Source organism: Perna viridis, chromosome 15 (assembly GCF_037379345.1).
Source record: "Perna viridis isolate PV_CMFRI_1.1 ecotype Kerala chromosome 15, ASM3737934v1, whole genome shotgun sequence".
In the NCBI taxonomy this organism is placed as follows: domain Eukaryota; kingdom Metazoa; phylum Mollusca; class Bivalvia; order Mytilida; family Mytilidae; genus Perna; species Perna viridis.
The window spans coordinates 8,438,658-8,572,023 of NC_142459.1; the positions used below are offsets into that span (position 1 = coordinate 8,438,658).

Sequence of the window (133,366 nt, forward strand, 5' to 3'; positions counted from 1 at the left end):
CTGTACTATAAAATGTGTAATTATTCATTCAAATCTGCCTGCTCTTAGGAGATAATCCACATCGAAAATCCAGTAGATTCTATTGTATTTGAGCGCCGTTTACAGAGTTATCTCCCTTAATTTTGAAATCTACAATGCATTCTATATAATCTTTATCTCCCAAGAGCACGGGCTATATGAAAAACTGAATGTTAATTTCTGTTTACTATGAAATTTCTAACAAAATATCAAAAATAAAAATATGTAGGCTTTTTACCCATGAATCACATTTTGTATGATTCTTAGCTGGAGTGCTACTTAAATATTAGTATGGAAGGCATAAGGAACACCAGACAATCAAGTTAACATTTCACTCAAAATCTTTCGTGAAAATCATCAGATAAATTGTCTTTTTATGTTCTACATTGTGTATACTAGGTACAATCATGAATTAATTAAAATTTGCCGGTAAAATAGACAACAATCATAATTTATGCATACCTTGACAACCGATATTTGTTCTAACTAATATCGACTGGTTATCGTGATAGCAAATAGTATGTTTTCTTCGCAGTCTTCAAGAATTTATTTTGCCTAAAACTATATGGCTTAATGATGATTAAGTCATCTGTATATCTAATTCATTTTGATTTGTCGCACCAAATGTATGAAGTCTTACTTCGTGTGTTTGTTTAAACGGACGATCAACGAATATTTCTTGCGAATGTTTAAGTGCGGATTGTATCATTCAAATTCAATAATCTATTGTATTTTTTAGAAATTCTGTTGAATCCAATTTGTTTTAAAGAGTAATCAAGGGAACCAAGGTTATAGCTGTAATCAAAAGAATGTGATCCATGGACAAAGACCAGACATGGAAAACAGACATACACAACAAAGAACATAAAGTAACTAAAATCTTTCAAATTGCATTTAGTAGCCATTTTGATGCTCAACATATAACATTATAAAGCATAATCTACTATTTAATTTTTATGCAAAGATGATGATGAAATTTGAAATAAAAAGGTGCAATTTTCCTGAATTAATATGGCAGAAACAGGTTAAAGAGAAAACTAGGGCATGAACTAATCTTGTTCTTATATCTTGTTACGAAAATGTCAAAGATTTTCTCCGAAGAAAAAGAGCAGGGCTTATATTTTCTGCAAGAAAAAAACGATAAAATAGAAAACTTCATCCTTTGTTCCCTTTCGTTGGTACATAAAACAGAAATGTTATTTGAAAAGACCATTAATTGATCTCTGCATCACTGGACTTATTCATACATTTTTCAATAGAATATTAGAAAAATGACGTTTTTGACAGAGTTATCTTTCCTTGAAATGTTCATTTTCAGTACATTTCAATTAAATTATACTGAATTTTGTTTTTTTCTTGATTGTGATGGTGCAAAAAGTCAAATTAAAACTTCAAAATGGTGTTTTTTTTTAAACCATGTTTCACTGGGCCTGCTACTTGATTCCTACGGAGACTTACTCTTAAGAAACAGTATCATCTGCATTGTATGATTGAATCACGAATATTACTATTGTTAAGGTTTTATAATTCCATTGAATCACCTTACATATGCACACATGAAAGAAAAAAACACGTGACAAAATGTGACGCATTTTTCATGTTAATATGACGTATATGAAAGGCTGTGGTGTACAATTGCATGTATTCAGTAATGACTTGTCTTCAAAATAAGTTTATATTGATTGCTTAAAAAATGTTTCTGTTATGATTGATACATAAGAATTTTATTTTTGAAAAATACCGAACTTGATTTCCTGATAGCGATAGCTGAGCCTTAATTAAGGCAAGTTTCATGAATTGCAACCATTGCAAAATATGATCACATTCATTTTTAAAATGGCTGCCATATAGAGGCATTACAAATTAGCTGTCGTTCTTTAACTATCATACATCGTGAAAAAAATCAGTTCCGACAGTTAGTCGGAAAACTGATTTCTTTATTGCAAACCATGATCGAAGTGTGTTTTTAACCGAAAAACGTGGCTTTTAAAATTAATTTGTTGACACTCTTTACGGCTTGATTTGTGTATTTGATTAATTTGAAATTGCGAGTGTAGTGAAAAGAAACGAATTTAATAATAACAAATCGAAATTTACACTAACACACTAACAGTGATATCGGATATTTTGATATTTGTTTTAAAATACAGATGAATTGTAATGGTATCTGACTATTTAATGAAACATCAAAAAGAAAATAGTAAGTGTATTTCAACGACTACATTCGATAGTGAATTTAAAATTGTATCGTAATAATGTAGAGCACATGGCTTGACGATAATTGTTAGTAAAACAAAGCAGCATGTTATGAACTATGACATTTTTGATGTAGAAAAAAATAGAAGGAAATTTCACTAAAACACTCGGTGTCGTTCAGTATTTCAAACATGATATACAACATACAAAAAAAATATCTTCCGATATGAAGCGCAAGACATTACTTAGTATCGTGTAAAGTGAAGTACATGTACATGTACATGCACAACAAATGATGTAAATGTAGAACCAATCATTGCCCAAAATAATAGTATTTCCGGTTTATCCTCGACCTTGAATTATTCGAACTTCGGATAACTCGAACATTTTTGCATGGTTCCTTCAACTTAACGAGGTTCGACTGCTGTCCTAACTATTAGACACAGCCTGGCAATAAATACCTTCAATATTTCGTGTGTAATAGTCGTGTTGAGTATTCGATAGCGCAATTCCCTGTGCATTTATCGGATGACTATTGAGCGCGAAAAGTAAGTGACGCAGGCAGACACAACTACAATCCCCTTTAAAATGAAACAAAAAGTCTTCTGACTCAGATTAGGCGTTGTGTAAAAATGATTGCAACTTTACCTAAAATGAATCCGGAAAAGAACTACAATTGTAGGCGTGAATTTTACTTGAAATCAAAAGACGCGCATGAAGTTCTTTACTATTTGTATGACACATCGTTCAGTAGCCGAACATCGTGTGAGTCAGCTTCTACTCTACATCAGCCAATGAGGCACATCTCTACTTATCAATGTTCAATGAAAAGAGGAAGGTTGTATGGTCAGAAGTATCGACTTACAAAGAACATAATGAGTACGACGTTATATAACGTCCAAAAACTATTTTCGGAAGGTAGTTTGGTAATGTTATAACATAGGAACAGACAGAAACGTTGTTGAATCTTAAAGAGGTTATACGTATTAGGGTATTGTTCTGGTTATTCTAGAAGTTTCACAATTTGATCTTACTGTTTAACTTGGTCCTGCATTCCTGAAATTTTGACTGATTGTTGGTGAATAATAGTATTTATGCTTTCTGTTACCTTCCTCGTTTTCATCTATGTATTTGTTTCATACGGGGTTAAACTTCCCATTTCGTCATGACAGTCACGGTTTCTTAAGGAGAATTCTTTACTTCTCGATTATTGGTATATAATTCGATTCTTGAACTCAGGATTCTTTAAGATGGATACTACGAAAAGTGATACATGTAACTGCATTGTCACAGACTCGGGAATGGAATCATCCGAGATAAGGAATTTGATGGGCGGTTCAGACTTCAGTTCATGCCTGGTCCCAGATAAAATACATTTGAGCTTTGCAAACACGAGGTCGAATTCGAAATTAAAAAGAAGCGTCCAATTTTCCTGAATTAATATGGCAGAACAGGTCATTGAGAAAACAAGAACAGAAACTCATCTTGTCCTTATATTTTGTTATGAAAATATCGAAGATTTACTCTGAAGAAAAATAGAAGGGTTTATATTTTCTGCAAGAAAAAAACGATGTATCGAATTCCACAGCAGGGTTCTTTAACATGCGAGGAACGTGGCATCTTTCCCATTACGGTGCACCACTATGGTTTGCGGTCAGGTTTTACGTATTATAGACTGCTGCTACAGGCCTATTCTTTTGACACCTGGACCTCCACGGGGCGATTGCTTGTTGTAAATTATTCTTTGTACTGATATGACCTAAGACACAATAGCATTTAAATGCTATACCATCTCCGTCGGTATATTGGAGGGCTGGCGCTGTAAAACCTAGATTTATTCGCAATTTCGTTTGAAATGCCTGTACCAAGTCAGGACCATTGCGGCACCAGCTACTCCGCAGGTGTAATGTCTATTTTCTAAGATTTATTTTGGACATGACTTGATTATGGATCGGATTAGTGTTCGGTAATTTTGTTGTTACCCATGTCCAAAACATTAATTATCATTTTAGTAAATTCACTCCATGCTTTTGTTTACAGGAAAATCAGGCCACATAAATAGCTAGCCCGTAGTTAAATATTGATAAAATGGAGTTTCCATGAATTATTTCTTGTAACTTAAGCACCCACAATCAGTTAAATGTTGGTGACTGTTTTGAATACTGTAATTATTATAGAAGAAAATACAAGATAAGCGAATTCGTTGACTCAGGTACATTTAAATACTATTTTTCCAGTATTTCAACTCGATACTTCTATGTAAAGCCCGAGAGCTCTGCTTGAAGGCTGATGTAGGCAGAGGATTGGTGCAAGGAGCGATATGGAACAATGCAATGTCAATCTTCTTATCGCATATTTGAATAAGTAAAAAAACCCAAGATGACTACTTCGAGTCATGTTCGACTGGATGAAATTTCTTCATTATTTGATTTAAAATAAGAACTATGCTACATGTAGAGAGCATAAAAGTATATATTACTACATTATAAAAATATTGATTTAAAACTACATTTGTATTTTACTAGTGTATTCTAATGATAATTTTATCCTTGGTAAATAGACAGAAATTTAAAAAATATTCATTTCGTACTTCATTTTCAATGAAAATGTTCATTTTTTTCCCTAAGTTCCATTTGACCCACTCTTTTTTCATTGTGCAGTTTTTATCGTTAATGAGAAGAAATTTTAGTTGCGAAAAAACTGTATGAATACGGTTTTCGAATTCTGCGATGTGGATTGTTACGATGTATCCACCTGCGCCATGAAAACTGATTTCTTCAACGTGTCATAGTTTTCCTTTCCTCTTTCGTCTACCCAGGACTTGACTATTTTGAGCAACTCGGCGAGTGTTTCTACAAAAGCAGAGGACGCTTACCCTACCGGTGCACCTGGTTCATCCTTCCAGTTTTTAGTAGAGTTCGAGTTGCACACTTGCTTTTGTTACTTTGTATGTATGATTTTAGTTACTTTATGTTCTTTGTTGTGTATGTCTGTTTTCCATGTCTGGTCTTTGTCCCTGGATTACATTCTTTTGGTTACCGCTATAACCTTGGTTCCTTGATTACTCCTCCAAAATTGCTATGTTATTCAAGGAATCTCTAAACCGCTTGCCCAAGCTTTTAACTGTTTTTTCCATGATTGTTAGGATTGTCTCCCCTATGATTCGGATCTTTCTGTCCTGCACCTTTCCTTTCTTTAATATCAGACTCCTTGACTTTGCTGTCTATAAGCTCTCCAAGGTCTTGTAACATCCACTTGCCATCCAGAACTGACTTAGCTGTTATCGTCATATGTCATCTATAAACGCTCTTGTTGGTGTTTGAATGGCTACATGATGACATTACAGGTCCTCTACTAATCTACTCAGCTGATTTTACAAGCAGGTTCATTGCTTCTGAGAAAGTACTACGGATATAGTGCATCAAGTTGCAATGCCTACCTCTAACCTTTGCCATGTTGTTGCGTAGTCTGCAACCGTGGACCCCATTAAAAGTTGCTAAAATAGTGTTGCATCATTTCTCTGACTCTTTCTGGTACATGATATTTCTCTAAGGTCAGGTCTACTAGTTTGTGTCGAATACATGTACTTCCATAAGTGTTTGCCATGTCTAGCCACAGCACAGTCAGATTGCCTTCGTTCTCTTTGGTTTCTTTGATCTTCGTTAAAACGCGTGTGTTCTTAGCATCCTGGTACTCCTGGTACTCCTCCTTTCTGAACTGAGGTGTCAATATAGTTGTTCTTGGGCAAATGTGTTGTGACACGCTTCACCAAGATCGCTAGGCAAACCTTTCCCTAAACATTAAGCAGGGATATAGTTCTGAACTATTTCAGCTCTTTGGAATAAAATATCCGTCAGATTTTAGCCATTCTTCTGGTAACTGTTTTTTTTTCTCTTCAAACAATTTCAATGAGTCTCTATATAGTTCTTTTGCAATGTTTGGACAGTTCTTATATGCTCTATATGTAATGCAATTTGGGGCTGGTGCTGGAACTGCTCTCGCCTTCTTTAAAAGACGTTACTCATGCTGCTTCAGTTCTATCATCAAATTCTGTTGATGGCTTTTCTGGGCTTCTTAATCAGTGTTGGTCTCCAAGATTGTTATCTCTATCTGGGTCAATATTGGTTTCTCTCAAATATTGCTCAGTGTTCTCATCCTTTCACTTTTAACATCTGTAAGTTCTTTTAATGCCTTCTGTTCTTACATTTCTGCTTTCTTGTAGCACTTAGTTAAGTTGCGTCGTTCTTTCCCTATTTGGGCAATCTCTTTTACAAATTACATTTTTTACTGAAATCAAAGTTCAAAGAAGTGTTTTTATTCAAAGTTTAATCCTGAACATCATATAAAGGAAAAGATATGCGATATGACAAGGAAAAATATTAGTACAATAATAAACACATCATAAGTAGCAACATGTGATATGGAGATCTGATTGTGAGCCTCCCCTTTTTTTACAAGATGAAAATTGCCGGTCCCTTATTTCCTTTCGTATTTTTTTTCAACTTTTACAAGGTTTTTTATTCGTTAGTTTTGTCTGGCACCTGTGTTTTTTTTCTGTTGATCTAATTTAAGAGTTAGATCTATGCATTTCGTCCTTGTAATAAGAGTCGATTATGAAAAGAGCCGAATTGACGATACTTCTCTGGTCTCACCGGAAGTAAACACGCACAACGAGAGTTCAACTCATCATTGAAAGACCGGCAAGGAAATATTGTTTCGAACTAAAAACTTCAATATGTTTGGTCTAATGGAAGCAGATTTTCTGGACGATGTGCGGCGGATGAATAAAAGACAGGTTAACACGAATTATTTGTCCATAGCTTTCCATATGTTGCAAAATGTCTTAACGATGCACGAACATCTGGAATGCTGAGGCTCAGAAACTCCTAACATATGTGAATGTCTTAATGACACTCGAGTACAGGGTAGTTGTCTGATGTAAGGGTTTCATTAACTTTTTGCAATGCCGGTACCCTTCGTTTTGTAGGAGGTACTTTTTATCATTTTCTTTTATAATAATGTATGAAATTTTAAAATTAGGAGGTCGCCTAAAACTTTAGAGGGATAAAAGTACCTGGTACTGCCTCTTAATGAAAGGCCTGCTGATGATTTCAAACTTGTCTTAACTGTTCATATATAATGAGGAAAGCATTTGCTTTAAGTGCAAGGGGAATATATAATAGGTCCCCTTTTAGAGAAAATTGACTTCATGTCATTTACCACTTTTGCAAAATTGATTTACATGTTTAGTCAAAATCAAATTCACCTCATCCTGTTTACAGTTTTTTAACATGAATTTTTTTTTTATTGAACCCAGTAATCATTTTGGACAGAGCCATGTGTTAACATTCCTCATTATAGGCATTGGAAATTAATCAATTGATATTTAAAAAAACAACCCACTAAAATCTGTAGTTGCAATGTGTAACTTTAAATGATAAATTTTCCATTATTTTCTCTTGAACTTTGACACATTGTTGATAAAACTGGAGAGTGGCTATGGGTGTAAAGTACAGTGTAAGTTAATGATTCTGCTATGTCTCCATCAAATTCATATCATGATTCTTGTCTGCTGATCAAATTGGAATCACAATTTTTATGGATAGAACACATTAGTGTTATTTTTATTCAGTTTCAAAAAAGTTACAAAATTGACACATTCAATGTCATGTCTATGGCCCATTGGGTAGTGTCTAACTTTCAATCCTTACAGGTTTCAGTAAATCTGTGGTGCTTTCATTGTATATTAAACAATTTCATAGTGAAAAACAAAATTTCCATCTGTCATACCCTGTTTTTTTTTACTTTTTGTTAAGATAGTTAGAAGAATTATATCAAATCACAAAATTGGTTCTGATATCCATTTTCAGATCTTACCTGAAAAGATTACAAATGTATGAGGCACTAATGAGTCGTTACCCCCTACTGTGGATCCATAAAGTCAGGATTCAAAATTGATCAATGGAACCATATACGTTTCTATTTTCAGTTGTACTATCAAGTGTTAAACTTTGGTATGATTGTTTCCTCAGCGCTGATGATATGGAAAGGTCTGATGGTCGTTACAGGAAGTGAAAGTCCTATTGTTGTTGTTCTCAGGTGAGTTGTTTAATCAGGTGTAAATTTAGCCAATGTACAAAAAAATATGTGAAACTTGAATAAACATCTGGGATGATAACGTTTTCAGCAAATTTCCAAACCTGTTGCATGTGTTCCTGTAAGTATTTAAAAGTAAACATTGTGAACAGCATGACTATTGAGTACTATTTGGCGGGTGTAGAATTTGGTGATTTTGAGGCAAATGCATTGTGTAGTTGTACGAAATATTTTGGGTTTCTAATTTGGCAGATGCTTAATGATGCATTAAGTACTTAAGCCAAGAATATACATTTTACAGAATTTTGTATGTGTTTTTAGACCGACTGCTAATATATGTATATGCCAAAACTAACACACCTACAAAAATTTCCTGTTATAGGGTAGGTTGTGAAAAGTTATATTTGCAAGTTTGGCAATCTGTGTTTTCTAGTGGCATTTTTTTCTTGTTGTACATGTAGCATGTATTCACTAAAATAACATGGCATCTTGTAACTAGATTTGCCTAGCAGTCATAACACAATGGATACAAAAAAAATCTGCTGTAAACCTGTTTTTTTTTCATGCAATCGAAATAGAAGACAGATTTCTCCACAATTACAACACAGCTCTTTAAGCTTTTCTTCAAAATTATACTCCTTGGCAAATCAGATGCAGAAATAGTCTTTTTGTCATATTAGAATGAAAATAATGCATAATAAGTATGGTATAGTAATCAATAACGCACAGGTTGGCCTTTATATTCGTATTTTATACCACAAGTATGTCATCATTAAAAAGTCTAATATAAAGACACAGCTCATTTCATTCTGTATATGAGAACAACACAATACCCTCATGAATTATTTCTTAAATATTTTGATATCTTACAGTGGTAGTATGGAACCAGCTTTTCACAGAGGAGATTTGTTATTCCTGACAAATTACAGAGAAGAACCTATCCGTGTTGGAGAAATTGTTGTATTTAAAGTTGAAGGCAGAGATATTCCTATTGTACACAGAGTCCTCAAGGTTCATGAAAAGTAAGAATGCTGATCAATATTATAGCTAAAGGCTCACTATTTTTTAGGCTATCTGATGCCCTTAATATTAGGCAAACTTTCTGGAAATGTTCCAATTTCTAGATTTTTTTGGGGGGGGGGTTGGTTCTGTCTTTTTCTTATATATTACTCCGTAACTATTATACCACTGATAATTTGTGGTATAAATAACTAATGAAAAAGCTATGCCCAAACAAAGTCGTGAAGAAAATAGTGACCCGTTATATTGATATTAATCCACCATTTTATTCTGTCCATAAAATCAGCCTTTAGTAACAACAAATGAACCTTACTATTTTTTACATTAAATTACTTTTTTTGGGGGTGCACCTTATTATTTTCGTCAGAAATGGGGTAGGCAAGTCAGATATTATAATGTCTCCCCTTCTTTAATAGGGAGAGGTATTACATGTAATTGTCCTGTCTGCTCATCTGTCCATTAAACTGTTAGTCCTCTGAAACTGGTATAAATGTAGCTGTAAGGAAACTTAATACTGAAGTGCATATTATTGAGAAATTTGGATTTCATCTTAATTTTATTGAATTTGTACCCTTTAAGCTTAGTTTCTGGAGATGAGGGGGAGATTTTTTTGCAGGCAAAAGCAAACTTTAATTTCCTAATTTCTTTGGAGTAATGATGTTGAAATTAGATAATGCGAGTTGATATTTTGCAGTATTTAACTTTCTCCATGACTCTTCTGAAATCTTTTTGCCACTAGATATTCGGAAAATGTCATGACCGAAATTCTATCAGTCAAGTCTATCTATGATGTCACCAATGGTGTCAATAGAAATGTCACCAGTGGTGTCAATAGGGATGTCACCAATGGTATCAATAGAACAATGTAAGAAATGTCAAACTGTCGCTTTCAACCAATTGGGTTTAAAGCAAACAACACACAACAACGGGTCGTAACAGCAAATTTGTCATATTGCTAGTTCACATCACATTATCCATGATGTAATATCACAAATATCTAGCTGTTCAGTAAGTAGAAAAAATGACCAAATCATAGAGAATAATAGGATAATTAATTGGAAATTGTGAATAACAAAAGTATTATCATGCGTGCTGGAGAACGCCTAGATTTAACAAGTGTGAGTTAAATCCTCAAGTGTTCTGGGCACGTGTGATAATATTTTGGTTATTATCCTATTTATTACAGGTATATAGATTTTCTTTATAATTTATCGATATTTACAGTATGAATTTTAAATTCTGTGATTGGCGGATCGATATCAAAGTTGTGATGTTTTGGCGGGAGAAAACGTGAGAGTGAAATTACCGAATTTATTTCACAGTGTGATCGAACTATTGAAAATTATTACACTTGTAACATTCGAAAAGACACTGCTATCTATATAATAAATTCTTTTAAAAGGTGGTTGGTTTGCATTATTGTGAAAATTACATGTATTTGACCTCAAGTGACCTTGACAATTGATATTCCTTTATATTATATATATTTTCTTCTTCATTATATTATATACTTTTTCTTTACAGCATAATCTTTTAATTTTTAATCTGTGGATTGATATATTTGTTATGTGACGTTCTGGATGTAGAACCTCTGAGTGAAATTACCCAATGTATTTCACATGTGAATTATTAAAAATTATTACACAGAAAACATTTGATAAATCACTGCTATATATATATATAATTATATGGTATATTCACCCTTTTCTCCACATGTTGCCCGTTACAGTAGAAATGTTTTAGGGATTTTTTTAAATTTTAGGTCAAATGATTATGTTACTGTTTTTGAAAAAGAAGATCATTTTGTTGATCAAAGTTTTCAAGTTGTTTTGGTGTTGTGACTTGATTTTAATACTAAATAAGGGGGTATTGTGTGCTTTCAGGGTTTGACAGTGACACTAACTGCATTTGTTTGGTGGTCAACAGGACTACTTCAGAGGTAAAACAGGTAGTCCCCAAACATAAATGATGGTTCTCTTCTTAGATCTTACGAAAAATAAGGCAAAATTTTGATATCCATAGGACTACCATGAAAAATATTCAGGTAGTCCTCTCCACAATTAGGATGGTACTGGACAACTGTTAGTGTCGATCCCTGGCTTCAACACAGCTCTTAAATCACTATGTTCAAGTACTTTATATTCTTTTTAGAGAAGACGGTACAGTTAAATTTTTAACAAAGGGGGATAACAACTCTGTTGATGATAGAGGGTTATATGCCCCTGGACAGCTGTGGTTGGAGAAAAAAGATGTAGTCGGAAGAGCTAGAGGGTAGGTGTTCAAAAAATTCAACATGAGTTATGTTTACACTTTTAATTTAACCTAATGGTACACAATCAGTAAAAATTTTTTTTTAACACAGGTTTGTTTGGTAATTTGAAAACTAGACAGATTTTTCAGTTCATGACAAAAAAAAGTAAAAATAATAATTTTGGCATGTTTCAGGAGTTTCAAGTTCACATTCAAGAGTGGAAGGTTTTTGAGTTTTTCAAGTTCCATATCAATGGTCCAGTTTAGGAAAACCCAAAATTATCAACAAGGTTTTTAGGAAATGGGTTGAAGGTCTAGGACTTAGGCAAGGTCTTAGGTAAAAAATTGAAGATTCCACATGTTGAATCCACACTTATTTGAAACCCTGATATTTCCATGTATGCATATATTAATTAGTTGAAAATAAATCATTTTGTTGATAACAGATATTAGAATATACATAAAATGCTGCATAAAAAATGATTAATTCTGAATTTGCTAAAAGAATTATTGTCTTTCTGCTTTGCTTTTTGATGAGAATTCTTTTTTAAAGAATATGTACTCTTACTGTATCACTGTATGCTGCTGCTATAGTCACAAAAATAAACTAGTCACTTTCTGAAAGTTTTTGTTAAATAAAGCAAGACTTTTTATAAGACTGCACAAAATTTGTGGTCATAGAATGGCATGGACCCCGACTGGTCAGGGTTTGATTTCTGGGGTTGTCTTAAACTGCCCTGTGGAAAGCATTTTATTGTGATATCAAAAAAAAGGAAGGAGATATTTTTCTCATGAATGATAATTGAGGCCATTCAGAGTTTATTTTGTGGTTCTCTGGCCACTTTCTAAGAAAACCAATCAGGCAGTTTTTTTTACTTTTTGACTATTCCCAAAAGTGATAAGGGGGATTCTCACATGGTTCATAGCCAGAAAAAATTTGAGGGCGGTGTTTTTTTTTTTTATTTTTTTTTTTTTGGTGATTATTTTATTGTTACAGTGAGCAATTTAAATGGGTAATGAAACACCTTCAACGGTGAAGATGGAATGACAGAGTACAAAGATTATTTCTCCCACCACTCAACAAGTTGGTGATATATTAGTATGTCTGTCCATCATTCACAATTATTTCCGCTCCCAGTGGTTGGATTGATTTCAAATTTGGTGTTTAACTTTTTATAGATGGGGCACATACTGTTAGGTATTTGGGTGCTGTCCAATATCAACTTCCTGTAAAAATGGAGGTATTCTTAGCATGACAGACATGTGCAACTCCATATTTTTCGTTGGCCTAACTTCTAAATTCTTGGTATCAGATATGATTGTCTTCCGTTTTTTAGCAGATTTCCGCTTTTTCAAATCCAGATTTTACCGTTACGATTCTTATTTTACTGTACATTTACTTCAGATATTGCCCATTTCCTCTTTGTTGACCTTGTTAAAACATCTGTGTGGTATTTCACTCTAATTTCTTTTTGTTTACAGATTTGTGCCATATGTGGGAATTGTTACTATTTTGATGAATGATTATCCTAAATTCAAGGTAAGAAAAGTAAGAGTTCATGAAGTGTTATTTCTGTCGGTTGTGACTGACAAAATTTCAGCATTATTTGTTCAGAGCTGGCTTAGATAGGAGTAGGAAACTTTGCGCTCCGCCACAGAAGGCTAAATTGCACGACCCTACCCATCCCCCTTTATCTAGTGACAATCAAACTTTGTCGACCCTATTATCCTTGTGTTCCAACCCTTTTTTCATTTCATCATCATTTCATGAATTTTGCAGTAGAGATGTTTGATCAGTTTCTATTGTATTTTAGTGTCATTTACAGAGTTATCTCCCTTAATTTTGAATTATACTATTATTTTGTTCGGATAATTTTTTACTTGAAAGAGTAATCAAGGAAACCAAGATTCTAGTGGAAATCTAAAGAATGTAGTCCAGGGACTAAGACCAGACATGGAAAACAGACAGACACAACAAAGAACATAAAAGAGCCAAAATGTTGCAAGCAAAGTAACTAAAGTAAATGAGCAACTCGGACTCCCAAAAAAATGGGAGCATGGACCAGGTGTACTGTTAGGGAAAGCATCCTCTGCTTTTCTAGAAACCCCCGCCGAGTTGGTCATAAAAAATTCTATCCAAGGAAGACGAAAGAGGAAAGGAAAACTATAACACGTTGAACAAATCAGTTTACATGGCGCAGATGGATACACCGTAACAGTACACAAGATCATGATGACGACATTAAAACTTCTGTAGTGATGACCTCAGTCATGCAGCAACATAACCCTGTTCCAGAAGTCTTATTATAAAAAGTCTAGCGTGATAAAATGAAAAATGAAAAAATACCAAGGGAAATCAGTCTTGGTGAACTCTGTTAATGTTGACTAATGACTGCATCCTTGTCATAAATCTGGCTGGTTTTAACCCCTTGTATTTGCGGAGTTATAAAAATAGATAGATGTTCCTTAATGATCATACATGTACATTTTTATTGATTCAAGACAAAATCCTTTACTTGTATGCAGGTCTTTCTGTACAAAGAGAAATAACTCTGTTTTGACAAGTACATTATAATTACACCTCAGCTAGAAACTTCTGCAGTATATTTAAAAACTACATACAATTCATCATATTATAAATAAATACATAAGTGACTCAGACACAGTAAACTTGTCTTGGATTTTTTTTAAAATACATGCTAGCTTTATAGTGTGTCAAGGCAATTAAGTAGCACTCCAGCTAAAAATCATGCAAAGTGTGATACATGGTTGGAAAGCCTACATAATTTATTTTTGATATTTTATTTACAATGTGACAGTAAAAAGAAAGTAACATGTGGCTGTTCATATAACCCTTGTTCATATGAGATAAAAATCATAAAGAATGCCCTGTAGAATTCAAAATTAAGAGAGGTAACTCTGTAAATGACACTAAAATACAATAGAAACTGTTGGATTTTCAAGGTGGATTATCTCCTAAGAGCAGGATGATTACAAATCTCATAATATAGGCCCATAAAACAAATTAATTACAGAAATAAAAAAATGTAGCCTTTTTGGGGTGTATCACATTTTTTTAAGATTTTGCATGATTCTTACAAAGACTACTACTTTAAATCTAAGCTTCCACTGTTAAGTTAGGAGTCAATAAGATTGTTTTTTTGTGGTACTTATTTTCATGTATTATTTCAAGTGAACTTATTAGCAGTTGACAATTTTTAACATGTTTTAGTTTTATAGTGTTATAAATCAATTTTGTAGACACATTTGTACTATATTTCACTTTCCTGACCATCAGCAAAATAGCAAAAATTAGAACTTTGCAAAAGTATATACTTTTGTATCGTAATGTTTTATTATAAGTACATTATAATACAATTCATGTTGTGATAAGGTTCCATCTAATAAATGTCGTCTTGAGTGCAGGAGGTCAAGTCACACCAAAGACTTTAAAATTGTATTGAATAGCTGCCATAGGATGTTAAACCATAATCAATCTATCAATTGACCTCACAATCTAATTACTATTCTTCTCAACCTTGCAATCTAATAATCCTCTCTTTGTTGGCCCCGTGCAGGTCCGGGTGTCAAAAGAATAGGCCTGCAGCAGCGCGAAGCTTGTTGTAAAAGGCGACTAAATAGTGCTCAGATACCTAGCCGGGGGCTAGGACACTCTGCCAACAGAGCAACTGGGATGTGTGCCCCAGGTGGTAGAATGGGGTACCCCTGGCGTGTTACATGCTGGGGTTGTCAGGCTATAATATGAAAAACCTGACCGCAAACCATAGTGATGCAGCGTGTTGGGAAAGATGCCATGTTCCTTGCATGTTAAAGAACCCTGCTGTGGTATTTGATAGGAGTAGAAACCTTTTATCTTGTGGCGATCAAAATTTTGTTGACCCTTTTATCCTAGTGTCCCTTCCCTTTTTTAATTTCATCATCATCATTTCATGTTCATTTTATCATCCATTTCATGTTCATCGTCTGAATATAGCTGAAATATTGCTGCTCGGGCGTTAAACCCCAACAATCAATCAATCAATTTCAGTATGCCATAATCATCTATCAACCAACCTTGCAATCTAATAATTTCTCTCTTTTTCAATTTCAGTATGCGATATTAGCCTGTTTGGGATTGTTTGTTTTATTACATAGGGAATAGATCTGTGACAAGGACTCGGTATGGATGTTGATGGAGGCGTGTATGGATATGTTCGATCATCAGAAATAGTGCTGTGTTTGTTCGGACTACGACTGTGTCTTTATCATATTAACAACAGAATTTTTTTCATTAAAGTTTAAAATGTTTAATCATGTCTTAATAGTTAGAAGTAACATTTTTTTGTATTTCTGGTAATCATAAGTACAGGCTTACCCAAGAATCATGTAGATAATAGAAGATTGCAAGTTTAATTTTTTTTTTTTGGTCAACCTTCTAAATAATGATAAACCTTTTAGAAAGTCACAACTGTGATAAAAAAAAATAATAATACACACATCTAGATGCATGTTGTGTTGGGGTGTAATGGAATTATTTTTTTTAAAAATCGGTTAAAATTTACTTGAAAGTGAGGGCCTAATTATTTTTTTTGTCAAATTACAATTTTTTTACTGGCCAACTTGATAAACATGTATAGTAAGCAAAAAGAGTTAGCTGTGGCAAAAATAAGGACTTTTCAGACTCTGCATGACTCTAAGGCAAACCTATACTCAATGAATTGGTGATAAATAACCCATTGTATAGTTACTAGTATCCATGATAATATTTTGCAAAACTTCATTATTCTTTTTCTTGACACCACATCCATTTACATGTAACATTTTAATGTTTGCATAATTTCTTTATAAAAGAAACTGATCATGGTTAGTATTACAAAACTCAGCAATCAGCTTTTAGTTTAACAAAAGGTTTAAGATTGGTTTGTGCTCATTGAAATATGGTCAGTACATGTTTTGAGTAAAGTTGGTGTAAATGAATATCTTTCTAGGTATTAATATTTAAGAAAAGAAAAAAGGTATCAGTGGTAGATCCGATGGGAGGGTTCCGGGGGGGTGACTTCCCCCCTTTTTGTTGGAAATTTTTTTTTTTCACACTGAATTCTGGCAAAATTGAGCAAATAATAGCTTAGAACCCCCACATCAAAATCACTGGATTGACCCCTGAATATCAGCATTTTTTTGTCTCTTGTCTATGAAATTGCAGCAGAATTTGGAATTAGCCATTTTTGAAATATTGACAAACATTGTGAAGTAATTTGGTTTGGTAGTCCATGAGGTCTACCAGATTTATATACATGTACCAATCAAAAAGGAGGTGTGACGAATAAAAGTTTGTGACTACCTTCAAATGTTTAAATTTACTTTAATGTACAGTCTACATTTACTAAATTGGTAAATTTTAATTTAATTTTTTTTTTCAAGGAATCAATTCACAGGCCTAAGTCATTGACATTGGAACTTCTGTCAAAAGTTATGCAATAGTTTTATATGAATTTTCATGTTGAAAGTGTCTTGTGTTTGTATTAGTGAAGGATGTGCAATAAAACCGGAAAAACTTACCTGTGTTGGATTATTTAATTCTTAATAGTTTATTACCATAAGGCTAACTAAAATGAATTGTTACTTCTCAGACTCTCCATATCACTTTAAGGCCTCATTACCCATTTTTAAACCCCACTACACAAAGTGGCAAGATATCACGTCATACCATCGAAAAGGTTGTGTGTCCATATGTCTGTATGTTCCCTGAGGATTCCCTGATGATAACTTTTTAAGATATTAAAGGATCTTCTTCAAATTGTATAGTTATTGAGTATCATAAAAAAAAGATCAAGTTTGAATTCCTGTTTGATTGTTTTTTTTTACAAGTACTTGTCTTGTTTATGTGTATAAACTGGATGTTCAAGTTTACTTAAATGATTTCAAAGTCTATAGTTAAACAGTTACCAGTGTCACACATTTACATAAACAGAAAATTCTATGATTAGCCATTCTTATAGGAGCAAAATTACTCAATCTGTTTGGAGATAGAAACATGTCTTTTTAAGTAGCAGTCTTAATAAAAATCAGACAGGAAGTAATCTATGCACGTCAAAAACCCACAGAACTCAGTTCAATTTCTTATTCATAAACCGTTACTGATCACATAACCGGTCTTAATTTCTCATTTGGGGGTTGTGCTTTTGAGATAAAATATATTTAGATTGTACATGAAATTAGCACTATTCAAGAGTTATTGTTCTTGATTTGGTTGATTTTAGTGGGAAGTTAAAGTGTAATTTTCTCAAAAGTACAGATCTAAACACAGAATTTACTATTGTCACATATAGATATAGCGTATGTAGACCAAAAAAGCATCGTTTGGTCCAATGGGTTTTTCTACACCACGAATCACTTTACCATGGGCATTGTCTGAATTTTATGTGGACTGGTACATAAACGGTTATTCGGTAGGGTAGGAGCATACTTTGCATTTTGCAAAAAAAAACTGTAAGTGTTGGTGCATTTTTCTTGATACCATTAGCAAGCTGAGGTATTTGGCTACGTTAGTAACCTACATGTATCTAGAAGGGTCTGAAAAATTCCCAACGAAGTTAGAACTGTCAAATTTGCGAAGCAAATTTTTATCGTTCCCTCCGCTGGATTCGAACTCGTACCGCTGTGACATCTATGGCAACACCGCCTGCACGAAGTCCAGCGCCCTAGACCACTCGGCGAGCTAGGCTAGGAACAGAACTAATTTGTTATCGAAGTCGCAGTTTGAAAATATTGCCTCATACGATCAACTCGATTGGTGTTTCAACCAAAGGAGATGAAAGCTAATCCTACCGGTGCACATGGTCTATACTCCCAGTTTTTATGCAGTGAATTTAAGTCCGGGGTATTCATTTATTCTTCAGTTTCCGTGTGCATTCTTGGAGTTAAATCTGGTCAATTATGGTGCTATGCCTGTTTTTTTTGTTTTTGTTTTTTTTTTTGTCTAGTCTTTGTCCCTGATTCATGAATATTCTGTTCCTCTTTATAACCATGGCCGTCCTTGTACTTTTAAAATTGCATTGGGTTTGTTCAATTTCGGTTTTAGTGTCAATATCTTAACTATTTTATCTATTGTTCTACTTACACTCCACTCTCAGACAACTACAAGGAAGTGCCGATCGAGAGTGCTCTTTTATTTCAAGATAAGAAATCGCTGTTGAGTTGGCCAAGAAACAATATGGAAGTATTCTTTTTCTTATTAATTTCTGCCTTATTCATTGGAACACTCTGCTACGATTCCGACAGCAACGTCAGCCGTGCGGAGTTCAACGCCCTTCTTTCTGAGCTGAGAGATTTGCAGGGAGAATTTATTAGTCTGAAGTCAGAATGCAAGAACCAGGGATCTTTGCAAGCCAGAGGTTTGATCTTCTCTTGTTTATATTTATTTGCTTTCAATTTTTTTTATTAAATGGGTAATGCTTTTGTGAAAGGAGAACACGGTTAACTTTACAAAATTTACGACCTACAATGTATATGTAGGACCGAACTCAAGTTCCCTATCACAGGGAGGGGTGAATAAATTTATAACGGGGAGGGGATTCCATATTACCATTTACAAATTTCAAATAATTTTGCAATAAATTAACCCAAAAATAAACAAAAAGGGGTGTCGGAAAAAAAGTATAGGGCAGCTATTGGGTTGCGGTAATCGGAAATCATCTGCGCCCATATCCTTCACAATCAAAATATTTTTTAATATTTTTTTTGGGTAATATTTAGAACATAAATTCAGCATTGATATTCACACAAAAGCATATGAAAGATGTTATTAACCTAAATATTACTAATTTCATTTACACATTGCAAATAATGTTATTTGGGGTTTACACCTAAAACATAAACTTCAGTGATTTTACGAAAACCAGATCATGCAGATCGCAAGACAGCATTTACTGGGAAATTCAATGACTGTAACATTCATTTGATTGCATAATTAAGACCCGTTTTAAGTGTTAAGTACCATTCTGTGTAAGAATCAGGCAATGAGTGACACATCATTGTTCTCAATTTAGCCTTTTTTGCCTCAAACATATTCAAGTACATCTAGAAAACAACTGAACCTGAAGCATTCGTGACGAAGATATTTTCTGGCTACTTATATAAGGAAAAAATTCGAGAAAATTTTCCTGCAATTTTTTCTTAGTGCATTTCAACTAAATTCGACCTATCAATATCTTAAAAAGGCAAACTTTTCAAACACTTTGACAGTAATTTCTTGAGATTATGAGGTATAAATACTTGGATAATGCTATAAAATCTCTGTGTATTTTTTTTTTTTATGTTCCACACCTTATACACATTTGGCCTGATTCTTAGACGGAGAAGTACTTAAAATAATAGCGATCAGCCGTACAACTCTAGTACATCTACCATTAGTAACTTCCATCTCCGTACTTGTGCAGAATTGGCGAAGTTCACGATCATTTTTTTTCGCCTTATATGGTGGAAAGGGTGATATAATGAATTTATTTATTGGATGGCTTTATTTGTTTGTGAGTGATTTGTCCTAGTGACACTGTTTACTTTCAGATAAACGTTTGGATTCCGTAGACCCAATAGCATTCAGCGTATATCTATCATCTACACCCGCCGCCTTGCACGTTTACCAGGGACACTATGTCGTCCCCTTTGACGTAGAAATTCTGGATACGTCGAATGGATATTTAACGTCGAACCACATGTACACCATTCCAGAATCTGGAGTTTACGTTTTTACATGGACTGTCGTTGCGAAACATGAAAATTGCGCCTTTCAATTAATTCTCGACTCGTCAGTAATTGGAATCACTTACCCCGATTCAGAACACGACTCCGACAACGACTCCGCTACCGGTGTCGTCGTTACACGGGCTAATAAAGGAAGCAGAGTCTACCTTCGCACCATAAATGCCTGTCATAATCTAAGAAGCGATTACTACGCCAGGACCAGCTTTAGTGGGTGGAGACTTTAAGGCACTTTGTTTTTCATTTTCACTATAATAGGTTCGCTTGGACGAATAAATGTCTAAAGTGATCGAAATGTTGTGCGTATCCTTTTTATCAATTTAGATCGAAGATCAGAATTGATATACAGTTGCGGTCACTTCTAAACCTCTCTTAAATTCTGTCCGAATCTGTCAGGAAAACTGTTCTACGACAGTAAATAGAACAGAAATCCTGAGCGATTCTGACAGGGTCTGACAGAAGCTGTCCTGGGTCAGGACACATTTTGCCCTATTCCCTCACAGAGCCTAAAAGAAACTGTCCTGCATGGGTCGTGACAAGGAAAATACGAAAAGCTGTTCTAAACTGCCATACACCTGGACAGTTCCTGACACTAAATCATTCCATTCTGTGTGACGTAATTTAGAACAGGAAGTCCGCGATTAATAAATGAAACTGTGTGATAATGTCAATTAGCAAATTCGATTAGGAAAAAATCTTGAATTCAAAATTTTCATTTAATTTCAAATTATATAAGTAGAGCTCGTCGTGATCACACAATCACTCGATGTTGTTCGTGTTCCAATTTTCGTCGATCACGGTCCAGTCACTCATCATTCCAAAATTATCATTGTTTACATGTATATTTTTTACGTTCTGTCATATACCTGTGATATAAATTAAATTAAATCATTTAATTATAAAATTAAAGGTCTATGTTTCTGTTCTAAGAGTAAAAGTGGTAACCGATAACTTTCAGATGTTCGGTAATTCTCACGAAGTTCAATATTGACGAAGTATTTTTTGAGTGAAAGCTACTTTTAATAACATAAGGGTCACAAAAAATCATTCTAAAAATATTAAAATTGACAATTTTAGCATTAAATGGGTGACTGATACCTAATTATTTCGGTCAAAATTCTTCAAAATGTCATTTTAGCAACGAATATGAGTATGAACACTTCCAATTTACCTACATTGTCTTATATATAGAAAATGTAGAAATTAAAAATGTTAGTTTCATATTAGTGACTGTGACACCTGTATTTAAGTAAACTTCTAAAAATTCTGCAAAAGTATGAGTGCGAGCAGTTTTATTTTTCATAATGGTCTAAAACTATTGACTAAAATACTATTTTTCAATGTAACTATCATGTGGGTTTCTGTGACACATATATTTCTGTCAAAATTCTTTAAAAATGTCATATTCCAGCATATGTATGAGTGCCCACATTTTTATCTATATGCGGGTCTAAAATTAATGCCCAAAATGCTATTTTTTCAATATAACTATCATATAGTGGATGTGGCACATTAATTTGGGTCAAAATTTTTTTTAAAATATTATATTCTTGCAAAATGTATGAGTGCGGCCACTTTTAATTTTCTTGAGGGTCTAAAATTAATGACTGAAATGCCTAATTTTTCATTAAACCTTTCTTGTGGTGGCTGCGACACATTAATTTGAGTCAAAAGTCTTTAAAAATGTCATATGTTTGCAAAATATATGATTGCGTACACTTTTAATTGGCTTGAGGGTATAAAATTATTGACTAAAGTGCTAAATTTTCAATATAACTATCATCCTGGTGGCTGTGACACATTTATTTGAGTCAAAATTCTTTAAAAATAGCCCCGTGCAGGTCCGGGTGTTAAAAGAATAGGCCTGCAGCAGCGCTTAGCTTGTCGTAAAAGGCGACTAAATTGTGATCAGAACCCTAGCCGGGGGCTAGGGCGCTCTGTCCATAGAACAACTGGGATGTGTGCCCCAGGTGGTGGAATTGGGTACCCCTGGCGTGTTATATACTGGGGTTGTCAGGCTATAAAACGGAAAACCTGACCGCAAACCATAGTGGTGCACCGTGTTGGGAAAGATACCACGTTCCTCGCACGTTAAAGAACCCTACTGTGGTATTCTCCCGGAGTAGGAACCATAGGGCTCCGCCACAGGAGGCTAAATTGCCCGACCCTACCCACCTCTCCCTATTTCCAGTGGCAATCAAAATTTGTCGACCCCATTGTCCTTGTGTCCCATCCCTTTTTCATTTCAGCATCATTTCATGTTCATTTTATCATCAATTTCATGTTCATCGTCTGAATAATGTTGAAATATTGCTGCTCGGACGTTAAACCCCAACAAACAAACAAACAAACTTTAAAAATATCTTTGAAGTCAGGGCGTAGCAGGTACGGGCGTCAGTAATTTTGTTGGTACTGCATGCCATACATAAAAGTCGGGTAAAAAATTGAAAAAACATCCAAGTTTAAACAAAGCAAGGCTTCCTTCTCGTCGTACATATCGGGGTTCGGGTGCTACGCCTTTTTCGGAATCACGTACATGTACTGTAAGTAACTCAGTCATACTCATGATAGACACATTGCTTTGAAGGTCGAGGTGAAATGGACCAAATTCCACAAAAAAATGAACCACGAATAAAATGTTTCGTCAGGCACAGCTTGATACGACCGCAGGGGTCTATCATTGAACAGATAAGCCCATTCAAGCTTGATGCTGCTCTGATTTTTTTGTACTTATTGCGATTAAACGCTTGACAAAGGATAAAATGTGATGAACTGGTTACTTTTTTCTTCCTAATTTACATGCAGTTACTAGTAACAACTTAAGTCTATATTTTGAAAACCAAAAAAAAAAAAAATCCACACTTTTTTATTAGTCATTGTCCGAACATATAAAAACCTCGTTTCTAGTCCTTATTTCTAAACGAATAAAGCTTTCCTGTTGTGGCGCGCGGCATACAGAGCTAAACCACCGTTAGAAATTTACGGAAGTTAAGGTCTAAAAATAGAAGACAGTATTAAAAGGATACTTTATTGGCCTAGTGACAAAAAGTCAAGAATGTCATGTTACTACGTGAATAAAAATAATATGGTACCGACATAAAACGAATGTGTATTTCAGAAGTTAAGTACCATTCCAGCTAAGAATCAGGCAGATCCTATGTAAACAGTGATACTTTGAATTTCTAGTTGATCTTGCATGTCTTCAAGTTATTCATTTGGATCACTTTGAACACAAAAGCACTTGAAAACAGTAAAAGTTGAGTTTTGGATTATACATGTATATTAGTTTTTCATTTTTATTATACTATGTACAATAGTGATAATTTCCCCCCTTTTTCATAGCCAAAATCTTTAAAAGGCAAAAATTGTAACATGAAAAAAAATAATTCATTGTAAAGAACATCTTAACTTTCAAAATCAACAATCTTTTATTTGTGTTTTCGAAATCCGTATGCAGTATGTCCAGAAAATTCAGGACAGTGTAACTCATGATTTTCAATTAGAGTTTCCCTTTGCTTCAATTACCCACAATAAAGAACATAGAATATACTCCCTGAATTCCCCTAGCAAATTTTAGCAATTAAGTGGATTTTTTTTAATCACAAAATTGAATTTTAACTTGAAGTTAGCAAGGACTCCTCTCAAATTTGATCACTGAGAATTGTCTTTGGGATCGCCGCAGTAGTCATACATATATGGTGCCTAGCGTACTCGACACGAGTGTGGGAGGTCGTGAGTTCGGTCATTGGTCGAGTCACACCAAGACTTTAAAATTGGAAGTCATTTGTAAGCACGCAGCTTTTAAAGGGGACATGATAACGACTGGTAGGCTTGGAGTGAGAATAATGTGTTATTGTGGGGTGGCATACCTACAAGCTTTCAGTTTTCCTTTCCTCTTTCAACTACCCCGGATTTGACTTTTATGAGCAACTCGGCGGGTGTTTCTAGAAAAGCAGAGGACGCTTACCCTACCGATGCACCTGGTCCATGCTCCCAGTTTTTAGTGGAGTCCGAGTTTGCTTTTGTTACTTTGTATGTATAATTTTAGTTACTTTATGTTCTTTGTTGTGTATGTCTGTTTTCCATGTCTGGTCTTTGTCCCTGGATTACATTTTTTTATTACCGCTATAACCTTGGTTCCCTTAATTACTCTTTCATGTGAACTATATAGCATAATAAATGATTGATTATTGGGGTTTAACGCCCGAGCAGCAATATTTCAGCAATATAGCACAATAAAGATTCGATTCTGCGTGTCATACTCCTGGTTCATACTAGTATAAAGAGAGGTCTGTTCGGATGGTCAATCATTCTCCTGATATGCATGAGATATCTGCCTTAGGAAGTTAACCATACACTGACAAAATTATTTCACAAGATTTTTTTTCACACGAATTGAGCAAATAAACTTTATGAGAGAGTTCACGTGAAATTCTTGTGAATCGAGCCCTCACGTGAATTTCATATCAATTGTTCACATGAAATTCGTGTTGAGTGAATTTCACGTAAATATCACGTTACTTTCATGTGAATTCGCGTGAATTTCAATTATGTATACATATCCATAGGAATTAATCAAGTATAGATACACATAGAAATTAGTGTACTAGAATTTTCACGTGAAGAATATTTGCCTATTTAACCAATCAATCTATCAACCAACCAATCACAACAAAAGTAACGGAGTACTAAAATTAAATTTATTTATTGTATCTAATTTTTTTTTAAACATGAATATCTGCATCATTAAAATAAAATGTCACATAAATTAACAAATTGGTCCTCGTGTCCATAACAACACAAATATCATAAAATCAAATATTATGCTCGCATGCAACACAAATCAAAAATAAAAATAATAGTACTCAGAGGCGGATCCAGGATTTCAGTTTAGGGGACGTTAATTGAATTAAATGCAGTGCAAAGCAAGGCAAAAAATATTCTGGGGCGAAACTTGTGATAAAAATTTTTTCCTACTGATTTACAACCGGGGGGGGGGTGTGGGTTAGGCCCTACATCAGTCCTTGGATCCGCGCCTAGTACTATATATGTGGAATTGCTGTGGTCAGAGCTATACACTTTCAATTTATAAAATTACTGACAGGAGCAGATTCACCAGAAATTTTGAAAATGAGGATCCAGAGGGGTTCTAGGCTATAATTTGCTAATTTTTAGGCCAAATTTTTACAAGTTATATCTAATTTTAATTCTACCTAATCATTAACTTTGGCAGGAAAGGACATGAAACTAAGAAATAAGCATTTTGTACTAAATAAAATGAGATTCCAAAAACTGTTCATCCAATAATTTACAAAATTCATTGTATATCATTTCAAATCTAATTTAAGGAGGTATACCTCAGGTAAGGGACATAACTCTTGAAATCAGTATGTTTGCATCATACTCAATTTCACTTAAGCCTATGAAGCTTTCATTCGAAACAGAATGAAATCAATCCAAGTTACTTTGATACTTAGATGAGATTGATGTAAAATGCTTCACAAACATTCCAATGATTTCTAAGAGTGATGTCCCTTACCCTATGTCTACCTCTTAAATAATTCATAATAAAACCAACCAAGCACTAGTAAATTGAAACTTAGATTTGAATACAACAGATTTAAGATGTTAAGGTAAATGTGATGTTTCACAGTGCACGAAAAAGTATTCCTTGAATGCAGTCAGTTTTTTTTTTTTGGATACATTAATACTCTAAGAGTATCACTCCTTGCTTCACTCCATTTTTCCTGTGAAAGTAAAAGAGAAATGGATAAGAACACAGAAAGAAGCTAACTTTTTGTAATTAGAAAACATTCAGCTGGGCTGGTTTTCATAAAAATCTCAAATTGAGAATTTTGTCAAATCCTAGACTCTTTTTTTCTAATTTTCAAATTCAAGTGAACTTTTGATCAAAATTTTAGTTGAGGAAGAATTTGAGAAAAAGCTGAATCCATTTTAACAAATAATAGTTTTTTTTTAATCCTTTAAGAGAACGTCCATAAAGGAGCCAGGCAGATTGTATGATATGGACAGCACACTGTAAATTTCGTCATAATATTATTTATTTCAACTGTACCTTAAACTGATATGATCCCAGAGAGAAAAGATGTTTTTTTTTCTGTATCTACAGTGGATGAACAAGAATATAATATCAAAGTTTTCTAAAAATAAACTAAACAATGAAAAGATCAAAGAGTTATCTCCCTTTATAGTTAAGTTTCTAGTGCTTTTTATGCCACCTATTTCATTGTTATATTATTGGAAGATTACAAATAAACATACAATTTTTAACCTCTAATAAATAAAGTTGTGAATACATAATTTGAGATGTAACGCCCACTGCCTGGGTCTTCCATGGGCACCATCTTGAAACAGTACTAATCTGGTTAACAATCAGGAAGTGATTGAAACATGTTTAAATAAACAAACACATTTCAAAATTAGTGTATTAAATTTGCCATATAATTTTGCAGAAATGGAACATTGTACAAAGAAAACTAAAAATCATTTTTTTCTCTCATTTAAAACAAGAAAAATTTCTGGAACATTTGGCATGAGACACTTGATCCTCTAATTAAATCATAGTTTCTAATGACTCTCCTGATGGGTCAATTGTTGTGATTGGTCGATATGGTGTAAGACAACCTTTTTCATTGGATGATTTGTTGCTAGGCAACAAAGCTGTTTGACTACTGTTGCTACTTGTTGTTGATGGCAATGATGGCAGCATGTCTTCACAGTACATGAAACTTGTCTCAATGTTTCCAATTTCTTCATAAAAATGAGAATTTAAATTCTTTGGTCGATTAAATGGAGATCCTGTTATGTTAGGACTATGGTAAACCTGGGTTGTTGGAATACGGTAATGTATTGGCTGTCCTGAATAATGAAAGTTTGATGGGTCTTGATATGGATTTACTCTCTGAATACAATTTTGATTGGTTACTGATGAAACATGATAATGATTATGAGAACCATGATTAGAATGATAAATCGATGACGGAGGATTATTTGACCTTGGAGGTGATCTTAAATTTGCAGAAACTCCCATTTTTGGCACACTCTGTTTCTTACAAACTTGATTATGAACAATTTTCTGACTACTTGGTATGAACACATCATCATCACTAGAACCTGTCAAAAGTCTATCTCTACTTTCATTTTGTACATCACTACTTTCACTTTTGCCTGGATCAACAGTGTCATATGTGCTTTGAGAGTCTGAACGGACTGAAGATTCATCCTGAGAAATTGATATAAAGTCTGAGTATGATGGTGGATGTGGATATGGAGGAAGATTTTCTGACCTTTGGCCTTCCTGGTTCAAAGATTTATTTGAATCTACATTCACATTGTCCTTGACCTTACTGGGTGTGGCATAAGGATTTTCATCTGATTTCTTGCACAGTTTGAAGTTTTCCCTGATTGCTTTTTCGTAACGGATCTCACCAGGTGTTTTAAGACCCTTGCTGTTTTCAGTAAGATCTATCTGACTACCAACAATGTAAAAAGCTGAACCATCTCTTTGAAGAGGTTTAGGTGGCAACATGTCACCATGACTTGACTGCCGTGATAATGGCTCTGGAGGCAGCATGTGTTTTTCTGCATTTTGTCTCCTGAGTGGCTCTGAAGGTAAGAAATGATTTTGGACAGAAGGTCGAGATTTTAAATTTGTGTACATATTCACATCAGCACAATATCCTGATTCAAGAACTGAATTTGAGTTAACATCAACTGTCTGTTTGTGAACTGGCAAAGATTTAGACTTTGAACCACTGATTAATTGACCTTTACCCTTTTGCAGGTCAAGGTCAACCTTGAACTTAGCACTTTGTTGCAGAAATAAGTCTTTTATCTCCTTTTTGAAATCTTTATTCACCTTGTCCTCTTTTTTTCTTAAACTACTACTCCTCTGTAATAGATTAGGCTGTGGTGTATGTGACCTAACTATTTTAGGAATAGTACTAGGTTTGTTTACATAAGGTTGAGGGGTCAATGCTCTTCTATAATCAACTTTTGGTTTTTCCTCAACATGCACATTTAAATTTCCTTGTGATTTCAATAATTTTGTTTCTTCTTCATACTTTTTATGCAAATCCAATATTAACATCAGTTGTTTTGTATCAAGATTGTGAAGAGTTACCGCCCTTTTGTCCCTTCTCCTATGCTCTTTTAATTTGCCCTGACCTTTACTTGACCTTGAACTTTCTAATGAAGATGATGCATCAAGATTGTTCAACTTGTAGTAATCATCTAAAGAATCACATGACCTTGACCTTCGAACTCCTGATGACGATTTGTTAAAGTTATGAAGAAATTTTTCATTTGAGTTTTCAGTGCCACCTGAATGTTTACGAGATTTTGGGCTTGTCAATAAATTTTGTTGATCTGTAACTTTTAAAATGCTGACAGGTGTAATACTAACAGATTCAGAATTTTTTCCAATCACAGATCTGGATTCATTTACTGCAGAATTACTTCTTCCTGTGTTTTCATCGTCACTATCATTATCAACAACAGATGAGCTTCCACTGACAGTAAAAATGTCATCATAAGTTTCCACCTGAAAAAATATGTCAATGAAAACCACATAATGCTGGTAAAATTAACAGTCATACCCATACACAACTAGATAATATTGAGATGACGGATACCACCCCTAAGGACCCAGCTGTAGCCAAAATTAAGTGAATTATGAACATTATCGAGGATAAACAATATACAGAAACTTTCAGCTAAACTACACTCATGCAAAATACTAAAAGCAGAGGAGGCTTATCCTACTGGTGCACCTGGTCTATGCTCCCAGTTTTAAGTGGAGTCTGAGTTGCTCATTTGCTTTTCTTATTTTGTGTGTATGATTTTAGTTACTTTGTGTTCATTTTTGTGTATGTCCGTTTTCCATATCTGGTCTTTGTCCCTGGATTACATTCTTTTGATTACTGCTATAACCTTGGTTCCCTTGATTACTCTTACACATAATGACAACAAAGTTAAAGCCTGGATACAAATCTGTATTGCAAAATCATTAATTTGACCCTGAGGTTAAAGTTCAAGGTCAAAGGTCATTAACCATGGTACATTTGTATGCGACATATTGTCTTGGGCTGATTTACCATCATGCCTAGTATCAAAAGCCTACTACACAACACAACAGAGTTATAGCCTGGGCACCAATCTGTTTTGCAAAAACATTAATTTGACCTTCATTAACCATGCATATAATAATCTGAACTATACCATTTTACTTTTAAAAAGAAAATTTTTTATAACATATTCTGGTTCATAGTTCAAGGTTTGATCATCACAATAAATATTGTGAGCAAGCTCACCAAAAGAATAGATACCTTGCTTTAAATGGAGTTAAATGATAAATGTAAAACCCTTAAACTGGGATCTCTCCAACAATAATCATATAAATTCATGCACTTCTACATACATGTACAATGCCAAATCTTCCTTTCAAATTTCATCTGAATCCCTAATGAGTTTTAGGAGTTGTGCTATTTTAAAACATGTAAAACAATAAAATAATTATATTCCTCAATGAACCTCTAAATAGGATGCACAACCTTCCCAATATCATCAAAATTCCTTGAGATGTTTAGGAGGAGTTGCACTTACTAAAACGTAGACAGAAATACATATAGACAGACACAGTGATTCTTATAAAACACCTAAAATTTTGTCTGCATGGAGTATACAAAAACCATGAAATTATGCACAAATTAAACACTTTAGTAGTTTTTGTTAGAATCATGCAAATTCTGTAATATGTGATACACCCAAAAAAAGGCTACACATTTTTATTTTTGTTATTAAGTTGCCTTATAGGTCTATATCAGTATATGATGAAATAAATAATTATTCCTTCCATTCTGTCTGCTCTTAGGAGATACTTTACATTGAAAATCCAACAGTTTCTATTGTATTTTAGTGTCATTTACAGAGTTATCTCCCTTAATTTTGAATTCTACAGTACATTCTATACAAATTTGTTCTCCTATGAACAAGGGTTATATGAAAAGGCACATGTAAATTTCTGTTTACTTTTACATTACATAACAAAATATCAAAAATAAAAAATATGTACCGGTAGGCTTTCCAACCATGAATCACATTTTTCCATGATTCTTATCTGGAGTGCTACTGAATACCTTCTATTTGACAAACATACCTGTAAAAGTCGAATTCTGGTCCTCTCTGACCTGAGAATGAGGTAGGCAAGAATAGCACTAAGTGCACACAGACATAGGACAGCAAGTAACAGCCCAATCTGTGAGTACAGGAGAGCAGGCAACACTTCTTGGATAGCTTTACAACTGGCTGTTCTTTCAAAAACAATTTGTGTCTTTCCTGAAACAGAAAATAACATTGAAATAACAACTGGATTAGTCATATTCATGACAATTTCCCACAAAAATTCAATGTAAGAGTGACAGTTGGCATGATGTGAATGTGTATCAAGTATTAATGTTTTCTTTTAATTCCATCAAACAAAGGGAAAAAAAATCCAAGGAAATAATTAATTTACAATTAACAAATACTTAAGTAACACCAAGAAGTTGAGGTTAATAATTTTTAACCCATACAATACAACAAACCATAAATATTCACTACAACTGTGAAAGTACTTAAATGCATAGATACCAATTTTCATGGATTAGAAAAGATACAAAACTTCGTAGATTCTTTAATTCTTGATTTCGGGGTTTTCAGTATACACATCAATGGGAATCTCTTTCAGGTTTAGAACTGAATTTCATGGTCCGGCTCACCCCTGAAAACCACGAAAATTGGTACCCCATGAACAATAGTACTTTCACAGTAACTACAAATAAGTTCCATCACACCAAGTTCTTTTCAGTAACAGTTGATTGGAGTTTGAGTTGTCTTTCTTTGCATCAAATGACTCGCTTGATTTTTTTAATTATTGGATTTGACAAATTGTAAAGACAGGATGCATATACTTCACTTTGACAATTAACAATCAATTCAATTATAAACAATGAGGTTACATTCAATTTAATTACAACCCATGAAATTACATTCAATTTAATTATAATAACCCATGAATTTACATTCAATTCAACAATTATAAGAGGACTTTTTCATTTAGTTGCAAATGTATTAACAAGTTAAAATACTGTCAATATGGTCTTTATAACGCCAAATCAAATTATACGTCTGTTTCCTGTAACCAGACAGACTCATGTTACAAAATGCAGACAAGAAGGCAAAGATGTATAAAGATTTGATCAAAGGCAGCAAAAAAAAAAATAAAAATAAGTTGGGTCAGTTTTTATGATTCCAGTTTTCCAGACACCCAGCACAGGGTGAGTGTGCTTCAGGTGAGGGAAAGTTAGTAATTGTTCAATTTTTCTTTGGTAAGTATAAAATACTTGGAATCCTTCTTAAGTTTGGGAGGCAAACATACACAATGTAAACCCTTAAATTTTCAAAATCCCTAAAATTTATTGAGAGGGCCTACAACAATTGATTTCATAATGACAGTGATTATCTGGTTACCTGATTCTAAGTACTCAATCTGTAAGTTTTCTCTTCTGTAAGGTGTACTACATGTACATAGTGAGGTAGCTGAGGTATAATCACATGACTCAAGGGAGGTAATTGGTTTAAGGACGTGCGTTCCAGTCAGAACTGAGAAAATGACACTGAATAATCCACTTCCTGTTGAAAGGAAGATAACACTGTACACCTGAAAAACATGGAAAATTTAAGAAATAAATCACAGAACCCACCTTTTAATGACATTAATGGGCAGTCCATAGTAAAACAACGATAAGGTGGAGTTTCTGCGTTTTATTTCGATTCCAATAGGACTAGTTTCTTCATATTTTCTAGTAGAGGCAGCCAATGTTGCACAAAATGGCTACTGCTTTGGAGTAAAATTTATCTATGACAATGCAAATGGCTGTGGTCTAAAGAGCTTTGAAGCACACATCATATTAGAATTAAAATTTGTTCAAACATGTCGGAAAGTTCATCTTGTATTTTCTTTGAGTCTTTTGATAATGGAAGAACTCAGTGCATACACTTTGATAATTTATGCTCCCATATTGTAGGGGGAGCTGGTTACAGGAAGGAGATTTTCATTGAGGCACTAAATAAAGGCAATTGGGTCATCACTGACAGCATGATGGGAGGAGTTTCAGTTGTTCATTTCAGGAAATTAACTTCGAAGTAAATAATATTTTCTATAAAATCTGAGGGATCAAAATTTCATGGTAGTGTTTATTGCACAAATTCGTTAAATGTCCTTGCTACATACCAAGTTTTGTGAAATTCTGTTCAGTAGTTTGGAAGGATTGCAACAACAAAAAAGAGGACTGGCAGGCAGATGAATGGAAAAGTCAAATTTAAAACATTTTATTGAGAACTCTCCACTGTAGCATTGTGCCATATTGGGTGCAATATAATGAATAATTTTTAATATTCAAAGAATCTCATCAAAAAATTAAATACTGCTGCGAAAGCAGAAAATCTTAACAATATTTTTGAATTTAACAACCAATTTGTACTGGCAATGCTCTGGAAATTCAGATTAAGAGGAAAAATAAACTTTCTACATTTCTTTTTCTTTACAATAATGAATTAAATATTAAATAAAATTCAAATATTTAAATGAAAAAATTAGTATTGACTTTCCATCCCTAATCTTTTTAGAAAGGTGTAAAATGTAATAAAAAATACACAAGTACTGGTAAATTAATCCAAAAGAACTCATGACCAAATTGTAAAATAATATTGATTGCAAAATAATCCTTCAAAAGATATAGAATAAATTGGTCAAGTCAATATGTACATTATTTTCCCACAGTTCCTTCTATATAATCTTTCACCACAAGTTTTTCCCTACAGAAGGCTTAATGATATAAATATACATTTTTATACCCTTAAATTCTCAACTTTATTGCTACAAACTTCAAACATAAGACCACTTCAATCAATCATCCCTTGATTAGGTTCACAACCCTCCCTCACTTCCTGATCACAGATGATCGTGGGAAATCGTCACTGTTTACAAATCACAGTAAAACAAATGGCAACAATGTTTACGATATTGCCCCCTTAATCTGTCAATCATAAGAGTCGTCCAAGTTGTAAATTTCATAATAAAATGTCAATATATTGTAAATATATTATTTATATTATCCGGTTTGACATAAAATCATAACATAGTACAGAAAAAAATTTACAGGCAGGAAAAAAATTATCAATAATGTGTTTGAGTTTTCCCGTTGGTTAAGTGTTTCAAAATTTTAAAGAAATTCAAAATTTTCATGGAGACAATGGTTTTAGATGCAACTGAAATACCAGTAACTTGGTCTGTAGGACATAGATGAAGAGAGTTTAATACAACACAGATTATTTTCTTATCAAGGGGGATCTGGGATTTTATGTTAAAAATTTTTTTTCACAATTCATTTTTTTCTGTAGATGCTGGAATTAATCAATGTTAATCAAAGGGGGGAAAATTCAATGATAATTTTCTTTTTGTCAATGTTTGAAGTGAAAACAATTTTTTTGCTAAAAATTGGAATGATTTTATTTGTTTAAAAAATATCCAATGCCCCTTTCAATAACAAAAAAGTTGGTGCCTAAAATTTGTACACATGGAACAAACAATCATGCTTATGCTGCCCACCAATTTCAACTCATTCCAATGACTGGTTCTTGTATTTTATGGGACAGACTTACAGACACCAGTAAAACTCAATGCCCTTAACAACTAATACATGTAGCAGGAAAATATTTTTTTTTCTTACCTGAAAAATTAATCTTCTACAAACCAAGGATACAATACAGATCCCTGTAAAAATCACCTGAAAAAGAAAAGATACTTCATGATTGATTGACTGATTGTGGTATTACATCCTATGTTCAATATCTCATGCATTTCAGGACTAGGACGTTTGACCAAACAAACAGACCCCACTTTGTACTATTCTGACACTGAGCTGGACTTTTGTTAGCTCACAGAAATAACAGGCTGTAGGTAGGCAACGTCATCCCACTACTCAATTTTTTAGAGAAAAAAGTTTCAGAAAAAATTCATTCATTTAAGTTTTGAAACTTTTTTTAAGTTATTGTACTATAAACGAAATGTGAACAGACAGACAGTTGCAGTACAAAAAGAGACATACTATGACTGATCACTGCCATAGTAGTATATCACTGTTAGTGGAAACCTACAATTTTTTATCCAAATAGATAGTTCCCAATTTCTTTTTGAAATTTTGAATGGTACATGTAGCTATAGATTATGCATGACAACTTCCAAAAAGAATTTGTAAGTAATCTTAAAGAAGTAATAATATTATTGGCTACCACTCTCAGAGTGGTGTTCCACTATGTTGGTGATAAGTCATGGTAAGTCTCTTTCTGTACTGTAGGCAACAAGTCTTGTCTAAAAACATTAAATACAATGTGCATATAGTAAAAATGTTCTATAGAGGTTATCAGATATACACAAATAACATCAAAGTATGTACAGATAGTGCCTACAAGAAACAAAAAATTTCCCAAACTACCAATGGAAATGCTTAAGTAGAAAAAATCATCTTAGCTGGATTGTACATTGAGCAAATAATATGTATTTCAACCATGATCCAGTAACTGAATATGACAGCATGTACTTAGGCCAAATAAAAATATTTTCTTGGTTTTAGCCTCTCCATAGTCATTTGGAGCACCAGATATCTTTGCTGATGGAAGTTCAAATTGCATGTGCTTTATTTTTGTGCTGTCTTGCTTTCTTATCTTCAGTTTTTACATGTAATTGTTTTTCATTTCTTTGCTTGCATTATATGTTGGTCTTCACTGTTTCCTGTTTTTTATTTGTCTTTTCTGGTTTTCATACACTGACCATGTCTTTGGATTCTAATGTCTCTATTTTGAGGCTTCAGCATTTTTTACCAAAATTAAAATCATAAAAGTTAACCAATCTTTCTCAAAGATTGATTGATTGATTGATTGTCGGGGTTTAACATCCGAGCAGCAATATTTCAGCTATATTCAGACAATGAACATGTACCTTCATAAAATACTGAGAAATCTGTCTAAAGCAAACACCTTAAGAACTTCAAAATTGTTTAGACAGGTGATTGGATTACACAGGTCAAAAATACATTTAAATTTATTTGAAGGGATGAAAAAGTCTCTGGTTTAGACATGTTTCTAATTATACAGGATTTGGTTTAGACAGGTTTTTAATTATACAGGGTTTGGTTTAGACAGGCTTTCCTATAATTGCCACCACCTCATTAATTTTCAAGAAAATAACAGCCTGACAACCAAACAAATAATTTGAATTGCCTTCATTATTTCATTTTTCATCTAATGCAAATTTCAGCAAATATCCCAGAAATCAAAGGCTTCTTTGTCTGCACGAGCTCTTGAATTACTCATCATAAAGGCATTTAGAAACTACCTCCCACCTCCCCCACAACAAACAGTTGCAAGGTTGCATAAAATTTCAGAGGAAACAGAAAAGAATAAATAGAAATCCCATGCACTGAAAACATTCTAAGACTGTTGAAAAGTTTGAAGCAATAAAGAGAACAACAACATTCTTTGGAAATATCCATTGTCCCATGAGAAAGCAAGAACAAATCTTATGAATAGGCACTTCAATGCTGAATAAAAACATTAGAACATATTAAAAAGTCTAGGTACATGCTATAAGCTTTCAATTTTTTGAGCGATTAGAAGCCAAGAATAATTGGTATGACACTTAAAGTTCTTAAAGTCCATTTAAGACAAAGGTTATATTCTTTTTGAAGCTATGAATTAATACCTCAAGGAAGCAATATTTATTTTAGAGATGCTTAAACTTCATCTGTAAACACTTTTCAAATGGAGGATGCCTCCTCTTAGAAATCAAGACTAAGACAGCACTTCAAATTTAGATTATGTTCATTTTTATCTCTTTTGAAGAGGCACCTATCACTGACTTTCAATTTGTTGCCATATTTTGCCAAGCTTCAAAGGCAACGGCAGATTTAGTGGGGTAGTGGAGGGGTAGGCACCCCCCCTCTTTTTATTGGAAATTTGTCATTTTCATGTGTAAAATTGACAAAGAAATGGCAAACAATGTCCTAGCACCCCCCTCTTTTTCAGAGGAACCCCAGATAGCACCCCTCCTTTTCAAAGTGTCTGGACCAGGCATAGATTTTAAAAAAAGTTGTAAATTGTAAATTATGATGTCACAACACTATTTTAGGTTGTGACGTCATCATTTACGATTAACTTTACACTTACGACTTTTTGTGAAATCGACGCCAGGCCCTGAAAGGTTTTACATGTAAATCCATATTTAATACCTGAGATTCCTTCTTTTTGTGAGTGAAATGTGCGAATTGGTAATCACCATCTCACTTTTGGAAAAAATAATCCTTGTTTAGCAATGTTCATTTTCTCATCAATTATATGCACTGATAGATTTAAGTAGTACTCCAGCTAAGGATTATGCAAATTGTAATTCATGGTTGGAAAGTCTACATATTTTTATTTTTGATATTTTGTTTAAAATGTTATAATGAACAGGGATTAACATGTGGCCTTTCATATAAACCCTGTTCATACGAGATAAAAATTACATAGAATGTACTGTAGAACTTGAAAGTAAGGGAGATAACTGAAAATGACACTAAAATACAATAGAAACTGTTGGGTTTTCAATATGGGTTATCTCCTAAGAGCAGAATAACAAAAATAGAAAAGTGTAGCCTTCTCTGGGGTGTATCACATATTACAGAATTTGCATGATTCTTACAAGGACTACTACTTAATCTCTCACTTTTGAGATACATTTTAGCCATGCAAAATATTTTTTATCTCAACACAAATGAGGTCAAACCATTAGAGCTGCTTTCCCAATAAAACATACATACATGTACATGTATGTACAAAAGTAGTTACACAAATTTAATTTGAGCTATGTTTGTGAATGAATGGACCTATAAATTATTAAAGGTTTAAGTAAATATAAAACTGCAAATAACCAGAAGAAACCAACCAACAAAAAAAATCATTTTTCTAATTTTTCAAATCCTATTTTGGGAGTTTTTCATCAATATCACAAATATCACAAAAGCTCTTTCATCAGGAAATAAAAATATCAAATATTTGAAGATTAAAATTTCTATGCCCAATTTCTTTACACTTGCTAAAGTGTCCTTTCTTAGTGGACAAAGGGGAAATCTGAGAAACCCATCACAATGGGCCACGAAATCTGCAACAGGTGCTCAGCTTTTTAAAGAAATAATAATAATATTTACTTTGCCTGAAAAGAAATTGGCTAGATTTTAAAAACCACTTACAGACACTTTAAACATTTTGGTCAAACTTAAGTTAAAGATTGTGAAAATGGCTTGTTCTATAACATAAATATTTTCTGTTAAATTCATATAATTGAGCAATTTAAGCTATTTAAAAGCAATTTTGGTGTAATTTATTTTTGCCTTAAGCGATAAATCTGTCTTGTCATGGTTGAGTGGCCTGACGGGATGATGTTACACACGTGGGAGAGAACTTGTGTAATGTTTAAATCAATTTTTTCATGGTAATTTTGAAATATATATATATATATTGCTATAGTCTGTTCTGTACAAAGTGCCATGAAGAAAAACAATGACAGGACTTGTTTTCAAAACAGCTTAAAATGGTTTTTATATCATGTACATTGTACCTTCAAACAAAGACAGACACTTGTTAGTCTCCCCCTAGTTCCAAATTTTTGCTAAGGCCAAAATAATAATACATATGTTTCCTGCTACCCTACCTCCCCTAGTTTTTGTGCCTATCCTAAACATTTTATGGCCATTTTGGCTCAACACCATTTTAATCTAGATTGTTTCCCCAGTAACTTATGTTAATTATTTTAAAAAAAATAATAATAATTTCCCTACCTATTTTTCCTAATCTATTTGGGCAGAGTGTGAGGGGGGGGGGGGCTAACTCAAAAACAATAATAAAAAAATATTATGAAAATCAATAGATGTAGGTTGAGAATATATATATATATATATATATATATATTTTTTTTTTTTGGGGGGGGGGGGGGGGGGGGGGGGGGTAAGAACATTTTTGTTGGAGGATGAGGGAAAGGTCAAGAAGGGCAAATCTTCATAATTTCAATTTAAATGGACCTGTTCTTGTTCAAGAGGAATGATTATTCATTTCCATTTATCATACATGAATGTAAATGAGTTTTACGTAATAGCAGCAGATTCATATATCTGCAATACTAGCAATTTCAAAACAGACTATAATTTTTGTCCCATATAAATTGCACTGCCTATAGCCTTCCTGATAAAATGCAAACAAATTTGGATTCTTTTAAATAAAATAGCCCAAACAATAATGATTTCTTCTGCATTCTTAACATGGTATAAATAAGTACTGATTTTCTTTGTGTGAATTGATGCATTGAACTTTCATAACTTAATCTAAAAACAGCCCTGGACAAAGAGACTGAGCAGAAACCATGCCACCAAGAGAGAAAAACTGTCAAATTCAATTATTATCCTTTCTTTATGGTTGCAAGCAAATTTGAATGTCCTTATATGCTTGAATAACTCAAATTTTAAAGCATCCTTTCAAACCATATTCAAATTAAAAGGACTTTCCATTGTGATATTTTGCTTTGTGCATACCAGTACACATCAAAACTATTGTTTTGAATATCAAATAAAGACAAGTTCTAAATACATGTATTGATTGATTGATAATAGTTTAACATCCAATGACAGATATTTTGATGCACTTTGGGATAAGAAAGTTTAGTCAAATAAACAGATCCTGCTTTGTATTAGTTCGACATGCTGAGCCGGATCTTTATTGTGCTAGCTCACAGAAGCAACTGCCAGCAGGTAGGCATGCTACCACACTCCGACACAATATACCGACTCCAAGCCAACCAACTGTTATTCTACATATACTGTAAAAGGACAAATATCCTTTTTTCTTCAATCTTTCAAAATATTGGTAAATCTAGCCCAAGCAGCCTCTTTAAAAATTAAGATCATTAACCTGGCCTATAAACATATAACTTATAGAAAAAAGGGCCTGGTGGGTGTTCCTAGAAGAACAGAGGACATTTACCCTACCGGTGCACCTGGTCCATGCTCCCAGGTTTTAGTGGAGTCCGAGTTGCTCATTTGCTTTTGTTACTTGGTGTGTATAATTTTAGTTACTTTATGTTCTTTGTTGTGTTTGTCTGTTTTCCATGACTGGTCTTTGCATTCTTTTGATTACCACTGAAACCTTGGTTCCCTTGATTACTCTTTGAAATATTCAGACATATGTTTATCTAGTGTCAAAATTTTTAGCAAATATCAGTATTTAAATGAGTTACAGTGAAAGTACTTTAATTCGTGGATACCAATTTTGGTGGATCAGGGAAGAAACACAAGTTTGTGGATTCTTGAATTCATGGCTTTGAAGTTTTCAGTATACACACCAATGGCAGCCATGGTGAAATTTGTCAGACTGTTGGAAATGACCGGTACTTTCAGCCGCTGGTCCAGTAAAATTTGCATGATTTTCGGACCAAATGTCCGGTACGTTTTTTTTTATTAGACACGCCTCAACGGTAACTTTCGGTTTAAAGACGGCGTCTGAATCGAGTACCATAAAAAAGCAATGCAAAATTCCAGTTTCTTTTTTCGGTCCAGCAGATTTTGTTAGGTTGCAAGACCAGATGTCGGACAGGTTGAAAAATGATTTCTCCAGGTCTGCAATGGGAATCTCTTTTTCGTTTGGAACCACATTTTGTGGTTTGGTCTACCCATGAAAACCACGAAAACTGGTTCCCCACAAACAAAAGTACTTTCACAGTATTCTAAATATGCTGTGTGCTTGGCAGAGAAGCAATGACTACCATTTACATGTACAAAACGTAAAATGATAATGTCCATTTAATGTGAAATAAGATCTTTTTAAACTTGTTAATTTTTCCGACTTATTGTATATTGTTACTGCCTTAAAATGATGCTGTGCCTTACGGGGTTTCAAATTAGAAGTGGTCCAAAGACAACTCCAAGCCCTCCTTTTCTGAATCAAGACCTTTAAATTCCTTTCTACCAACACAAAATGTGAATCCTGGACCTTCAACCTCCTACAATGGGACTTTATTGAGGTCTAGGTTTTCCTTAGTTGACCTTTGATTTGAAAGTTGAAATAAATCCTGGACCTAGCACTCTAAAAAAACTTCAGTAATTTAATCCCCTGTCCTATGTGGATTCATTCTGATTCTCAATGAGATATTTCATCCTACTTGTACATGTATTTCACTTGCATTTTAAGACATATCTACTTGAATATCAAGAGAACGAAAATGAGATATAATCATACACCAATTTAATTGATGTAGATATAAATACACCAAATTTATTACATAGTGCAATGTTGAAAAAAAAAATTTTCTCAGCATCTTAAATTTCACTTAAATCAATATTTACAAATCTTTTATTAGATATCTACATAGATCTATAAAAAGATAAAATTACTCCTATTTAAACATAGTTAAATGCTCCTAGCTCATTAAACACAATTATTATTGTTTTTTCAAACTACCAATTCTCTATCCATTCATAATCAACTAAATTAAATGAATATTTCCTTTGTGTAAGCCACTGGATAGAGAAATAAATTGTTATAACATAGACCACTCAAATGCCTAATAAATCTAGCTTGTTTTAAAATCGTGGGAAAATTTTACGGCTTGTCCCAATGATTTGAAAAACATGTGAAAGTATGTGTTTACGGTGTAAACTTTATCAACATGGCCTGATTGGATAGTCATAGTGGTTATTGATATTGTTCTGTTATATGTCAATAATAATGTCAAAATCTTGAATTTGCCTGAGAATACAGGTGGTTTCCCAAAGTAAAATTATCTCAAAATAATGTAAAATCCTGCAAATTCATAGTTTGACTCAGCTTGTTACCAAAGGGTCCATTTTCTACCCAAATTCACTTTTAGAAAAATGTAGCAAAATTACTACAGATTTAACAGTCTGTTTTTTTTGGGGTTTTTTTTTTTGAAAAAAAAGGGGGGATTTAGTCAGTGGCAGTTCCAAGGTAAGGCTTCCAGGGGTTGGACCCCACCCCATTTTGTTGAAAAATTTTGTTAGTTTCATGTCAAAACTGGGTCAAAATGAGCAAATAATAGCCTGGACCACCCCCTCCCTCTTATCTATAACAACCCTTTTCAAAATCTCTGGATCTGCACCTGCTTACATTGTACTTGTACAATCTTTATCAACATGACCAGATTAAAAAGTACATTTAATACATACATGTACATATTCATTTTTATTGATATTTCTCCTTGCTAAATGTATGTTGTCAGATTTTTTTTCTTTATCAAAAAAAGGTGGGGGGCTAATTTATATAATCTTAATAAAAATGACCAGATTAAGTAAAAAAAGGACATCACATTTTGAAATTGAAAGTCTGTTGTGTGGGATTTGTCAGAATTTGATAAGAGAGAATATATAGTATTTGACGAAATTCCTAAATTTGCTTTGATATACATGTACACATACAAGTATTGTACAGTGTTTTAGAGGCCTGAGATTGGTTCCTGAAAATTTACAAGACAAACTATTGACAGATAACTTCACATTCAATTATTTTTAGTTGAAAAGGGACAGAAATTCTCTATATTCCTGAAGAAAATATGCATTACTACATGTATTGTATTACTACATGTATCTGTAACTTAACCTGTGTTTTTTGGTCCACAACATTGTGCATTTGCAATAATCTTAAAAAGATTTAGTTAAAGAATATTTGTATTTTATCTGGGACCTGAAAAGATACACTGTACATTTGAAGAAATAGGAACCAATAGATATGATTTATCCCCCCTCTTGATACATGTAATGTACATTTTGTACATGTATGAGCAAGTCTCCACCCAACACCTGACAGATCTAACATGTTTCAAAGTTTCCTTAATTTCGTTTTCCCTCCTCAAAATCTCAGCATAACAGCTGACAGTTCTTACATGTACAAACAGCAGTGTTTCATTTCCCCAAACCTCTTCCACCCAATGTACATGTACATGTATGTGCAAGTCTCAACTCAACACCTGACATGCATCAAAATTTCTTTTAATTTCTTTTCCCCTCTTCAAGATCTGAAAGTAACACCTGACAGTTTTTACAAGTAGCAATATTTCATATCCGTTCCTCTTCCCACTTACGTACATATACATGTACAGTCAGAGACCACTCAACACCTGACAATACTAGTCGATGTTTAGAAACCTTGCAGGAGATAAGAAAAGTATATAATTTTGATTTCACTGTAGCTAAATTTAACATAAAACAGATGTTTACTCTGACAGGTGCCCTTCTTGAGTCATCATATTACTAAACTTTTTATTGCAGCTTCAAGTTGTTGACTGCTTTAATCTTTCACTCCCTGCAGCAGTTTGACAAGGGTCAATGATTTAATTAATAATGAATTCAAGAAGTTACAGTTTTAGGCATTTTTTTTACAAAAGAAATGGGTTTTATGTGTTGTTTATGTGGTCAAGGTGATTTTGTTTTGTTTTCTTTTTTTTCTAAAAAAAAAAGGGGGGACTTACTTCGGTTGAGGTTAACAAGGGTGGGCCCACACTCAGTCAACATTTAAAATTACCCCAGATTTTGGCATCTACATCTACTAAAAACTTACATTTACAAGTACATGTAGGACATCACATTTTTTAAATTAAGAAACTAAAATGCTTGACTTAAATATGGTCTAGTAGGACATACTCTAAAACATAGGTTAGTCTCAAAATGTTCAGGTCAGGCCATCAAAATTTTCTGTGGATTTCAATAATTCAGCTATGGATCCTGGGAAGGGATTTCAAGGCTGGAATCACCCCCATTTTTGAAAAATTTAAGCAAATTTTAGGCAAATAAGAGTAAATCATGGCTTGGAATCCCACCTTTATTAAAATTTTTTGATTTTTAAGCAATGTTTGTCTTTCCAGAATCATAAGAGTTTGAATGACCAAGAAAAGGGGAGATGGTCATACATGTACATGTATCATACATGTTCATCTCTAAAGCTTTTTCCATGTGCATACATATTTGTACTTTTTTACAAGCATTAAAAGAGAACAAACAAAATGCAGCATAAAGTACATGTAAATAAAGAGTTTTATAACCCAATTATACAAAATTCATTTTTACATCAAAACAGTAATTTTAAATAGGAAAATTATACATTATTTTAATTTTATATTTTGTTGATTCTAACCTAAATTTACTACCATTAGCATAAATATGTCATTATCATATACTTGTATATACATGTACATGCATGTTCTTGTACATGTACATTCAGTGGTGTCCTATTAACAGACTTAAATCAATCATTTCTGGAAAGCAGTATTTTGGTCTATAAACTAAATAGAGAGACTGCACTAGACCTCTGAAAACAGCTCTTATTCTACTGGAAACATTGGTTTTTAACAAACCAATTAGTACTACATGTAAATATCAGCATGCTCTGTTGGTACATGTATATGTACACAATGTACATGTACAGCATATACATCCAGGAGGTAAAAGCCAAAACAAAACGTCTACGGAAAGTGTTGCACCTACAACTGAGTCTGCACAGAAAACTAGCATGAAATGGTCAATTGCCGTTTATACAGAAGACAGTGGAATCAGAGACTGTGTCAAATGAACAACAGATCTACCAAACATTGAAAAAAATTAATACGGCACAGTGTTCTAGGATTTTTCATAAATTGAGGTTTCCTCAGGAAAAAATCCATAAAAAATCAGCTTTCCCACAGTCAATGACTGCATTCCTAACAAAACAAATCCTTACAGCATATGAAATTTTTAACTTGCCACAGGAAAGTGTAACTAAGTACCTTACTTTCCCTGACCCAAATTTCACTTGCCCTGGGTAATGGGAAATAGGAATCCTAGAACACTACGGGCATTAATTGAACAAAGAAGGGGGGTGGAACAATGTTCAACACTACCTAGAAACCCATACTTTGGATGTTGCTAATACATTAAGCTTTTGCTGTAAAATATGGTACATTGTATCTAACAACTGTGTAAAGTTTAAAAAAAAAATTCATTAGATGGTTCTTGAGTTATTATTTGGAAGCCATCTGGGATGGATGGACAGACATGCTTAACATCGGGTATCAGATAATACATGTACATGTACCTTGCCATTATGTGTGGTGGGGGTATAAAAACAAAAAACACTGAAAAACACATTTTCAATCAATTCTAAAACATTTGTACACACAATGTACATACAGTGTACAATGTATATGTATATGTACATGTGTATTCCACTTCCTTCATCTGATGTGAACAAGATGGTTATAATTATGTAATATACATGTATTTAAAGATGTGTTCTGTTATGTGTCTATCATTATTTCAATCATAGATGTCACATTTGTTGTTGACCCTTCATGGGTCCTTAACTGGAAATAAAGATATTAATTTAATTTGAAAAAAAGAAACCCATATACATGTACATGTACAAGGTGATGTTTCATTAATTTTACCAACTAAAAAACTTTTTTTTCAATACTCAAAATGATTCTTTAATTACAAATTTTAAGAAGCAGATTTGACTTGAGGCACTTACATGTACATGTACATTGTACATACACAAGTACTGCAATAGCTTAGTTTCCTATGATATAAGCAAGTAAACTTCATCCTAAATTGACATGGAATAAAACTGTCAAATTTGACAGACAGGCACACTGTTACCTGTCTACCTGTCACAGGTGTGGAGGTAATTATGTATCTTTGATGTCTTAAGGTATTCAATTCCATATAGCAAATAACCAGTTGTAAATTCTAAACTCATTGTGCACTTTTAGATTCTTGAAGATATTAAATATTACATTACAGTTATCATGGTTATGAAAACAAGTTAGATACATGATATTTACATGAAATTTTCTAAAATACCACAAAAACATAACCAGCCCTTGATTATGTTTATGTAAATAATAATACCCCCCTCTGAACCTCCCCCCCCCAAATGAGTTCAGTCTACAGGTCTGGTATTAAATAAAATATAACCTTCAAATTTTGCCTCAATCATTTCACAAAAGGCCAATAAATAGTGCAAAAAAAAAGATTTGAGAAAAATGAATGATTAGAATTGTACTTGTACATACATGTACAAAATGTAAATACTTGTAGTGTATTTTTTTTTCTGGGACCATCATACATGTAGTTCAAACAATGGTGTTTAGAAGAAAAAAAATGTTTCAAAATACATTATAAAAATGTACATGCACAATGTACATAATTTGGATGTGTTACAAAAAGAAATTCTATATTCATAATTGATTTAGACTAATTTGAAAACAATAAAGCAGTGTACCTGTACATGTATATTGTATACATGTATTTCACTTAATATTACAGGAATTTGATACATACAGTATAAATTTGCACTTACAATGTCTTGAATGTAATTGTGCAGACTTGAAGGAGTCTACCATGGAAATTTAAGACAGTTTATCATCTTAAGGGTTTTGAGTATTTCACTTTTTTCAAACTGTATAATACATGTAATTGAATACAAGTATTTTATTTTTTCACAAAAATCTAAATTGAACAAGAGTTTCAAATGTTAAAAAGGCCTTAATTATTTATGCTTAACTTTTCATTTGAGGCTCATGTTTTTTTTTTCAAACTTCAACATTCTGCAATTAGAATCTAGATCTCTATACAAGTATTTTTAATAAAAATCATTACTTACAGAGACAATAATCTGCAATCTGCATAAAATGTATCTAATCTTTTTTTATCAGAATTTAGAAATCTTGTTAAACAGCCTCACGATGCTCATATCACACAAAACATTTTCTCTGTGTAGTCATTAATACCCCTTTTTATGGTATAAGACAGTATCTTTTTTTTCAGATTTTCAAGTGGTCACTTACATTTTGCTGTGTAAAATTTGGATGGACATTAATGTAGTTTTGGTCAGATTAAAAAAAAACTAATGAAATTGGATTGTGAAAATTTTTCAACTTCCACTAAAATATGATGTTCGCATTCCAGACATATTCTCAAATTACATGTTCATTGACCCTAACAAATATTACAATGTTCATTTAGAAGCTAGGAAAGAGCTAGCAACAAACTCTAATCCAGCCTTTTTAACATGCTTTTCAGTGGCAAAGTCAGTTTCATATAGGTTTAATCTATGAACAAACTTTGAAGCAAACAATTCTCTCCGATTGTCAGGTAATTAATAAATAAAAGATCCCTGAAATTGATTTACACCTGCCAATCATGTGATGTAATTAACACTTTGATGACAAGATTACCTGACTGACAAAATAATTAATGACTGAGGTATAGTTTTTAAACTCAGTCACCTGTGAAAATGTAAAGTTATTCAGGGGTCAATTTTCGTCCATTTGATCCAGTGAACAAAACCTAAGCCTGTCATAGAAAGAATACATTGATAACCAAAATATACTGGCTGGCTTAAAAAAATTCCCTTCTATGATTTGATCATGAACTACCAAAAATTTAGTATGGTAAACTTCAAATATTTACGAAATTTGCAAAAAGTTGAACATTTTTCGAACAAAAACAGCCACAATTTTATCACTTCACGAGAAGACAACATAAATATAACGGAGAATTAGTTACTCTTACAATGTCCATTTGAAATACACAATGTAAAATATGAATAGTCAATTAGGACAAAAGATATGATTTATAAAAATTGATTGCTCAATCAATCATCTTTAACGCCAGGAGACGATATTTCAGGTACATTGTGTACACGTGCACCTATACCTTTTTCTATGTTGTACGTACATCATACGCAATGTACTTTTATATGGTTTCCGAGAGTAGATTTCCCTTTATATGAACTACATGTAGTAGTAAATTTATGTTTATGTAGCAATCTGATAAGATTCAAAATCAAGTTAAAATTTTACTTACCAGTAAACACAAAATATACGTCGGTAAAATTTCCGTATGTTGTGAAGAAGTTGTAATGCTTTGAATATTAAAATAAATCCCTCCAACAATTATCCCAAGGATAAAAATCACTGCACCAAGAACTAAAAATATCCACAACTTTTTAGTTAGAATTAACCTCTGTTTATTTCGGTCGCGGGAAAGTGTTTCTTCTTTGTGCTTAGATTGAAACATTATTTCGCTGATTTCAAGCCAAATATAAAATGTCAATTCGTTCTCAGCATTGCTCTAAGTCAATTTAGTACTCCACTTCCTCACTACGTAATATCTATGTGTATTTAAACTTTTAAATTAGTTTTTACCGACTTAGATCAAGTTTCGTCCTATTGAAATACATTCTTTGTGAGCATCTATCGGCACGCGGCTGTTACGCGCCGATACACATGTGTATTTGTTTACAGTTGAGTTCTCGTGCAATACCTTGCGAGAAAAGTTAACTCCGCCCACTATTTTTGAATGGGATTCGAATTCTTTCTTAATATTTATGGATATATCTCATCCTCATGAAAAAGAACACCGATACTTTAACTTTTAGATAGCACAAATCTGGAAAAATGAAAAGGACATTTGAACGCAACAACATTCAGTACAGGTATACACATTTATGGTACATTTACAACATATATTGTAAATGTACGCGAAGTTCTATTAAATCCTTCCCAAATCAAATCAAAGTTGTTTAACGTAAAGTTCAGGACGCATTTGGATATTTTGTATTTTTTTGTAGAAATATTTTTTTGTATGCAGACAATTGCCTGTGATACGGAACGAAGTTTAAAATAGCCGAACGTACTTTTATGCCGACATGCGAGTCAAGACATCTGCGGGGTAGTGTACTTTCTTTTTGGATTCCGTGTCCTGCTGTTTTCCTCTTAGGCCACCAACTATCAGTGGATTCAGTGACTGGAGCTGTTTTCTGATTTGGCCACCCACTATCACCGTGTGCAGTAGTACCTCTGACCCTGCAACCTTCCTCTTTTTTATTTGAATATTGATATATCCAAATAAAAAAAGAGGAGGGTTGCAGGGTCAGAGGAAATTTGGACTACGTGTACAGGCACACATTTGGGAATATGGATACGTGGATAACGGGGATACAAAATCGAGGCGGTACGGAACACAGGACAGTCGAATTGTTCTTGTTCCTTCCTTTTTGCTACAGTAAAGTATTTACATCAATTGTTATTTAAATGAAAATGAACGAGAATAAAAATTATTTATATACCTAAATACTGTTACATTGTATGTAAAGGGGACAACATACTGGCTAAGAGAGGTACATGTATTAAAGTGGATTTTCACGGCATTTAAAAAAAAAACATTTTCATTTTTAGAATTTATCAGGGGCGTAGCTGCCTATACGCAAATACGCAGTTGCGTACTTTCGGAAAAAGTAACAAAAATAGAAACACACATTTTAAAGATGAAATAAAGGTTTTATGCAATGACTCACTGGTGGCCTTGGGCGACCCCCCCCCCAAGACCCCTCGCCGTAATTTTGCGTAGAAATAAAACAGGCCTAGCTACGTCCCCGTTTATATAAGCTCAAATTGGGTTAAAATGACATCGCGAACTTCAGTACCACTGCTGATCAAAGAAAGATAACTGTAGTGCTGTAGTGTGGATTGGCATTTACGGTCATTTACATTTTTATCCTTTGGCACAGCAGATCCCCAAAATTGGCAGTTGTCCATTATAGTTAGCTCGCATAACTTTATAATTATAAATAATGTATAATTTATGTATTTATTTATTATTTACATTTGTATATATAGAAATAAATCGACTAATTAGAAAATCACTTTCATATCGCAGTTACTCCGGAGTTATGTTTTAGTATATATATCTATCTATATATATACTATATACTAGACTCATTTTTATTTTCGCTGTACAAAGTGCTTTAAGCTTTTTTGATGACCATACTAAGAACACAAGGTCATAAGTTTGTTTCCTACGGAGTCGGTATAGTTTCAATTTCAACCCTTTGACCCATAGGTATTTGTTTCGTATAAAAAACAATCGGAACTCCTCAGCCTTTCTTGATCACTTGTTTGTTTGTTTGTTGGGGTTTAACGTCCGTGCAGCAATATTTCAGATATATTCAGACGATGAACATGAAATTGATGATAAAATGAACATGAAATGATGCTGAAATGAAAAAGGGATGGGACACAAGGACAATGGGGTCGACAAATTTTGATTGCCACTGCAAATAGGGAGAGGTGGGTAGGGTCGGGCAATTTAGCCTCCTGTGGCGGAGGCCTATGGTTCCTACTCCGGGAGAATACCACAGTAGGGTTCTTTAACTTGCGAGGAACGTGGCATCTTTCCCAACACGGTGCACCACTATGGTTTGCGATCAGGTTTTCCGTACTATAGCCTGACAACCCCAGCATGTAACACACCAGGGGTACCCCATTCCACCACCTGGGACACACATCCCAGTTGCTCTGTGGGCAAAGCGCTCTAGCCCCCGGCTAGGGTTCTGAGCACTATTTAGTCGCTTTTTACGACAAGCTTAGCGCTACTGCAGGCCTATTCTTTTAACACCCGGACCTGCACGGGGCTTAAATCTCCCCACCATTATAAATGTGTCAGTAGAAAGGAGGCATATTTCAGGGTTACAACGGTATAAGTGGGTCGGGCACAGATTGAAAATTAAGATAAACATTCATCGGAAATTCTTACTGAGACTAGCTGACACTTAATGTTTACCTAAATGGACTTGCTCCCAATATCAAAATTTAATATGCAGCTCCACTAGTATATAAACCCTAGTCGGGCTGCATTTTACGTTGTTTATGTTAAATTTGTTGATTGTCCAGTCTAGCTGTCAATTCTCGCTCAGTTCCAGTTCTTGACGTTCCAGTCCCCCAATCGAAACTTCTCGGCCATTTCTGCTACACTAAAACATAACTCCAGTGTAACTAGAAATGCTGATGAGTTCCGATTGTCAAGTACCCGTACCTTTAACCAAATTTACCTTTGATATGGAAGATTGAAATATTCTTTATGAAAGTCCACAAATTAAAATGTTGACTTACCTCGACGCAGATACCTCAACATGAAATAGTCCCGTACAGTAGAAAAACTAATTAATCAGAAACAGTTTGATCAGCCCGCATTTCAAAGAGTCTGTATTTCGATGAAATTGTAACTAATTCTATGGTACCGGATAGAATTCATGTACACAGTAATCGATTTCTTGACACGCAGATTATGAATTATCAATGAATATTCGGTTTAAAGGCGATGTTTCTTGGGTGCGGGATGATAAAAATCTTAAAACAGATGTGATTGTTGTTAGACTGATCGATAAGACCACAGACAATTGGCCGATCGAACGCAATTTGATCGGTACGGACTTTTGTTTGCATTATTTGACATGTACTAAAATTACGAGACAATTTATATACTTAAGAAACTACATTTGTTTTAGTTCAAAATTTAAGTACAATTCTGTGTAAGAATCAGACAGTGAGTGGCACATAATTTTCCTCAATTTAATCATTTTTTCCTAAAATATATTCAGTACATCTAGAAAACAGCCACAAAGCTTTTTGTTTAGTTTATCCTGACATAGATATTTTTTGACTGCTTATGAAGGGAAAGTGCGGGAAAATTTTTCCGTAGTGCATTTCAACTAAATTTGATCTATCAATATCTTAAAAAGGCAAATTTTACGAATACTTTGATGGTTATCTCTGGTGGTCATCAGGTATAATTAATTGGATAATGCAATAAAGTCTCTGCGTTTTTTCTTCATGTGCCTCACCTTAGTACATTTTGCCCGATTCTTAGGCGGAGATGTACTTAGATAAAAAGGAATCTGTCAGCATTTATGATAACTTGGGACTTTCGATAAGCGTTACATCAAAATTTTGTCACAGAGGGATCAGTTTTAAGTGTTTATAAGAATCAGGCAAAATGGAAATAATCATAAATATGCAGAGTTGACAATATAAATTTACTCAAGGAGAAAAGACCATTTTTTTAATATCTGCATAACTGAATTTGCTCAGAAATTTTTCAATAGAATGCAAGAAAACATGAGATTTTTGACAGTGTTGTCCAACTTGAAATGTTCATGATCAGTGCGCTTCAATGAAATCATCTCAGTTTAACGAAAAGATATGGTAAAATCTTGTCTTTTTTATACTTGATTCTGATGGTGCAAATAGTCAAATGAAACTTTAAAAATTGTGTTTTTTTTATACTAGGTTTCACCCACTGTTTGATTCTGAGAGAGACTGAAACTTGTTTCATAAACAAAAAATCCAAATAGCTAAAATCATAGTGAACAATATGATTATGATATGAATTGTGCGTGATGTGACTATCAAATGTGTTAGGTTACATATGATTATCATATGATTGTCACGTGACATTCATGTTTTCACAAACATGATAATCCTCGATTAGCAAGCCATCACTCATATATGAGAATCATATTATGATCATATTATCATATATAATTTATCATATGAATCGAGCAAACTATGATTATCATGACACTTTTTGCTGTGTATTCTTAAAGTGTGGTTTAATTTGTACGTTTTAAATGCAAAAGAAAACGCCACAATATCTCGAATAAAGTAGGACAAAAAATTCAGCAAGACCAGGTACTACATTGTATCACGATCGTGATTTTCAAACTCTACTAAGGGGCGGATTCAAAATGTGAGTTTCCAGGAAATTGCCGATTAATTTTTTTCATCAAATTTTACAACAGAAACAAAAATTTCCAACAAAAGGGGTGGAGAATTTTAACCACCGGACCCGCCATCGCTAAGTATATGGCATGCCACTGCATTTTTCTATAACGCTACACAATTCTGTCGAGAGGTAATGAAGCTCGTTTTATTCTTTCAATTTTTAGTGGAGTCTGAGTTGCTAATTTACTTTAGTTACTTTCTATGTGTTATTTTGGTTATTTTATGATCTTTGTTGTGTGTTTTTTGTTTTCCATGTCTGGTCTTTGTCCCTGGATTAAATTCTTTCGATTTCAGCTAGAATCTTTGATCCCTTGATAACTTTCTCGCAATACAAGAAATGTATCTAGATGGTATAAAAAGGAACAAAATAAAAATAGGAAAGAATGTATTTATTTTTATCTAAAAAAACAAAACACTTTGGTGTCGTAGAAAAAACACTGCATTTACATCAATAAAGAATTTTACACTTTAAATACTGAGTAGTAAAACAGTATTGAATTCGAAGTGATGCATTGTTTGTAGTCATTTGTAGTCATACAATGTTCTTGAAAACCCAATTGTAAATATTAGTAAGATCTAGTATTAAACAAAATTAAACTGTTGGGTAGCTGGCTTGTGTGGCAATGCCACAGTTGTTATGTCGGTTTCTTGACATCTGGATGTATCCTTTCATTCCCCAGCTTTCTCCCCAGCTGAAAGATAAAAAAAAGAACTACCTTAAAAAGACAGCCGACGCAGTAAAATTCTCTGTTTACTTAAAATTTTCTAATTAAAATATTCAAGTAAATAACAAAAATTTTCGATACAGTTTTTCGAACGCCACTAAATTATCGGTATTTGACCAATTGGTAAAGAGAATTGCGATCAGGTGACTTGCGTTATCACGGAAGAGCATCTTTAAGGTCAAAGGCTATACAGACGGCGTCGGAAAAACAAAACATTCATCAGAGCATGTATTGCGTAGGACATCCATCACACTCAGTACTAAAGCGTGTATCTTCCGGCCAAACAAAATATCAAATGTTACAGTACCTGAGAACAAGCACCACCCCAATATCCCAGGAGGTAAATAAAAACAGAGAAAATGACCTTGTAAAGGACATGTACGTAAAATACACTGTATCTCCAACAACGGGCTAGCACTGCAATGGACTTCAACTGGTAAAAGAAAGAGAGGTAGACCAAAGGAGTCCTCGATGAACTCATTCGAGAAACAGATGAAAGAAAAAGATTGGACGTGAGGTCAAGTCAAACTTTGGTCCCAAGACAGACGGTCATAGAGGTCTCTGGTGACGGCCTCATGTTTCATCCAAAACGAAGAGGATCAAGTAAGTAAGTCTTTATGCAAAACCGAATGATCTTCGCAGGTTTTACGTGAGTAGTGTTCATGCTAATAACCTGCCAAATTTTTGACATCCAAGAATGAAGAATTGAGTGATCCCCCTTAATCAGTATTTGAATCCCACAATGTTTATTCGTAGCACTTAATTTATAGATGTTAATTTAAGCAAACGAGACAGATTGATTGATTGATTGATTGATTGTTTGGGTTTAACGCCCGAGCTGCAATATTTCTGCTATATTCAGGTGGACAGCATTTTGTACCTAAAGCAAGGACCACCAACAGGCAATTGAAGATAACTAATTAGCATAACCACCCGATAGAGCCTTAATTGCTTTACCTATTTTTTGGAGACTTTAAGTTTGGCCAGTCCTCTAACTCCCAAAAACCGAGAGTTTTAATTCTCAATCCACAGTTAAATTTATTTGATACACTATGTGCATATGTATCAATATATCAGCTATATTAGTCTCTCCACCAAAAATTCTTTTATTTTTGTATAAAACAATCAATCATGGAGTGATCCAGATACATATTTTTAATTGTAGTTTGAAAAGGGGGGTGTTCCAGGATATAATTTATAACTTTTTGCACAATTCTGGCACGTAATTAACACAATTTCATAATAATAGAAGGGGTCAAATCCTAGTAACTTCTAGGACCGTCACGGTAACACAATGATCGATAGCGATTGAGCATACCTGTTCTTGACAAGCCAGAAGTCCTTTCCACCGTCAGTGCCATATCCTACAGCCAGAACACCATGGTCTAATCTGGTTTGGCTACAGAACCATTCGTGGTAAACACCACTTCTGTAAAGCTGGAAGCTGGTATGGCTGGCGTCAATAGCAACAGAGACTGGTCCTACGGTTGCGACAGCTGATTTCAAGTCGTCTTCACTCTTGCTTGTCACATCAACAAATCCGTTGTCGTTGGCTCCAACGTTTGCGGAATCAAACTTGCAGTCTCCGTTCTGTAAATTACAGGATTAAATGAGAATATATACAATCCCTCCAAAGAAGAATGGACTTGAAGCTTACATTACCGATTTACTGAAATTTCAGAGAAGAAAATACTCTAGTAGCGGTTATAAAGATTATAACTTTTCGTATTTTACAATTTCCATTTAAATAATGTATTTCTAACGCAGCCATATTTTGTGGTATTATGATAACAAGTGATATTGCGCGGCTGACGTAAGCTGTTCAATGTAAAGTTGTTTTCTGAAACAAAATTATCAAAATGAGAGTCAATTTTGAAATATCTATTTGAAGGAATTCGGCGGTTTTTTTTAATTTTAAGACATCCAAAATCAATAAACTTGCTATATGTACACGCCTCGACCACATTAAATGTATACCAACATATTATTTGTTGAAAAATCTAAATGAAGAGTTACTCACTGAGTGGGAAATTCTTAAAATTTCTACAGAGAAATGTAATAAAACAGTTATGACAGATCACTGCATGCAATATCATGTTTTATGGAACACTAAAATGAGATACCGACCTCGGCCCTGGGCCTCGGTCAATATCTCTTTTAAGTGTTTTACAAAACATGAGTTCGTATGCAATAAGATGCCATAATTGTATAATAAAACCTTGATATATATCACTACAAATCCTTATTTCATTCATTTTGTCTTGCACACCAGAATGCACAAATTTCTTGCATCTTCAAATGCACCAATTAAGTCCGTCCACTTTTTGCATTACCTACCCAATTGTATTCATTAGACCTGCCTTTCCTACATAACCTAATGCATCTATTAGATCCACCTTCCTTTTCCTTACATACATTATTGCAATCATTATGGCTGCCCACTTCCGTCCTGTCTACCCTAATGTATTTGAGCTACATACTTTCGTCCTACATCCCTAATGCAATCATCAGAACCACCCATTTTTGCCCTACTTACCCTAATGCAACCATTAGATCCGCCCACTTTTGTCTTACTTACCTTAGCTTTGTATGGGTATGAAGCCTCTGTATCGATACCATTGTTGTCCTTGATGTATTTGAAGGCGTTGTCCATTAATCCTCCTTGGCACCCATGGTTTCCTGTAAAAACAAAATACTTTCTGGATTTCTATGGACTTCGCATGCCATCTAAGTGATGTAAGATCCTAGTTTTAGATTTAATTGTAAAGACGTACAAAGGCAAATATTTTTCACGTGAAATTCATGTTAATCGAGATTCACATGAAATTCATGTGAAATTCAAATGAAATTAACATGATTTTCATGTGAAATTCACTAAACACGAATTTCATGTGAACATTTCGTGTAAATTTCACGTGAAGGCTTCATTCACCCGAATTTCACGTGAACTCTGTCACTTAGTTTATTTGCTTAATTCATGTGAAATTCATCTGAAATTCATCTGAAAATTATGTGAAATAATTTTGCCTGTGTAGATATAGTTTTACTCTTTACCGCGACACTCTGGACAACAAGCAACGAGAACAATTGAAATTATATTTTCCAGATTTTCACAGAAGAAAAAGGTTCTGCATGACTAAATAGTACTCGAAATTTGCCAACAAATTAGATTTTATACCTTGTTTGGTAGAGCAATCGACCAGATTTTGCTCAGATAGGGATACAAGTTTTCCAGTCTTCTTGAACCATTGGCCTTCAAGGGAACCGGTGGTGGAGAAAGCCCAGCAGGATCCGCATTGTCCCTGAAAATAAAAATGTTTGCGCCATTGTGTGACAAGCAATGAAAACTATTATAAATGAGTACAGCTCTTTGCAAAATGCTGAAGATCAGCCGCAATATCAAAAAGCGACTAGGCCATTTCTCATAAATAAAAGCTTTTGCATCGATGACGCAAGAAAGGCTAATTATTCTTTGTATGTCGGCGGCAATGTCATGCTTAAAGATATTTATAAAAGCTAATAATCAAACCAAAACAAATCGCTTCCTATGATATTTCTTCTCATAAACGCAGGGTTTTTTTGTGGTCTAACATCAATAAAATAGGCCCAGTTTAGTTAAAGTACTATTTTTGATTTTTTTTAATGGTCAATAATCAGAAAACTATGCAATTGTATAATTCAATGACCTATAAAATAATTAAATGTCAATACTTTAAACATCTTTTACAAGGAGGTACGAAAATGTAAAAATTTTACCTGGTTCTTTATTGGAGTGACATATCCCTTGCTTCTCCAATCAACTGAGTCTGGCACATCTTCAGCATTTGATGGTGCCATGTAGGTGGCGCCAGCGGGTTTCTTCAGTTCCTGTCTGTATCCCAGCATGGTGCTTCTGAACTCATCGTTTGTCTACAATCAATGGCAAAATTAAATTTAAATTGTTTCATGACTTTAACAGATGACAATTTCGTGTATCAACTTAATTAAATCAGACCAACTATTTCTTTCCAATTTAGATCTAACGACGTTCTTATGTATTCTACTATCAGTTAAGATGTACTATTTTCAGGTCCCAATCGTACTCCCTCGGCCAATACCGGTGTGGCAGGACGGCCTACCTGCGTTGTAGTAGGTAGTGAGATTTAAATAGCCAGTTAATTGACTGGGCTAAAGGATTAATTCCTTAGCCGAATCGGTTTGTCGCTGGCTTGTCACCGAGCGGTCTAGGGTTCGATCCTCGGTGGCGGGGTATAATTTTGGGAGTCAAATCATGCTCTCCCGTTACACCGGCAATGATCGGAATCAACAAGATTGGCCAAGAAGTTGCCTTTTTTTTTCTTTTTTATCATGAGATTTAAACTGCTTGGTTGAGCAAAAAAGTAAAAAGAAAAGGAATTGTGGCGATTTGGGAATGGCCTTACGGGTGGCTTACATCATTTTTGTTGTTGAATTGTTTCACTAATGTTGCTTTCTTGTATTAATTTCAGATTCTTTGTAATACAATGTAGGTGAAATAGACCATGTATTTTTTTTCATGATTGCTGATCCCAATTTTGCTCTCCCTATAAAATTCAATGGTTTACTCCATCGAATCGTACCATGTCTCCATATTCGTTCATTCCGAGCCAGAATGTGAACTCTCCTCTGTCAGCTTTAATGTTGTGTTGTTCAATATAGTCCAGATGACCTTCCCAGATCTGTCGTCTTAAAATAGAATGATTGATAAATTAGCTAAATTAGAAATTATGTAATGAACATGATGTTTCTAAGCGTATTTTGTCACATATATTAAGCAAGTATTTCTTTTTTTATGCTTTGTGAAAATTTCCCTATTAAAGTATTCTTTATATTTTATATAATTAAAACCTTACTTTTGCTTATTTACCAAAACCCCAATGAGCATGCGCAGAGCATGCTCAATATACGCTTCCGCGAGGAAAATTACTTTGTTCTACCAAGCCCTACCTCGCGGAAATGTATATTGCTCTTGAACTTACCCCAAAAGGGTCTATTGATTATACCAATGGACCTATTCAGAAGTTTTTGGATTGTTATTGTTCATGGCGTTCTTGATTGGTCTGACGTATTTTAAGAGTATGCTGCGACTGCGCAACGTTGTTTACGAGCTAAAACGAATGTTGAATTTCTGAATCGTTCCATTAGGACGGAAGTTGAATTTCTGAATCGTTCCATTAGAATTGTATCATACATTGTATCTTCATGAAGATAATGTTGCAACGGCACATGAAATACACAGAACGTCAACAGTTGATCCGGACCAATTGTATTTTCTCGAAGTTGTTTTTATATTAATAAGCATTATCATTAATTTCTTTTTTTCACATTGAAATTTTTACCACATTATTTTTTACCTCCTAGTCTCTTCTTCTCCATTGTAGGCTTTCTTGTGGTACTGTTTGTATGCCTCCCACTCTTGGTCCAGTTCTGTTTTGAGCAGCTTTGCAGAGCAGGCTGCCACCAGAACGGCTACCAGTATCACTTTCATCATCTGTGAATATATAATGAACAGAATAGTATAATAGAATAAAAGAAAGCAAAGAAGAAACAAATAGAAAAAAAATGAATAAAAATGGCTTTCATGCAGTTTTCTACCTGTACATTTAATAAATAAATTCGGTAATTTCACTCTTGGAAAACGTCACAACTTTGATATCAATCCGTCAATCACAGAATTTAAAATTCATATTGAAAATATCGATAAATTATGACGAAAATCTATATATTAAACGGGATAGTCAATTGGTTATCGTGAATAACCAAAATATTATTACTTGTGCCAAGAACGCTTCAGGATTCAATTCGTGCGCGTAACAAGTTTCGCACTCACTAAATCATGGCATTCTTCAGCACTCGTGATATTTTCACTCTTTTCAATTAATTATCTCATTATTCTCCCATTTATGCACATGTCTTTTTAACCACCGAGCGGTGATTAAATTTCTGCGAGAGTTTTCCCGCTATTTTACATTTCATCAGATTTCATTGAAAACAACAGATTCTACTCCAATGCTCTCGGATATTTAACAAGGTATTTCCATTATCGAGTGTTAAATTTTAGATTTAATCCACTCGCTGAAGCTCTTAGGTTGACATCTAAAATTTAACTATCTCGAGTGGAGAAGTACATTGTAATATCATCGATGCCTGAAGGAGAATGCGTCTATACTATATATGATATACATGTAGTACTTTAAAACCAAGTACGATTGTTGTACAGGCCTCATTCCCTTTTTAGTGGTGGTATGATATTCTTAGTGTCAGAACTATTGATTTGAATTATTTTTCATACATTGTACATATTTAACGGAAAAAAATACACGGAAGAAGAAAAGTAAGAAAAAAGTATATTTTAAGTAGCTTCACTTTAAGTGCAAACACAGATAAGTTATACCAAACTTTGCTCAACTACGACCTCACAGGGTCATTGAAAGCATACGAGTGAGCTTGAACTTTAATCATTACGAAATTGCTAAAACAGGGAAAGAGATAGGGATAGCAATACCCGAGGATGTGTTTGTTTATTGTGTACTTAACCTAATTCCACATTTGAAGGCCGTTGCTGTCCTTAGGTTATCTACTCCTCGATACCTCTATAATGTTATCTAACTAAGATGTCCCTGATTCTTTATTCAATCAAATATTTACTTCTTTTTATCTGTTGATGAATGTTCCAAATAGTTACCTCACGTAAGGAAAAACAACGCTATAGTTCATAACAGTTGGGATGCCCCATGATTAGTTATACGAGTACTCATACTGAGTATAGCTTACACTTACACACAAGCATGGTCGGGACCTGGAGCTCAGTGTTGTACGTGTTTTAAGGGTATAACACTAAGCACTCGGTCCCATAATGGACGTCTGATTTATAATGATTGGCAACTAACCATAAAGTGACTTCAGGAATTCTAAAGGCAGGAAACTGATCAATCCCTTTACAGAGTTAACTGTATAATCGCGATTTCAAAGCCACTCTCAATCAGTATTTAAAATAATCTCGCGGAATCTTACGTATTACATCAGGAAGCGGTTACTCGATGTGCGGAGGACAATACCCAAGACAAAATCAACAAAGACCAAAAGACAAGGAATAAATACAGAAAAAAAAACTATAAAAAGCAAACAGACACGGATTCATGAAATACTGGAAAGGATTTCTGAAAAGGGGGTACTGGTTGTTTAAGGTCAGCACCCCCGAAATGCACGACGTTGACAACATTTTAAAAAGAGGTGTCTAACCACCGGCCGGAACCTCATCAGTTGCAACTGTGCGGAAGGTAGCCTAAGCCAAGACAGCATGCCTCAGTTGGGCCAACGTGGGCTTATGGTTGGATCGTTGGCTTTTAGTTGGCGTTGGCAACGTTGGCCCAATGTTGGCCTAATGTAATAGTCCGTAGTTAGGAATATATTTCATATTGATTTATTTTTAACCAAAATGGTTTTTACTTGACAACCAAGTTTTTGGTCCAACGTTGGCCCTACTATATTTGAACAATCATTTCCTTCTGTGTTTCTCTTTAAAAACTTGTTTTAGAAGCGAATTCTGCGTGACAGTATTGTTAAATTTTGATTTGTAAATCAAAACCATGATTATATGATTTGCAATATTCTACATTTGTCCAACCCAGAGCCAACAGTGAGCCAACACCGAACCTACATTGAACCAACGTCGAAACGACTTTGGTAACAAACATGTTAAAAAAGATTTAATATTATTCTTGATGCATAAATGTATGTCGGTCTCAAGACAGTAAAACTAGAAAGCAAATCAGGATGTATGAAAGCAAATATTGTGTTGCATCTAAATTGTGATACTAAGTTGGGCCCAACGTTGAAACATCAAAATACATGTATATATATTTATTAACATAATTTTCCTTCTTTCAAAAAAGTAGTGTTGGCTCTTTTCTCGAATTCTGTTAATAACTGCATGTTTAATATTCATGCAACAAGTATTCGCGTTTAATATTTAGACCAACTTAATGAAAAAAAATTATTATGAATAACCAAATCTAATTTATGATAACAATAGTGTACATGATTATCTCCCCCGTATGCAGCTTTGTAACAGAGCAAAACACACCTTTTACAAAACAAAAGTTGTCTTTCATTTTGAACAAATGTATACATATTTTCAATGTAAATTCATTCTAAATTCAAAAAAGTGATAGGTATTATCATATGTCTATTTAATTAAAAAAAAATGCGAATTTTCGATATTTAGTATACCAATGATCGTAGTATCTGCTAATGTTATAATAGATTTTCTTGTTTTTTTTCTTGTAAACTAAACTCAGCTTGTTATTTGTATATTCCTACTGAAATGAATTTTTATGATAAACTGAGGGGAAAAATGAGCGCTTTCTTTGAAGGAGTGTACAGCACTCTGCGACATGATCAGGAAATACGTAATAATATTATGTTCTATTATCTTAAGGAATACAATCGCCTGACCATATGGTTGGGTTAACGTTGGGCTTATTTTGGGCCAACATTGCGGATTCGTTGGGTCAATGTTGGCATTACATTGCGCCAACGGTGGCCCAACTATTGTTTTTCTCGGTTGGGCCAACGTTGGCTCTCTTTGCACTTGCAACACTGGGCCAACATTGGGTGCCCTACTTTGGCCCAACGTAAATGACTCCGTTGAACCAACGTAGGAGTGCTGTCTGGGAGGGTAGTCGCATTCTGCTTTTCTAGAAACACCAACACTGTTACTCATGCGACCTTCAATGAATGGGAGAGAGTGCTGTCTGGGAGGGTAGTCGCATTCTGCTTTTCTAGAAACACCAACACTGTTACTCATGCGACCTTCAATGAATGGGAGAAAAACTGCAGCGAGACAAACAAATATGTCTGCGTGATGAAATTGAAAAGAAAGCCCTTGGTGGCGGGTACAGAGTATCTTAACTAATGACACTTTAAACTGGAGGGAAAAACCTGCTTAAATGCCTATTTGTAGGAAGTTTCGTACAAATCTGTGCAATATATCTGCCAGCTTTTGAATGACATACCACATGCAATGAACGCGGTAACAGATTGAAATAAACCTGTAGGAGGGCGAATTTGAAAATATGTATTGATATTTTTATTACTTGTATAGTTTTACATTTAATTATAATATTTATTGCTCGTCAAGATTTATCAAAGTTTTAAGATGTGAGTTATGAATAATTTGGTTTTGTTAAAGATACGAAACTAGTAAATATTTTTAATCGATATTCCAAGTTAACTTCCTGTCAGATTGCAATCGAACTTTCAATGCTTCTAAGGCTATAGGGTCAATCGTTTTGAGGGCTTCGTCCTCTTATAAAAAAAGACCTCTTTTACGCATGCAACTGCATTTTGCTCAAAATTGTAGTTATGATTTTATATACCAAACGTAAGAAACGCACTGAAAGAAACTATAAAAAAAATAAATAACTTTTTTCGATTTTACTTTTTTACCGTTTTTCAGTATTGGATTATCACAAATAAATTAAAAAAAAATATTTTTTTATTATTTCACAGTTTAAGGACAAAAAAAAATCCCTGTAAATCTGTGGATCTAAAATCAGTTTTTAAAAAGTGGGCAAGTACTATACGACTGAATTCAGAATGTCTTAGATCTACACACAATTATAGAGAGATCATAAATGGCATTTGCGGGCCGTAAGCATACTGCACATCTAGATACCTTCCTGGCAATGTATGCAGATATTTAAAGCCCGTGCAACATTAAAATTGGAATGTGATCGTGTATAATACCACTTAGTAAACTACAAACGTATTCCACTAATCTCGGTACCTTTCAAACAATGTAAGCAGACATAAATAGCAAGTGCGAGGCAAAAATGAAATGTCATCATTGACATTAAAAGCCTACCTTGTATCTGTGTACAGGGGAAGACCACTGTGCAAGATACCGATCCGACTCGTATTTTAAAGAATCGTTATCTCTACGACATACCTGAAATGTGACGGTCATATGTTTAACGTGAGCTACACCTGATCGTCAGCAGAATTTGTTTTTTTAAGTGTAAGTGTTTGTAAGAATCAGGCAAAATGGGAAAAATCAGAAACATGCTTATCAAAACCCCACCGATCTGACAATACAATATCACTCAAGGATGCTTTCTCTATTTGAAAAGAGCATTATTTAATCTCTGCATCACTGACTTTGTTCAGAAATTTTTCAATAGAATGTTTAGAAAAAATGAGGTTTTTGACAGTTATCTGTCCTTGAAATATTCATTTTCAGTGCATTTCAATGAAATTGTAACTCAATGGTCCAGCATTTCCTTGACTCTGATGGTGAAAATACATGTAGTCAAATTAAACTATCAAAATGATTTTTTTTATACCATGTTTAACCCACTGCCTGATTCTTACAGATACTGACACTTAAGTACAGATGTAAATAAGGTCTCTTCGAGCACCTTATTGTAAAATTACTGAATGATCCCGGGACGCATTGGACATTGACATTAAAAGGGGGGGTTCTGATTCATGAATCTGTAAAAAACGGATCAACAAATTTCACAAATTTATATTGGAGGGGTTCCACAATACTATTTGCTGATTTTGCTCAATTTTTGCACTTTAACAATTCTTTCAAATGGAGGGGGTCCCAACTCCCGGAATCCTTCCCCTGAATCCATCACTGTAATCTTATTGGTCTTTCGAATAATATTTTCATATTTACACCCTCTATACGCTTGTATGGTCCTAATAATGTGTTGAACTAGACAGTTTAATAGTATTTTACTGTTATTTTGTTCGGATATTTTTTTACTTGAAAGAGTAATCAAGGGAACCAAGATACTAGCGGAGATAAAAAAATGTAATCCAAGGACAAAAACCAGACATGGAAAACAGACACACACAAAGAACATAAAATAACCTAAAATGATACATTACAAGTAACAAAAGTCAATGCGCAACTCGGAATAACTAAAAACTGGACCAGGTGCACCGGTTAGGTAAGCGTCATTTGCTTTTCTAGAAACACCCACCGAGTTGCTCTTAAAATATCATGTTCGGGGCAGACGAAAGACGAAAGGAAAACTATGACACGCTGAACAAATCAGTTTTCGTGGTGCAGATGGATACACTGAAACGATCCACGAGTTTATAATGACGTCCATAAAACTTCTGTAGTGTTGACTTCAATCTTGTAGCAACGTAACTCTGTTCCAGTAGCTAATTTTAAGAAATCTAACACGATGCAAAAAGTCTGCGTAGTTACCGCAAGCTTTGGCATAACGTAGAAGTTGTGATACGATTTTTTTAAAACTCCATATGCAGGTGACACAGATGATAGAAAAGTTGACAAGTTGACAATACGGACTGAAAAGTCACCGCGTTTGTCGTATAGTTTGGTCAATGATTTTCCTTTACCATACATCTCTAAGTGTAGGTCAGGATATGAGGCTGGCTTCAAAATGTCTGTAGTAACCTTTATCTCAATTTCTTTGAGGTAGATACGACGTATAAAATAAAAAAAAAACTATGATTGTTTAACGATAATACGTCATTGCAGCAACACAGTTAACAGAATAAATTGAGTATTTATTTCAACAGACTGAATCAGAGTAATAGGGTATGTCAAGACAAATAATCAAAGACTATAGGGTATGCAAGTCTCGTTTTAGTTTCACTTTCTTTACCAGGATTACCGACGTAGAACGTATTGAAAACCGAAGAGTGATCTGCATTTTATTGTTTACTTCCGGGTACTCGAAACGCTGTTTAACAATGCAAAATCTTCTATTTTATGTTTTTTTCTTAATACCTTTATCATGTAGAAATAGATATTTGTCATTTTTTATCGGTATTTTTTACTGAAAAAGATGTATAGACCTTAACACTGAACTCAACGCTCTAAGTGATAAATCTCCATGCTTTTGAATGGTAGATTAGGACCCATTCTTGTGAAATCACGGGGTCACATGACAAGACTTACATACCATATCAGAGCTTTGCTGCAGCACATCCGATTTTAACTGGTTTAGAGCACTTCAAGTACTGCTTAATCATAGACTCTTCCATAGACTTTGAAATAAAAGGGATTCGTGTTTTCATTTGATTATTTTTGTCCAAATTTTGCAGTTTATATAGATGCAGGCATGTTTGGAAAATACTCAGATGGTTCAGGCCACATATGTTTTGTGCAAATGCAAATGGTTTGTAGGGAAAACACTTAAAAAATAGTTTCTCATACTTCAGGTGCAGAATAACCTTGAAAATTAATAACTTTGAAAATTCTTAGAAAAATATTATAATTCCTTCCTTTCCTAATGCTAATTTAAATGTGTTAATTAAATCTGTGACTCCTTCAGTCTGAATATTTTTAGACCACTGTAGTGTTTTGTTTCCTAGTACAATAGAAATTAAATTGTTCGGACAGTACTGCTAGTTCACGAATGACAGGTTCGTTGTTGTGTATGTCTGTTTTCCATGTCTGGTCTTTGTCCCTGGATTACATTTTTTGGAATACCGCTATAATATTGGTTCCCTTGATTATTTTTTCTCAGCCTATTCACGGCCCGTTTTACTCAAGTCAAAAGATTTTGATATTTCAACTTTTTTTTCAGGTTTATTTGACAGATAAATTAAAGGTTTATCCATCAATATTTTTAGACAGGTCTAAGTAAATGAATTGTTCAAGCACTTTTTTCGACAGTTCTCTATTTTTTAATTCTGAGATCTTCTTCAACGATCTACGGTTTTCATGGTTCATTTGACAGGTCGATGGGTTACGGGATACATTTGATATGTAAAGACGGATTTTAGGAACATTTGACAGGTCGAGGGGTTACGGGATACATTTGATATGTAAAGACGGATTTTAGGAATTGACAGATGTAATGTTTATATGCTTCATTTGCCAGGTATATGTTTTTTAAGGATTTCTTTGACAGGTTCACGATTTTTGTTTATCTCTTTGACATGTCGATAGGTTTTTTTATTTCTTTGACAGGTCGACAGTTCTATTTATTTCTTTGACAGGTCGACAGTTTTTTTTATTTCTGTGACAAGTCGACAATTTGTGCTTATTTCTTTGACAGGTCGACAGTTTTTTTTTATTTCTGTGACAAGTCGACAATTTGTGCTTATTTCTTTGACAGGTCGACAGTTTTTGTTTATTTCTTTGACAGGTTGATATTTTTTAAAAATTTCTTTGACATATCAACAGTTTCTGTTTTTTTCTTTGACAGGTCGGCAGTTTTTGTCTATTCATTTGACATGTCGACAGTTTTTTTTTTTCTTTGACATGTCGATTTTTTTTTATTTCTTTGACAGGTCGATAGTTTTTGTTTATTTCTTTGACAGGTCGATAGTTTTTGTTTACTTCTTTGACATGTCGACAGTTTTTGTTTATTTCTCTAACAGGTTGATATTTTTTGCTTATTTCTTTGACATGTCGACAGTTTTTGTTTACTTCTTTGACAGGTCGATATTTTTGTTTATTCCTTTGACAGGTCGACAGTTTTTGTCTACTTCTTTGACAGGCCGACAGTTTTTGTTTACTTCTTTGACAGGTCGACCAGTTTTGTTTTTTTTTTGTTTATTTCTTTGACATGTCGATAGTTTTTGTTTACTTCTTTGACAGGTCGACAGTTTTCCGTTTTCCTTTGAGAAATCAACTGTCTATCCCGGTTTTGTTTTAAATAATTGGAACTATTGTTTATTCAGGATTTTGTTTTGTATGAACGATTAACCATTTTCATTGTTTTTAGGGTTCAATGTCCGAATTCGTAACAAGTTGTCGTTGTTTTAATGCAGAGTTCATCAATTTTGTTCAAGGTTAATGTTTGTTACATGTTTCATTATAACTCGTACGACGGTGATGTTCAGGGAATAGATTTGTTCTTCCGCTGATTAAACAATAATAACCTGGTGAACTCCCTTTAGCATTTTTATTGTTACTTATATCAAAAAGAAAATAAATTATTAACTTAATATATATTCAAATTTCCAGTCCACCACTAAAAAGTTCATTAGGTGATTGTTATTTTTATCTCTATCCCCTGAACATCAATATTGTATGCGCTGTAAATAGTAACTGGACTAATTTTACGAATGAATGGATAATTCTACTCTACTATTGAAGCCTTGCACCACTTACATACAAAAAATGCCATAATTTATAACAAATTACTGATAGTTTAATAATGAATATAATTGTTGTAATTCATAGAGCATTTGCAATGAGTGTTACCCCTGTAAAATGCGAGTGTTTAGGAATAAGTTTTAGATACAGAATTTTGACAACGAAAAACTGTTCTATGTAGAGAATCTCAGCGTTGCCTGTTAGAGCCGACATGTATAAAGCATCATCCTTTGAAACATGAGCTCCAAACCCAACTAGTAGGTCCACGTCACCACTGCCACCACTGGTTAAAATTTGGACCATTTTGACATTATCGTTAATATCTTTATTCAGCTTTCTAAAATCTACTTTAAAGAGAATTCCCCTGTTTTTTGAATCTACAGTCAAATCCTTTATTTCTGTGTATTCGCTTATCAAACGTATGTGACTTTCAATGCTACAAGGAACTAAGCCTATGTTACGAAGACCAATTTCAAATGGGCCTAAATCGTAGCCTAAATCATAGGCAGCCTTGAGAACACCACACCCCCCTTCGACAAAATCTGTGGTTTCGCACCAGTAGAACCGACCAGCATAAGTAAATATTCTAAAAATATCTTTCCACGTTAATGTTGCACTCAACTCGCACGCAAATCTATTAAATACGCCACTTGCATAATGCACATTCATACCCTCTTCAAAATCGTGGACGTTTATGATCGATCTGCCGTCGGTATCTTGATGACATAATTTACGACCGTCGTAGTGGACGTAAATGTCTTTTCCAGAGAATGAATCGACTCTATGATAGACATACCACTCGGAAGCTTCTCCGATGATATCAGCCAAAGATTCACACAGTCCCCCGGATTGGTTATCATATTCAAGCTTTGGGAAAATGTCAGAAAAGGCGTGGCCTATTTCGTGTCCAACCACATCAAGTGCAGCGTAAGGATGTGCATATTGAGGTATTCCGTCACCAATAATTACGGCATTTATATTCGGATCATAATGCGCGGAATCATTGACGCCATGGTGTACATACATTTTTAAAGGAAGATCATTTATGGGATACAGGTTTATCCATTTCTTAAACATTAAGAAAACTTCTGTGCTGTAGTAGAAAACATCACTTAAAGGTGAATAGCCGCCATTAGTTGCATCGTGGATACCGGAAGTGCAATTGAAGGTATATGGCACTGTTGGTTCTTCTTCAGAATTGTGCATATGATAAACACTAACATAGTCATTTCGTAAGGTGCAATAATCGCCATGTCTTTCGACTAAAAGATATGGCATATCAACGCCGTACTTGTGTTTTCCCGCTTTGGCATTACCTCCAGTCGATTTTAACTGAAAGCTTTTCATTTCCGAGAATGTCTTTAAAATTTTCCCAGTAAAAGAATCAACAAAATATCCCGGTCTTCCAAAAAGATGTTGTATTGTAAAACGGAATGAAACTTTGTAAGCCAAAACTGCCGTCCCATTACCAGTAAGAAAGATAAACAGTTTAGTCTCTTCTCTGTCTATTTTGCAACCTGGATGTTTTCTTAAAGTATCTTGTTTAGAAATAATTAGCACCTCTTTTTCTGACATTCTTGGGACAATACTTTTGACATCGGATTTAATGTGTGTCAGTACATGGCCGTCGGCTTGTCCAGTATATGCACGTGTAATCCTGTCAGTTTCGATTGTTGCAAATGATCCGTAAATTGGAATTCCATTATAAAATTCCTGATATTTATGAGAAACAGTACCAGTTGATGTTATCTCTCTGTCTACCTCTTTGAGATCTTCCCCATCGTCCATTTTAATCAGGTCACGTGGAACAAGTGTGTGTCTTGACTGTCTTTCACGAGAACCAGAAATAATAGAGATTTTCTCCTCTACAGTGGTTGAAACATCGATAAGATGAGTGCTATCATTTATTGGTATTTTAAACACTCCTGTTGAGAAAAATAATTGAACATGTAAACACGATGAATATAGTTACCGATGAAAGAATAATCAAGGGAACCAAGGTTATAGCGGTAATGAAATGAATGTAATCCAGGGACAAAGACCAGACATGTAAAACAGACATACACAACAAAGAACATGAAGAAACTAAAATCAGACATACAAAGTAAAAAAAAAAAAACAAATGAGCAACTCGGACTCCACTAAAAACTGGGAGCATGGACCAGGTGCACCAGTAGGGTAAGTGTCTTCTGCTTTTCTACAAACACCCGCGGAGTTGCTCATAAAAAGTCAAGTCCGGGGTAGACGAAAGAGGAAAGGAAAACTATGACACGTTGAATAAATCATTATTCACGGCGCAGATGCATACACCATATCGATCAACAAGTTCATGATGACGACCGTAAAACTTCTGTAGTGATGACATCAATTTTGTAGCAACATAACCCTGTTCCCGAAACCTATTTTTTAAAATTCTAGCGCGATACAAAAAGTCTGCAAAGTTTCGGCAAGCTCTGACATAACGTATGAGTGGTGATATGAACACTTCATACGCAGGTGGTAAAAGAAAGTTGCCACAGATGAAAGGAAAGTTTGGTCCATCGTTGTCCTTTACCATTGATTTCTAAGTGAAGGTCAAGATATGAGGCTGACTTCACAGTTTCTGTAGTATCCTTATCTCAAGTTCTTTTGGGTAGAAGTTTTGTATCAAATCCCCGAAATTAGGATTGTTTAGAGATAATACGTCATCTATATAGCGGAAATTGAGATTAAAGGATCTAGCTAAACAATATTCTTTCTTTCAGATCAGATCAGTTACTGTAACAGTCATTGAACCGATCAGCGCAACGATTCGACGGATCAGTGACCGCTGATTGATTGATCGTGACAGATCGATAACCGATGACTAGTGACCGATCAGATCGCAATTTTGTTATGTAAAATGACGAATGATCTGTTTAAATAAAAGAAATGTCAAAAAAAGTATAAATTGATGTTTAAGTTTATTGCATTATGCAAATATGTATAAAATTTACCGAGAAAACAACAAAAAACATAAAATACAGTGACCACTCTGTGGTCACGTGATGCGATCACCGGTTTAATTTATCGCTGTGACGGATCGATGACTGATCGGTGATCGATGACCGATCGCAGTTTTTATTGCACGGATCGGTTCAGGTACTGTATAAAATCAGCCTCATAAGAGTGAGGGAATAGGTCAGCAAGTAGAGGAGCACAATTTGTTCCCATCGGAATGCCGACCGTTTGTTGAAAACGTGTCCACCACACTGGACAAATATGTTGTCGATTAAAAATTTCAGCAGTTTGTAATTATTTGGAATTGTTTCTTACAAAGTATGAGGAATCTCTACCAAGAACTATATATTTGTATCTAAGTGTACCATCTTGTTTGAAAAAAAACAACGATGTATAATGTTTTAAGTCGGGATTTTAATTGAGTATGAAAAATCATAGGTTTTAATGCTATTAAGCACACAATAAAAACTTAAGATACAAAAGATGTTTGCGAATTGCAGGTTGATACGATCGCGTTGTAGCAAGTATCGACACAGAGCATGTAAAATCTGTGAACTTAAGAATGTGATTAAAATTACATGGCATGGAAGTCTAAAGGCATGATTAATGATATGTTTGTGAAGGTTTCCTACCTTATCATAAAAAAAAGCTTTTATCATAACCGCTAGTAATCATAAATATTAGTTTTAGGGATACTTACAGATTTTGGTGCTGTTCATAAAGTGCAATTTTATTTCTACCTACTTACACGCACATATATCTATCATTGTTCTGAGCTGTGAGTAGAGGAACATCAAGCAAATATTTTATCATAATGGCCTTGCACATGTAGCATGTGGTCTATGAGATTGGACATTTATCAATCATAAATGATTATTCCTCAAAATCGAACATCTTAATACATGGTTAGGTTTAAATCAAAGTTCCAAGATAGATGTTTTTGATGAAATCTCGCCGAGTTCGATTCTTATCCCAATTTGGGCCAATTTAAAAAAACGGGACTCAGAATCTAAATAAAAAGTAATTACAGCAGACCCCAAAAGGCTACCCTCCTGGAGCATCTGATATCACTTCAAAATCTGTTGTTTTTGTTTTGTTTTCTTTTTTTGGCTTTTAAGATCAACTAGAAAACAATGCTTAAAATAAAACAAACACGGCCTTTAAAACAAAGATAACCGACGCAAATTCTCGTTTTATCAATACTCGGACGAGGACGGCAGCTGTATACCATTGTTTTGTTTTGTTGTTTTTGTTTTGTTTTGTTTTTGTTTTTTTGTTCGTTCGTTTGTTTGTTTGTTTGTTTTTTGTTTTGTTTTGTTTTGTTTTTTGTTTTTTGTTTTTTGTTTTTTTTTTTTGGGGGGGGGTTATTGTTCGAAAGTACACTGAAGGAAGATATCCAGTAAATGGACCCTCGGACTACCTTAAAAATATGACCAGGCTGTCCTAGCGTTTTGTATTAAAAACAATAATCCCTAAAACGATATACATGGTAAACCAATGATATTCTGAATTTTCGATAAATTATTTCCTATGTTAATGACTTACCGAAAAATACAAGTAGATAAATCTTCGCCATTTCCATGTATATGTAATTTCGTTCCTTACTATGCAATGCAGACTGTAGCAAAATATTTCTAACCGATAGTAATTGTGAAATGTCACACTTCACCTTTAACACTCATCCTACTATATATTGATAAATGTCACTTGTGCACGTATTATTACATGTTGGTATCCATTTATAGTTCATTATAATACAATTTTACAATTTTACTACTACAGTGTAACCCATCTGATGGAGATAGACCTAGGGTAAGGGACATAGCTCTTGGCATTAGTGATATTTTGTATCATATTAAATTTCACGAAACCTTCAAGTTTTCCTTTGAAACAGAATGAAACCAGTCCAACTTACTTTGATGCTTTCATGAGAATGATGTAAAATGGTGAATACGGTCAAACGTTCCAATGATTTGTAAGAGTTGTGTCCCTTACACAGGTCTACGTCCTTAAACAAACTTCTTTGGGACTGAAGGTATTGTACGATTTAGGAAGGTGGTCGTTTTAAACAGATTCAAAGTGTATTGAATAATAAAAAAAATCAAAAAGAAATATGGTCTGGACAGGTCTTAAGTTTTATTCAGCATTCGGTTTATACATCTTTCACTGCATTTTTCTTTCGATGCTCGCAATGCTTCAAGCATCATACTTTTTACGCATGTGCTCAATTACTGATTTAAAGGCTACTGACTAATTTCACTTAAAACAACTGGAATAAAATGCTTCGCAGTGCGCAGCTTGATACGACAACAGAATTTGTTTGTTTGTTTGTTGGGGTTTAACGTCCGAGCAGTAATATTCAGCTATATTCAGAGGGTGAACATGAAATTGATGATAAAATGAACATGAAATGATGATGAAATGAAAAAGGGATGGGACACATGGACAATGGAGTCGACAAATTTTGATTGCCACTGGAAATAGGGGGAGGTGGGTAGGGTCGGGCAATTTAGCCTCCTATGGCGGAGCCCTATGGCTCCTACTCCGGGAGAATACCACAGTAGGGATCTTTAATGTGCGAGGAACGTGGCATCTTTCCCAACACGGTGCACCACCATGGTTTGCGGTCAGGTTTTCCGTATTATAGCCCGACAACCCCAGCATCTAACACGCCAGGGGTACCCCATTCCACCACCTGGGGTACACATCCCAGTTGCTCTGTGGGCAAAGCGCCCTAGCCCCCGGCTAGGGTTCTGAGCACTATTTAGTTGCCTTTTACGACAAGCTTAGCGCTGCTGCAGGCCTATTCTTTTAACACCCGGATCTGCACGGGGCAACAGAATTTGAACACTGAACAAAATGGAAAAATATTGACAAAACATTCAAGTTTGTACAGCTCAGAATCTGGATTGCGATTAAACATTTGACACAGGATGGGAATTTTACCAGAATTGAAGTATCATCTAACTTCTAATCATTTCAACCCCGAAAAACAACCACAGTCTTCCATTTGTGGTATGACACTCTGTGGTATAAATTCTACATATTCAAATAACTGTCTAGACACCTACGTTGTAATTGAACACGGACGCTGTACGACAGCGCCATGCCATTATTCGACTGCAAATGTGAGCAAATCTCACTAAATATACCCCATTTCTAAATTAAGTCGTCAAACCAGAAGTTAGAAGTTGCATCCAAAAAGATATCGCGTCCCTATGAAAATCTTTTCAACATATCAATGGACTTTGATTCAAGGGGAATGAGTAGGGGAGGGGGCAGAAGGGAATACTCCTTAGGCTAGTAATCGGATCCCTTTTTCAAAATATCTGATTCCGATACTGTAGTCTGTTGCCACACAGTGCAAGAAAACATTTGCAGGTTGTCCTTGTTGCCTTAGAGACCGAGGAAGTACATGTAGCATCGTCGGAAACCCACGGCTGACTACGCTTCGGGCATCTCTCCATCAGGTACGAAGCGCAGTCAGTAGTGGGTTTCCAACGACGAGAAAGTAACAATACTGAAGGTACAAAGGACAAAACCTAGGACAACCAAACGCAGACAACAGATAAAAACAAAAACAAATCGCACAATACGAAAGAACTAAAACTGGACTAGGGCTATCACGCAGTTCCTTAAATATAACGAGAGTGGATATGGTGAATATGTCAAAGAGATAACAACCCCACCAAGATGAAAAATATCACCTCAAGGCCACCAGAGTCTTCAATAAACGAAACCCTCAAACTACAGGGCAGACTGCAGCTGGCAACAAAAACATTATACACATGTACAGCGAAAAAGTTGCCCATATATTTGTACTTACAGGCAGAAACCTACCCAAGTTGAATATCTCCCATTTCATTGAGATTTTCGTCTGTCGGGGGGTAAATAACTACAATAGGCCATTATTGGTTCTGATACGGAAAATGATCGAATATGAACGATCGAATATGAACGACATTCACGCGTTGATAACATATGACTTGTAAAATTGCTTTCTACTTATATGGTGAATAGAAAACAGCAAGTGTAGATCGTGCCTCGTTTGTTTGACAGATTTGTAAAACGAGGATATTTTTGGATGGATAAGTTTTAAAAAATTCTGAATCTGGTGGTAAACGTCGGTGCACTGATGATATTTTGTGGTTTAAAATTGGATCATGCATACTGTTTTTATGGTACATGTAAGTGTTTCTAGTTCTATAAAGAGTAAAAATTACTTTTATCTGAAGTCGCATATAGAAGTGATCCACTTAAACTTAATTTTTTTCTTGAAGACACAGCGCATGTACACAATAAAAGTATACATGTGAATGTAAACAAAGAAGGTCAAAGGTGGTAATATAGAACGTACAATGCAGAAAGTAAAATGTACTATCTTATAGTTTCATTATTGATTTCAATTGTCGTATGGCAACCGTGTCTTAAGAAGGTAGACCTAGGGTAAAGGACATAACTCTTGGAATCATTGATAATTATGTTTGTATCATATTCAATTTCACCAATGCCTATCAAGCTTTCAATTGAAGGAGAATGAAATCAATCAAAGTTAATTTGATGCTAAGATCAGATTTGTGTCAATTGATGAATACAAACGTTCCTCTGATTTGTAAGAGTTGTGTCCCTTACCCTAGGGGTCGACCTTCTTTAAATCAGATTTGGTAGCATTTATATGTAGATATACTTGTACATGTATGACGTATTCATGACATACACACATATATTTATAGTTAACTATTTTAACTAAATATACAATACATGTGTATACTATTGTCATATTTACAGTCAGTATTACTATATAATAATGCAGTTGTTATTTTACAGGGATAGTACAGATAAGTGTGATTGAACAGCTACTGTCGGATCGGATCAACATGTGTTTATACCTAGACAAGCAGCAACAGAAGGAACACATTTATCATACATGTAAGGAAGTTAAAAACTGTATAAAAAAAAACAAAAACAAAAACAAAAACAAAAAAAAAAGGGAGGAAGTTTAAAATCAAAGTACTCATGTACTGAATCAACTAATGTCGATCGTTTCAATTTTTACGCCTCAAATAATCGACATATTGCAAAATAGGGGATAGAAGAAAAGCACGGGGATCGAATTCAAACGTATTTAAACACAAGCTTATTGTTGTAAATAGATCATATTTAACTCTGTTTTTTAATTCATCTGGCTCAAGTAACATAAATGGAAACTGACAGTTAAAACGAAACAAGACGTACCGAGGTCAGACATTCCTGACTTTAGAGAGTCGCAAAAAAAAAATGCGGCGGGGTTAAATTACTTTGGCGTAGAAAGAAGAAGTTCGAAGATTAAAAAAACGTAAAAAATGGGTTTTTGCCTCAATGAGGTATAAAATGTAGCCAAAAAATAAAAAAAAAATGCCTTAGTTTATTTTTTGTCCACAAAAAATCGTGAATAGGAGGTATAAGGGTACAAAACGTACCAGAAAGTCATATTTTGGTTGATGAGTGGGGGTGCACGGGGGTTATCGCAGCCCACGTAAAAAATCCTTCCCCTTTTTAATCGGATCACTGAGGAAAAAATAGTACATAATTAAACTAGGGAAAGTCCCTAATTAAACACACCTATAAATCAGTTAGTTTTTCTATCCATTTCAGGATGAACTGGTCCATTTCTGACTTTAAACCATTTCTATCGTTGGAGGTTGTCACAATAAAAACAAATATACAAATTATTGATATGGAATTATGAATGATGACAATAGACCTACACACTACCAGAATCTTGGAAGAAAACAGACCGATTGTTTTGTAAAATAAATAACATATAATTTCAAGTATTCTTCATTTATTGCCTTGGTGCAATATCACATTATCAAAAGACAAAAAAAAATATCTATAGATTGTTCGGGTGACTTTCAGGGAAAGCATGGGTATTCTATATTTACGTCCGGCGCAACATCATGGATGATCGTTTAAGGGAGTAATAGTCTCCCTTAAAATCCTGCCAATTAATTCCCGTGTTTTGTTGGACACTTCTCTCCAGATACTCCCCGTTTAATGAAGAATGACTGCATCTCTTGTACCACCACGCCCCCTTGTTACGTAATGCGCATGTGTGTCGTCCGTCTGAGTTGTCGACGTCTTTTGTACTGAATTTGACCCCATGATGATATTCCAGCGAGTCTCCTGAATTTCAAGAAATTGAAGTTAGAAAAATGCTGTCTTTAAGTGCTATGAAATAACTTGTTGACAAAGCAATTGCCTTCTTTGTTATTGTCAGGTGGTATTATCGCAGAAAGTGTTATTTCTCTGTAACTTCATAAAGTAGACATTTTTCATTTCTTGCAAATGTAACAACTGAAGTTCTACCACCAACTTTATCGACAGTAGCCGATTTTTTTATTATAAATATTTGCCAAATTATAGTTTCCGGCCGTTTTAATTGTTTTCTGGACTAGACCTGCACACCTCATGATGACTTTATGGATTCGCTCTGTTCGAAGAACTTATAACCACAAAATGAACAATTTAGGGAGTAATTTTTTTCTCTCTCTCTTCTCTTGGAAATATACTGATTATTCCAATATATACATTTCTTTTTGTAATTGTTTTCCTTCACTTTATCTTTTCAACTGAATTCTTTACAAGTTCTTAAACTGTGCTATATTTTATTCAATGTATTTGTCATTGAGCATGTAAAAATATGTCAATTATATCATGCTGGTTCTTATGGAGACAGATTTATAAAAGCATAGCTTTGCTTGTTTCTGGATCCCATATATATTATATTTGTATGTATGTTATCACATTTACGACTATATGAAATAAAATATGTTTAAACTAATTTAGAAATATTTAGTGCATGTAACTTATTGATAGATTTATTTTTGTTTAACATTCCATTGATGATATTTCATGCATTTCAGGATGAGAACAATTTACCAATCGAACAGATCCTGCTTTGTACTAGTCCTTTTTTAAGGACAAGAACGATTTACCAATCGAACAGATCCTTTGTACCAGTCCTTTTTCAAGGACAAGAACGATTTACCAATCGAACAGACCCTGCTCTGTAATAGTCCTTTTTTAAGGACACGAACGATTTGTCTTTAATTAAGCACCATGTCTAATGAAAACAATGCTTGATATTTTTGAAAATTATTGTAAATAATATTTATAATCATACAATTTTTTTTGAAAAAAAGGAATTCCAACCACCGGATTTCCTCCTAGATCCGCCATTGCTATTTACGCTAAATTGTGCAAAATATAGGATCTAAGTTGGAACTCTAACAAAGCATTCAGTTAACAATGTACATAATCTACCTGCATTCCCAGAGTATGTTCCAACATCTAGGCGGTACTTTGAACCTGCGTCGCCAATTTTAAAGCTGGAATACTTGGCATATCTCTTTTCTCCATCCCAGTCCATGAGGTCAACTCTCAGCTCCGTTGGAACCTGTGTCAATCTATGTAAGTACTTATTTCCTGAAAAAAAAGAAGAATTTCAAAGTAAATTTTTGTACAAATCACACAAAATGAACTAAAACAAATCGTAAAATCGCAAGAAAAAAAAAAACAACAACAAAAAAACTCGGCCTTTTCAGCAATTTTTTTTTTTTTTAGCTCAGTGAGCACTACCCGACAGAACTTAACTACAGTCTGTTAGAGAACAGTGGTAATAGTCTTGATAATTACTCACCGTTTTAAAACGACTAAAATTTCAGAATACAGTTAAATGAACAATTATATTACAGCGAAAGGGCTAAATACCTAAATACCTAGAAATACCTAAACTAGTGCAACGAACTCGAATTAGAATTTAAAATTTTTATGATTTCGGCTTTTCCTACGAGGGACGGGGATATATTTTTACTCTAATGTCTGCTCTTTGTTTATGACAAAGTATAAAAATTTGTTTATACTTGTGAAACAAATTTATATCCAGAACTGAACCGTTTATAAGTACATGTATCTCTCTTTGTGTACGCTAAACGACTGACTTACCTAACCAATATTCGCCTGCAACATCCCCAAAGCCATCTTCATATTCTTGCCAACCGAGGAAGAAGTTAACAGTTCCATCAATCCTTTTTTGGAAAACCTTCAACGGAATACGTGTATATAAGTATTCTTGTTGCACTTTCTTGTTATAAGACGAAATAACACTCGTCTTAACTCGGTCGATTCCGTACGTCCATGTAGGTCACCGGAATCACCCGAGATTGGCTGAATAAGGAAATAACTCGCATATCATACAAACTGGTTCACTGTCTCTTCAAAAAGGAACATAACAGTATTTAAGCATTTGTAATATTTTTTGTGAATTTTTGCAATCTAATTGAATTAAATGTTTAAGTGTCAGTACCTGTAAGAATCAGGCTGTCGGTGAAACGTGATATGAAAAAAACTATCATTTTGATAGTGTAATTTGACCATTTGCACTATCATAATCAAGGGAAAAAGACAATATTTTTCGTATCATGTTGGTGCATTGAGTATAATTTCATTGAAATGAACTGAAAATGAACATTTCAAGGACAGATAACTCTATCAAAAACCTCTTTTTCAAACATTGTATTGAAAAATTTCTGAGATCAAATAATTTTGTTTTCATATAGAGAAAGCATCCTTGGGTTTCGACATTCATGTTTGTCAGATCGGTGCGGTTTCGACATTTATGTTTGTCAGATCGGTGCGGTTTCGACAATCATGTTTGTCAGATCGGTGAGGTTTCGACATTCATGTTTGTCAGATCGGTGGGGTTTCGACAGTCATGTTTGTCAGATCGGTTCATGTTTGTCAGATCGGTGGGGTTTCGACATTCATGTTTGTCAGATCGGTGGGGTTTTAACATGCATGTTTGTCAGATTGGTGGGGTTTTGACATGCATGTTTCTGATTTTTCCCATTTTACCTGATTCTTACAAACACTTACATTTAATTATGCTACCCTCCATAAAAGGTACATGGCACATGTCAGATCGCGTATCATATTGTGAATTTTGGTACCTGGTTTTCACTTTTCTGTAAATAATTCTATTTATGGAGATAGACCTGGGGTAAGGGAAATAACTTTTGAAATCAATGATATGTTTATATCATATTAAATTTCAGCGAAGCTTACATGAGATTGATGTAAAATGCTGAAGACAAACGTTCTAATGATTTGTTAGAATTGTGTCCCTTACCCTAGGTCCACCTCCTTAATATTATCTGTCAGGAAAACTTGACCAAAGTTTACCTTATTTTTCAGATCTGAAGAAATTAAATCCGACTGCAGTGAAAACCAGCGGTTTTAAAGACGATGCTTAATGATTATGTTGAATCTATTTAAAAAATGACCATATACTGATACTTGTACATGTTTGTGTTAAAAATCATTTATCATACCAGCCAACCTCCCCCATCTGTTGTCATGTCACAGTAGACCTTAAACTTGTCCCCATTGTCAGGTTTCACACAGAAGACGCCATCTACCGTGGCACCAGCCTCCTGCCAGGCCAGACAATCCTTTAAGCATGCGTCAGAAGTTACATTCAATCCTATAAAAAAGTACAGAAAGCAAATTTCAATTTTGAAAAATCAAATTTATCCCTATGCGTTAAGTACGATTAAGCCAAAAAGACGGTTTTTTTGGTATTTGAACAACAAAATAAAATGAACATTAAGGTGTGGATACACATAACAAAGTTTAAATCGTGAAAGATATGTTCAATGCTATCAGTTTCTCCATTTGCTAAATTTTTACTTAAAATTAACAAAATTTTTAGACGAAGCGGGGTAATACCCTATAAAAATCGCAACTGAGAAAATTCAAATATAATGAAGGCGACTCTGAGTATAACACATCCCCCTTAGAATAAGCTTTATGTAGCAATCGCCGTGCGAAACCATTATCGAATTTTGACATTACAGATTTGGAGCTCCTAGATTTTGCTATTCTGTTAAAATAGTTGTAGGTGGAATATATATTTAGGTAAGTAAACAGACCAAGAAATTCCGAAAAGGGAGTGGTTCCAGTTCGCAAAGGGGGTCGGGGGACTTTAGTGATTTCCATTATTTTTAAATCATCAACTAAATTTTTCGAGCACAAAGGGGCACACAAGCAGCACTCCTGGACCTGCCTATGCAAACTAATTAAGCTCCTGTTTTAAATTAGAAAGAATTTGGAGAATTGAATAACTAGATGTTTCCTTTCTGAGGTTAATCGGCTGTCACAACACCATTGGGACGACTGTGGTCTGTGTCGAACCAGTGTGGGTTTGGGATAGAACCATTTGACACCAGAGAAAATTATATTTAAGAAAAATAGTTAAAAAAAACCACCCTGTATTAGAATTACTTAAATGAAGTCCTAAGATCCAAAGTCTATGGCTTACCTCCAAAGTTGAAGTCTGTTCCCAATGAAAAGGCTTCGAATCCACCAACGATGTCATCTCGTAGCTTTGACGTTGCCACCTGTCCTACAGAAGTTTAAAAGATCGGATTGTATGAGCAACCTAATTCAAACTATTTTTTAAATTCTTTATTTTATAGTGAATCCTGTTTTAACAGAACCTCTTTTGGACTGAGGGATTTGTTCGATTAAAGCAGATGTCTAGTTAATACAGGTTACATTGCAATAGGGTATGGAAGAACCGTCACGTGACGTTCGGTTTAAGCAGTTTTCAGAGGACGCTTACCCTACCTGTGCACCTGGTCCATACTCCCAGTTTTAAACGGAGTTCGAGTTGCTCATTTACACTTGTTATTTTGTACGTATTATCTTGCTTATTTTATGTTCTGTGTCGTGTGTCTGTTTTCAATGTCGTACGCGTATGTATTATGTATTATCTTGTTTATTTTAATATGTTCTTTGTTGTGTGTGTCTATTTTCCATTTCGTGTCTTTGTCTCTGGATTACATTCTTTTGATTTCTGCTAGAATCTTGGTTCCCTTGATTACTCTTTTTTAAGTCCAATGGGAGACCTATCCTTACCATTTGATTTTTATTTAATTTTTATCAGGAATTAATTTTTTAGTCCCAAACATATGTTTTTCAAATGTTTTCATGGGGACCTAAACATATGAAAAACATATGAGAAACATTTGTTTTTCAGGTGTATTCAAAACATATAAAAAAAACATACGTTGAAATTTTTCTGTTTTAATACTGTTTCATTTCGTAATAAACTAGCTTTACCTGCATGAGTGGAAGCGGACAGGGTTTGAAGTTTAGCTCCAATGGTATCAGCAAACGATGTGATATATTGCATCTCTAAAAGCAACAAACAGCAAAGATAATTTAAAAAATGAACCACCTCTACAATGCCAACATTTGCAAAAATCAATACATCATTCCTCGATCTTAAATTTAGTCCGTGCACTTTTCTTGTCATTTATTGTAATAAAATTGATATTCGCGAATTTCGCGGTAAGCATTACTGAAAAAAAATCTATTTTTGGGACAGTCTATTTCCTTTCGAGACGTATAAGGTATTATTTTTATTTTATGCGGAAGTACAGTAGTCAAGAAAAGAATATGTTATACACATTTAAAAAAAAGATCTTTCTCAGGTGATCCAATTGGCTTTCCATTTAAAAAAAAAATGTTTTCCGTGTACGTGTATTGTCGTACTACAGCTATTTAAGGAGGTAGACCTAGAAAAAACTCTTGAAATAAGTTGTAAGTATTATATTAATTTCACCAAAGCCTATCAAGCTCTTATTTGAAACAGAATGAAATCATTCAAAGTTACTTTGATGCTTACATGAGATTGATGTAAAATGCTGAATACAAACGTTCTGATGATTTGTGAGAGTTGTGTCCCTTACCCTAGTTCTACCTCCATAAGAGGGTGCCCATGTCCATTGAAGACCAATGCAGAGGTATAAAAATGCCAACTTTTGTTTCAAAAGCATTTGCATCCATTAGAGATTACGAACGCATGTTTTCAGATAAAAAATGTTGGTTTGTAATTTTCTGAAATGGGAAGAATGGAATAAATTATGTAGAAAGCACAAGAAACTTTAAAACAAAGGGAATTAACTTTTTGATCTGTAAAAGTCTCTTTAAGGAGGTAGACCTAAGGTAAGGGACACAAATCATTAGAACGTTTGTATTCAGCATTTTACATCAATCTTATGTGAGCATCTAATTAACGTGGATTCATTTTATTCTGTTTCAAACGAAAGCTTTAGAGGCTTTGGTAAAATTTAATATAATACAAACATATCACTGATGTCATGTTGTATGTCCCTTACCCTAGGTCTACCTCCTTAAATCAACATACCGTTAGTGCTTGCATATGCCAAGAGTTCCCGTATGCCTGTAACATCCGTCTTGGCACTTCTTAAAATGCTCCTCTCTATAATAATAACATCACGACAGAAGTCATTTTTTGTTTCAGAATAATTATTGAGAACAGACGAGCAGATAGTTAATCCTTTAAACTGAAAGAATGAACCATTTTGTGCTAACTGTGGGAAACGGATTTATAAAAGTTTAAAGCTCGTTTCCGAATCCTTTGCTTACATTGTATTTATGTTATTATACTAATGTTTGAATTTCTAAATAAAATATGTTTACACTAACTGTGGGATAGTCGATGAGCATGTGAGGAGCAGGCTCAATATACACTTCCTCGAGGAAAATTCTAATGTTCTACCTGATCCCTACCCCCCGACCGGAAGAGCATGCTCATCAACTTAATACGAAAGGGTCTATAAAGCTATATTCTTTTATATTGTGTATAACAATAAATGTGGTTGGGGAGACGGAACAATCTGGGTACGACCCCCCCCCAACCCACCCACCCACAAACAGAATAAAAGAATAATTCAGTCAATATTTAACGTTCGTTTCTTTCTAGAGTTGGCCTCGACAATACAGGGTCTTTTTGTTTCAATTAAAACTACCCAGCCTTTCCCGTTACACAGAAAAAATCTACGCAATAGGCAAAAGAATCGGTCCGGATTTGTTCGACACGATTCTAAAACTATTGCTGAACGATTACTGTTTTTTTTATATTTCTAATGATATCTAACTTTATTTTTTTAGCACCACTAGGTGGATTGGAACTAATTTGATCTGCGTCTCACTACAATTCTGGAAAATAATTCAAGAATGAATTCCGATTGCAGTCGGGGTTAGTGTTAGTGAAGTGAAAGTGGCTGAGTGGCTCCGATTGTATCGGTTTAGATTAATAGAGCCTTGATTTATTCCATAGAATTTTATTTTGCAAGAACCAGTAGAACTGAATGTTAAGGATAATGTCCTTTTTAGTCGTGACTATCCATGCAGGCCTCGAACGAACGCTCCTCATAAGGACTATGTAAGTAGATCTGTAAGTTGCATGACCAGTTTTTGGAATATCTGACGGATATCAGATTGTCAGATTATGCTTACTGGCAATTTGGTTGCACCGTCGACGAATTGGCCATGCGTAGCTTTGTGTGTATTTCTCAACTCAAGTCGTCTTCGAGGGACGCCGACTGAATTAGATTTTTTCTATGAATACTAATCTAAATATGACCGACATCACGAAAGAGGGAAGTTACTATCTCAAATCTATAAACAGTAATACCTACATACATGTATGATTACAAAAAAGGGGTGAACATACCCTATTTGTTCACGTAAGACTAATCGATTCTATTACGTATCTTTTCGAGAGTAGAAGAGAACCGGACACGGAGAGAGGCTGAATTATCCGTGTAATATTTTTTAACTGCAGTGCCGTACAGAAATTGTGTTTCATTCTCAAGCTTCATAAATTATTTTAAATTTTATACCTTTGTCACATTTATCTTGAAGGCTACGTATAAGACTTTCCACATCCTTACCACTTTCGTTAATGGCTCTGATCTCTGAAATAAAAAGTATTGCGAGTGAGTTGACCCTTCAAATACATGGGCAGATCCAGAGTCGATTGAAGATTTTGAAAGGGGCGGCCTGGCTTGACCATTATTTTCTCATTTTTTGTCAAACATTTGCACGAAATTAGCAAAATTTTCCACACCCGGAACTCCTCTGGACCCGACACTGATAAATATTAATATATAATACATCGATGAGTTGCAGGAAATTTCTTTCATTAAAAAAATAAGTAGTTAGATTCTGGATTTAAATCTTCGCTAGACAAGGGTTCCGGTTCTGTCCCTCCAGTCACCATTGCAATCTTCCAAGGGTGAAGGGAGGGGGACTGGACCGGAAACCTTGGCTAGCGAAGATACTTTAATGAAAATACTAACTTCTGGAGGTTCCAATCGAGAGCGGAAGAGCTTACTTAATGCTTACATTGTAATGAGAATGGATATGGTGAATGTGTCCGAAAGACGACAACTCCATAGATGAAAAATGTCAGCTTGTGTACGTTCAAAAACTGAAGGACTTCTCTTTAGTCCATCTGATGGACGGACCGTATTATTGGCGATGAACATGAAATTGATGACAAAATGATCATGAAATGATGATGATGAAATGAAAAAAGTGATAGAATACAAGGATAACGCGGTCGACAAATTTTGATTGCCACTAGAAAAAGGGAGGGAGGGTAGGGTCGGATAATTTAGCCTCCTGTGGCGGCGGAGCGCATAGGTTACTATTCCTATCGAATACCACAGCAGGGTTCTTTAACGCATGAGGAACGTGGCATCTTTCCCAACACGGTGCACCACTATAGTTTGCGGTCGGGGATTCCGTATAATAGCCTGACAACCCTAGCATGTAACACGCCAGGGGTATCCCATTCCACCACCTGGGGCATACAACCCAGTTGCTCTGTGGGCAGAGCCTCTAGCTTCAGCTAGGGTTCTGAGCACTATTAAGTCGCCTTTTACCACAAGCTTACCGCTGCTACAGGCCTAATCTTTTGATACCCGGACCTGCACGGTGCTCTGGTTACTATAAAAAATTTTAACTAAATATCAGCAATAAACATAACAAGTTTTTAACCAAGCTATTACATTGTATAAACTGATCAAAATGAGATAGCAATTAAGTATCATATAGTCAATGATAAATACATGTATACTTAAAGTGTAAGTTTTTGTTAGAATCAGGCAAATGGGAAAAAAATTCAGAAACATACATGTTAAAAACCCACCAATCTGACAATAAACTTTTACTCCAAAAGACCATCATTTGGTCTCTGCATCACTGAATTTGCTAAGAAATTTTTCAATAGAATATTAGAAAAAAATGAGGTTTTTAACAATGTTATCTGCCCTTGAAATGTTCATTTTCAGTACAATTCAATGAAATTATAACTCAAATTACCAAAGTTAAATGGAAATTTTCCCCCTTTTGAGTAGTCAAATTAATTTTTCAATGGTGCTTTTTGACATACCTTTTTAACACACTGCCTGATTCTTTCAGAGCTTAACACTTAATTTCAAAAGCAATTTTTTTCTATGTCTTTTTGTTATGGTCACATTACCTTCAATACTCCTGTTTGTCAATTGAAACATTTCCGTAAGGAAAACGTCATTTAACCACCTTTCAAGTGATTCTGAAAAAAAAATTAAGTGATCGAATGATATACAAATACGTATGTATGTATACGAATTTGATTGATTACGACGGTGGTTTTCATATAAATTGGTTGCTTATGTCGAGAATCCATTCAGAAATTCCCTCTGAATTGTAATATCTTAACAATTACATGTACCAGAGCAAAGTAGGGCAGAGAAAAAAAGTTCCTCGTAGTTATATACACATACGCAACATTCCGATTAAACAATATTCCGTTTATCAGAAGAAGGGTAAACTGGCCCAAAGGTGGTTATTTCGCATAACCTGATAGAAATTAAAAACAATCTTTAATAACTTAATTGCACCCCGAACATCAAATTTCACAAGTCGCAAAGAAAGCGCACCGACGTTTGGGTTTGATAAAGAAATATTTTATCTTATGTTTAAACAAGTACTATCTTAAAAAAAAGATAGCCGACGTGGTAAAATATTTTTCTTTTTCCTAATAATTTTCATTCAAGAAAATAACACATGGCACACAATATCGCTACAGTTTTTTTCGAACGCTACTATGTTATCAGTATTTGGCCAATCGGGAAACAGAATTGCTATCAGGTGACTTGCGTTTCCACAGAAGAGCGTCCGTAAGGTCAAAGGGTAAAAAGCGAGGCTACTGACTGCGTCGGAAAAAGTCTGAGAAGGTATCAGTACAATACAAATCAAGCGTGCGTCCAATATTAGAATACGGATCAATAACGTGGTCATCATATTTATCAAAAGATATTAAGTAGCACTCCACCTAAGAATCATGCAAAATGTGATTCATGGGTAAAAAGCCTACGTATTTTTATTTTTGATATTTTGTTCGAATTGCCATAGTAAACAGAAACTAACATTCAGTTTTTCATATAACCTGTGTTCATAGGAGATAAAAATGATATAGAATGCACTCTAGATTTCAAAATTAAGTGACACAACTATGTAAATGACACTCAAATACAATCAAATCTATTGGATTTTCAATGTTGATTATCTCCTAAGAGCAGGCAGATTTGAATGAATAATTACACATTTCTTAATATAGACCCATAAAGCAACTTAATTACAAAACTAAAAATATGTAGCCTTTTTTGGTGTGTATTACATTTTTTGCAAGATTCTTACAACGACAGCTACTTAAATTATTTTCGAGAGTACAGAGAAGGCGCGTTACCTACATTTACCTTACTCAGAGTGTGGCAACAAGATATGTTCGAAACCCACAAATGTGTTTATGGTAAATATAAATATCTTTTCGATAATTTTCTTCGAACTGAAAGTATTGAACACAAGAGGTCAAAACTACAAATAACCGAAACACTGGTCTAGAACAGACATTAGAAAAAAAAACAAACTTTTTTTAATCGAGTTGTGAATTCGTGGAACTTGCTTCCTTCCTCTACTGTTGCCGCACCCTCTCTATAAAATTTTAAAAAGAAACTTGGGTACTCCCCATAAGAAGAGGATATATCACCATAGTAACGAAGTTACCTCCGTACATTCAGAGACATAACTAACGCTGAGTTGACCATTATTTCATACATTTAAAGCATACTGATTTTATTGTATTGTACTATTTTAAAAATTACACTGAACACTTAATGAAGTATGGAACGTTTGTGTTAAGCATTTTACATCAATCTCACGTAAGCATCAAAGTAACTTGGGATAATTTCATTCTATTTCAAATGAAAGCTTTATAGGCTTTGGTGAAATTGAATATGTTGCAAACATATCATTGATTTCAAGAGTTATGTCCCTTAACCCTGGTCTACCTTCTTGACAATGCTATGCGCGACGGACGTTTTGTAAGACAAAAATAACCAAAAAGCATGTCTGTTTTCAGTTTTCGACCCTGTTTTTTCCCGACATTATACGCTAAATAAAATTTAAAAAAAAATAAAAATCGTTAATTTCTGGTGTTTTTATCAAAGTCTTCCTTGCGTTTGAAACCCAAATTCTACTTATATATGATGGTTTGTTTCATAACAAAAGCATCCCGGTTTTGCATTTTCATCGTTTTTATATAAATAGTAGATGAAGTATATATGATGGCCGATGAGACAGTCATTCACCAAAAGCCAAGCAACGAACAATTAAACACCTCCAGGACATCACATTGTCGTCAATGATTGCCTAACTGTAAGGCCCCAAAATAAATAATGTGAAACTATTCTTAAGAGACTCGACCTAATATAAAGAAAAAAAAATAAGGACAACCACTGGACTACAGGCGTCCATTTCACAAAAAGTCATAAGTGTAAAATTGATCGTAAGTTATGACGTAACAATGCTATTTTCTGTTATGACGTCATTACTTACTATAAACTTTACACTTATGACTTTTTGTGATATTGATGCTTGAGGTCAGGTCACTTTCTTGGCCTTCTTTGAAAAAAGTAAGGTTTATATATGATTGATATTTTCTCCAAAAAAAAAAATAATAATAAATCTATTGGCACACCATAGTAACGTCCGATTGAAACTGCAGAATTCCTCTTTCATGAAAACTAGAGTTTCTTTTTGTACACAAAATGTAGATACGGAAATTTTAAAAAGAGAGGATCCAAAAGGTTTCGAAAATAGAGTTTCCAGTTATTATCCACTTATTTTCGCTGAAATTCCGCGATATCAGCATAAGGGGTGGATGTCCGAACCGGTGCTCCCCTTGATCCGTCACTGGTTTCATTTAATCTGGTCTAATCAACCTTATCGTTTACCTCGTTTAAACTCATTTTTCTATAATTTGGAAATGTCGTGTCATCGTAGTAGTACATTTACCAAGATGTACATTTTAGTTCTTTTGCAATCCATAAAATCTTTCAAGTTGCCCTGCGTTGGTTCTTATCGCACGATTTATTGCTTTGTCATATCAATTTCAAGGTCAATTCACAAACTTTCAACAAACTAATGATAAATGACGCATGCTTTATGGTAACGTTTTGTTGCCTTAATCTAATTGTGTTGATTTCGGACGTTTGTCTACTACATGTATTTCCGATTTGTCTGCTACGTTTGCATCATGAAGCTTGTTCAGAAATGAATGATATCAAAATTCAAACTTAGGACAGGTATTTATTTGGTGAGTGAACAAGACAATTGTGCGCACCTGTCTATTGAATTCTGAAAAGAAGTATTGCAATAAATCTTACCGTCAAGTTCCATTGAAAAATTCTTCTTGTTTTCTTCAATTAAAGAATTAAGGTCCAGGCCAGCCAACATGGATGCTAATTAAAGAAAATAATAAAAAAACTTCAAAAATGTGAGCGACCTCTCTAAAGGACATCCCAGAAATATGAACAAACAGGAAGTTTGAACACGAGTCAGGCCTCTGAAAAATATCTGTTGTTCTGGCTCAGTATATAAGTCACAAGACAATGGCATTAACCTGTTACATTTTCAGTATATTTTCACAGTCTAGCAATTTGCACATTGACCCAACAAATGCTGTCTTCAGAGATATGTGAACGTATTAAATTTTGTGATTGTTAATTTTCGCGGATTCTGTCAAGTGAGCATATTCGCGGGTATCAATTTTCGAGATTTCAAAATAGAAATTGATAAGCATTATATAGTGTTTAAAAGCAATTTCACGGGTACTGTTTTTCACGATTTTCTGCCCGCCGCGAAAATAGCGAAAACTAATACACCGCGAAAATTAATACGTTTACAGTACTAAGAGTGATTTCGTTACTTTAAATGTGTACATTCACATTATAAAAAATACGTGTACTCACCGTGTGACTCACTGATTGGAACATTTGAACAAATCTTACTCATTAATCTCTCCATCCCCATCGAGTAAAATGGATAGCTGATACATATCGTTAACAGGCACCCGACAACCAACCCACCGACGAGACAAAACCAGTGTCTGTTACGAACCCAGAAGGTCGCTTTCTCGCCACTTATGCTGTAGAACGAATTACCATCCACTACCAGGTTCTTCTGAGATCCGGAATCATATTCGTAGTCGTTACGGAATACTGGATTGTTGTCCATTATAATGTCAACATCGAATTTGAGAGGAGAATCCAATGTAAACTATTATATATATATATGTCATATGTATTTAGAACAGGATGTGTCATAATATTGCACTTAAAGTTAGGCCACACAAAGATATTTAGTTGGTGAAGTCAGATTATCTGATGTACTCCAATATTCAACATATGTTTGACGATTTTTATTCAAAAAAAAAAAACAAAACAAAACTAAGCAAAAACTAAACGAAGAGATGCAAAAAAAAAAACAAAAACAAAAACAAAAATAAACACTAACTAAACAAAACAAAGAAAGACAAAAGAAAACAAAAATCAAAATACACAAATAGAACAAACAAAACAAAACAAAAAAAAACGAACAATCAGACCCTTGTTACTGATCGGACTTTGACCATGTTGACGCTTTCGGAACCATCAAATGATACATGGCGTCTCACCTGATCTAATTGTTTCTGTCGTTTCAGGTAATCGAGTAATGTATGGTGCATATCTGTCACCAAAGGGTTGTTTAGTTAATCTTATTTTGTTTATTTTTGCAGAGGCGTATTTAATAGGCTATGTAAGTCTCGTACGGTGACCCCGTGATTTCTCTAGAATGAGTCCTAATCTATCATTCAAATGCATGGAAATTTGTCATTTAGAGAGTGTTGAGTTCAGTGTTAAGGGCAAAAATCTTTCTGTGTAAAAAAATCCCTATAAAAATGACAAATAACAATTTCTACATGATAAATATTGTAAGAAAAAAATATAAACTAGAAAATTTTGCATTGTTATACAACGTTTCGAGTACCCGGAAGTAAACAATAAATATAGATAGGTCTTCGGTTTTCAATACGTTCTACATCGGAAATTCAGGTAAAGAAAATGAAACTAGAACGAGAATTACATATCCTATCCTGATTGGTACGGCGGGAATACATTCGAATGTAACTTATTTTAATTCGTTACCATATGAAATACCACATCTTTTTTCATTTTTTTTTGACAAGAAGTTAAGGTACGGCATGCCGTATTAATAAAACAAAATATTGATACAGCGCTGTCCGTATACCACCCTCCACGCCTTTGTTTTACATCAAGTACATGAATTACTTAAAAAAAAACCAAATATTTTAATAATGATAAAATGTAAATCTTGTGAGATTATAATTATTATTCATAATTTATTAGAAATGTCCTCTTTCGTCTACCCCGGACTTGACTTTTTATGAGCAACTCGGCGGGTGTTTCTATAGAGGTAGAGGACGCCAACCCTACCGATGCACCTGGTCCATGCTCCCAGTTTTAGTGGAGTTCGAGTTGCTCATTTACTTTTGTTACTTTGTATGTATTATTGTAGTGACTGTTCTTTGTTGTGTCTGTTTTCTTTGTCTGGTCTTTGTCCCTGGAGACTTTTGATTTCCGCTTGAATCTTGGTTTCCTTGGTTACTCTTAAACATACTGACGAATTGTCTTGAAAAGTCAGGAATGGATCTTAAAGTTTTTTTTCAATATTGTGAAGTGTGGAAAAAAGTTGGTCTCCATATATAATCGATCATTCATACGTGATCGAATCGATCATCCATATGTAATAGAATCGATTATTCATATGTAATAGAATCGATCATCAATACGTAATAAAGCTGATCAATCATACGTGACAAAAGGCATAATCCGTACATAATAGAGAATCCTTCACTCATACGTGATATGATCGATCATTCATACCTGATACATGTGGAATTGATCATTTGTACGTGAAGGAATCGATCACTAATGTGTATAAGAATCACTCATCAACACGTGATAGAATCCGTTATCCTTGCGTGACAGAAGTGATCATCCAGACGTAATAGAAGCGCTCATCTAAACGTACATGTAGCAGAACCGATCATCCGTACGTGATAGAGAATCGTTGACCCATACTTGATATCATCGATCATTTATACGTGATACATGTAGAATCGATCACCCATGTATGAACAGATGGATTCAGTTCCTTTAAGTTAACTTATGTTACCTTGGGGAAACGGGGTTTGTGCTAGAGTTTCTACCTCAAGACTCAGCTACTATTGGAAGCATTCAAATCAAAGACCAATTTGTAATATAATTTGTTTGGTACTTCCGGATACATCAATATGGCGTATAGTTATCAGAATTTTCTTTTTTGTTTTAATGCCAAACTTATTACAGAGTATAACTAATTAAAAGTCATTTTTTTTTCTAGCACCATATTTAGGCATAAAAGGTTTTCCTTATATTAGGCTTACTCTAAAAAGTCTCGTGAATTCGCGATCAGTGTCACGTGTCGAGGTGTAAAAGCCTTTAGGCTATATTAATCTTTGATGTAACTCAATCGAGGTTTTGAAGCAATGATACTAACTGCGCAATTGAAAAAAAACCACAAACCACTGTGGGTCCGTCTTATATTGGAAAATCCAAATGAGCTCTTGGTGCACTCTAAGGGCGAACATTTTAACATGTAATGTATTTCACAACAGCTTTTGTCCGGAAAAACAGTAGAAGGGTACTGACGCATTGAAAAATATTACATTGGTATCATAAACCGCACGTATTGTTATTCATTTATAATGTAACCAGTTTTAAGCGAAGTTTTTTTGGGATTGACGGTATTGTTCGGTTTAGGAAGGAGTTCGATTTATACAGGTTCAATATGTATAGGAAATTATATAAATTGACTTCTGAGAAAATTCGGTTTGGACTGGTCATCAGTTTATTCAGGGTTCGTTTAAGGCAGGTTTTACAGTATTTGTACTTAATGTGAATGTACTATGGACATTTAATTCGTTGAAGTGGGCTCGTAAATGACAAAACTTGATGTTACAATCCATGACAATAAGACTTCCGGAGGACGAGTACTTCCTATTGATGTTCTAAGTAGCACTTCGCTTAATGTTACTTATGCCACATATTAAATATTTTTGTTGCGACGACTTTAAATAGTACAAATTAGTACGATGTCTATAAGAAATATAGAGGGTTAAGTTTTGGTCTCTGTAAGAATCAGGCAGTGGGTGAAACATGGTATGAAAAAAAAGCATCATTTTGATAGTGTAAATTGATTATTTGCACCATCAGAATTAAAAAAGACAATATTTTTCATACCATGTTGGTGCACTGAGTTGTAAGTTCAGTGAAATGCGCTTAAAATGAACATTTCATGGGCAAATAACTGTGTCAAAAACCTCATTTTGCCTGATTCTTACAAATACGTACACTTAAGTGTGAACAGTCCAAAACCAACATGTACAATTATAGTTGATCTTTTAAAAATAGTACAAACGCAGACACAGTTTTTAATATTTAACTTAATTTTTGCGTTATTGAAGAGGTTTAGTCTCTAAATTATTTCTCCAACTTATCTGTCAGAAAGATACATTATTGTATAAAGATGAAACAACTCCTAAACCAATTTTTCTATATTCTCCCTAGTTGTTCAAAATTCACCCTAAAAGAATTGCCAATTGCCCCATTGCCCATTCCCCAGTGCCGTATAAAAAGAAGAGTACTTTATACAAGTTCTGTAGATACGGTCAATGACCATGAATTACTATTTCTCCATCCATTATAGATTTTGTCTTGCGGACGTCATACACAGGAAAAATTATTTCACGTGATTTTCACATGAATTTCACATGATTTTCACCTGAAGTGAGCAAATAAACTTTGTGATAAATTTCACGTTAAATTCAGGTGAATCGAGTCTTCACATGAAATTCAAGTGAATTGATAACATGAAAGTCGTGTTAAGTGAATTTCACGTGAAAATCACGTTAATTTCATGTGAGGTTCACATGAATTTCACGTGAAGCTCGATTAACATGAACTTCACATGAAAAATATTTGCCTGTGTACAAGAAGCTGAAACTGCTCACTTACCAGAGTTCACTGCCGTTTTTTTTGTACTATCCTGCATATGTCAATAGTACGTCCAATGCACTCTGTGGATTTTTCTTCGCGTATTGTCCTTATGATGTCTTCATGAATTTGTTCAAAACTTTCCACATTTTTGAAACTTCGGTATAATTAGATCGACTTATTCTTTATTATACCAAATGCTACACAGCATTTAGGTCAATTGACATGACAGAAGTAATACTTTAAGACTCTATTACTTTCTACAATCTATGATTCTATTGATAGTTATGAATTTTCTACCTCTGTATACAATGCTGCCACTAATCAAAGGAAAGTAGTCATTTTTAACAAAATGATCCTTTGAAAAATCCAGCCCTCTATTCATTTCTTGAAATGACCATGTGTATTTTTTTTTTTTGCTAATTTAATTTAAGACGAAATAAATACATCAATTAGACATATTTAGATATGATTAATGCTTTGAAATTTTTAATGGACCATAAATTATTTATATTCGATTTGACAGTACTCTATATTGTCAGATATAGTTGGTATTCAAATGGGCACTATTATTCATTGTGCTCCTTTTGTAGCGATTTCTCCCTTGTTAGGAATCAAAGTTCATGTCTTAATTCTTTAAAAGTTCTTGAAAACTTGATCTGTTGCGTGAATTTTATAATACGTTTACCTTGATTATATTTTGACCGTAAAGAATCTTATTTCGAAAACTATGTTCAGGATATCTACCCGAAAGAACTTAAGTTGACCCAGTCTTACAATGGTAGTTCTTGTACACCTTTTCTTAATTTGTGATTTTATACTATACTATGACACAATTTATGATAAAAAATATTTGTTTTCCTATTGTTAATTTTCCATTCATAGATGGTGGTATTCCTGAAGCATACTTCGGAGGTATTGCACAAGTGGCCCGCATTCCTCGTTTTTGTTCTAAAGTATATGATTTCAATGAACGCAAGAATATCATCACAGAAAACCTTTTGAATATGAAGTATCGATATCACAAACTCCTAAAAAAACATCTACAAAGCTTTCACCGTTACAAAATTTGATACAAAAATATAATAGCACATGCAGCATGTGCAGGTTCTTAATTTAAAATGAAAAAAAGTCTATACAGTACATTCTTATACACAAAATCCTATAGAATTATACTGCCCTTAGTAGCCTCATACGTACAGGAAGTAATTTTTTTTAGTATTGCATTACATCAGAGTAAGCGTTCTTCAAGAGGTTATCTGACTTTGTCAACATGGTGTATGTTGAGGTATTCCATGGAGAGAACTGGATGTACATGTATCATTGAGTGAATTTTATGATGTGTTGCTTTGTTGTCTCAGTTCATTTTTATATCTTATTTTAAAGGGAGTTTTACCCTTAACTCTTCCGCAGATTTTATGCGCCTGCCCACGGTCAATAAGAAGGTGTCTTTATTTAACTTTATAGTTTTATTTTGAAGAATTGCATCCTTCTGTTATCGTGGACTTTTGTTGTCGGGCCTTTTAGAGCTTACCTAAAGGTGTGAGATCTTTAGGTGACCCCCGAAAGGATTTGATACAATTTTAAGGTTATACGCTAGTGCATTAGTTGAGTTTCGTCATATCCATTTTTCCTATTCTTTGCATAAAACCATATATGTACAATGATCAGCTAGAATGACGTTTCTAGAGAAACCGTAGATGCTTACCATACCGAAACAATCTAACACGCTAATGATCAGCTAGAATGGCGTTAACGTTTCTAGAGAAACCGTGAATGCTTAAGCCTACCGAAACAATCTAATACGCTGTGCTTTGATAGAGACTGAATGATCCCTTCCATGAAATGTGTTTCATAATTCAATACTCATGTTATTACATATATTTGTGGGTATGCATTCTTGGTTATGTATGTGCATAAATCAGTTTATGCAATTAGGTAATTAATTTTGAATATTTATAATTCTTTTAATGCAATCACGTAATTAATTCTTAATATTTAAAATTCTTTTTATGCAATCGCGTAATTAATTCTACATGTGCGTTGTATCATAGGGCAGTATCCAGACACTTTGAAAAGGGGGTGTGCCAGCCGATGTTTCTCAGAATAAGGGGGTGGGTGGGGGTTAGGACATTATTTGCCATTTTTTTTGTCAATTCTACACATGAAGGTGAAACAATTCCAATAAAAAGGGGGTCCCAACCCCCTGAACCCCCTCTCTGGATCCGCCACTGGCATCATCCACATGGGCATTTGATATGTACATTGTACATGTCCGCTATACAGATAATCACCTAAAAAGGGGAGGGGTGGCCGGAAACAACTTCATTAAACACATTTTTATGCGTCCATATACACACAAAAATACGTTATTTTCATAAAATTTCAAACTGATAAGGGGACCCTAACGGTTCTGGAGAAATATGCGAAAAACTACTGTCTGACCCCTGCGTTCTATTTTTAGTTACAGTGGCTATGTTTTTCGACCGATCAAAAATCCCCATATCAGTTCTATGCAGGATACCCCAAGGAACATTCCATACCAAGTTTGTTTCAAATTGGTCAATAGTTTCAGAGGAGAAGAGTTTTGAAAAATTGTTAACGACGACGACTACGACGGACGATGACGGACGCCAAGTGATGACAATAGCTCACCTGGCCTTCGACCAGGTGAGCTAAAAAAGGGGATGAAGCATCAAAAGGTTCCATTGTGTCATGTCTAAAAGTATGTGTGGAAATAATTTATCTTATCAAAGTTATAAACTTGAAACAAATCTATACCGGTAAAGATTGATTTGGCACCTATCAAAGGCATTGTAACCGTCAACACAAGTACAATTTTACAATTTTATTTACAAATGAATTTTACGGAGGTAGACCTAAGGTAAGGGACATAAATTATGAAGTCAGTGATATGTTTGTATCATATTCAATTTCACCAAATGCTATCAAGCTTTCATTTGACACAGAATGAAATTAATCTAAGTTGCTTTGATGCTTACATGACATTTATATAAAATGCTGAATACAAACGTTTCCATGATTTTAAAGAGTTGTGTCCCTTACACTAGGTCTACCACTTTAAAATAATTATAATTATGATAACAGTATTAAATTAATCAACAATAATTTTAAACATAAACGTACTACAGGGAAAAATAATAAGTAGTGGTCTTTGTAAGAATCATGCTTATTCCGTAAAATGGGATACACTCCAAAAAGGCTACACATTTTATTTTTTTATTAGGTGGCTTTATGTGTCTTTATGATGAAATTTATAATTACTCATTCCAATCTGTCTTCTCTTTGGAGAAAATCCACATTGAAAATCGAACAGTTTCTATTATATTATAGTGTCATTTTCAGAGTTGTCTCCCTTAATTTTGAATTCCACAGTACATTCTATATAATTTATTCTCCTAAGAGCATGGGTTATACGAAAAACCACATGTTAATTAACTATAAAATTTTAAACAATATATCAAAGAATAAAATATGTAGGCTTTCCAACCATATATCATATTTTGCATGATTCTTAGCTAGAGTGCTACATAAATGAGGTATCCGTATATACATTGTATATATAACAAGTCGATTAAATGACATTGTATCTCCTGATCAAACAATGACGCTATTTTAACCTTCTTCGGCCTTGTCAAAAGAGAAGAGTTGCAAACATGGGCATACAAGAAGAAAATGGGTCCTGAGTTTTTGTATATATATATTAAGTTGAAGTCTTTATACAAATCAGACAGGGGGTGATTCATGCATGTCAAAAACCCACCAAATACATTTTTTTCTCATTCAGTAACGGTTACAGGCCGCAAAACCGGTCATACTTTGTCATTTGTGTCTTGCACTCTACTCTGGATGTAGATTGTTTATGAAATTGGCAAGCGTTACCGTTCTTGATTCGGTTTTATTAGGTTCATTGTAGTGAGAGATGAATGCATGGATTCTTCAAATCATATATTTAAATACAGGAAGAACTACTGCTATGTGAAAATACACGTCAGTTTCAGCCTTATGTAGACCGAAAAAGCATCATTTGGGATTTTCCTTACCATGAATCACTTTATCATGGGCCTTATCTGAATGTTATATGGAATGGTACTTATAGACTATATACTGTAGTTTATTGTAATGTCTTAGTTAAGGTCCATATTTGTTGCACACATTTGTCAGCTGCTATATAGTCACATATGAAAAGACCGATTGCTCTCCCCTTATTGCAAGAAGTCCAGAATCACTTCCGCCTTAGCATCATTGAAGCCCCTTTCAGTGAATAACGATCGCCCTTGAATTTTTCCCAGTTAACGCCATGATTGTGAGTGCCCATATCCGTTCCATGGGCGTAATATATTCCATTCAATGAGGAGTGACTACAGTAGTTGTACCACCACGCCCCCTCGTTGTCTTTGGCACATCCACCACTAGAAATAGAGTTGTCTTGATCTTTCGTACTGAATTTGTGCCCGTCGTGATAATCAAGGGCATCGCCTATAATACATGTACAAAGTAAATTTATCAATGAATGCAAACAGCTACAGAATACATTTACGTATAATTATATCCGTCATACATCAAAATTAACAAGTACAATTTTTAATAAAAGATAGCCAACGCATATTCTCGCTTTGTTAATACCTAAATCTAATTATGATTTTATTTGGTAAACTGTGTGATCTTTGTATTATGTTTCTTTTTTTCAATATTATTTTATTGGACCAACAAGTAAACTATTTCCAATTATTTAATTTATAAAAGATTATTTGATATAGAAAAATGATCAAAAATATTCCGGAGACAAATGCCCCCAACGGGGCCTTAAATTTTACGGTTACAGTTGTCGTATGAAATGCGAGGTTGTAAGCTACATCGGTTAGGATGCCATGGTTAAGCATCATAGATGTTTAATCGAACTCAATACCGACTGCGTCGGAAAAATTGTAGCATTATTTTGCCCTTCCATGTTCCTTGCATATAACAGGCCAAGAAAAAATATATATCTTTGTTATGTTACATTGGATGAAAAAATATGGAACGTAGGTTGATAAATTTAATTTATTTTTTAAATTATTTTATATACACACTTGTGGGAGGTTTTCTGGACTCTTATAGTGCTAACCTAAAATAGCGATATTTAGCAGTACTAGTAAAAGAGTAAGGTAGGTGGAAAAAATAGGATAAATAGGATAACCTGAAACAAACAAGTTTTTTTTCTGGCCTAAGTCTGAATTTTCTCTGACATTGCATTCCTTCTATTTTATGTTGACACATGTACTAATATATTTGGTTGAGTCCCGAACCATATGCCATACAAAACATTGCAATTTCAACTTTATTACCTGGTACCGCACTTTAAACATTTCATACGACCATGCTCACATATTGCCTACCATTTAATTTGTTTTTGGTATGCTAATATTATAAAAAAAAAAATGTCCAGAGAGCTCCTGTTTTAGTAGGGGAAAAGGGGAGGGGGCATTTCCACGCACAGTACTTATGATATAAGAGATGAAAAAAGGTGAAAGGCCTGAAATTCTCGTTCATTTACGGTTTTTTTAAATCATTTTTTCTATTATTCAAATATATCAAAACCGAAGAGCGATTTGTATTTAGTTCGTTGCTTCCGGGTTTATCAATATTATGCAGTTTGATTTAAAAATTTCCTATTTTGCGAAAAAAAAAAGCGTAGAAAGCAAACAGAAACTGTATTATTTCATCACCGAATTTGGGGAGGTTTCTCGTGAATTCGCGTGATCACGAGACAAGACTAACAAGCCCTTTCAAGCAAACTGACCTGCAGTGCCTCTGTATCCAGATATTGTCAGCATATATTTCGAACTTTCCGCACCAATCTTAAAACTGGAAAATTTAGCATAGGCCGTAGAGTTGTCCCATGCCAGTACATCCACCCGTAGTTCTGATGGCGTCTCTGTTAGGATGTGAATGTAGTCATTTCCTGCAAGTAAACAAGGCATACACTGGAATGGAGTCCACAAGCTACATTTCACGTAATCATGCAGAGGCGTGCCGAGATTCTAAAAAGAAAGGACCCCTGACTGGCCTAAGATGGGGCCCGGCTTTGTCATGGCGCAGTGATTTTATACATAATCAACTAAAGTTTTTCCGACCTAAGCTGTTTGTTTGTTTGTTGTTTGTTGGGGTTTAATGTCCGAGCAGCAATATTTCAGCTATATTCAGACGATGAACATGAAATTAATGATAAAATGAACATGAAATGATGATGAAATGAAAAAGGGATGGAACACAAGGACAATGGGGTCGACAAATTTTGATTGCCACTAGAAACAGGGAGAGGTGGGTAGGGTCGGGCAATTTAGCCTCCTGTGGCGGAGCCCTATGGTTCCTACTCCGGGAGAATACCACAGTAGGGTTCTTTAACGTGCGAGGAACGTGGCATCTTTCCCAACACGGTGCACCACTATGGTTTGCGGTCAGGTTTTCCATATTATAGCCTGACCATCCCAGCATGTAACACGCCAGGGGTACCCCATTCCACCACCTGGGGCACACATCCCAGTTGCTCTGTGGGCAGAGCGCCATAGCCCCCGGCTAGGGTTCTGAGCACTATTTAGTCGCCTTTTACGACAAGGTTAGCGCTGCTGCACACCTATTCTTTTGACACCCGGACCTGCACGGCGGATCCCCATTGGATCCCCATACGCCTCATCATGTGCAGCTACATGTACAAATTTTCCACTATGTTTGTTGCAATACATTACTGATATCATACATAATTATAATTACACACTGATAAAATCTGAATATTGATAGAAGGAAGATTTTATCCTCACTAAAGGATGCCTGTGAAATCGCGGTCGATTGAGCAAAGTGTGGACACAGTACTAATTTGACGGATCCAAACAAAATGAGTAATCATTGTAAAGGATCTACAACCATCTACATACACCAATGGTGTACATTTTTGTTCATATTGCTTTAGTGGTTTAAGAGGAGTTGGTACTTGGTTTTCTTTAGACCCATAATTTTTTTTTCGCGAGCGCGCAGCGCGCAAAAGTGTGTACTTTTTTGTGCATGTAAGCAAATTATCTTTTTCTTTTTTTTTAAATTCACATTACTTATTTTTTAACTATTCCTTACCAAATTATCTTTTCTCCAAAGTCAGGTTCGATATATATTTAATAACCTAAGAAAAAAAACCAAGCCCCCACCCCCGGAAGTTTAATGGTGCATCCCAAAGCATATTTTCATATCCTCATGCCATTGCACTTTCCTGGAAAATTGGTTTAATCAGAGACTTAAGAGGGTTTAACTAATCCCAGGTTTAATTTGACTCAGGTTTATCGGAGGAGCTAATGTTTTACGACGACGATGACGACACCGACAAACGCAAAGAGAAGATTTAAAAGTTGATATGGCCCGTGGAGAAAAAAAACTCCATTAAAATACACTTGCAATAAATAATTAGACTGCTCCAGACATGCGTTGCGCCAAAGACGTACTTTTGCAGCGATCGATTAATTCAAGATTAGCAGTCTCTACTTGTAACCCTGGTGCTGTTAGCTGCTTATCAGGAGGCTCTGTCAAAGCTTTCACTCCATGGCTAGTGGGCAGCAAGAGAGTAACCTTGATTTTTTATCAAAAATTTATCTTTTGTGCCAGTTAAAGGGGCCTTCTTGGTCTGGTTTGAGGGTGTTAACGTTTTTTTTTTCATTTTTGATAACCTTCATACATTGTACAACATCAAGACACAGAAGATGAATTTTGCTCGAACAGAACTTTTTATCATACAATGTAATTAATAAAAGAAAACAACTACATGTATACCAGACTTGATACTACATTTTTTAAGTCATTCTAAATGTGTGAAAATTGAAAATGTCATTTCCTGTTTGTGATTGATGATCCAGTCGTTTTTTGTTTTTGTTTTATTTGGTTTTGTTTGTTTGTTTTGTTTGTTTGTTTTTTTGTTTGTTTGTTTGTTTGTTTTTTTTTTGGGGGGGGGGGGGTAGGTGAACACCCTTTAATTTTCTTATAATAATAATTCAATATTTTACTCAAAACAATGGGTAGGGGGTTTACCAGTCACGACAGTTTACACATAAAAAGGTGAGGGGTCCTGACTTAGGGCGCAGATGTTTACACATAGAAGAGGGAAGGTTTGTTTCGACAGGTTCTACGCCTTTCCATGTCTGGACAGTTTTCACCTCAGAAAAATGGTGGATGTCGTTTAATTAAGCAAAAGAATGACCGTACAACACTGGTGTAACACGTACACACGATCCGGACAGTCCGTTGATTGAGCATGCGCGGAAGCGTATTATAACACACGGACCAATGACGGTCTCCGAATTGGGTTATTTCCCCAAAATTCGCGTTTTCCATAAAAAAAGATTGTTTCAAAGACAAATTTAGGAAGTACACAACACTACATTTATACCTCATATATCACAAATAGATTCGACCTTGTATGGTTTCAGAGAAGTTGCGGCTCAAAGAAATCGGTCTCTTCCTGTAGTAGTATAGATACACAGTTCAAAGTGTATATCGTTTTAACACTATATTTTATGAACGACAAAAGAAAAGGAATTACAAAATTTTGGAATATCACAACCCAAACACTACAAACAAAAATCTTTAAATAATTTAATTTCAGAAGTAATACGCTTTCTGATTGGATAAAAAAGTTTGTCCATCACCTCATAGACCAAAATTTGTAATGTGACTATGAAGTCATCAACCTGATTTAATGATTTAGTTTATTGAATTTTGATACTAAAATTAAATTATAAGGAACGACTGTTATAATTTTTTCGGTCTATTTGAAATAAGCTCAATGCCCATGGTGCATACTTGAAAATGAACTGCTACGCAGTTTATTTAGTGTGCACCATGTTACTGAGGTTATTTCTTGGTAGACAGAAAAAAAAGATATCAGTCATTCCTTCATTTATATGCGAAGATTTAAAAAGTCTATATTTTTTCTAAAGTTTTCATATGGAAACCTCCAAAGATCGGCATTACAACTAGGCGCGTACATATTTCTATGAATATCTGGACGGTATAATGAATTAACAACTTTGACACTACATATATGTTTGGTGTTTATTAAAAGTAGTCACTAACCTAGCCAAAACTCCCCGGTGAGGTTACCAAACCCCTTTTTGTACCAATCCCAGCCTCGGAAGAAATCTTCTGATCCGTCCAGTCTCCTCTGGAAAACCTTTAAAATATTGAAATGGTATCTACATTTCTTAATTATTAGTGATATTGTAGAAAAACATTTAAATGAAATTGATCGATAACTATGACGTCACAAAGCTATTTTTGGATGTGACGTCATTACTTACGATCAACTTTACAATTACGACTTTTTGTGAAATCGACGCAAGCTCATGGGTAAAATCACATACACTTTCTTGCATATACATGTAAGCCTAACAATGTTAGCAAGTGTTTGCAAGCAAGCAGTGTCGCCGGAAATTTAATTTATTGGATATTTTAGAAAAATGGATAGTATAGAGTTATGTTATGGCATTTTATTATATAGATAGTAGTGTTTTATCGAATGTTCCCAGTGAAATCAGTTTCGATAATTCACCCTGTGAAATAAGTTCGGTAATTTCACTCTCGGACTTTCTCCCGCCAAAAATTCACAACTTTAAAATGAATCCGCCGTTCACAAAATTTGAAATTTATGTTGAAAATAGCAGCGAATGGAAATCTATATAATAAATAGGATAATCAACTGGTTATCGTGAATAACCAAAATATGATCACTCGTGCCAAGAACGCTTGAGGATTTAACTCGTGCGCGGAACAAGTTCCGCACACTTGTTAAATCTATGCGTTCGTCGACGCTCGTGATAATATTTTGGTTATTCACTCCTTCCAATTAATTATCCTATTAATATTATATTTGTGAAAATTATTTTTGTTACATCTTCCGGAATTTCCGATGTAGAACGTATTGAAATCCGGAGGCCGATCTTCATTTTACTGTTTATTTCCGGAAATCGAAACGCTGCATTATAATGCAAACTCTTCTATTTTATGCTTTTCTTAACATTTTTATCATGTAGAACTAGATTTTTGTTATTTTTTATCCAAATTTGTACTCAAACGGTTATTTTGCTTTTAAATATTGAACCCATTGATGTTTTAATGACGAATCTCAATGCATTTGAACGGTGGACGAGGACCCATTCTCATAAAGTCACGGAGTAACGTGACGAGACTTACATACCCTATTAAAAAACTGCATTGTGTACAAACTGTTTACATTTCATTTTTCATACCCCATCACACGAAGTGGTGAGGTTTTATGAGATACCCTACGAAAACGGTTGTCTGCATGTACGTGCGTCTGTCCGTCCTCCGACGGTTTCCAGATAATAACTTTTCTTAAAAACTTTTCACAGATGTTGAATGTCATAAAATACAGGTTAAGTTTAATTTTCAGCAAAGATTTAAAATGTAGTATTTTAATTAGGCCATTTTGAACATTTTGCCATCCCGATTTTTTTTTCACCATAACGCGGTGGCCTATCACTTAATGCTTTATCAAAGTTCTATTTTCATGTTTGGTCTTCTATTATATACACATATATGTGAATCATTAACTTGAGATTGTTGTCAGGTTTGACTCCTGAACTTTATATAGAATTTACGGAACATGAAAAGATTGGAACAGCAGAAATCATGCCTCACACAAACAAAGTCGCCATCATGTATAATACTATTTTCAGAGTTAGTTGTCGGATGCTGAATAAAACCCCGAAAACACTGTCACATGACCTTGACTTTTGACCTACCGTCCAACCACCCCCATCCGTCTTCATATCGCAGTACACATTAAATGGTGACGTAGACACCCAATCAGGTTGAATACAGTACACGCCATTTTCGCGCTGTCCGTCATCGTACCACGCCTTGCAATCTTTCATACAAGATGACTCTGCTGTTGTTATCGACACAGCTGTTGTTGGTGCAGTTGTTTGAGTTGTGAACTCTGGTACTATACCTAGAATGTATAATTCTTATTTCAAATTTTTAATCTGCTATAAGGAAAGCTAGGAGGAATAAGTTAAAACCTTGGCGTTATAGAAGAAAAACTAACCCCTAAGCATATTACTAACCCTTTGGCATTATATAAGAATAACTAAACCCTTTACACTAACTCCTTAGCATAATAGAGTATTGCTAACGCCTCAGCATAATAGAAGCCCGTGCAGGTCCGGGTGTCAAAAGAATAGGCCTGCAGCAGCACTAAGCTTGTCATAATAGGCGACTAAATAGTGCTCAGAAACCAAGTCGGGGGCTAGGCGCTCTGCCCATAGAGCAACTGGGTTGTGTGCCCCAGGTGATGGAATGTGGTACCCCTGGCGTGTTACATGCTGGGATTGTTAGGCTATAATACGGAAAAACTGACCGCAAACCATAGTAGTGCACCGTGTTGGGAAAGATGCCACGTTCCTCGCACGTTAAAGAACCCTGTTGTGGTATTCGATAGGAGTAGGAATCTTTGCGCTCTGCCACAGGAGACTAAATTGCCCGACCCTACACATCCCTCCCTATTTCTTGTGGCAATCAAAAGTTGTCGTCCTATTATCGTTGTGTCTCATCCCTTTTTTCATTTCATCTTCATTTCATGTTCATTTTATCACCCATTTCATGTTCATCGCCTGAATATAGCTGAAATATTGCTGCTCGGGCGTTAAACCCCAACAATAAATCAATCAATCAATCATAGCATAATAGAATAGCATTATGGAGAAATTATTTTACTAGCGTATTAGCAAGATAGAAGAATTGCTAACCTCTTAGCATTAAAGAATAATAACTAAACCCCTAGCGTTATAGATGAATAACTAACCCTTAGCATAGGAGAAGAATAAATTTTTCTTAGCATAACAGAAGAATACTTACCGTAGCTTTATGTAAGAATAACTAACCCCTTAGCAAATTAGAAGAATTACTTACGTCTGAGCATCATTGTAGCCCGTTTCAGTGAATAACGATCGCCTTTAAATTTTTCCCAGTTAACGCCATGATTGTGGGTGTGCATGTTGGTTCCATCGACGTAATATTTTCCATTCAAGGAAGAATGGCTGCAGAATTTGTACCACCACGCCCCCTCGTTGTCTTTGGCACACCCACCACCAGAAATAGAGTTGTCTTGATCCTTCGTACTGAATGTGTGGCCGTTGTGATAATCAAGGGCATCGCCTAGGAAAAAATAAGCAAATAAAATCTATCAGTTTAAAATGTTTAAATCAAACTTATCTGAAGAGTCAATAAATCGGAACTACTCGGCCATTTCCGTTACACTAAAAATAACCTCGGATACAGATAGTAGAATTTCTTCTTGATAAAAAAAAAGTGATACGTGCATCAAAGTAGTTCAATCCACCAAGTTGCGCAAAAAAAAATTGTTAAGCATCATCAAAAATCTACAAAGAAATGATGAGCTTAGAAGTAAAGTACAAAAAATTCAACCAGGTTAACTCTAGGTTTAGAAATCTGGACAGATTATTCCGCCTGGTGCATCAGTAGTTTTTTTCTTTTGTGTAACAAGAAATGCTGAAGAGTAGTAATGAATGCACCTACTGTCCAATTTGGCCAATTTAATAGTATGTAGGTCTACTTTTTGTTGAAATTAGTGACTGAATATATGATATAATAACCCGCCAATCTCATTCCAGTTCAGATGACTTCTGATCAGCCAATCACATTTCACCATTCATGATTGTGAAAGCATTCTTCAAAGCAAAATACTCGCCGTTTCTGAACAGAATATTATAGTCTAGTATTATACATTATGCATGGTGCATAGTGTACGGGTATTTTATGGCCAAAATATTTTTTGCTACCCTACCTACCCTATTTTTTCATACCCTAAACATGTCTACTTCGGCTCAAGCAGCATTTAAGTCTTAACCCATTGAAAAATGCTCTTGGAAAAAAATATAAAAAATCCCAATTAACCTACAGCTGTACATACCCTATTTTTTCTTGCTGGTAGCAGGAAACAAGATTATTAATTTTTTAGCCTCACATGGCTTTTTTTTTTGGGGGGGGGGTGGGGGGAAACAAATAAAACAAATAATTTAAATAAAGAACAGCTCCTATTAATCTTTTATGGAAAACAAGAATACATGTATTAAAGATTTTTTTTAAAAGAATGAGGTTTACGATGTATTTGACACATGACCTGACATTTGTCGGAAGTGTATTAAAGGGAGAGAACAACCATGCATTTGTCCACCACGTTTACATAAATGTAGTTATAGTAAACACTAAAGCCAACTTACCTGCAGTGCCACTGTAACCGGATATTGTCAGAATGTATTTTGACTTTTCGTCGCCGATCATAAAACTTGAAAATTTAGCAAAGGCTGTAGAGTTGTCCCAAGCCATTAATTCAACCCGTAGTTCTGATGGCGTCTCTGTTAGGATGTGAATGTACTTATTTCCTGAAAGTAAAAACACATCTCGACATTCACATTGGCGACAGACTCTGTCGCACAAAGGAAAAGCACACTCGCGCAAAATTATGTTCTGTTGGAATGAGTTTTGGAGATGTATTAAAAACACGAAGCGACCTTATTTTAAAAAAAAAAACAAACAAGTAATTATCGCGATTTTTCTTAAATATCAAAGTAAAGGGCTAATTCTTTGACGCAGAAATTTAAGACTGAGCGTGTCTCTTCCCGGAAGCAACAGAGATAATACGTGATTTTGAAAAAAAAATTCAGAATAGAGAGGAACTATAGACTATTATTTGCATAATTTTTAACCAAATTATGAACGAAAAGAGGGGTATTTAAGCGATTTAGGTTAAAATCTTGCTGTAAATTGCTGAAAATACGCAAATTTTTCGACATTTAACTATACCCCGCCACAGTTATTACAAAAATATGAGAAATGTTCAAAACAGCTTAAATTCTGAACTAAATACGGAATTTAGTCTAAAATAAATTATATGTGAAAATGTATATACTACATTAAATTTACAGAAGACAAAGTCCCTATTGAATTTAACCTATGACCTTAGAACATGTAGGGCATTGCTATCAACTGGTATCATCTTTGAGAAGTGTTCAAGACATCGTAAATTCCGAACAACATACGGTGTTTTCCTTAAAATCGAACATGATGTATATTTTAATTAATAGGAGACTAATCCTCTATCCAAATCTAACGTACGAACTTAGAAACCGCTGACGGTCTTATTTCAGTCTTGCAGGAAGTGATGTAGGAAGTAAATACTATACAGTTATTAAATGGGTTGGATGTAATAGACCAGAATATTTGTCCTGAGGAACTGAGAATGACCAAGTGCAATAGAACACTTGATCATTCTCAATACCAACTGTTTTATTACCTAATTTGTCTATGAGATATAATAAAGAATGGAAATGGGGAATATGTCAAAGAGACAACCATTTGACCAGGAATAGGAAAATGACCGCTCCATCTTTACGAATTGGCAGACGAGAGTCACATCTACGTTTTTACACAGGGTTTTGTTTTGTGTGTAAATTCCAATTCAATGAAGCACTTAAAAAAGTTCAACCAATCAAAAGGCCTAGATAAAGGTCATTATGTGGTCTGTGCAATAGACTTCTCAAGGAGACTATTGCACCGTGCAATAGTACATCGACAATGCAATAGATCGCCCTGTCCTGAATAAATTTTGAAAATAGAGAAAAATATGTGTATATTTAATAAACAAGATAAAACTTAATAATTAGGTAATAAATCAATATAAGTAACTTTGGACAACTTGGAGTGCAGGCAAGTCGTAGATCCTAAACGAGGAAATGACACATATAAAGACCAAGTGGATTTATTCCTTGCAGTCACCTGTTAACCTTTTGAATGCTCAAAGATGGATTTCCTCCTCTTTTCAACTATTCTAAGAGGAATTTTAAGATTTAGCGTGACGACCTTTTTTGTAGAAATAACGGATAATTTTGCTAGAAATCCAAGTGCTAAGATAAAACAGATATAAAAGAGTAATCAAGGGAACCAAGGTTATAGCGGTAATCAAAAGAATTTAATCCAGGGACAAAGACCAGACATGGAAAACAGACACACAGATAGTATATGATTATCTGTTAATGGTTTCTATTCAAGATTTGAGTAATTAGTACACCAAACGGAGTAACTACTTGTTGATTGTTTGTCAATGATCATTATTTTACATACACATTGTATTTATATCAATGTAATAAGCCATTAAGAAAAGAATTTGATCAATATTTCTGCTAAGGGGAAGATATTGGGGAGAAATTTGTGAAAGAGGGAGATTTGTGTCTCCCATGTGCCTGACGGGGATTTTCTCAATAGAGGGAGATTGAAACCAAATCGAGGGTTAACAGTTATCTAATCACGTGCGTACTAGCCATGGGTACTAACCAAGCCAAAACTCCCCGGTGAGATTGCCAAACCCATTTTTGTACATATCCCAGCCTCGAAAAAAATCTTCCGATCCGTCCACTCTTCTCTGAAAAACCTGAAAAATAGTTTTCATCATAATTCTTAGAGTTTAATTTACGACATACAACCCAAGTGGAAAACTTCACAGAGCACAACTATATACTTTAATTAGTTTTCATACTTTTAAAGTTGTTACCAACACAACAGGCCGCTTATTTCAAGTGGGCGAACGTTAATGAATTCCATGTTGAATGTATGGCAAGCCAAAGTGGACAAAAATTAATATTTTGTAATATTAGAAAACACTTATTTTTGTCCACTTTGGCTTGCCATATGAATGGCATTTAGCATGCAGTTTGCTGGAGCTCTTTATTTTGAAGTAGCTATAGAGTCTCGGGTAACAAATTTCTATGCTTTTTTGGAGTTCTTAAGAAACTAGCAACTGGTATATGCGATATCTGTTTTATAAAGAACGAAGTCGACCTTAGCTCGCTAAAGATCTGATTATAAAGGACGATGGGACTACCCGTTCCACAGACAAGTCGTCCCTTTTTCTACTTTTACAAAGGGCGACTTCCAATTTAGATAAGGAATATATCTACTGAAAAGACCTTACTAGCTTATAAATAGTAAACTCCTTTAAACATAATGCCTTCTGGTAGGAAAGTAAGCAGTGCAGACGTTTACACTTACTGTCCAACCGCCATTATCTGTAGTCATGTCGCAGTACACATTAAACGATGACGTAGACACCCAATCAGGTTGAACACAGTACACACCATTTGTGCGCTGCCCAACATTGTACCACGCCCTGCAATCTTTCATACAAGATAGTGACAATGACGTCATTGATACTGGCGTTGTTGGCAATGGTAGTGATGTTGGAAATGTGAAGTTGAAGCCATCGAATCCTGGTATGATTCCCGGTACGTTAATCCCTAAAATCATAGCTCATTATCTAAAATTTCAGCAGAAAATAACAAACACTTTTACCGTTTTACAACTGAACCAATACAAACTACAAAAATGCCAATTACCAGTTATGAACAAAAGAAAAGACCAAATCTACACAAAATCCTTATTTTGGTAAGTATCAGGCAAAGGTAACAACAAAATTACTGAATACTAATCCGATCCACAATCAAGTCAAATCAAAATTAAATCTGACAAAATGGGTATTAGACCACCGGAGTAGATGGTACCGCAATGATCCTGACTTGGTACAGGCTTTTTAAAAGAAATTTTGGGTTATATTTAAGTTTTAAAGAGCACCAAACCTCATTCTTCGGTGGCGGTGTGAATATACATGTATGCTATAATGTCGAAATAGTGGTCACATCAGCACAAAGAATAATGTACAAAATGCAATCATTACTCGTTGTTATCGAAGAAACTGAATATTTTTTAAAGGAGGGCTGATAGCTGAAATCGAATTTAGTAAGAGAACTTTTGAGACGCATTTCCTCACGCATTTCTTAAAATACCTTAATCTTCTGTTTGAAGAGTCTGTTGAGAAGATATTTATGGCGTTTAGAGTAGTTAGTACTTGCTCTAGCGTAGCGAATCTGTTGTGAAATATAAACACCATCTGCAGGAGATGAAGGTAATTATATTTCTGAACAGGTAAGGGAAATTTATACTTTTAAAACCGAAATCGTCTTTTTTTAATCTATCTTAGTCATGAGATGACCACTTTTGTCGAATTCGAGATGTAGGTTCAAAAAGATGATGAAAAATCTGTTTCTGTTAAAATCTCTACGCGTTTTGCCTGATTCTTAGATCGAGAAGTACTTAAAAGACATTTAATAGGGATACGTGTGTAAATACAAATATTTCTCTTATACTAGTATTTTTATTTGTGAGGGAGATTTTTGCCATAGCCATTTGAAGCCACAACTTTTGTCACAATGTGATTATTATCAACTTTTTATCAATGCTTACCGTACCGGTGCACATGGTCCATGCTCCCAGGCTTTAGTTGAGTCCGAGTAGCTCATTTGCTTTTGTTACTTTGTATGTATGATTTTAGTTACTTTATGTTCTTTGTTGTGTATATCTGTTTTCCATGTCTGGTCTTTGTCCCTGGATTACAGTCTTTTGATTACTGCTATAACCTTGGTTCCCTTGATTATTCTTTCTGTAGTTTAATAATAGTTAAATGTCGTATTTTTACATTGTATCATCGTTAAATACGCATTATTGGGTTTGTTGATATCAGATTGTAGTTAACGCCCTATAAATCACCACGTTCTTAGAGGCTTTTCAGTGCGAGAGTCCCAAAATCTCGAGAATTCACGGAGACATATGACGAGATGAAAATGTAATGATTGTTCTCTTACCACTGATAGCCATATCGGTTAGATTCTTAAGATCAGCAAGAGCCTCTTTGATTTGTTCGCTTATCATTTGGATTTCCCTCTGTCCTAAAAGAAACAAGATACACGATATAAATATATATAGACAGAAACCAATTTATGTAGTTGTGGACTTAGTTCAAACCTTTCTTTTACTGCGTCAGTCCAGGGGTTAGAATTGCCCAGGTCACGAATAGACCTAATATTGTCATATTCAAAGAATTGAGAGATATAACGACACATTGCATTGTATTTAATATGAGGAAGGTAAAATCTTGAAAAATGCTTTCAAAGAAACATAAATTCAAACACCTTTAATAATTTTTGTCAGCCCTGTTATTATGAACTTCCAAAATGGTAAAAATTGTTATGATAATACACGGTTTTTATTGTCCTAATGTATTTTCCTAATTGTGTCGTAGTCTGAACTATACATGTATACATATATGTTTATGCCAAAATGTATGGCATTCGTGTGGAGATATATGTCGTTATAATCCGAAATTTGAGTCAAAATGATTTGGTCTCGCTGTCGCTCGGTGTTAAATAATCGAATATTAAAATGAATACAAATCTACCCCCTCCGCGTATTATTTTTTAATTAAAGTATGAAGGGGGCTTCTCGGCCACGATTTTATTCCTGATATTGTCACAGTATTATATCTTTATATACCTTTGTTTGTACTGTTTAAAAGATTTGCGATTTTTCCCAACACATCTTGTCTCGTCCTATTTAGTTTGTCAATAGCTGAAAAACAGTTTAATAATCAACATCATTTACAGCAAAAAGTTATTGTTAGGCCAAGAAATAAAAGTCGTGTTTCCTGTTACCAGCAAGAAAAAAGTAGGGTAAGTAGGTGGGTAATTTATTTTTATTTTTTCAAATCATTGGAACGTTTGTATTCACCAGTTCACATCAATCTTATCTAAGAATCAAAGTAACTTTAACTAATTTTATTCTGTTTCAATTGAAAGCTTGATATGCTCTGATGTAATTGAATATGATACAAACATATCACTGATCTCAAGAGTTACTTCCTGAAATGTTTTTAACCAAAATTGTCATATCATAAAGGAAATAATAAGATACACATATTTGTACGAAACTTTCTGATTGATCATGTTTGCCTAATACTTTATATGATTTTTTAGTCGTAGAATGTGTTTGGGTACCCACGGCATGTTTGTTTGTATGTATGTGTGTATTGTACGGTATGGTTCGTATGTACAATTGAGATCAGTTCTAACCTCTCAGAAGAGGTGCGCTAAGACAGTTCTTAAAGTGTCATAAAACAGTTCCGATCGAGAACCAGCTCTTCCAACTGTTCTGCTAGCAGAACCGGCTAAACGAGAACAGTTCTGCTTCTAGAGTCAGCTCTTGTGACAGTTCTTGCAGAACCGGCTCTACGAAAACAGTTCTAGTTGTAGAGACATCTCTACAGTTCTATAGATAAAGCCTGCCCTGGTAGAACTGCCTGAAGAGTAAGGTTTAGAACTGTCCGAAATTTGCTCTAGATCTGTCATAAAACAGTTCTTCTACATGTAACTGTTCATTCACTAAAATTGACAGAGGTTAGAAATGGAGGGGTTAGAACTGATCTCATCTGTCTGTCTGTCTGCTTGATTTGTGTTAGTTTTTCTACTAGAAAAACGATACCGTTTCTACTGTTGTTTTGTAATGCTTCCTTAACAATATCCACCTCAGTCCTTATTTTTTGTATATCAGCTTGATCTAAAAATAAAAATAAAATTTGAATGCATAATTAGTATAAAGTTGACAACATAAGAAAGTATGTCATCGCGAATCTTTCAATACACGTACTTCGATTTCGGCTCTTCACATTAACGTGCAAAATTGATCTCTTGGCCCCCTCCCTCTAACTACGAGGCGCCGAATGGGACTCTTGTGGTTTTGTATTAAAAATTCAATGTTGTAATGACAAAGTAAATTTTGTTCAACAAAATGAGTTCATATTAACAAAATTAAAAACATACTTCAAATTTGAATTTTCTCATAAAAAGTAATCTTTCATTGGACAAAAGTTATTTTTGTCATGACAAAATTCATTTTTATATCACATATTTTTATTTTAATATACATAATTTGAATATTGGGTAACTATAGTCAGTTCTGTATGCGAATTAGTTTAGTTTGGATTCTGTGAACTAATTTATAAACAAAACTGAGAAATATATACATGTAAGACAAAATTGAATTTTGTCACAAAATTCAACTTTGTGTTTGCAAAATTGAATTCTGTCATAACAAAATCACTTTTGCATGCACTTTAAAACAAAAATCATTTTTGGTAAGACAAAAGTCTATTTTGTGTCACAAAAATCAATTTTATATGTAAATTAGGTTACAGAATCCTTTGGATATGCAAATGATTTCTCTCATCACGATTTTGAAAGAAGGTTTTTAATTGAATACAGTAAGCGCGGGACTCACAGACGCAGGTTTTCGTTTACTTTGAGCAAGTACATATCATATGGGTGATGACCTATTCTGTAAAAGTAAGTAATACCTGATAGAGTGTAACTTAATTTTGCAGAATAGCGCAAAATTCTTACAAAATCGTAATAGAGAAAATTTATTTGCATATCCAAAGGATTCTGTAAATTAATTTTCATACAAAGGACCTCTGTCTCACAAAATTAAATTTTGTGGCACAAAATTGACTTTTGTGACACGAAATAGAGTTTTGTCTCACAAAATTGATTGATTACTGACACAAAATAACATAGTTTTGTACGACATAAACGATTTTGTTATGACGGAATTTAATTTTGTGTACGCAAAATTAATTTTGATTACAAAAAGATCAAGTCTCATTCAGCGCCCCGTACTAACAGTTACACCCCTTGAAACGTTCACATTTCCCATTTTCGCGTTTGAGCATATTTTATCGTGCTTATATCTTTTTGCGTTCGTTCAAACGCACGATAAACACGATAGAAGGGTCCGTTTAAACACGCTAGGAGCGTTCGTTTAAACTCGCGACATGAAGCGTTCGTTTAGCGTGCGTTTGGGTATCGTGCGTGCGGAAAACCAAAACGTCTCTAGGAGTATATATTACATGTACATGTATATACTATCAAATATTTTCTCGACTGGTATGAGAATGGGGAGATGGTACATTACCAATAGACAACGCTTGTAGACTGCTTTATGCTTAATAAAAAAAACCAAACAAACAAAAAAATAAGGTGGTAAAAAGTCCCACTATCATAAATGGTGTACCCGGGCTTTCCTTGATTCCTTTATGCAGAAAGTATACGTCATGCTGACCTTTTGGTAAATCATGCTTTGACTCGTATATATTCTTTCACGTTCAAAGTAATAACATAAACTTCTGTATTACTACGCTTTACTCTCCTATATTATACGCTCTGAATTTAGTACTATTGGCAATGAACTGTGTGTAAATAGATAAAGTATACCAGATTAAACGAACTAATATCACTAAAATCACGAATTATTATTTAAACTCTGTGAATCTATGAAATATAAGTTTATGATATGCCGATTCACCCCAGAGCCGGAACCGGAAGCTGTAGATACGAAACTTACCACCTGTACAACTCATCAAGGCATCGTTTATTAAGTTGATCATTTCAATGCGTGACTTCCGTATGGACGTTAGATCTAAGAAAAGAAGGAGAAATTGACACATCCTGTAGAATAGATAATGAAAATTTAGGCAAGAGATATCCGATATATGTTTATATACTTATTTTCTTATAAGTAGCTTTAATGGAATGGTTGTTCAATCGAAATGTGTTAAATGTTAATTCAAGAGCGTACTAGTATATTTTGTTTCTTATATTATTATTATTTAAAAAACAAACAACAAACAAACAAATTCTTTAATTGCTAATTTAGCGTCGTACAGGGCAGTGAATTGTACAATGTAAAATTTAATGTACAGATAGCCAAAAGTTTTAAATTGATACAGAATCAAATACATATAACAGCTGTATTTTTCTTTTCTTTTATTTTAAACGAAAAATGTTAATCGGTATTTCAAGTTGAAGTGTTCCTTAATAATTGTTCTTTTGTCTTTCCGCTCGAGTTTCAAGGATGATATATAATCAATTTGAGAATGTATTTTGCTTTAATCGGTAGGGTGCAATACTTTAGTTTCTCTCCACATGTTTTTTACAAAATAATACACTGCATTTCCTCCCAGGAATTAAACCGTTCGGATAAATATTAATAACTTCTATACTGCATTTTAGGAAAGGTTTCAAGTGGTCCAACTCCCACTTCAACATGATATTGTAGTATTTACTCAACAAAAATAAATAAATAAATAAAATAAAATAAAATAAAACCATTATATACACGTTCAATAAGCAGCATATATCCTTTTTTCTGCGTATCAAATTTACATTAATTCAATTCCTGGTAATGTTTGTCAGGGTTACATGTACATGTATGTGTTTAAAACGATTGAAAGCAGTCGGAACTACTCGGCCGTTTTCGCCACACTAGAATAATCTCGGAGGCAGTCTTGACTGGTTTGACGGAATTGTACATATCAAAGTGGTTCATCCACAATGAGACGCCAATAATTTTATTTAAATACGCAAAGATTCGGAGCGAAAAGAGGAGATTTTATGTCATGGTAAAAAATCAATCAGTTCAGTTACAAATGTACGATTTAAAATCGAACCGAATTAATATTGGACGGATTTTATTCCGCCTGTTTAACTAGAAAGGCTGAGTTGTTCCGATTGGGATCAAAATATCGTGCATTATCCGGATAGGATGATTTTGGTACCTTCGATGCTGGAGTTTTTGTTCAGTTCTACCATATGGTAATACTTCTCAGCTGTCCTAATTGTTTGTGTAGATTCTGAACCTAAATGAGAAAGTAAGAATGCTGCATGTTTTTCTTATAGGAAATGCAATGATCCCACCTGTGTATATGGTTTTCTTTTGGCGTCGCGCACAAAGTTGACTTCAACTGCAATTTGCGCTATTTCAAGTAGTTTAATGCACTCGTGATAAAAATAATTTTGGAGAACATTTTTTTCATGATAAAATAGCAAATACCAACTATTTTATTCCACTCATTATGCTATCACTTTTATTATATATAAAACATGAAAATAACAGACAGAAAGCTGTAAAAAAAATACCGGGAAACTTATAACAATATGCGACAATAAAAAGAAGTATTTGCCTATCACTTCCAAAAAAACTTAACAGATTTTCCAAATTTTTTATGATAGAATTTCGCGGATTGGACTATGACGTCATACAAAATTTTACGCAAAAAAATCAAAAATGGCCACGGAATATGTGATCGAAAAGTGGTACGACATGCGTAAAAAGTAGATACTTAGAGGATCAGTATTGAAAAATGGAAGAATCGGTAAGATAATACATGTTATCGCTATTTTATATTTCAAAATAGGTTGCATGTTCTTAGTGTGCTTTTCAATAGTTTTTTAAATCTCTGCTTAAATATTGTTGCTTCAACTATTCAGGCCGAACACCTTTTTAAAGTCAAAGGTTACATCTTGTTACAATTTTAAGTAATTACGTTTTTAAGACAAATTACTGTATTAGTGTCACGATTCAGTCGCTTATTTTTATCGTTTCAAAGGTCATAGCATATATCTATTTTTATTCCGAGAATGTTCATATGTTATACTATTTTGTACTATAAAAAGAAATCTTTTGAACAATTATGTTAAAAGATATGTGATAAAATAAATGTCCAAAGTCTTGTTATGAGTTTGTTTTCTGGGGGAAAAAGTGAAGTCATGCACGGAATTTACGTCGCAATTCACAAATTAAATTTTCAACAGGCAAGCAGGAAGTTATCATCAGCGGAAAGAATTCGACTGAACAAAGAATTAAAATTGCAAAATTAAAGAAGACAACAAAAAGAAAATCCTACCATAAAAATAAACCAATTGCAAAAGAGAATTCAAGGGTATACAAGGACAACGCAGGGGCAAAAAGACAAAGAGAATATAACGAAAGAAAAAAAAGGGAGATAAAAGACGCAAAAGAACTGACTACATGAAACTTTATAGGAGGCATTCCAAAATATCAGAATATTCTTATAATTGTGAAGATGATGTTGTATTTTCTGCCAGAATGGAAAAAGCAAGGTAGGCCTGTAATAGGACAATACTATACAGTAAAAAAAATTATAGAACTTCAGTGAGTTCATGATACCACACATACGGGCCCATAGATGTTTTCTTCAGACAAGACCAAGTTACTATACCAGAAAAGAGTCCCCATGACAAATTTCTGTTGAAATAAATCTAAGCTAACCAATCAACAGAATTGGTAAGAAATCCGTAAAAAATGATTCGCTATCTCGCTACCCAGGCTATATACATGTATAGGCCTACATGTAACTCAATAATTTTCAAAGAAGCCCCCCACCCCCCTTTTTTCCCTCCATGAAAAGTGGTTTCCCTTGAATGCATTCTGTGATAATCAAACTCATCCTAGTACAACTACAGCTGCCAAAATGAAGGTATCGGTTATGACGCAATGACGGACGCTGACAGTCAGGAAAAACAGTATACCATATGTAAGAAGTTGTTGCGTGGAGGTATAAGTAAACCCATATTAAAACTGTTGATAAAAACTTTTTTGAGATGGCGCATGCTCGTAGTCCTCAAGATGCAGCCGGTGGTTTCACAAAAAAGCAAGCTGATTTGTCTGTTATTCGTGGGCAGCATGTGATTCAAAATGCACATGACCTGTATGACATTGCAACAAAACATCTTTGTAAAACTGCTGATGATTCAAAATGCGCACGAAGGATTTTCTGTCATATCGACTCGATCAATATAATTCACCAGGTATTTTCTACAGAATTAGAAACAGTAAAAATTAGAAAGTTGTCGTGGTATACGTGTGAAAAATGTTTAAAAACAGATTATGACGATTGCATGAATGTTGACCAAATTGGCTTTTTATCTTAAAAATGACTAAAGAAATTGCTGATCAGGAATCGAAGAAGTGGAAGTTGCTGATGACATTGAACACCATTACGACCTTGTGTCGAATGGAACATTAATTGCCGTTTAAGCAGACGATGTTAATGTTCTTTATTATCTTGCTAAAGCAAGTAAACAAATGACGATTCTTAGGGAAGAGTCAACTGACAAATGGGGGATAACATACCCTCCAGGAACAAAAATAATACACGGATATTGTTTCAGAATGGTGAACAAAAATCCACTAGTACAAAAACTGATAAAGCATATTCCTGCTATTGTTCCCGCGCTTTCTGTAGTGTAAATATGTTCGGAACTAGAACTGGGTGACGACGGAATAGTTTCTATTGACGATTCCCTCCATAGAAACATACTGTGCTGCCTTGATGAGTCAGAGGTCGACTAAAATTTTAATAACGGTTAATAGAGTTGTGTTTATTTAAAAGGAGAGTAAAAGGCAGGTATTTGATTGTTACTATGATAAATTTAATTCATACTCATATTCCAAATAAGGCTGTCCGAAAAAGAAATATTTTCAAAACAATGAAATTTTATAAAATCACCCCGCAATTGATGTTGAATAGTACGCAGACATTAAGTCATATTTTATGCAGACATTAGGTCATATTTCGAAATTCTCTGTTTGAAATTTTGGTTTAAATCACCGCGACTTTAAGTATTGAAAGGATGAAAATTTGTTAGTGCCCCGATTAATGGTACCTTAGAAACTACAAGTTTTTTGGCCTGATATTTGATCTATTAGGACAACATCCATACCCAGTATTTCAACTTATGATATTAATCAAGAGGGTCACAATGAACAGACCCTGAGATACCATTAAAATAAGCCAGAATTTTAATAGTACCAATACTTCGAACTCTCCAACTCCCAAAATACATTCAAATTTAAGTCTAGAAAAATATTTCTATTCGCTTTTTATTCGTTATAAATTTGAAGTTTCCTTCAAATTTACCAAATGAATGACCTCAGCTTTTTAAAAATTTACTCTTGTGATAACTGTAATTTTAAGTTAGTCGCATATTTTTGCAATAATTAAAACATCGCAATAATATAACTACATAACGCATAACTAAATGTATATTAACAGCGGAAATCAAAAGCATGTAATCCAGTGACAAAGACCAGACATGGAAAGCAGACAATCACAACAAAGAACATAAAATAACTAACATAATACATTGAAAATAACAAAAAGAAATGAGCAACTCGGACTCCACTAAAACTGGGAGCATTGACCAGGTGCACCGGTAGGGTAAGCGTTCCCTGAGAGGATAAAACGTTAATTAAATTAAATTATAATCTTACCGCTGACATCAGAGTCGTCTAACGATGTATTTCCATGTTCTATTAAAACTGGTGGTAGTTTGAGTCCGGCCTGTTTCGCACCTAGAGTAGTTTGTTAAAAAGAAAAGCAATATATGAATTTGTTGAGTACTTCTCTGTCTAAGAATTAGGCAAAATTTGTATAAGGTATGGCATTTGCTATGAGAAAATGGCGGAAACTTTCCCCGCACTTTTTCCCTATACGTGTATAAGCAGTAAAAAAATATCTTCGTCACAGATTTTTCAGGATAAATTTAAATAGCTTTTCGGTTATTTTGAGCAAAAAAGATTATATTGAGAAAATTGATGTACCACCCATTGCCTGATTCTTAAACGGAATGGTACTTCGAAAGCAATGTGTCATTTTTTTCCTGCAACATTTTGAGATAAAATATAAAAAAAACATCAAAGAACAAAAATCAAGATGGATGGAAACTAGAACGGTAGGGGCCGATAAATTTATATAAGCCTTTGGGCGCGCTTCGACCAAAAAAGTTTTACAAACTTTTGCCTTAAACGACAGAAATTCACAGCCAAAAGAAACGCGCGCAAAGCGATATTGTTGTGCGTTACTATAAATACTAAGCTTAAGCTGACTTTTTTATCCCGCTGGGATTGTTGTCTCTTTGGCATATTCACCATATCCATTCTCTTAATATTTGTAAGTAACACGTGTATTAGGAAACAACATACCAAAAACGGACAATGGGTTTACAAACAGAAAGACCATAATTACAAGTCTTATTATTACATGTATCATGTCAAGTGACCATTAAGATTCTTTTTTAAATTGCCGTTAATCGCTTATCACACTCAAATAAGTAAACCTTTTCAAGTGGCTGTTTGTTACTCAAAGCTTAATTAATAGGCGACTGTCTGGCTTGGTATTTAAGCTGGACAAAAAAAAAAAAAAAAAAAAAAAAAAAAAACAAACAACCCTAAACAAAACAAAAACAAGATGGGTTTAGGCAAAACCATTTTCTTTTTGATGGAGGGAGAGGCTGGAATTTTATGTTGAGTTATGACTTTTTTCACAAGCACGAAAATATTTTTTTTCAGCAGCTGGAGTGAAATATTTGAAAATCTACTTTGGCTAAAATTTGGAAGATTTTATGTTTTTTTTTTTTTTTTCAAAATAACCCCCTTTTAAAATAGTCAGTGCCTTGAGAAAGAAGAGTACGACTGTTTTGAAAGTTCAGATAATATGTTATCATGAACAAGTTTTAGGGTGAAGCCACCTATACCAAAATCTTTTGTTTTTCTTGTAAACAACAAATGCTACATTTCTGTGAATCCCTATAATATTTTATTGTAAAATCTCCGCTTTCATTTGTGCTGGTTCCTTATGTAAATTGTACACAGATATTCTCTACTTTAACATTTTTCATTTATATGTTTTTTTTTGTCATCTTCATTTCCAAATGATATGTAAAGAAACTCGAATGTTTTAAAGGTAGATCGGTACTGTTTCTCATTATTTTAAGTTGGCCTTTTGTGTACCTAATTAATTAAATACTTCCGGACACTGTGATTGGACAGATTGTGTTGATACCCAAAATGTTTTATTAATGCCAGGCTCTAACATTATTATACTTTTAAAAAATTGCATAGTATTTTTTAAAAACCATTTTATATAAATATTATGAATTTTTAAAATTTATAAGCCATATGCAGAAAAAGGGGAAACCTTGACCAAACATCATCTGCTTAAAATACCAAAGAATCGAGACGTTTTTGCTACGACTTTGATCGCAATTTTGGTTAGAAAAATGAAGATATTACTGGAAAAAAGTCAGTTATAGCTCGGTCATTGTTTTAAAGGTGTGAAATTTTCAAAAGTTTCACTATTGTCGTCTATGGGAAATAAATAGTACCGTTCTACCTATAGACGCAACGTATGCTAAAACCGATGTATGTCCCGTTCTGTATAGGACATCCGTCATAGGACAAAACGGACCAAGATCGATATTGGACCATTTATTCTGTATTGTCATGGTTCGGCAATCTTCCTGTATACCGTATTGACTGTTATATTGCTATCTAAGTGAATAGTATAGATTTTAATACATTGTAAATAATATATAGTATTCCGGCAGTATAGCTGAGAAGGAAAATATCAGACAATTAGAATAAAGAGCAGTTTAAATCAAGGAACCAGGATTCGAGCAGAAATCAAACGAATATATTTCAAGGATAAAGACAAGGCAGGGGAACAATAATAGACAACAAAGAACATGTAATAACCAAAGAAACTAAAATAAATGAACTACCCGGATTCCAATAAAAACTGGAGCATGGACCATGCCCCCTCCCCGGTAGGGTGATCAATGGATAAATGAAAAAAATGCCGAGAAATGTAGGTATTATAATGTCGGTAAATACGTCTCGACTGAACAACTGCTCTTATTCTTTAACCATTTATTTATTAAATAACAAATGATATAATTTGCTGTCATACTTACGCTGTGTTTGTCTCGGACATTTTTGCTGTAAAATTTTATCCATGCCGGACGAATAAATTGGCCAGAGGATACATATTGTCAATATACACCCAATCAACAGTCCTACAATTGTACAAATCACAACTCTGTATTTTATCCAAAATGATTCTTTCGGTTCGTTTGTTTGCAACATTTCCATTTTATGAATCCGTGGCTGCTCATTTTCTCTTGCCGTGTAATCGTTTTGTATGAGAAGATCGTCCATCGTGTCCCAAATACTGGTGGTAAATACATGTATACTGGAGTTTACACATACACGTAGTATTTATGTACTATTTCAATGACACTTGTTATTACACCAATCAGGCCAAATGAAGTGGCAGGATTGTATATAGTTGTGCAATACTAAAAAAAGAGTTGTAATTGTACTATGCTGAAAAGAGTGTCAAAATTGCGCCACCCACTTGTGTACCTAACGGTATGTTATTCAAAAATGCACATTAATGTACAAAAGACACGATGAAAACAGTTACTACATTGCTCACACGTAGGGATACATGTACCACATAATACTTATCGATTTCATATTAAAAATCTCTAATTGATAATTCCCCCCCCCCAAATCTTTACTCAGAATTTAAAGGGAAATATACATTTGTAGTGGTGGAAGAATTAATTAAACGTCTAAATATATTCAACATCACCAAATGATGATTAAATTTACATTGAATATTTTGGATAACCGATACCCTTCTTCAGCATAAAACTAATTAAGTTCAAGATTGTGACGACTCTATTCGCTACACTGCTCCATCGGATCAAATTGATAAATGGAAGATAATGTAAACTTATAGAAGGGTCTGAAAAATTCCCAACGATGTTAGAACTGTCAAATTTGCGATGCAAATTTTGGTCGTTCCCTTCGCGGAACTCGAACTCGTAGAATTAATCTAGGGCTCTAACTTAGTACGCGATGTATGGTAGTACGGGACAGTTCATTTAGATGTTAGGCATGTCACAACAAATCAATAATAAACAACGTTTCAGAATGTGACGACTCTATTCGCTACACAGCACTTTCGGATCAAATTGATACATGGAAGATAATGTAAACTTATAGAAGGGTTTTAAAGGCTTTATAGCCTAGCTGGCCGAGTGGCCTAGGGCACTGGACTTAGTGCAGGCGGTCTTGCCATAGGTGTCACAGCGGCACGAGTTCGAGTTCCGCGGAGAGAACGAACAAAATTTGCATCGCAAATTTGACAGTTTTAACATCGTTGGGAATTTTTCAGACTTTTCGATTTCTCTATATATATATATTAAAATTTGCAATTACCCAATTTACATTTTGATTCAATTATTTTAACCTACTATTTTTTTTTCTAATATTGTTTTTGTGTTTTAAAACTTTACAACAATTTAGCTCATATGTTCCATGTAGCAGAACTAAAATTTACTCCTTCATGTATAAAATTTTCTGACGCTTCAATCTTTTGATGAATCAAAGAGTAATCAAGGGAACCAAGGTTATAGTGGTAATCAAAAGTAATCAAGGGAACCAAGGTTATAGCAGTAATCAAAAGAATGTAATCAAATCCATCATATATATATTGATTAGTTGGAAGATATTTTTTATGTTAATGTTTTTCAAATGTTATCTTGACGCCCCCTTAAAATCCAATGAGGATTTTTCAATATTTTTTTTTCACAAACCCATAAGAAGGGGTCATGTTGTACATGTATTTCTGATATGAAAATGACAGTGAGAAGGATGACGACGCTTGCATTTAGTTCGTTCTGTCAGAGGAGGCGGTAAGGAGGCTTGTATTTCAGCTCGTTCTAGAAGAAAGGGATATGATGAGGAGGTTCGCTCGTTCTAGGAGAAAAAGAGGGTGACGAGGCTTGCATTTCAGCTCGTACTAGGAGAGAGAGAGGACGAGGCGGCTTGCATTTCAGCTCGTTCTGCATAGGAGGAGTTGGAAAAGGAGACGTGTATTTCAACTCGTTTTGGGAGAAGAGTAGATTGAGAAAGTTTGTATTTCAGCTCGTTCTCTGAGAAGACGGGAATGAGGAGGCCTGCATTTTATATCTTTTTGGGAGAAGAGAAGGATGAGGAGGCTTGCACTATAATTTGGAGCAACGTATGTCGTAGAGGCTTGCATTTCAGCTCGTTCTGAGAGAAGAGGATGATGAGGTGGATTGCATTGTAGCTCCTTTTCGGAGAAGATTAGGATAAGGTGGATTGTATTTTAGCTCGTTCTGGGAAAAGAGGGGGATGATTGCATTTCAACTCGTTCCAGGAGAAGAGGAGGATGAGGATGGTTGTATTTTAGCTTGTGTTGGGAAAAGATTGAGAGAGGAAGGAAGGCTTGCATTTCAGCTCGTTCTAGGAGAAGAGGAGGATGAGGAGGGTTGCATTTCAACTTGTTCTGAGAGGAAAAACAAGAACTTAAAAACAGTTTTCACTCATTTCACGTAAAAATATTTGGAATTTTCAGAAAATCGGATGTAAGCCGGGTCAATTTAATTTTTGAAAGATAAAAAAGGGAAGACCTTTCTTATTTCTTACTGAACAAAATAAGGTATACGCCCCCTTGAGATTGAGCAATAATGTGCAGACCATGCCGTAAGTAATAAATAGCAAGTCATTATAAATCATGAATGATTTGCAGTTAAAAATACTTTTATTTGATAAGAATCAACTATGCAACGATGACCGATAAACTTATATACATTTAAATTTAAATATACACAGACATTGGCGGATCCCTGAAAATAAGGGGATGGGGTAAATCCAGTGTCCAGTGAATCTATTTTTTTTCTACGTAATACACGAAATCTTTCGAGGATAATGGGGCCCCAAGTCCCTCAGCTCCTCCATTTAGACCCGCAAATAAAATACGTTACATGTATCTACATTGTAATTACCAATATTTGTTTGGCCTGACTTAGATTCGGTGACATTCAGCACTTAAAATAGATATGATAACTGTTTGATGATGTGAGGTCGGATTTCGTCATAAACACTTGTGATTTTGAAGTGGTTGGTTCTTCAAATATTTAAGGTGATCATTGTACTTTGCTCATTCGTGTGCTTCAGGGTGAAGACGTTACGGAACACTCAACCGTATCCGGTTGAGAAATTATCGTACACTGGTATGGGTTTCGTGGTAAAACATGACACATTCATGTTCTTTTAATTCGCGTTAATAAAGGAGAATCAACAAAGTTGCCATACTGTTGGCAATTGTAAAAAGAAATAGTCGAAAAAGAAGGAAATTCATAAACAAGTTACAAATTCAAGACAAAAAACGACAAGCCACTATCTTATATCCCTAAATCTTAAATATACTGAGACGAATAATATTTCTTAGAACTTTTAATACCAGGGGTTAATTTAACCTGGGTTAATGCTGGTTGTCCATGAAAAAGAGGTCTGTCCATCTAATTGTGGTTTACCTGGCTTTAGACCATTATGGACCCCAAAATGGGCCTGGGGCCCATTTTATATTGGAGCCTATGGGAATATTCATGATTTCAAAGGGGCATTTGAAAAAGATATACTCTTGCAAAATTTCAATGGGCCAGAAATCTTAATTTTTTCATAAGGGACAAATAAACAGTTTATGTTGGTGCCTTATCAAGAGGACCAGCCAAATAAATAACCAGTTTTAATCTTATCTCGACACATTTTCCCCGTAAAATTGAAAGGGCCCATCCCAGGATAGTCCCTGCGTCAGTAGTCACCATTATCTTTACATCTTTAGAGGCGTCTGTCCATCCATCGGTCATTCCTTTCTTTACAATAATGAATTCGTCTACTAGTCGTCACTTTCTTGTTGCATTGCTTTTTTGTCTAAATTCCGTTTAACTTGTATTAGGTGCAGGATTAAAAATCAAAATAGTTTTTTGTTAATAGTTAAAATAATATTTTGATTCACACAAAAGCCAATGAAAAATAATGGAATTATTTTTTTTTCCTTTTAGAAAATCAAACATTTTGCTTTTTTAGGATAGCCTTTTTTCGAATATTATACAAAATTGGACATAGTGTTGGTAACTTTGATTGATATTAACAGTAACCAATTTAGAACATGAACATTTATGCGCCGAACAAATGAGCGTTAAACGGCGTGGGTTATGTAAACATGTTCTCTCAGAAAAAAAGTGAATTAACTCCCTTACACCTTAACATTGTGTGATTGTTTTCCTTTTCGATGATATGATTGATTGATTGGTTATGGTTTAAAGTCCTATTACAAATATTTCATGCATTTCAGGAGACGAACGGCTGCTCAATCGAAAAGACCCTGTTTTGTACTTGTCGAACACGCTGATCCGGATCTTTATTGTGTTGCCACACAGAAGAAACAACCCGCAGGCAGGCATGTCACCTTTCTCGGGCACATTTTTTTTCTGACTCAGAGCAACCTAGCGTTCCACTCAATTCCCATAAATTACGACCCATGTCCTTGTATACATCGTGCTTGGCAAATTTTGCAGTGACTACCAATTTTAGAGTCCCTGATGTGATCTGGACTGGGATCGTACCTACGACCTCCCATACCCGGGCGTGAACGCTTGCCTGAGACCTACGACATGTACGAGGGGTCAACAGCATATGAATATAACCAGAATAGGTATGGTGAATATGTCAAAGAGACAACAACCCCACCGAGAAAAATATGCCAGCCAAGTCCACCCATAGGTCTTCAATGAACAACTAGGAAACCCTCACACCACAGGGCAGGCTGCAGCTGATCCTAAACATTATTTTACACAGATACACCGAGATAGTTGCCCCTTTATACTCAAGTGACATAAAAATAAATTAAAGACAAACAGAGGCCATAAATTCCTGACTTGGGACAGGTGCAAAAAATGCTAAAAAATCAGTCAAAAATGGTTTGAATCCCTTGTTACAACAGAAAGAAACTGAATATAAATGTACACAAATGTACAAACTGAGGACTACTATCAGTTAACTGACATGCTAGCTCCAGACCAGTTTAAACATACTAGTTATGTCCCCATCGTATGTAAAATCAATCCCAATTCTTCCCATGCGGTACATCACAAGTCATATAATAAGAAAACAACCCATGTCATGCAAAAAAACGCCTTTAAAATTAGTGTTTCAATTTCTATGGTAAGTCCTATGAACGAGTCAATGTTAATACCAAAATTGCTGTCCTTAACGTGTTGACAACAATAACACTACTATATTCTTTTCGAATGAGCATATTCAACGGTGTAGTTAACTTATTGGTTGAGTATCGAGCTTTCCGTGCTTCGTGTAGAATATTACCGTTAAAAAATATACCCTTTTGTGGTAAGTTGGTATGCATGCTCAATGTACACTTCCGCGAGGTAGGGCTTCGGTAGAACAAAAGAATTTTCCTCGCGGAAGTGTTTTATGGAGCATGCTCTGTGCATGCTCATCAACTAGCTCACGAAAGGGTCCACATCCGCACGTATTAATCCTTTACAAGTACATCTGTATTTGAGAATCACTTCCTTGTATCGGTTGAAAAAAATTGTGAATGTTTTTACGAGCTTGTGATATCGAAAAACTTTGATGTAGTAATTTCTCGGTTATATAACGATTCCTTTCGTTAAAATCCGAAACAGTAAAACAAATATATGTACAAGCAAATCGAACCATAATATGTTAACACCATACGACGGTGACAAGGGGACGTCACCATCTAAAAACGGATAGTTGACGATACAGGGAATGGCAAATTATCCCTTTTATCGTAAATTTTAGCATTAAGTTTACCATTATCGATATGAATGCGTAGATCAAGAGACGGATATTCTTTATCATTGATATTAGCTAAAATATGCAAAGACAGTTCAACAGGATATATATCATTTAGTATAAATATTGAAGTCAGTGTTGTTTAGAGCCATAATATCATCCAAATATCAAAATCTGTTATTACATTTTTCTGCCAAATATTGTTTTGAAGGGTCTTTATTTTTCCTAGCCATAAATTATGATTCTAACAGTACAGAAAGTGAAGTGAAGCATTAAGTGAAAATACATTTACAATGTTTTTATAAGTAATATGCTCTAGCGATTTTTTGGTAAATTCACTCTCGGACTTTCGTCATAAAACAACATAGAAAATCTATATAAAATAATCAATTGGTGGCTAAGGATTTTTCGAACTTTAAAGGGCCTAGAAGGGTATACGGCTATACCAAAGGTCAATAAAAAGATAAATCAATGTAGTTTTTGAATATCATTCTTTTTTTAACTGAAAAGTGGTAGAGTTTTCTACTAATTTGCATTAATTAGAGGAGGGTCAATAAAGTACGATATTCTAAAACTACATTGATTTATCTTTCCATTGACATATGGTACAGCCGTAAACCCTATATAAAGCACTTTTTTATACCTGTCCGCAGCACTAAAATATGATCATTCGTGCTAAGAACGCGTTAAGTGTTAACAAGTTACGCACACTCGTTAAATCTATGCGTACCTCGACACTCGTGATAATATTTTGGTTATTCACTCTTTCCAATTAATTATCCTATTATTTTATATTTAAAAATTTTAAAGTTGCTTTGTAGATCTACATGATCAAATGTATAATTATTCATTCCGATCTGTCTGTTCTTAGGAGATAACCGACATTGAAAATCCAACCACTTCTATTGCATTTTAGTGTCATTTACAGAGTTATCTCCCTTAGTTTTGAATTCTGCAGTACAATCTCTATAATTTTTTTTTATCTCCTAAGAACAAGGGTTTAATGAAAAGCCACACATTACTTTTTGTTTATTATACCTATACTTTATTAAAAAAATATAAAGAATTAAAAAATGTAGGCTTTCCATAACTCGCATTTTGCAAGACTTTTAGCAGGAATACTACTTAAGTACCAATCCATATAAAATTCAGGCACTGCCCATATTAAAGTGATTCAAACAATGCTTTTTCAATCTACATAATTATGCTTTATTTTTATGTAAGAGTTGTCCTTTCCATATTCAGATCTGTACTTTTGAGCATACATTTATCTCCCACTACAATTCAACGAAATCGAAAAAAACAAGAAAGATAACTCTTGCAAAGTGCTCATTCCATGTACAATCTATATAAATTTTATCTCAAAAGCGCAACACCCAAAAGAAAAACTAAGACTGGTTATGTGATATATAAAGATTAATTGAGAAATTGAGAGAGGAATCAAGGAAATCAAGATTTTAGCGGAAATCAAAAGAAAATAATCCAGAGACAAAGACAAGACATGGTAAACAGACAAACACAACAAAGAACATAAATTCACTAAAATAATACATACAAGGTAACACAAGTAAATGAGCAAATCGGGTCTCCACTTTTTTTGCAAGCCATATAAGCAAGTTTTTCAAAGGGAAGTAACCCATCAACACCCAACAACCTGGTTTCCGGTCTCATTGGGGAAAGGAAAAATAGCAATTTTTTTTTCTTTAAAACGTACTTAAACTATTTACACTTTGGTAAGTAGCTAAATGGTTTAAAATTAATTCAAAAGTAACCAAGTAGTAACCCACCTACAATAAGTCTAATATATGAATTTGAAGTCTACTGCTGTCCATTGCTCCAATCGGACAGTAAACCAGCGTCGAGTTGGAAGGTTAATTCCCTTTGATCAAATAAAATATATATATATATATATATATATATATATATATATATATATATATATATATATATATATATATATATATATATATATATATATATATATATATATATATATATATGAATTTGAAGTCTACTTCTGTCCATTGCTCCAATCGGACAGTAAACCAGCGTCGAGTTTGAAGGTTAATTCCCTTTGATCAAATAAAAATATATGTATATATATATATATATATATATATCTATATATGAATTTGAAGTCTTCCTCTGTCCATTGCTCCAATCGGACAGTAAACCAGCGTCGAGTTGGAAGGTTAATTCCCTTTGCTCCAATTAAAAAAAACGAAGTCAAAGTTGGGAATGTGAGAAAGGTCTATTGAGTATTTCAAACTCATTGTTATGTAATAAAAATTATATCATTTTAAAGAAGTTTCTTTTCATTCTATTGATAGTAAATTCATATGGTTAAACAAACAGAATGACACAATGATTACAGCTTACCGTGGTATAGTTTAGAAAAATGAAAATTTGAATATTTCTTTCTCAAGACATGGGTACATGCATTTAGTCGCCATTTTATTGTTTTTCAAAGTAAACGTATTAAAATGAGCCATTGCCATGCAGAGGATTATTCTCTTTCATTTGATATTTGTTTCATTTTGTTTTAATGCAATATTTTTCACAAACATTCGAAGACAAATCATACTTTATGAACCTTCAAAAAAGTGAATTTTTTGCATAGTTGTCTAAAAGGACTTAATTTTGAAAAGGAAAATATTTACATTTCTCTTATTTTAATTAAATAAACAATATATGTTGCCATTTTCCAATCTTTTATCATCAATTTAGGACATAACTCATCAAAATCCATCCAGTGGTTATTACAAAGTTACCCTATTTTGAAATAGAAATATGAAAAAAAAATGGCTAATAAACAGCCAAATAGCAAGGACAGTGATCTATATAGATAATTACAAATGATTTCTCCCTCTAATATACCCTCGGCCAGCTAGGCTATATAAAAATGTCACAGCGGTAGATATAGCCTAGCTGGCCGAGTGGTCTAGGGCGCGGGACTTAGTGCAGGCGGTGTTGCCATAGATGTCACAGCAGTACGAGTTCGAGTCCCGCGGAGGGAACGACAAAAAAATTTGCATCGCAAATTTGACAGTTCTAACATCGTTGGGAATTTTTCAGACCCTCCTATATATATATATATATATATATATGTGTGTGTGTGTGTGTGACTTATAATATTGTTACAATACGTCTTGCCGATGAATATTGCCCAAATTCAAGTGAAAACCGATTCTGAATTAAATATGGTATATACCCAAATAAGAAAATTACATATTCATGATATTTATTCTCATTTTCCAAAAGTACATGGCATAAAAAGCATAAACATATGATTACACACAAATATACAAATGGATAAATGAAAGCTAAGCCATGAATGAAAATATCATATTAGTTGCTTCCCTGGAGACTTTATCCTATTTCCAATAATCTTTATGTATTTATGTAAGTTTGTTAATTCTACAAATCGATCACAATTCATCAAATTTTTAAGTTTTAGATTGTTGGGTCTATTTCTGAACTTGGTTTTGATATACTGCTTACTACTTATGTTGACACGGGTGCATTTTAACAAGAAATGTAATGTATCTTTTATTTTTGTCTTCAAAAATTTCAAATCTGTTTTCAAATTCCAGTTTTGCTTTATGTAAACTGTAATTTAGTGCTTTCGGAGAGGCTTGTACCATAATAATGCCAAGTTTGTGTGTATTGACCTACAACTCTGATTCGAGATTGACACAGTTATGGCCTAACATGCACAACGTTTATGATTCACAAGGAACAAATTATTTTTGTTTGATTTTTCATCTCACGCTTACTGTACGTTTAAGATTTGATGAAATGATGCTGGCTTGTTATTTTTTAAGTTTCAAGAAGGAAAACTGGATACAAAGTCAACACTCAAAAATATCAAATATAGAATTTTATAATTTCTCGAATTTTAATAATTATTGATTTTGATTTCATCCTAAATTATATGTTCTCTCTAAAAGACACAATCCGAAATAGAATATCGCGTAGGAGCTATCACATTCTACTACAATATCTGTAAATAAATTGCCAGATATTTTAATCAATAATTCGGGATATGTGTCAATTTTGTCTGTTTATACTTTCGGCAATTATGCTTATGTATATAGGATATATATTTTTTGTTAAAAAAGCTGGGGTCATTCATTTGGAATATGTTAGGGAAACTTCAAATCTATAAGGAATGAAAAGTGAATAGTTTTCAAGATTCAAATTGGAATGTGTTTTGGAAGTTCTCAGCGTCTCTCTCTTGCAGTTCTTTGATTAATATTATAAGTGGAAGTAAAGAGTATGAATGATCTTGTCATAATAGATTAAATATCATGCCTTTATACTTGTAGTTGTTAAAGTATGAACCTTTGCCAAAGTAAATCATGCAGAAAATGTGTCCAAATTATCTTTATCTGGTAGGGGTGTTGCGTAGTACCATAAATCAATGAACAAACAAATTTTCATCCTTTCAATACCTAAAGTCGCGGTGATTTTAACTGAAAATTTCAACAGAGTAGTTCATGAAGATGTGTGTCAATGCGACATATTTTTTGTATAGATGTTGCTTACAACCCAATACATGCACTGACCATATACCATTCCTCCAGCACTAATAATTGTGGAGATTGATGTTTTTTTTACAAGTAAAACCCTATTCATATCACTATATGAACTTATCTGCATGAAGACTTTGTACACTAATCTTGGGCTGTCTACAGTTTTACTTCAATTTAAATTTCTCAACAATAACCCCATTAAAACCACTTTTGGGCGGCGAATGCCCGGGCTGAAAATTATTATCACTATATCTCTTTTTATAATTCAAACAGCAAATAAATACAGTCTCTCTCCTCCAAGTCTGGTTTCAATTGGTCAAGTAGTGTCAGAAGAGAAGATTTTAGAAAGAAATAACACTAGAAATAGCAAAAATCTTTGAAAAAGGGCAATAACTCAATTATGGCTAAATGGAATAAAATTAAAATTTGACCAGAGATAGATCTCATCATGCTGAACACTTTTACTCTATGTCAGAATTTAGCTTAACCTAAAGGTTTTGGATATAAATGTGAAAAACTACTGTATGACCCCTATGTTTTATTTTTAGTAACAGTGGCCATGTTTTTTTTATTGATTGATTGATTACTGGGGTTTAAGGCCCGAGCAACAATATTTCAGCTATATTCAGGCGAGCTATGTTTTTGACGGATTAACAATCCCCACATCAGTTCTAAGCAGAGTACCCCAAGGAACATTCATACCAAGTCTGGTTCTAATTAGTTAAGTAGTTTCAGAGGAGAAAAGTTTTTTTATGATTGTTAGCGACGAGTGTCTGATAGATCAAAAGATTCAATAAAATTTTGCTAATAACACAGACAACCAGATTAAATACAAAAGAAGTTGTATTCAGTAGTAGTATTGACCATAGTCTTTTCAATCAAAATATTGCCTGTGTTATAATTTGTGTGTACTGACCAAATGCACTTTTGTTTTATACCTCCTATTATTTGTTTCACATTGATCCATTCAAATCAAATACGATATAGTAATGAAGCCAATTTTTGCAAGTTAACAAAACAAAAACTTACCAAACTCAATCCAGTCACTGATGTTTACTCCTGAAAATTCTTCTTTTCCAAATTTCCTACTAATATTTCCTGTACATCAAAGTCTTATATGCAGCTTTCTATCATATTTTGACAGAACACAAAGAGAATTACATCTTCTATACTAAGAAATTCTTCTGAACAAATGAGCAAAATGCCCAGACTTTCAAACTACGAGATAGTAATGGCGGTCAGAAAAAAATGGCGGACAGCCAGAAAGT

At 34.3% G+C, this 133,366-nt stretch overlaps 6 protein-coding genes and 2 long non-coding RNA genes across 8 annotated transcripts; 3 read left to right on the plus strand and 5 right to left on the minus strand.

Moving 5' to 3' along the window:
* The first annotated feature begins 6,886 nt into the window (after positions 1 to 6,886).
* Positions 6,887 to 17,138, plus strand: LOC148596809 (signal peptidase complex catalytic subunit SEC11A). The gene is made up of 6 exons (XM_088563594.1): positions 6,887 to 7,009; positions 8,204 to 8,313; positions 9,183 to 9,332; positions 11,482 to 11,601; positions 13,063 to 13,120; positions 15,692 to 17,138. The coding sequence occupies exons 1-6, from the start codon at positions 6,950 to 6,952 to the stop codon at positions 15,740 to 15,742; spliced, it is 549 nt and encodes a 182-aa protein (XP_088419720.1). The 5' UTR covers positions 6,887 to 6,949; the 3' UTR covers positions 15,743 to 17,138.
* A 1,084-nt stretch (positions 17,139 to 18,222) lies between these two features.
* On the plus strand, positions 18,223 to 20,635 carry LOC148596810 (uncharacterized). Its single transcript, XR_015919203.1, has 2 exons — positions 18,223 to 18,974; positions 20,146 to 20,635. It is a non-coding gene; the product is annotated as an uncharacterized LOC148596810 (long non-coding RNA).
* Positions 20,636 to 25,021: 4,386 nt separating this feature from the next.
* LOC148596811 (uncharacterized) lies at positions 25,022 to 47,786 on the minus strand. The gene is made up of 5 exons (XM_088563337.1): positions 47,337 to 47,786; positions 34,131 to 34,187; positions 31,870 to 32,059; positions 30,518 to 30,696; positions 25,022 to 28,903 (listed from the first exon to the last, which is right to left on the minus strand). The coding sequence occupies exons 1-5, from the start codon at positions 47,547 to 47,549 to the stop codon at positions 26,915 to 26,917; spliced, it is 2,628 nt and encodes an 875-aa protein (XP_088419463.1). The 5' UTR covers positions 47,550 to 47,786; the 3' UTR covers positions 25,022 to 26,914.
* A 4,681-nt stretch (positions 47,787 to 52,467) lies between these two features.
* LOC148596812 (cathepsin L-like) lies at positions 52,468 to 62,826 on the minus strand. The gene is made up of 8 exons (XM_088563338.1): positions 62,705 to 62,826; positions 58,191 to 58,327; positions 57,417 to 57,522; positions 56,575 to 56,727; positions 55,997 to 56,120; positions 55,397 to 55,497; positions 54,137 to 54,408; positions 52,468 to 52,785 (listed from the first exon to the last, which is right to left on the minus strand). The coding sequence occupies exons 1-8, from the start codon at positions 62,804 to 62,806 to the stop codon at positions 52,686 to 52,688; spliced, it is 1,095 nt and encodes a 364-aa protein (XP_088419464.1). The 5' UTR covers positions 62,807 to 62,826; the 3' UTR covers positions 52,468 to 52,685.
* A 4,141-nt stretch (positions 62,827 to 66,967) lies between these two features.
* Positions 66,968 to 71,609, minus strand: LOC148596813 (uncharacterized). The gene is made up of 2 exons (XM_088563251.1): positions 71,459 to 71,609; positions 66,968 to 68,859 (listed from the first exon to the last, which is right to left on the minus strand). The coding sequence occupies exons 1-2, from the start codon at positions 71,493 to 71,495 to the stop codon at positions 67,016 to 67,018; spliced, it is 1,881 nt and encodes a 626-aa protein (XP_088419377.1). The 5' UTR covers positions 71,496 to 71,609; the 3' UTR covers positions 66,968 to 67,015.
* Positions 71,610 to 73,963: 2,354 nt separating this feature from the next.
* On the plus strand, positions 73,964 to 75,688 carry LOC148596814 (uncharacterized). The gene is made up of 3 exons (XR_015918994.1): positions 73,964 to 74,100; positions 74,741 to 74,842; positions 75,548 to 75,688. It is a non-coding gene; the product is annotated as an uncharacterized LOC148596814 (long non-coding RNA).
* A 32-nt stretch (positions 75,689 to 75,720) lies between these two features.
* Positions 75,721 to 91,122, minus strand: LOC148596815 (uncharacterized). The gene is made up of 12 exons (XM_088563253.1): positions 91,099 to 91,122; positions 89,125 to 89,431; positions 88,540 to 88,614; positions 85,314 to 85,385; positions 83,668 to 83,742; positions 82,167 to 82,241; positions 81,077 to 81,151; positions 80,274 to 80,357; positions 79,285 to 79,436; positions 77,900 to 77,996; positions 77,219 to 77,380; positions 75,721 to 76,078 (listed from the first exon to the last, which is right to left on the minus strand). The coding sequence occupies exons 1-12, from the start codon at positions 91,105 to 91,107 to the stop codon at positions 75,834 to 75,836; spliced, it is 1,428 nt and encodes a 475-aa protein (XP_088419379.1). The 5' UTR covers positions 91,108 to 91,122; the 3' UTR covers positions 75,721 to 75,833.
* A 4,960-nt stretch (positions 91,123 to 96,082) lies between these two features.
* Positions 96,083 to 122,120, minus strand: LOC148596816 (uncharacterized). The gene is made up of 15 exons (XM_088563252.1): positions 121,821 to 122,120; positions 119,341 to 119,421; positions 115,823 to 115,903; positions 114,610 to 114,684; positions 112,693 to 112,767; positions 111,709 to 111,783; positions 111,021 to 111,104; positions 109,375 to 109,619; positions 108,661 to 108,757; positions 106,551 to 106,712; positions 105,220 to 105,465; positions 104,052 to 104,260; positions 102,364 to 102,460; positions 99,053 to 99,214; positions 96,083 to 97,749 (listed from the first exon to the last, which is right to left on the minus strand). Exons 1-15 carry the CDS (start codon positions 122,062 to 122,064, stop codon positions 97,496 to 97,498), a joined length of 2,187 nt encoding a protein of 728 aa, XP_088419378.1. The 5' UTR covers positions 122,065 to 122,120; the 3' UTR covers positions 96,083 to 97,495.
* Between the last annotated feature and the right edge of the window lie 11,246 nt (positions 122,121 to 133,366).

Coding starts and splice junctions, on each gene's coding strand:
- LOC148596809 (XM_088563594.1), top strand. CDS start 6,950: ATGTTTGGTCTAATGGAAGCAGATTTTCTGGACGATGTGCGGCGGATG. Junction 9,333..11,481: donor GTCCTCAAGGTTCATGAAAA/GTAAGAATGCTG, acceptor TATTCTTTTTAG/AGAAGACGGTACAGTTAAAT. Junction 13,121..15,691: donor ATGATTATCCTAAATTCAAG/GTAAGAAAAGTA, acceptor TTTCAATTTCAG/TATGCGATATTAGCCTGTTT.
- LOC148596813 (XM_088563251.1), bottom strand. CDS start 71,495: ATGGAAATGGCGAAGATTTATCTACTTGTATTTTTCG. Junction 68,860..71,458: donor TTATCTACTTGTATTTTTCG/GTAAGTCATTAA, acceptor TTTTCTCAACAG/GAGTGTTTAAAATACCAATA.
- LOC148596816 (XM_088563252.1), bottom strand. CDS start 122,064: ATGGACGATCTTCTCATACAAAACGATTACACGGCAAGAGAAAATGAG. Junction 119,422..121,820: donor ATGTCCGAGACAAACACAGC/GTAAGTATGACA, acceptor AAACTACTCTAG/GTGCGAAACAGGCCGGACTC. Junction 111,784..112,692: donor ACAAAACAACAGTAGAAACG/GTATCGTTTTTC, acceptor ACTGTTTTTCAG/CTATTGACAAACTAAATAGG.
- LOC148596815 (XM_088563253.1), bottom strand. Junction 79,437..80,273: donor AACAGACTTCAACTTTGGAG/GTAAGCCATAGA, acceptor ACTTTTTTATAG/GATTGAATGTAACTTCTGAC. Junction 77,381..77,899: donor TGCAGGCGAATATTGGTTAG/GTAAGTCAGTCG, acceptor CTTTTTTTTCAG/GAAATAAGTACTTACATAGA.
- LOC148596812 (XM_088563338.1), bottom strand. CDS start 62,806: ATGACCGTCACATTTCAGGTATGTCGTAGAGATAACGATTCTTTAAAA. Junction 54,409..55,396: donor CATACCCATACAAAGCTAAG/GTAAGTAAGACA, acceptor TGTAATTTACAG/AACGGAGACTGCAAGTTTGA. Junction 52,786..54,136: donor TTCTGGCTTGTCAAGAACAG/GTATGCTCAATC, acceptor TTTATCTTTCAG/CTGGGGAGAAAGCTGGGGAA.
- LOC148596811 (XM_088563337.1), bottom strand. CDS start 47,549: ATGTTTCAATCTAAGCACAAAGAAGAAACACTTTCCCGCGACCGAAAT. Junction 34,188..47,336: donor CGTATATTTTGTGTTTACTG/GTAAGTAAAATT, acceptor TTTCTTTTTCAG/GTGATTTTTACAGGGATCTG. Junction 28,904..30,517: donor CCAGAATTCGACTTTTACAG/GTATGTTTGTCA, acceptor ATATTTTTTCAG/GTGGAAACTTATGATGACAT.